This window comes from Solanum verrucosum, unplaced genomic scaffold (genome assembly GCF_900185275.1).
Source record: "Solanum verrucosum unplaced genomic scaffold, falcon-dt-bn FXZP01000176.1, whole genome shotgun sequence".
Taxonomy (NCBI): domain Eukaryota; kingdom Viridiplantae; phylum Streptophyta; class Magnoliopsida; order Solanales; family Solanaceae; genus Solanum; species Solanum verrucosum.
This window is the reverse complement of record NW_026020412.1, coordinates 2,111,143-2,255,321: the sequence shown is the minus strand read 5'-3', so window position 1 is coordinate 2,255,321 and position 144,179 is coordinate 2,111,143. Positions and strand designations below refer to the sequence as shown.

The window sequence follows — 144,179 nt, the reverse complement described above, 5'->3', positions numbered from 1 at the left end:
AAGGGGAAGTTTGGTTTGAAGACAAGTTATACGAGGATTATAATGTAGGGATTAGTAATCCAGAAATTATTTCTTGTTGGATGTGATTGGTTAATTGCACAAAAATTGGAGATACAAGATTTGATTTAAAGTGTTTATTTATTTTTTAAACTAAAAAGTATCGAGTTGACAATTATACTCTTGAATGCATGACCTTCATTGATTTCTAGGAAAAAGATAATAGTAGTTTTGTCCTTCTGCTACTTTATCCATATATACTTATACATTGATTCGATCCATGTTATTGGTGGTATAAAATAATACACCAATTGATGTATTAAGTTATACAAGAGTTAAATTATACATGATTCAAATTACAACCAAGCATTGGATAAAGTTATAACAAATTATATACCATGATTATTTTCTGAGTTAATTTCTCAAACGGTCACTCAACTAACAACTTCTATCTCAAAAACGTCATTCAACTTTATTTTGTAACAGAAAAGTCACTCAACTTTGTTTTGCAACACAAAAGTCACTCAACTAATGACAATTATCTCAGAAAGTCACTCAACTTTGTTTTGTAACAGCAAATTCACTCAACTACTGTCATTTCACCTCCAAAATCACTCAACCAATTCCAACGACATTTTCGGTAGATATTGTTGGCAGGGAAATTTTCAAGTCATTTTTTTTGGGAAAGAAAAATTATTTTAATTAACCATTAAATTGACCCGCTTTTTGTTTAACCGGAATGAACCACTTTTTATTTTTTAAAAGTTTGGCTTAACACCTTGTTTGGATGGTTGTTACTCGTTGTATTGCATTGTTAGTTTAAATACAATGTTTGTTTTGATTGTTACAGAAATTGTATTGTTTCGCATCGTTTAAATTCATTGTTAGATAACGACATATACACCCATTTTGTGTAATGATCAAGGTGTGATCGCATTGTTACCTTAATATTTTTTTTCTCATTTTGTCTTTACTTATTATTTAATAATTTTATTTACTATTAACCCTACCTTTCATAGTAGCTCTATCCTGTATCCTACTTTTCTTGTAGGTTTACCATTCAAATTATGGATGTGTGGCATTATATAACGACGGAGAATATAGTGTTTGAATTGGTTGAGGGACTTTGTAGATGTCTAGATGAAATGACAATAGTTGAGTGACTTTTGTGTTACAAAACAAAGTTGAGTGACTTTCCAAGCTAAAAATTATTAGTTGAGTGACTGTCTGAGAAATTAACTTTTGTTTTCCTTATACATCATGCCAAACAACCCCTAATTGTGTAAGCCAAGGTAGGCATTGTGTATTAGGACTAAGGTGGCAATCATTCAGGAAAAAGATGAGTGACAATTAGCTTCTGAAATGATTGATTAACATCATTTAACCTACCCCCAAGTTTTTCTAATGGATCCACAATTAAATTAAAGTTCTCCCTATTAGCCACGGGAAGTTTATGCAAGTCGATAAGATGACCTGTGACAAAAACCATCTCCTATTTATAAGATTTATAAACCCATCTAACGGGATTACTCAATTGATGACAATGCTGCAGGAAAAACTTGATCAACTACAGCCAGCACAGATCTATATTATCATCAACAGTTTATCACTTTCAGGGTGGACATGTGCACAGATATAAAAGAGATTGTGAGAAATATATACGAAAAATATTATTGAATTGTGTATCTAAATAGTTACATTGAGACCCTATTTATAGACACTACATTGGAATCCTTTTCCAACTAGGATTCCTATTCTTATTCCTATTCCTATTCCTATTCTTATTTCTATTCTAAGTAGGAAATACTTATTTCTATTCTAACACTCCCCCTCAAGCTGATGCATACAAATCATATGTACCTAGCTTGTTACAGATGTAATTAATACGAGGACATGTGAGGGACTTGGTGAAGATATCTGCAAGCTGATCATTTGACTTCACAAATTTCGTAACAATATCTCCCGAGAGTATCTTTTCTCTGACAAAGTGACAGTCAATCTCAATGTGCTTAGTCCTTTCATGAAACACTGGATTTGATGCGATATGAAGAGCCGCTTGATTATCACACACAAGTTCCATCTTATCAACTTTGCCAAATTTTAGTTCTCCCAGCAACTGTTTGATCCAAACTAGCTCACAAGTTGCTGTCGCCATTGCTCGATATTCTGATTCTGCACTAGATCGAGCAACCACATTCTGTTTCTTGCTCTTCCACGACACCAAATTACCTCCTACTAAAACACAATATCCGGATGTCGAACGTCTGTCAGAGGGTGATCCTGCCCAATCAGCGTCTGTATATCCAATGATATGCTCATGGCCTTGATCCTCAAAGAGTAGTCCTTTACCGGGAGCTGACTTTATATATCGCAGAATACGAACAACTGCTTCCCAATGACTATCACAAGGGGAAGTCATAAACTGACTTACAACACTCACAGGAAAAGAGATGTCAGGTCTAGTCACTGTGAGATAATTCAACTTTCCAACAAGTCGTCTATACCTTTCAGGATTACTAAGTGGCTCCCCCTGTCCTGGAAGAAGTTTAACATTCGGATCCATAGGAGTGTCAACAGGTCTACATCCCATCATCCCTGTCTCCTCAAGAATGTCTAAGGCATACTTGCGCTGAGAAATAACAATACCTGATCTAGACTGAGCAACCTCAATACCTAGAAAATACTTCAATCTGCCAAGGTCTTTAGTTTGGAAGTGCTTAAAGAGATGTTGCTTCAAATCGGTGATACCATCTTGATCATTACCGGTGATAACAATATCATCAACGTAAACAACCAAATAGATACATCGACTTGGTGCAGAATGCCGATAAAACACAGAGTGATCAGCTCCACTACGAGTCATGCCAAACTCCTGAATTACTGTGCTGAACTTCCCGAACCAAGCTCGAGGAGACTGTTTTAGACCATAGAGTGACCTGCGCAATCGACATACAAGGCTACTAGACTCCCCCTGAGCAACAAAACCAGGTGGTTGCTCCATATAGACTTCTTCCTCAAGATCACCATGCAGAAAAGCATTCTTAATGTCCAACTGATGAAGAGGCCAATGACGAACGGCAGCCATAGATAGAAAAAGACGAACAGATGCAATTTTAGCCACAGGAGCGAAAGTGTCACTATAATCTAGCCCAAATATCTGAGTATACCCTTTGGCAACAAGGCGAGCCTTAAGTCGATCAACCTGACCGTCTGGACCAATTTTGACTGCATAAACCCAACTACAACCAACAGTAGATTTACCTGCAGGAAGGGAGACAAGCTCCCAAGTACCACTCTTATGTAAAGCAGACATCTCATCAACCATAGCCTGCCTCCATCCAGAATGAGAAAGTGCTTCACCTGTAGTCTTAGGAATGGAAATAGAGGACAAAGACGACACAAATGCATAATGGGGTGATGATAGACGATGATAACTTAAGAAGGTATAATGTGGGTTAGTATTTCGAGTGGATCGTATACCTTTTTGAAGTGCAAGCGGTTGGCTAGGAGGAGGCAAGTCCGCAGTAGGAGCAGGGTCTGGCGCATGACATGAATCATCTGGGACTAGGGTTGGACGTGGACGGCGATGATAAGTTAGTAGTGGTGGCACTACAACTGGAGATGTAGAAGTAACCGTAGATTCCACAAAGGTTGGCACAGGTAAAACCTGAGGTATGGGTAAGACCATAGAGACATCAGGATGATCAGAAGATGTATAGTAAGGCTGAGACTCAAAAAATGTAACATCAGCAGACATAAGGTATCGATGAAGATCATGTGAATAACAACGATACCCTTTTTGGACTCGAGAGTAACCAAGAAAGACACATTTGAGGGCACGAGGAGCTAATTTATCTTTTCCTGGGGCTAAGTTATGAACGAAGCATGTGCTCCCAAAGACACGAGGAGGGATAGGATAGAGATGTGACTGAGGAAACAGTATGGAATGGGGAACCTGATTCTGAATAGAAGAAGAGGGCATTCTATTTATCAAATAACAAGACGTAAGAACTGCATCTCCCCAAAAACGCAATGGAACATTGGATTCAAGGAGAAGAGTACGAGCAGTCTCAATAAGATGCTGATTTTTTCTTTCAGCTACACCATTTTGTTGAGGGGTGTATGGACAAGTAGTCTGGTGAATAATGCCTTGGTGAGTCATAAACTCCCGAAATTGGGAGGATAAGTATTCTAAGGCATTATCACTACGAAAAGTACGAATAGAAACACCAAACTGATTTTGTATTTCAGCAAAGAAACTTTTGAAAATAGAAAATAACTCAGAACGATCTTTCATTAAGAAAACCCAAGTACATTTTGAATAATCATCAATGAAACTAACAAAATAACGAAATCCTAAGGTGGAACTGACTCTACTAGGACCCCAAATATCAGAATGAACTAATGAAAAAATAGACTCTGAACGACCCTCAGTACTACGAGAAAACGTAGCACGAGTGTGTTTCCCAAGTTGACACGACTCACAATCTAATGTGGATAAACTAGACAAACTAGGCACCATCTTTTGCAGTTTGGATAGACTCGGATGTCCCAAACGTTTGTGAATTAAATCTGGGGAATCTGTAACGGAGCATGCTGCTAAGGAATTTGAAGAGGTAAGATAGTAAAGGCCTTGTGATTCATGTCCTGTTCCAATCATCTGTCCCGTACTGCGGTCCTGCATGAGAAAAAAATCATCGAAAAAAGTTATGCTACAATGTAGGGCTTTCGTCAAACGACTAACAGATGCTAGATTAAAAGGAGAACCAGGGACATAAAGAACAGAGTCTAGGGTGACAGAAGATAGGGGTTTGGCTTTTCCAACCCCTTTTGGTTTGGTTTGGATCCCATTGGCTAAAGTAATAGCTGGAAGAGATTGTGAATAAACAATATCGGATAAAAGTGATTTATTACCAGAGATATGATCAGAAGCCCCAGAGTCCATGACCCATGTTCCAAGAGTACTAGATTGCGACACACAAGCAAAAGAATTACCCGCAACAGAGACATCAGGTTGTGCAACCGAAACTACTTGTGGAGACGTTTGCTTATTTGCACGATACTGAAGGAACTCATCATATTCTGTCTGAGCAATATGAGCATTATTGGATGGTTGATTAGGTTGAGCACCATATGCTACTGGTGGAGATGTCTGTTTACTTGCGCGATTTCGAAGGAACTCATTATATTCCTTTAGAACAATAGGATCATAACTGGGTGGTGGACCATGCAAAATATAACATATATCACGAGTGTGTCCAGGCTTATGACAATGACTACACTTGGATCGAGGTTTCCCAAAACGCCCTCCTCCTCGCCGATTCTCCATAGATTGATATGTACGCTTTTCAATGGTTTGAGATGCAAGAATAGATGAGTCAACAGTGGGTGATGAAACTACCTTGTGACTGGGAGGTGCCGCAAGACGAAGGAGACGAGAGAATAATTCATCGATTGTAGGAACTGTAGGGCTAGCTAAAATCTGATCACGTACAGAATCATGATCAGGAGGAAGTCCAGCAAGAGTAAGAACTAGAAACAATGTTTGTTTGTGTTCTTGTTGTTTTTCCACATTCGTAGTAACTGGCATTAATGTGTCAAATTCCTCCATGACTGCCTGTACCTGTCCTAAGTAAGTAGACATATCGGATTCTTGTTTCTTTAAGTTGGTCAATCGAGATATCACATCATAGAATCGAGATATGTCATTAGTGTATAAAGCACGAGCCTTTTCCCAAACTGTATAACACGTCTGGAATGGGCGAAACAAGGGCATCAACTTGAAATCAATAGAACGCCATAGGAGACTACATAATTGAGCATCTACTTTCTCCCATTGTGCTTTGGCTTTTGCATCTTCCTCACTAGTCTTTGCCTTTACATCTACCTCATAAGCCTTGTTCGTTAAGTGATCTTGGACACCTTGACCCTTGCACCACAACTCAACCGAGGAAGCCCAAGATAAATAGTTTGAACTTCCCAATAAAAGTTCTGAAGTGATTATAGGGCTAGAACTTCCAATCCCCATATTTTTGGAACCAAAAACATCACACCCAAAAGACATTATGCTAAATTTGTCTCGGAAAATTCAAATCTCGAAGAAAAGTCGCCAGAAACTGCCTGGAAATAGCTGGAACTCTAATTCCGGCGATCGGATCTGGTCAAAAACAGTATGGGCCTGGTCGGATTGGCTGGACGACCCCAACTGTCAAAAAAATCTCAAAAAAATATGATCAGAAAAGCCCTCACGCGCCGGCGCGTGAGACAGATCTCGCCGGAAACTGCCACCTCCGATAGGCGCGTGAGAGCGCGTGGGGTGGTGTTTTCCGGTGGTTTTGGCTGGGGTTTGGTCGCGGGGGCTTTCCGAGCCTCGTGGTGGTGTTGGTTTTCGCACAACACCCACAGAAAGAAAAAAGTATAACAAAATCAGACCCAACAGTCACCGGAAATTGACATAGACATACGGTGACTTGTTTGTTCTCACCAATGCTCTGATACCATGTGAGAAATATATACGAAAAATATTATTGAATTGTGTATCTAAATAGTTACATTGAGACCCTATTTATAGACACTACATTGGAATCCTTTTCCAACTAGGATTCCTATTCTTATTCCTATTCCTATTCCTATTCTTATTTCTATTCTAAGTAGGAAATACTTATTTCTATTCTAACAGAGATAATGTACTTATTTTTACTGTTAAAGAGTATATTGACTCCAGAAACAAGTGTTGAAACATAATTACAAGAGCGCTACATTCCGAATTCTGTAATGAGCTCAAAATGTCAACTATAATAGGGATGATAAATTTTAAATAGATGCAAGGAAGATTTCAGATTAAGGGGTTTAAGAATGCTTATATGCAAAGTGCAAAGTATTTAATTAACATATTCCTTGTGTCTTCAAGTTATTTCATATATTATTCAGTACTTACATTAACAGCAATAGCTTTTAAAGCAACACTTGCAGACACCAGACTAGGCGCCTTGATCCCATCATGAAGTGAATCAACAAGTGCTTCAACAATACCTATTTTTGCAAACCTTCTGGCATACCCATAAACCTACAGTTAAGAACAATAACATTTACAGAACGTCTTACTGTTTAGAGCATGCGTTAGAGCAACGTAAGAAATTCAATCATTGCTGATATAGCCATATACTTTCTTAATTATCCAGGTCTGCCTACCTTAACAATTCAACCAACTCCCAGCCCAGTTGATATCTTGATAAACCAGAACATTCACAAATCAATAATAACTGGATCTAGGATAAGCAGTTAAAGATCCATTATTAATACAGCCTCCTCCATTAGAACGTATAAATGGTTTATCTGGAGTCAAGGATCATGGATCTGTAGTTCAATCATTTGATCAGCAATACTGGATCCACTAAAAAATATTTTTCTCCACATATGAAAGTATAGTTGCTTGAGAATTAATTCGAACAAGCTTAAGATTCATTAAAAAAAAATTGACATTAGAATTAAGAAGAGAAGTTGCATATCTTCACTTTTAAAGAATAACCAAATAATAAAGGAAAACTGGTCAAAGCATTAAATCATGAAAGCAATCTGTGCCATTTAGTTTGCCACAAAAGAAGTTAAATCTAACAATTTACTTTGTACTTCAAAGTACCTTCTTGGTTCTATATTTAATAAATTTACATTACCTATCAAAAAAGAAAAACTTAAAAATATTGCTCAATATGATGGACAACTAGGATAATGCAACTCTTATTAGGTGATAAAATCAGGGTTGTCCAGAAATATAAAATAGTGAGAAATCTTCAGGTTTTCTATAGTTCATGTGGTGAATGTTTGAATTTCTTTGGTCATACGTGATTGATCGATGCAACCATACAACTTGATCAACTGCTCACCCAGTAAATAAAGTGGTGCTTTCGGGAAATTATTATAGACTAGTCCAGGTCACAGGTCCTATTTATCCTGTTCAGTCAAAAAATTAGCCTGATCTGAAACTTATTATGGAACAAAATACATTGCATGACTCTGTCCATGTGAGTTATTCCACCTGTATCAGAATTCTGATTTTGATGAGCAATTAACATCAAATAACAATAACTACTATAAATGTTCACTTACTTCAGAGGCCACAACACGATTATCATCAGAGGTTAGCAGGACTCGTACAGCATCATATAAACAAGGAATGCTCCCCCTACTAAATTCTCTTAGACATTGAAGAATCAGCTCATCAATTTTCAAGTTCATAAATGCCTCCTTGAGGACCTCATTCCCAGTTGCAGCGGCAGAAACAACAGCGAATCCACTGTTCAAGATGCTTAAGTTTTCTTTCCTATTGTTTAGGATATTCATAACCATCTTTGGACCATTAGTCTCCCTAAATATTTCAGTGCTCTGTAGATCTGCACACAATACAATTATGCATATTAGACATTTTCCATTGATGATATCAGCTCTCCCATCTACTGAGAATGCAGAACTATCCGAAATTTCAACCAAAATAATACGAAAGTCAAATTGGCATTGTAGGAATATGAGAGCCCGTTTGGCTTAGCTGATTTAAAGTAGTTGATAAGTATTAAGTGCCAAAAAATACTTAAGTGTTGAAACTAATTGAATAAATAAGCAATTACGTATTAGAATAAAGCGCTAAAATTGATAATATACCATTGAAGTACTTAGTATAAAAGTGTCCATATGCACTTATTTCTGTTTAAATGACTTAAACAGCCTTAAAACCATTTACACTAATAAAACATGATTTTTACAAGATTCAACATTTCAGATTGAAACAAATATAAAATTATTTACGTCTCATTCTTTGTTGATAAATATAAAAAATTATTTAATGAAAAGCTAAAATTTGATATTAATAATTTGAGTAAAATTTGTTAGTAAAAAAACCTACTTAAATAACACAAAAAATAAGTGCATAAAAGAAACAAGCACTTGACATCAATGTTGATAGACTCATATTCTTAACTCTCCACTGTCATTTCTTCTTACCTTTTTTTTTGTTCTCAGCAAGTGTATAACATATATGTATATGAGTTCTTCAATTCAAATATTGCAAAACAAAATCCTTTAGCACAAAATCAATCAGATCACTTTCAACGTACAGAGCTTCTTAAGAACCTTGATTGCTCTTGATGGTACCCGGGCTATGACAGAAATCGTGTAAAAGGTGAGGGAGTGAAATCATGCACAGGGTTAGGGGTTTCATTGCAGTAAGGATATTTTTTTATTTTTTTTTTGAAACTGGTAAGGTTGTATTCTTCAGCATTAAGGGCATGCTGGCCACCACCAAAAAGTGTCAATTACAAACTTCCTATCAAATCTACAATCTGATCTGTATCTACTATACACAACTGTTTACACCAAAAAAGTAGAGATACTATACAATTCCATTTGACCTTGTGTATGGAATTGGATCTATTGTCAAAACATCTACTGTTCCTTTCCTTCCAGATTGACCACCATATACATGATGGTATTAACCTCCACCATCTCTTCTGGCTCTTGGTACCCCCTCTCCTTACCCAGCTCTTCAACACGTCTGATGTACGTTCTGGCATTGTCCAATTCAGATTTGAGATGCTAAGGAACAAATTCCAGATTTGAGCAGTGTAATTACAGTGCAAGAAGAGGTGGCTGTTAGTTTCACTTGTCAAATTGCATAAAAAACACCTAGGGACCAGCTGTCTACCCTTCTTCTGAAGTACTTCTTGTGTTAAACAAGCTCTCTTTATCACTAGCCAAGTGAAGCATTTCACTTTTGTAGGAATATCCCCCTTCCAAAAATAGTTCCAGAGGTGTGTTGGTCTCCCTGCCATCACCTGGAGACCTCTTCTGTAAGCACTGTTGACTGAGAAGAGGCCATCTTTGCTGTGCTTCCACAACATCCTGTCTGTGGCATTTGCATTGATGGTCACTCCGCCTAGCATCCCTAATATCTCAGCCACCCTTTCCACCTCCCAATCATTGAGAAGTCTTCTAAAAACTAGATCCCAGCCCTGTTCAGTCCAGCAATCGCCAACATTGGCATCAGGATTTCCACAAATTTGAAAGAGACCTGGAAAGAGATCTCTAAGAGGGGATTGGTCTATCCAAACATCCTTCCAAAATTTTGTTTTAGTGCCACTTCCCACCTTGATATATAAATTTGTCTCCATTTGTGACCACAAGTTTCTAATTGATCTCCATGCACCCACACCATAAGGTTCTGTTGTGATCTCTGTACACCAAGGGTTTAACTCACCATATTTTGCTATGATCACCTCTTTCCACAGGGAATTTCTCTCTTCAGTGTACCTCCACAACCACTTCTTCAATAGGCTCTCATTCTGTAGTTTCAAATTCTTAATTCCCAGCCCCCCTCTGTCTTTGCTAAGTAGAGCAGTTTCCCAGTTTACTAAGCTATAGCCTTTTCCATCCTTGTTGCCTTGCCATAAGAATTTTCTCCTTAGCTTATCCAGATTTTCCACTACTTTTCCTGGGATTGGGAATAGAGACATCACATAAGTGGGCAGAGAATCGAGAACAGAGTTTATTAAGATCAATCGTCCTCCAAGTGAAAGATATTGAGCCTTCCATCCAGAGAGCTTCTTTTCAGTTTTCTCCAAAATACCATCATTGCAGTAAGGATATTTCAGGGATATGAATTAATACTAGGGATAAAATAGTAAAAAAAATTGGTCAAACCAAAAGTGCTTACAACCTGACAAATCATAAGTTGAGAGTAATGAACTTCTGGATTTTGGCTTGTTTAATTTATAAGCTACTATTAGTATTTTTAATTCTATTAAACGCGTAGATAAGCCGAAAAGTCCCAACACCCTCTGAGTCATGTATGTCATTTCATAACAAACTACAAAGTAGGATGTTGACAGATTTCTTTTTTTTTATCATTATGATCTTGAGAGATTTCTGCATCACAAGTTTCAGAATAGTACACCAGCGCACTATGCATAATCTTTTCATTCTCTATATCTGCTAGTGATGCATGAAAGGTGTACATAAATGCTGAAAGATTTGCAACAAAAGAGTCCTAGTGATCCAAATTATGTACTAACATATAATACTTGATATGAGAAGTATGAGCTAGGATTTGCTTTCTCTAAAGCAGGATTAGCTTACAAACCTTCATTTTATTTTGGTGCTAGATGCATGCCTATAGTAAATTACAACAACTGAACGGGAAAAAAAGGAAACAAAATTGACAAATCTAACCTAATTAACGGCATTTGTAGTAAATCACCAAAACTAAAGTGTTCCATTAAAAACAAGAACTAGAATCATAATTTTCAGCCAATATAAAATACTAAGAAAATAAGTATCATGTACTGAAAACCTGACAGCTCGTGACTTAGAGAAACAAAGGACGTATTTCATCATGCATCAAACTATCTATTATTTCTTCTTCTTTAAAGTAACCAACAAGTAACATAATCAATCCCCAAACCCACAGAACACATCAAATTCCACTAACAGTCATTCCCTCAGGAAACATTATTGTATATACGTAATATATGTATCATACCATGAAGTAAGGAAACCAATGTCTTCAGAGCTGAAACAAGGCCCTCGCTCCCAAGTTTACCGCATATCGAACACACCAATTCTATAGCACCATTCTTAGTTGCTATAGCAGCATTTCCTGATCCATCAACATTACACGCATCATTCAATTTATCTAACCATTCAATAATTTCCTTCACATCAGTCTCATCCCCGCCTCCCTGCTTCCAATCACGATCCAATTCCTTCAGCTTCTCAAGTGATTGAATTACTGGATTTTCCTCCCCAGAACCCAAAATGCTAGTCACAATCCCTGAGTGCGGACATAAAACAGATTGAAGTAAGATTTAGTCTTTCACAATATATACAAACTGGAGCATTTATAAAGCCCAATGTCATCTAATCTGGTTACAGTTTTACATCTCCGTTTCGCAATAGACATGAAATTTAGAGAATCAAACAGTAATTTTTTTCTGTAAAAGATGAAATTCAGTAATCAGTAAACAAATCTAATAAAAAGGAATATATACAGAGGTAGTTGATAGTAATTACTACAAATGCAAATAATTTTAACAGAGAATACCGGAGAGATCAACGCCTTGGAGAGTTAGGGTTTGAATAGCGTCTTCAAGGGCTTCAGTGGAATCCATTCCAAGATCTTCAATATTTTCCTTCACCAATTCATCGAAGGCTTGTTGAGATATTGAACGGACGGATTTTGGTGGAGCCATATTTGCTGCCGACGGAAATCTGTTACTACTGACGAGTGCGAGAGGTGAGAGGGAGATCGCCGGCGAGAGGTGAGAGTGATATCTGGAAGCTGAAGAGAGAGGGCTGAAAAGATTATACTTAAGTGGATTGGAGTGTGATTATAACTATGGAGCTCTTTTCTTCCCATCTGAATTTCTTCTTTTTAGTTAAGGACCAAATTTAACTAATTAAGCTTCTTTGATTATCTGTCTTTCTATACGAGTTAACAAGTTAATTTGCATTTTACAGATAAAATGTTACGATCATTTTGTGGGTTGTCTTTCTATTCGAGTTAGTTGTTGATTTACGAGTTAGGATTTGTGTTAAGCATCTTTACGAATTTCTGAGCTATGAATTTGCATTTTACTGATCAAATGTTATGATCTTTTAGCTTTGTTGTTGTTTTTACGATTTAGAATCTCTCGGTTAAGCTTTTATACAAATTTATGAGTTATGGGTACGCATTTGTCACGATCCAATTTTTCAAGTCATGAAGACACCTACTATAACCCACAAGTAGGTAAGTCAACCCCGTACCTAGAACGACAAGTAGTGAGTATAAAGGTAGAACTAGACAATAATTACACTAGCAATAAAAACAAGACAATAACGAAAGCAAACCAAAATCTATATACACTAGAATCTCTCCAGAACTTGGAAGTCACGAGTACAAAGTTATCTAATATGAACAAATACAAGTCCCAAAAGTGGACCACAACAAGTCGTCTCAAAGTCAAAAGACTAGCTAAGCATATATACAGAAGAATACAGGTTGATCTAGGACACCAAGTGCTCACCCTCGTCTCTGATATCTAAAAGCTACAAAAGATGGTGTCACGCCCCGAGCCTACACCCTGAGCGAGACTGACACTCGAACACCATTGCTGGCCTCAAGCGAACCCTTGGCATGACTTACTGACTCAGCGGAAGACTTAAAACATTAATACAATGATCAAATTGACTTACTCAAATAACTTAGTCAAATAGCTTAGAATGTTTAAAAGTCAACATTCAACTTGGCCAAAATGACAACTCAAGTCTTAACATATGAAATGACAATGTAAAGACATCTGACTACTAACTGTCTACGAAGCCTCTAAAACAAAGAGGGATGTCGGGACATGACCCCCGATCATCCTAACATCTGAAAGACTAGAAAGCAAATAAAGGAGTCCTCCGGAATGCAATGAGGCTCACCAACAGACTCTGAATGCTCAAGCTGGATCAACGAGGCACTGTATGCTGATCCTGGTTACCTGCGTCTGCATCATAATAAGATGCAGGCCAACTGGCATCAGTACATTGAATGTACGAGTATGTGAGTTGAAATGCTAAAACAAGATATAGGCTTAAAAGGATTCTGAAAGGGCTCTTCTCAACTTCTGAATAACTTAACTCAAATATAAAGAAATGAAGCACATCCAATATAAATAAAGCTTATAAAACAGTTGCAACCAACTTAGTTTGTTAAAGATAAAGCAGTAACAAACTCAACTTTACTCATATAAGAAAATAATATGGTTTCTGTGGGAGATTCTCTAACCGACAACCATCACTATGAGCCTAAGTGGTGATACAACGTTCTTACCATCACGCTGCCAGACTGTCCTATACTTTGCCGTCATATAGAACTACTTAACTTAGTGGATCCACTAGATTAACTTATGTGATCATCTAAAAAGTATGGCCCATTAATACCCATGATAGCTACATGGTTTATGGAGACTTGAGTTAATATGAACTCGTATCCCCATATCGGTGCTCAATACTACTCCCAAAAATATACTTAGCTCATATGTTTTAAAACAACTTCTTTCTTTAGTTTGAGATAATTACTCAAAACTTAGCTTAAAAGCTCTCTTGGAATCGATGTTTCCTTTTCTTGCTCAAATGTGAAAACATTTATAAACTCTTTGGGAATACTTAGTTCCCTTATAGCTTTTTGAGAAATGAACTCAATTCTCTACTCTTTGCTTTACTTGAAACTTTAGTCTTAAAACAAAGTTAAAACGTTTGTTAAAGACTTTTGAAAACTTTAAAAACTATGCTTGACTTGCTTCTTAACTTCTAGACTTGACTCTTAACTTCTCTTGACTTTGATCCTAACTTTTCTTGAATTAGATTATGGATTCAAGGTTAATGATCTCATGTTTATGGATGATTTCATGATGTTTAGCTGTACCTTAGAGTGTTGGAATCGACTAGAAAACATAGGTACATTTCTAAGGAACAAGTACGAAAATGTGGGGAATGAATGGGGAGAACTGGCGTCCCTGATGCTCTGAGAGGCGCGGGGTGCCAACCCTCAAAGTTCAGAGAACTTTTTGTGGCTCTCTGGCTGGCGCGACGCGCCAGAGGCCAAAGTTTAGAGGAACTTTTGTGGCGCTTTGGCAGGCGCGGCGCCCCAAGCCCTTGCCCAGAAAATCTCTGATTAAACTTCAATGGTTCTTTCCCCAAACACTTAGAGTCATTAGTAACCTCAATATACAATAGATTCAACTCAAAATTTTCACCCGAAAACATGAATCAAATCATCAAGAAACTCCAACAATACAACCCACAAGAATTCAACGAAACTTTCAACTATGCATCAAGAACTCAAAGGATTTACTTTCAAATCAAACATATTTTGCTGAATTGAATCATGTTTGGCGCGTGGGTGAACAAACCCAACGCTATGTGATCTCACATACCTGGTAGGAATAAATCCTTGGCGAAAACCACAACTAAATGGATCGATCTTGATGAATCTTGCCCTTTCTTCTTCTTTCTCCTCTTTTCTCCTTTCTCCAAGCCCTAGCGTAAATTTCCAAATTTCTAAAACTGACTAAAATCTGATTTGACCCATATTAAACTCTTAAAAATGGATTAAAATAATAGGGCAAGGAAAAGAGTAAAATACCCCTTAAAAATCCGGATTGGACATTTTATTATTCCAACAGCCCAACTTCCAAAGGGCATAACTTACTCATATGAACTCGGAATAGCGCCAACTCGGTGGCATTGGAAAGATACTTCCAAGAGATTTCCAACCATATCTGGAAGTAGACCTAACTCATCCTAAGCTAGGAGTTATGGCCATTTGAAGTTGACCAAAAACTCACTTTTCCTAACTTAAACAAATTTCCAGATTTGTCACTATTTCCAAAAATGATTATTTCAAGTTCTTAGCTTCTTCCTAGCTATTTCAAATTGCGAGATGTTACAGATGGCACAAATGATCACCGCTGGTAGCTGGTACTAGGACCTGCATCACAAAAAAAGATGTAGAGTGTAGCATGTGTACCAAAACAAAGGTGCTCAATAGGCATCATAAGGCTGACTGAGCAAGAAAAGTAAAAAATAATAATTGAAAATAGATAATCTAAATACAAATAGAGGTCAAAGCAGATATGAAACAAAAGCACACGAGCATACAAAAAGTAAATTTAAGTTTAGATAAAGTAAACATAGCTGGACCTCATAAGGCCAAAAGGTACATTCATGCGCAAGTTTAAATAAAACCCAAACAGACCGCCATAAGCTCGACATGTACACAAAATAGCTAAGTCTAATGAGAGAAGAGAACCACGAACCGAAAGTCGGGCTCCCAACCTAAGTAACCATCATATCCAGACAACTCCTAGCCCAACTAGAAAAAGTGACAATCAATCTAGGCCACCCAGCCAACCAGTCCACTCTCAGGGGCGTAAGCCGCCCAGCTAGCAAGAGTGACCTGGGGGTGTGTCGACTTTGAAGAGAATCTCAGGTACTAAGGCCGCTCAGCCAGCCAATCCACTCCTAGGGGAGTAAGACGCCTAAATAGCAAGAGTGCTCTGGGGGCGTGTAGACTCTGAAGAGGATCTCAAGTAAGCTCCAAGCTATCATGGATCAACATAAACTCACAAAGGATCACAAAAGGATCCAAGTCGGAAACACTCCAATCGCAAGAAGGCACACAACCTTCAGTAGCGTATCGGAACCACAGAGATAGAGAGATAAGGCAGAAAGTCTACAAAGATGCAAAAACTCTTAGACTAAGGCTCATACTATCATACTCAAGTCTAATATTTCCATCTACAATGACCTAGTCCGTCCGAAATGACGTCGGAGATGAAAACAAAGCTAAAAGTCTCTCGAGTCTAAGACAACACTAGTCTACCCTATACTAAGTTTAAACATGCTTCAAATAACAAGTAACAACACAAGTAATTCACAACAACATGCAACAACGTACAAGAAACCCCAACTAGCATGGTACTACCCCCGAAATAGTGATGATCAATCCTAAAACATGGTATCTATGAAAAGAGGTAAGAATAACTAGGTAACCACTCTCAATTCACTATATTCAACATAAATTTACGCAATTCAGCTCAGTCTATATAGAAAGAAAGTTGTAGCCTACCTATAGGTCGACCTCGCGCGCTACAAATCACAAGCTCAGGGATTTTCCTTTCCAAACAGCCTCCAAAGCTGCCATACTATCAAGAATAGGATCACAATGTTAGTACAGACTTTTAGACACAAAAAACACTTAAAATAGAAATGGACCAATTTCCGAGTCAAACAAGAATTGTGGAGTGTTTGTGTGTTCCGAATATTAATGAGTTAAGGCATATCTCGATATTCTATTTACCCAGGAGCCACTAAGATGTGTCGTGATCTACATGAAGTCTATTGGTAGAATAAGATGACTCAGGATATTGTGGAATTTGAGGCTAAGTGTCTGAATTGCCATTAAGTGAAAGTTGAGCATCAGAAACTAGGTGGTATGACTCGGGATATTAGCATCCCTACTTATAAGGGGGGAAGATTTGAATATGAACTTTATTACAGCTTTATGTCCCACTCATTGATAGCATGACTATATTTGGGTGGTTGTAGATTGAATTACTAAATCAATGCATTTTTTCCTTTACAAACCTCTTATTCAGTCGAGGATTATGCTAGGCTTTATATCTGGGATATGGTTAAGTTGCACAGTGTCCCTTTATCCATAATTTCTGATAGAGGTCCCCACTTTACCTCTTAGTTTTGAAGATCATTTCAGAAGGGTCTTGGTTTTCAAGTTAAGCTTAGCACAACTTTTCACCCACAGAGAGATTGTCAAGCAGAATAGACTATTCAGACTTTAGAGGATATGTTGAGAGCTTGTGTGATTTACTTTAAAGGTAATTAGGATAATCATTTGCCTTTGATTGAGTTTGCTTATAATAATAATTATCACTCGAGTATTCAAATGGTTCTATTTAAAGCTAGATGAGGTGTAGGTATCATATTGGTTGGTTTGAAGTTGGTGAGGTGGCTTTGATATGGCCCGAGTTAGCTCACGAGGCTATGTAAAAAGTTTGACTTATCAAGGATAGGTTGAGAAAGACTCAGAGTAGACTGAAATCTTATATGGATGTGATGAAGAGACACCTTGAATTTGTCATTTATGATTGAGTTTACTTGAAAATCTCACCCGTGAAAGGGATGAAAGGTTTGGTAAGAAAGTAAAGCTTAGTCCCCGTTATGTAGACCCATATCATATTTTGAGGTATTTCAGTAATGTGGCTTATGAGTTGGATTCACCTTTAGATTTTGCGTTTGTACATCCAGTATTTCATGTGTCTTTCTTAAAGAAATACATTGGTGATCTGACTACAATTGTGTGTTTGGAGAGAATCGGTGTGAAGGAAAGTCTCTCTTACGAAGAAGTTCCAATTAAGATTATTGACAGTAAGGTTCATAAGTTGAGAAACAAAGAAGTTGCTTCAATAATACTCCTTTGAAGGAATTTATTTGTTGAGGGTATACTACTTGGGAGGCCGAAGCTGATATGATGTCCAAGTATCCCTATCTCTATCCTTCTTATTCAGTTTCAGCATGAGGTAGTCGTTCCTCCTATGTGTTCTTTGGATTCATGTGTTTCAACTATTCTCATGTTTTCATGTGCATGCATATTCGTGAAATCAGTTTTAAACTTCATGTTTTAGCTTGGAGTTAGTTACTCCTTTAGTTTTATGTGTTTTTTTGCATTCATGTTGGACGGTTGGGTTGTAGATAATTCTCTACCATTTTCATGCCTAATATCATCTCATTCGAGGACGAATGTTTCCAAAGGAGAGATAGTGTAAAATCTTGGAAGTGCATAAGTCAATTGGGAGTTGGAAAGTACAGAAAACCAGGTATTTGAATTGATGAGTCAGAGATTTGGACTCATTTAGGGCTTTATTTGTATAGATTTAGTGTACTCAAATACTTATTTTGTGCCAACAACTAATGTAAAATTCTTGATTTCCAGGTATTTGGATTGAGGAACAAAACAAGGACACTAATTTGCAAAAATGAATGAAATGAGCTGAAAGAAGGAAGAAAAGAGAGCCTGGTGATCGCCAAGTGGCCATTTGACCACCTAAAGTTCCAGTGTGCTAAGCCCTGAAGGAAAGAACCAAGTTGGCGAGAGAAAGGAGCAGTCAGTGGATCGCCGAGTGATTCCGCGTTGCAGAGTTAGATTGCCCAAAGTTACAGACTTGGAGGATGCTGAAGGCCAAGGCAAAAAGGCGATGGAGTTGACCAACATATTTTTGGCCCTCCACAACATATTTTTGGCGACTATAAATACATTTTTGAACATTTTAGTTTAGTATCTTTTATCATTTTAGAGGATTATTATTGAATTTTCAGTTCTAAGTTTTTGGATATTGAACTTTGAGTATTGAGACCAGTTTTCCTTAGCTTTGATGAATTGAAGTTTTTCACTTTTGAGAAATTGGAAGTGGGTCTTTGAGATTTTTAAATTTGGACCTTTGTAAAGACGAAATCAATCTTACCCAGTTGATGGAAACTAAATCCTGATTTCTACATACCAGACTTTGATCAATCATACATTATATGAGAGAAATCGTCTGATTAAGAAAGAAGGGTTCTGCCTCTCGCTAATACAATACAGGGATCACCCTGACATGACTCAATTCCCGTCTTCTCTAGTGGGAATTCTGATCCCGAATAACTAAATAGCGTCAGTGAGGATGCCCAGTAGCTTCTCTTTCAACTTCTTAACCGCGTGGGGCCTTTCCCTCTCTTCCTCTTTTTTGAAGGTAACCGTCCAGTCTTGGAAGTGAGGGTCTTGCAATCATTCCAATCCCTCTACTCTAGTATTAGCAGTTTCCTGAAGCCATTTTGCTATCATTCTAGTTGTTAGTAAAGTGATTGTCATTGTTGATGTTCGATCATTTAACTCGCAGCCAAGGTAATCCTTGGAGCCTTCTCCATGTCCGACAAAGTGAACTTGGTGTGAATCGGGGTAGCTACCAGTTCTTCTAACTAAAGAATAAGGGAAAATATCTACAACCTAGCAAACTAGCCTCCTTCTTACTAGTATTTTTCCAGGTCCTCTCGAACCAGCATCTTCCAACCTAGTGCTCTCACTTCTCGGACTATATGGGTAAGAGTTCTCGCAGATATCCCTATTACCAGGAAACCTACAGAAGTAAGAATGGGAAGAGGAAAAGGAAATCCTACGGGTTGGATTGCTCGTGTGTCAAGGGGACAAATCCTATTTGAAATGGATGGTGTGAGTTTGCCAAATGCTCGACAAGCTGCTACATTAGCGGCGCATAAACTATGTTCGTCAACCAAGTTTGTTCAGTGGTCGTAAGCTTATTAATTTGACCCAAATTGGTACACGCCAATTCCATTTTGCCGGATTGAAATATCCATCAATCACTATGATCTCTTTCTTAGAAAAGAAATTGCGTAAATTCTTCCTTTTTTGATCCCATGCTTTCCGTTGGTCAACAACCAACTAAATCTATACTTCTTCACTACTCGTACAGGGAAGGTGGAAGAAATTTAGTCTCTTTTTTTTTGGGGGAACTTTTGGCTTACAAAAAAAGTTGATTGAAGGAACCGACCTAAGCATAGCTCTCTCTCTCAAATACAAATGTCAAGAAAGGGATTCCTTGGATAAGTGGAAAAATGCTCAAAAAATCCTTTCATTTCTCTATGAAGGCCTTTGTCCTACTTATAGTATCAGTCCTCCAGCCTATACTTGTGTTTTTATTAACCAAGAACACATGCACTTTGTTGGCACTAAAAAAAAAGGTTATTCAATCCACTAGTGCAACTGAAGGTGCGCAACCTCTTCTGAACCGAAACAAGAAAGAGCTCATAACCACTGCTTGTGAACAACTCTCCTCAACTCAAGGCGCACCTACTCTTACTAGAAGTCTAGTCTCTCTCAGGTCCAGTTTCGATCTCTAACTAACTTACTTAATAGGCCAGGCAGGCCAGGCCATACAGGGAATTGGAGGTAGCATTCTACCGATGTTAAGTCATGAACTGGTTTCTTCAGCCCTTTTTCTATGTGTTGGTGTTCTATATAACCGACATAAGATTTGACTTCTTAGATATTACGGAGGTTCAGTGAGCACCATGCTGAATCTCTCTACCATTTTCTTCTCTTCCACTTGACCAATATATTAGAATTTTTTGAGTCCAACGACAGTCCAAGTCGGGCTCGCCGACCTCTTTAGCGAGTCGCCGACTGGACATTTTGCTCACCAATCACCACTTTTCAAACACACTCTACTATTTAACCTGCACAATCAACACACAATTATTTCAAAAGAAAAAAGAAAGAAAATAAAACTTGGGTTGCCTCCCAAGCAACGCCTTAGTTAACGTCATGGCACGACGCAAGTCCCCACTCAATTTTGACTTGTGGGGTAAAGACGAGACAACACATGACCCATTTTGGTCTCCAGTAGCTGAATCAACATGGAATGAGAATCAGTCATCTGATTCAGCAGTGAGACATTCTCTTTAATCTCATTCAACACTCTATCGTGTTCTTCGACTTTGTGGAGAATGAGTGAGAGTATCTCTTCTATTTGTCCACCCTCGTACTCCTTGAGCTTTATCCGCTCGTGAAAGGGGAATGTACCGATCTTTATTTTTGAATGGTACCTCTAATTCCATAATCTGTTTGACCACGAGATCTAGTTGAGTCAACAGTGTGGCCAAAATTTGGTCTTTTTCAGTCTCTTTGTTGGTCTTGGCCATATGATCATGAAGTTGGGCTGCTATTGCATAGAGTAGTCGTGTGAGACCACCCGGAGAAATTTGGTCAGCCACCCCTCTATTCTCAAGAACAAGACCTCTATAGAAGCATTCCAGTAGCATCTTGTCTCGAATTCCATGAGTTGGGCACTATTGCAATAGTTCCTTAAATCTTGGGCACAACTCATGAATAGTCTCACCCTTTAATTGATTGAAAGTTAGGATGTTATCCCTGAGAATCATCAATCTCAAAGGAGGGTGGTCCATTGAGCCATCGTTGCTACAAGACATGCTCCTTTCTTCTGTTCAAAACAGCAACACACAAATCAAAACTAAAAGTAAGTAGATTCAACTATGACTAAAAAGAACAAAATTCAACTCAACCAGTGAATCTTAACCAACACCACTCCCCAGCAGCGGTGCCATTTTGATTAATAACGTTTCAAAGACAATTCATCCAATTCTAAGCGTCAACGATCGTTAATTAGTATAATAACCCAACTAAATGAGTTGGGGTAAAATCCCACAGGGAGTGGTACGTGTTTAAGATTCAAGAGTAAAGTGTGAACATATTCAAATCCGTCATATGAATAGACATTATCGAATAAAATCATAATTCAAATCAGGGTGTGACGCGAATGCCAAATAAATGGGTTTGGTTTTAATTATCAACTATAGCAGCAACAAAAAAATACAAAAATGACAATAATGAGACGGGTTCTTGGGATGTGATTCAATTATAGGCTATTGTAGACAAATAGGTAATTGCAACTGTTAGGAAATAGTTGTATATTAGTGAATAAGCTAAACTATAAAGGAGGTAAACTTTCTCTCAAACAATTTACCCCGAATCAAGTTAATTTCTCTCGAACATCGACAAGCATGCAAAATAAGAACAACCTATGCTTTAGTCCATTCACCCTCTCGAGTTGAATGTATGGAAAAGGGTTTAGGATTCATAACTTTCCAAACTCACACCCACACTATATTTTCCCGTATTTTTGCTTTATTACTGCTTTCTAGTCATCGATTGTGTGTTCGGAGTTGGATATCTTTGCCGCCTAGCATTTCAACTCATTTATTCGGTATTAAAGGTTGGTTTTTCCAAACCCCGAACTAGTATTTATAAATTTTTACTCATTTGCAATTGTTTTTATCTTAGTGATGTGTGTTGGGCCTCTCTGAATCATAAATGTGTGCTTGTTTGCCTGTTTTGAATTCATAGTCTTGCCTATATTACCTAATTGTTGATTTCCCAAAATTTTGTACTTAAAATTGATCAAAATCTTGTTGGGTTGTGTTTTGCTGTTATTGAGTCTAGTTGGGTGAAGTCTGAGTAACCCACATTTGTGCCAAATGACGTGCTTTGCCCAATGATGGAGCGGTTGACGTCATTCTTAAGGGCTAAAGTCGTCAAATGGCCAAATTTGGCCAAATCGGGAGAAGTCTGAGTATCCTGGGGGCATGGGTCTTATGGGTCTTAGTCTAATTGAACTAGTGTGTGGTTTGATTTTCTTTTCGGGGGCTATGGGGTTGATTTTGGAAGTCGGGGTAGAAAGTAGGTACGTTGGGCAGTTTGGCGAGCTGGGTCGAGCTCGCCGAACCACTCGGCGGTTCGCTGAATCCCCCTTGCTCACCTTTAATTTCTTGGTTTTTAAGGCTTTTGATTCTGTAACTTTCGGTGAGAAGCCTGAGTGCCGCGAGTGCACTCGGTGACTCACCAAAGGTCTTATTTAATCGCCCTTTCTACGCCCCTAACCCTTAAAATATACTGTAACTTTCAGCATGCTGGTTTGTGCTCGCCGAAAGGCCCTTCCCATCGCCGACATGCCATTTTTTTTGAGAATTTTTTAGTCAAATCTTTCGGCGAACCGGATCTGGCTTGCCAAAGTGATTCGACGACTCGCCGATCTATTTGGCGAGTCTGTTTGCATCCATTTTTCAACTTTTCTTAAAATGAATCTAACTATTTTTTGTGTTTTTGCAGATATGGCTAGAACCAACCTCGATATGCAGCCCCGTAAAAGAGCACGGGGCATAGTGATAAATGAATGGGAAGCCAATCCCCTTAAAAAGGGAAATACGACACCTCCTAAGGGAGGCAAGGGCAAGGGCAAGAGGCCCGTATCTGAGACCCTTGATCACAACTCCAACAGGGAAAGAGAGTCTGTTGACTCCCAAGCTGAACTCTCTGAGCCGGATGATGACCAGCCCCTACAGTCTAGGCAATTGGAGATCCGTGCTAGGTCTCACCCAAACTCATCTAGAGCTCCAATAACCCCTTCTCCTACAGCAGATACAGTGCCAGCTCCGGCACCGACTGTGATCTCAGTGCTACCAGTAGTTCCTCCTCCACGGCTACTTAACAGATTGAAAGTCGATGGGTTACGAACAATTATAGAGGATAAGCTACTATTCATAGAGGGCTTAGAGGGAAAATACTCCAGTGTGAGGGAGATACTCCAGTGGCACATATTCCATATTTTCATCAGGCCTAGAGGACCATATATCCCCACCTGGGTCCGTGAATTCTATTTTGCTTACGGTGATCTGGTTCCTCAGGGGAAGAAGAAGGCCAGTGCCTTCAGATCGGTGAAGTCTGTAATGGTTCGAGGAAGAGAAGTAGGGTGTAGCGGTGACTACATAAATGTTGTGCTTGAAAAAGCCATAGGATTCGAGCACGAGTATGAGGGCCTGACGACTGCTCAGTCCCTGGACGACCTTAAGGGCTGGCTTGCCCCCCATAAATCTGATACCACTCCAAGGTGGATCGAGGCGGGGGCCAGATAGACAAGAAGGGTTTGAATGTAGCTGCACGATATTAGTTCGGATTCATCAACAGCTCCATCATGCCTACACAAAACGAATCCATCCTCCGTCATGCAAAGACAGCCATTTTAGCATTAATCTTAGCAAAAAGATGGCTTAACTTGGGACTTATTATTGGGCAGTAGATGGTCATGAGGGCAAAAAAATGCCAGACATCCCTACTTTTCCCGATGTTGATCATAGAATTGTGTCGGCGTGCTGGAGTTCCTCGTGATGAGATGAGAGATATTGAGGTCACTCCCACATCCTCCACAGATATTCGGCGTATAGAGGCCGAGTACACCAGGAGGAGAGCAACTTCGGTGGATACATCTCCAGATGCAGATGTTGATTCTTTACCTACAGAGGCATCTTTGCCTACTCCGGTCTCCGGGCCTTCAGGTACACCTGCTCCCACTCTTTTCTCCCAGGCTCCTGGTACTTCTGCCACTTTCCAGCCCGCCAGGATTAGTCAGGCTATGATCCTGAAGATGGGGCACTTAGCCCATTCAACGGATGTGAGGGTGACTCGATTGGAGGCTGCGGTACCATGGATGATCGAGAGTTCTATTCTTGCTGCATTGACACCCCTCCAGACTTCTATTGATGACTTGACAGCGAGAGTCGATACTTCTGAGCATCGACAGAGGAAGTCTTCTGAGGTGACGGCTTTGAAAGCTGAGGTTGCAGATCGGAGGAAGGACGTGGACTACTTGAAGTCAACTAACTTCACTTCAATATTGGATGCAACAAATGATGTGGATGCTCCGTCCAATTCTGAGATTCCTCCTGTCACCACCGAAAGTGTGCCGATGGATGATGTGGTAGTTGATGAGTCGGAGGTAGAGACCGACAAGGAGACGATTGTACAGTCAGTGATTCAGACATCGGTGACAGAGACGTATCGAGTCCTGCTGCTACTACACCGGGCACTGAGGCCCCGACAAATGGAGCGACTGCGTAGATAGGATTCTCTTTACCTTCTTCTTTGTTATTTTTATTGATTTTTAGTGTTTTCATTGCATTTGAGGACGAATTGTTTTTTATTTGTGGTGGGGGTAATGTATTTCCATACCTACCTCTTGTGATTGCTATTTTTGTATATATTGGGTTTTTGTGTTTAATTTGTGTTTTGACTATGTTTTGTGGATGTTTGAGCTTGTGGCTCCTTGTTTTAATTGTAAATGATTTTTGGACCCTTCCAAAATCTTTTTCCACCTCTTGTGTATTCAATTGTGGATGTTCTTGTGCAAATTTGAATATCGGTTGTGATCAATACCGATGACTTGAATAGTATTCTCAATCAAACAAAAATGAATGTGCGGCTACGATAAGGCCAAATGAAGTTGCATAGACAATATGTGAACTTTTTACATCTCGTTGTGACTAGCTGATTATCGAATTGAGTCTCTTGTGATGAACATTGCACACTAGCGAAAGTGTGGAGTCTTGTTTGATATTGGTTCCAATGCCTTGTGTGATGAGCTTACCGTGAACCATGTGTGATGACACCTAGAATTTGCCCTGTTGGTCCGATTGACTAAGTGATGCAAGCTCTTGAAATGATCTTAGGCAACAATTTTAAAGAGTGAAACAACTTGACACTATACCTCTTTTGTGGCCTGCCTTGTGAGTGTGTGAACTTTGCTTGAACACCCTTTGAGCCTTATCCTTTTCTTGGTAGAAACTTGAGCAAATGAGACCTCTCTTTATCCTTTCGCCCATAATCCTCATGAATTGTGGTTTGTTAGAATAGCCAACTTAGGCCAAAAGCCTAAGTTGGGGGTGTAGTGAAAAGAGAAGATAAATCAAGAAGTCTGAAGAAATCATCCTTTACCCATGGTTTGAAAAAAAGATGGAACTCTTCCATAAAAAAAAAGAGAAAAAGAAAAGAAGAAAGAAAAATAAAAAGAACGAAAAAATTGTGAAACAAAGTTGCAAAAGAAATGGAGTTTTCGGCATTCAATGGAAAGTGAATAATGGTGTGAATTTTGAGCATGAATAAGAATGATGAAGAAAAGGAAAGGAAGTGATATTCATACCACATTTCACGAGGATAGCATCCACTGAGCCTAAATAATCATACCTTTACACTCAGCCCCATTACAAGCCTTGAAAAAACCTTTCCTATCTTGAGTTAGCTGAAACAAATGTCAGTTGGAAAATAAGGGCAAACCTATGGGTGAAGTCATGCTTGTGTTCATCTTTTTGAGTGTGAGAGTCGTATGTGATTCCAGAACTATAAAGTGTTGAACCATTGTGTGTAAATATGGAATCATTCTTTGTGTGAGGGCATTTGAGTACCTTTGTTGAGCTTGAACTTGCATTTGAAGCAAGTATTGTGAACTTGAGAATCTTTGGTAATGGTGAGTCACTACTTGAATCTTTGAGTGCACAATTGACCCTTGCATGAGTTAGTTGAGTCTTGTTGTGTGCATTCATGATTAAGTCTTGTGTAGCACTGTTTGAGACATCCTTTCTGAACTGCTGAACTTGAGTTTTACTTGAGGACAAGAAAAAGTTTAAGTTGGGGGTGTTGATGAGTCCGATATTTGGACTCATTTAGGGCTTTTATTTGTATAGATTTAGTGTCAAATGCTTATTTTGTGCCAACAACTAATGTAAAATCCTTGATTTCCAGGTATTTGGATTGAGGAACAAAGTAAGGATACTAATTTGCAAAAAGGAACGAAGCGAGCTGAAAGAAGAAAGAAGAAAGAAAAGAGAGCCTGGTGATCGCCAAATCCATTTGGCGAGTCGTCAAGTGGCCATTTGACCGCCTAAAGTTCCAGTGTGTCAAGCCCTGAAGGCAAGAACCAAGTTGGCGAGAGAAATGAGCAGTCGGCGGATCACCGAGTGATTCCCGATGCAGAGTTAGATCACCCAAAGTTATAGACCTAGAGGATGCTGAAGGCCAAGGCTAAAAGGCGATGGAGTTGATCAAAGGGCGGATCGCTGAGTTGATCGGCGAGCCCAAATTACTGAGCCGAATGGCCCTTCGCAGCATACTTTTGGCGACTATAAATACGTTTTTGAACATTTTAGTTTAGTATCTTTTATCCTTTTAGAGGATTATTATTGAATTTTCAGTTATAAGTTTTTGGATATTGAACTCTGAGTATTGAGACCAGTTTTCCTTAGCTTTGAAGAATTGAAGTTTTTCACTTTTGAGAAATTGGAAGTGGGTCTTTAAGATTCTTCAATTTGGACCTTTGTAAAGACGAAATCAATCTTACCAGTTGATGGAAACTCAATTTGGTAACGATTTTTTATCTTTTTATGATGTCTAGCTAAAACCATAATTCTTGGGGTGTGATTATGAGATGATTAGTTTATGGGTATTATTAATTGTTAGTTTAAATGTTGTTTAGAAGTGATTTCAATCATTAATTGTGGTTTAATTTAAGAATTGTAGGTGCAAATGCAGTTATACCTTTGTGTTTTGACTTGCTTGAGAGAGACGTTTTAAAACCAAGATTATTAATTGATGGTCTGTGGGTATTGGGTTGTCATGGGTTCAGCTCAAGAGAGTGAATCCTAAACCATTTTCCACACATTCAGCTCGAGAGAGTGAATGGACTAAATCGTATGTTGGTCTTATTTTGCATGCTTGTCGATGTTCGAGAGAAATCCACTTGAATCGGGGTAAATTGTTCGAGAGAGTTTACCTCCTCTATAGTTTAGATTATTCACTAATATACAACTATTTCCTAACAATTGCAATTACCCATTTGTTTACATTAGCCTATAATCGAATCACATCCCAATAACCCGTGTCATTATTATTATTTTCGTATTGTTTTGTTGATGATATAGTTGATAACTAAAACCAAAACCCCTTTATTTGACATTCATGTCACACCTTGATTTGAATTATGATTTTATTCGATTATGTCTATTCCTATGACTGATTTGAATATGTTCACACTTTACTCTTGAATCTTAAACACGTACCACTCCTATGGTATTAGACCTCAACTTATGTAGCTGGGTTATTATACTGATTACCGATCGTTGACGCTTAGAATTTGATGCAGTGTCTTTGAAACGTTATTAATCAAGTTTGCAGTTTTTTTGTTTCACGAACAATGTTTATGGGTCATAAAATGGTTCACGGCTCATGGAGTAGCATCGCGGTTGACACTTACAATCTAAGAATCGTGGTTCAGTGATTATGGGTAGATTTTATGGGTCGTGGTTAGGAGTATGGATCTTGGATAGGCTCGTAGAACCATCAAATGTAAACTTCAGAATTTTAGGATTTCAAAACTCAGTGTACAAGCCAACATTACGACTCGTGAAATGAACCACGAGTCGTAGTTGGGTCTCATAGAGTTAGAATTCAGACTTGAGAGATTTCAATACATTGACTTTTACGAGGGGGTTGTATGATTTGTACAGTGGACTACAAGTCGAAGAAAGAGTTTGTGGTTTATTTTTCATAAAGTTGGGTTTTTAGTAGTTGAGTTCTATGGCTTGATAGTACGGTCTGTGGAAAGGACTATGGTCCGTAGACATTCTCGTAATACCTATTTGATAGTTATTTCTCAGGGTTATTTGAGTCTTTTACAACTCTTTTAATCCCCATACTATGTCGTTTTGGGCTTAATTTGGAGACTATAACTGATTCCTAATAGCTCTAACGTACCTATTCACTATCATTCTCTCAAAATCAAATTCTTCTCCCTGAAGTTTCTCTCCCAAAGTAAGAACAAGGAATCCAAAGCTTCAAGTCTTCTTCCCCAAGTTCCATTAGGGTATCTATCAAGGTATGTGAAAACTTCATCAATGAGTCCTTCTTTACCCATTGAGTCGCAAATAAGCCTAAATTTCTCAATGTATGATTCTTTCCCAATTGTAGGGTTTCATAATTTCTTATGGGTTCTTATTGAAATTCAATTTATTCTTCTTGATCTTATTATGCGTGATTTGATCATAACTCAATGTTTTAATGGTATTTTCATGAACACGTGTTATGCAAGTATTTTTATGATCATGACTAAGCTATTTCTATATGCATGCATTATGATATATATGAAGGTTTTTATAAATTATCGATGCTTTCAGATAAAGTACCATTCAGTTTATATAAATATCATGATATAAATGCTTTAAGATAAAGTGTGTCTCAGATTATGTTATGTTATAATGATTTGAAGGAGCTACACAGATTATTAGATTTATCATGAATGATTCAGTATTACTAGATTCTTATTGTTTCTATGATTATGTATATTTTCCATTGGGAGTATACTTAGCATTGAGTGGACTTTTGGGATAGAGGTTTCCATTTAGCATCTGTGGACCTTTACTAGCAATCCCTAAGCCCCAAAACTACGTGTCACCATAAGATTGTCTTAGATGGACATTAGCTAGTGGATCCACCTTAGCCCAGTCTCATGGTCCTTACCTTGGCAAGTAGAACACTCTCTTTTCAGTGTGGGTGCAGAACAATGAAATCCATGTTGTAGCTCAATTGGTTTATGTCGGTTAATGGTATCTCCCATATATGATTATGATTTTTCGAGTATTGCATGACATTATACTATGTTTTTTCAGAATGGGATCATCAGTTTTCATCTTATGTTTACTTGGTCAATGCATTATAATGTTTTACATATTTATTATGTTATTATGTCATGTTTATGCATTTACCCATATTCAGTATATTCAGAGTACTTATAATATACGTTCTAAAGCTTCTCATCAAGTGCATGGCTAGTACAAACTCTTATTAGTCTTGCACTACTTGGTGAGTCCTCATGGTTTGGGGACATGCCATCTATGATTTCATATGTTCATTTTAGACTTCATTATCAATTTTCATATTGTTCGAGTGAGGTCGGGACTTGTCCTAGAAACTCACTTATATAGAGGCTGTTCAGAAATTAGTATTTCCACTTATGAGTCATTGTATTCAGATTTCTCTTCATGCTATGTTAGTCATTTGAGACTTTATTATGCTTTTCATGATTATTTTAGTTGTGTATGTTATCTTAGTGTCATGCTATTCCATGTGGTTAGCTTGGGGTCATTCATGGCTCTAGGCACCATGTCACATCGAGGGGGTAGTCTTGGATCGTGAAAAATAAACAAAGAGTAGACTTGCATTTGAGTATGTGAGATATGGTACTTTTGTTCCAAAAAAATTTTCATGTGTTGTCATAAATATTATTATTCAGAGCAAGACTAAGAGTGCTTAATATTCCATCTTATATCCTGCATAAAATTTCACATAGATCCCGTCATATTCCTAAACAACGCCAAAACATGATATTACTTGTACAAAATTTAATATATGTATGATATTTTCCCTAACCAACTATCAAACAACCCCTTAGAATTAACTATTTAGTCGAGGTACTAAAGTTAGTTCCTTAAATTATAGAGTTCTAATCAGAAACTGCTCTTTGAAGTTAGTTGGAAATCCTACACATCATAAATCATGATTTTTACTTTCTTGAGCAAGAAATTTTTCTACGACAAATCACTTGTTATTTACTTTATGTTATTAGTTTAACTTAAGGAACCAACTTCCTAAGGATTAGTGTTGATGCTCATTTTATTTCAATATTTGTTTTAATTAGATAATCCCACATGGTTGAGAGAAGAATAAATAAATACCATCGAATTTCAAAGCTAAAATGCTATCTCAATTGATTTGATACTCCTTTCTTTGGTAAGTATTTCAATCTGCTTTAGGTCTCCAACAAAACAACAGTGTTTGTGCCAACATTGAGCATCACATGTTTCAATTCTCAAATATTTTAATGTCTTACGTTGTTCGGTAAGAGATGTGAATTACTTCGTATAATAATGTTGGTAAATATACTATAAATTAATTGAAAATAAAATAAACAAAAATTAATATTTAGGATTGAGGTGTTAATATCTACTCTCTTAAAGAAGATTAAACCTGTTGTGGTATAAGTTACACTGATCTAGTAGTATAAATCTTGACTAGTCTCCTTCATGAAATAATAGTCCAACAACGTCGTACAACTCAAACAAATCCAAATTAGTTGAAGAATTTAAAACTCCACCAAAAAACACTTTCCTACAACATAAAATTACTCTTTTTTGTATAGTGAATAAGTTGGAGATTTAGAATACTTTTATTTATCTCAACTCTCTTTCACTAAACTGACCGTAAAATATAAATACAATATGTAACTTCTCATCACTTCTCATCTATTCCAACACAAGGAAGGAATTATTTATTATATATGTGTCCAATTTCTTCCACAATTAAATACCAAGAATGTGGATAATAATTTGAAAAGTAGTGGGTCAATTAATAAAAGATAATAAGGAGAACGTGTCATCATGGTTGTATGAGTTACAAAGAATAATAACGTCACTTTCTCCACTTTATGCCGATTAATTATCATGCACTTTAATATTTAAATTTTAATATAAAAAATCCCTTATTCACCAACATAATAAGAATCACCATTAGTCATGATTAACTTGGTATGGAAGAGGTTGTTATTGAAACTTCAGGAGTGACACAAACATAGAGTAGCACAAGTTAGCTTAATGTTAATTACTGAGTTAGTTAGTTAATGCTAGTAAAGTTAGTTAGTGAAGTAGTGAGCTGTGAAGTTAGTTAGGACAACTGTCAATTCAGTTAGTAGAATGTACAGTGTTTATATATACTCATAAGTAGCTTGTACTGATCAAATCAATACAGATGAAAATTCCCAAATATATTCTCTCTATTCTTTTTCCTTCTTCCTTGAGTTCCACATTCATCTGATCTCTAGATTCAATTTTTTTCATGGTATCAGAGCTTTAAATTAAAATTTGATTCAAGTTTTTTTTGATCGTTCCTTCCACAACTGATTTGGTTGATCAACACTCGAGATATTATGATTTTCTCGAAGAATCATGGCTAACAAAAATACAATTGAGACAGTCGAGAAGCAACATAACCATCCCATGTATCTTCATCAGTCGGATACTCCATGGTCATTACTGAAAAGCATCCATCTCATAGGTGTCGAGAATTATGTTGTATGGAACAGATCAATAATTCTTATGCTTTGAGCTAAGAGCAAACTAGGTTTTGTTTATGGAACCTGCAAAAATAGTGATTACAGAGCTGATCTAGAATATCAATGGGAGAAGTGTAATGCATTTGTTTTGTTCTGGATCCTCAACTCTATATCAAAGGAGCTCATGAGTGTAATCGTATATGCCACAGATGTAGCGGTTGTTTGGTCTGATTTGAAGGAAAATTTTGATAAGGTTGATGGATCACGAGGTTATCAACTACACAGAGAGATCTGTACAATTGCACAAGGTAATTCATTTGTGTCTGCATATTTTACCAAGTGACATGTACTTTGGGATGAATTTGATGCACTTGTTCCTCCTCTATCATGTGGTCGGACAAATTGAAAGTGTATGCTACTTATCTGCAATATATGCATTTGTTTGCTTTTCTAATGGGGTTAAATAAGTCTTATAGCCAACAAAAGAGCCAAATCCTTATGATGATACCTCTACCATCGCTTAGTAAAGCCTATTCAATGATTGTTTTGCTGATGAAGGTTAGAGAATGACTGTTGGTTCATACTCAGGGGTTGAATTGAGTGAATCATCAATTGCTCTCTATGTAGGAAACACTAGTTCTAACAAACCTAGCTATCATAACAATTTTCACAATGGAAGTGCTAGTCTAGGTATTAATAGCTCTAGTTATCCACTTACTAGGAACAACGGTTTTTCCAATGTTGTGGGTTACAGTTTCTAAAATGGTGGTTCCACTTCAAATTCACAAAGACACAAAAGGAACTATAATCTACAATGTGATGTCTTCAAGCTGAAAGGTCATACGAAGGAGACATGTTACAGGGTAGTTGGGTATCCTCATGGTCATCCCAAGTTTAGGAAGAAATATGGTGGAACAAGGATGGCAAAGTGTGCATGACATGCATCTTATGGAACAACAGTATTCACAAAGGAACAATATGGACATATACTCAAACTGCTCAGCAAAGAAAAGGTCACTGAATACTCAATAGTTAACATGGCAGGAGCAACTAACATGACATGTATTGCACATGCTTATCTGGTAGATAATAAAGTTGATTTTACTCACAAACAATGGATAGTGGATTCAGGAGCCAGTAGACATATTACCTCAGACTTATGAGCATTATTTGACACATATGTTCTTCCACAAGGAAATAGAAAGCAAGTCCATATACCTAATGACCAAACCACCACAGTTTCTCATATTAGAAAGTATAAATGGAATGGTAGGGATTCTTGAAAGATGTATTGGTAGTGCTTGATTTTAAGTATGATATGTTGTCTGTGTCACAACTCACTAAACAATTGTAGTGATCAATCATATTTTCCCCTGAGTTTTGTGTATTTTAGGACCTCTCTATTAGGAAAGTGAAGGGGATTGGTAAAGAAAGTGGAGGCCTCTATTTTTTGTTAGATCATAGTAATAATCATCCTAGCAACAATAATGGACCAAAGTTAATGAATGTCAATGTACAGAATGATGGAGCACATCTATTATGGCATAAGAGACTAAGAAATCCTTCAATCAATGCTCTAAGGAGAATGTTATTAGTAGTGGGAGGACATGACAACATCATTAAGAATGAATACACAATCTGCCCTTTTGCAAAACATACTAGGTTGCCATTTCTTTTGAGTTATACTAGAAGTAGTAAAAGTGTTTAATATAGTACATTTATGTCACGACCCGAGTCTACACCCTGGACGTGTTCGGCACTCGAGAACCATTAATGGTCCCCAAGCGAACCCTCATCTTGGCTAAATACAAGTGGAAAACTAACTCAAGAATACAAAGCTTAAAAACTGAATAAAATTCATGAAACTTAAATACAAAGATTTAACTCAAAAGAAAACTATGAATAATATAATATATTCAACTCGCCGCGAAATAGGCAACTTTAGTCTTTAAAACATTTAACAAAATAAATGAACAGACTTCTGAAACTCCACTGTCTATCTGTGAAGCCTCTAAATGACAAAGATGGAAGTCAGGACAAGATACATGACTTCCTAACAACTGATATAACTGAAAGCTAAATGAAATCCTCTGGAAGCAAAGAGGCTCACCATAACTAACTCGAGTTGCATGTGGTATCAACGAAGCTCCTGTTGATGACCCTGAATACATCTATTTGCATCATGAAAGGATGCAGACCAAATGGCTCAGTACGTGGAATGTACGAGCATGTAAGGGGAATCCTAAAACATAAACATAAGCTTGAACTTTATAAAAAAAAAAGCAAACATACTTACCTCTTTTCAAACTTACTCAACTTAAGGAATACTCAAAGATACTCAAAACTAATCAACTTACTCAACTCAGAAGTACTCAAGGATAAGATACTCAACTTAGAGATTAGATACTCGACTTTGGGTACTCAACTCTGGATACTCAACTCAATATAAAGCAACAATACACATGCAATACATGGAAAACTTTTAAAACAATATAAATCAAATTAGTGTATTTAAGAATACAATAACAACTCAATTTATATATAATAAAATATAATATACCTCTGTGGGAGTTTCTCTAACCGACAACCACCACTATGAGCCTAAGTGGTGATACATCGTCTTGCCCACGTTGCCAGAACTATCCTATACTTTGCTGTCATATAGGACTCCTTAACTAAGTGGATCCACTAGTCTATACTAAAAATCACTAAGGAATCATCTACAAAGTATGATCGATGGCTATATGGTTTATGGAGACGTGAGTTATCTGAACTCAAACTCATTCCCCTATCGGTGCTCAATACTACTCCCAAAATACTCAGCTCATATGTTTAAAAACATAACTTTTTATTTGATTTGAGATAATCACTCAAAAATCTTTCTCTTAAAAGAGATGGTACTTGAACTGCTCAAAACTCTTTTGGAAATCTCAGTTTCCTCTCATCTTAAATGTGAAAACATTTACTCTTGAGAATACTTAGTTCCCATTTTTCATTTTAAAGAAAATGAACTTTACTCTTACTATTTACTCAACTCAAAGCTTAAGTCTTAAAAGAAAGTTAAAACGTTTGTAAAAGACTTCTTAAAATATGGTTCATGCCGAATCTTAGACGTTAACGACTCAATGCAAGGTTTTCAATAACCATAGATAGAACTCAATACTTGGAACTCAAGAACTTGAATGATACTACTTATTTCAAGAATGCTCAACTCATAGGGTTCATGTAGAATTATGAGCATGAACTACTCAACTCAAGGACTCAAAAATACTTCTTATCTCAAGACTGTTCGACTTATAGGGTTCATGCAGAATTATGGGCATGAACACTTCAACTCAAGGACTTCATGGGTAACATGTAATAGTACCATGATTAGAAATATAATCTCAAAGGGGATTAGGAACTCAATACTCAAGACTTAGAACTTGAAGATACTACTCCTCTCAATGATACTCAATTTATGGAGCCCATGCAGAATTTATGGGCATGAACGACTCGACTCGAAAGTCTACATAACTACATGGAACTTATGTATACGACTCTTCTCATTATCTTACTTACTTCCTCAAAACTTAACTCAAATCAATGGTGGATCTCAAAGGATTCACAATTAAACTCAAAGACTTTCTTGAACTCTACTCTTAACTCTCTCTTGAATGTGAATTATGAATTCAAGAGTTATGATTCATGATATGAAGGATCTCGTGATGATAAAATAGACTCATGAATACATTCTCCAATTTCTCATACTCACTTGCTCGAGTCTTGAAACAAGTCATTAGAAATTGTAGAAGACTCCTCAAAAAGACTCAAATGGACTTCCTTAGAACGTTTGAAAGAATTCTCAAAAACTTAACTCTAACTTGAATTTGATTTATGAATTCAAGATTGTGATTTGTGATAGGAAAGATATTGGGATATTTAGGGGTGTTTTTAGATAGTTAAACATGAGAAACGATCAAGAAATCACTGTCTGGAAGCAAGTCTGTGACGCGGAGATGCATAAATATTTGGTCGCGAATTAACTTTTGAGGCAGAGAGGTCCGTGACCTCTCCGCAACATGAAGAAAATTTCTGTGAAAGGGGAAGGCATGTCCGGATGCGGAGCAAGGTGCCAGATTCGCCTGACTTTTTCCTTCTTCGTTTTCTAACCCTAATTCGCCTAAATTCAATTCTTTTACTCAACTTCTCCTTAGATTCAGATACCCAACCTATGTAAACAAGAATCTACTTATAAACGACTCTACAATCGACACGATTTCCTCAAGAACTCAACAATCCCATCCTAACTCAAGAACGACAACCAATTTCAAGAACACAATTCAAGATCATCAAACTTTCAACACTCTAGAATGAATTTCGCTGAAATAAATATGATTGGTGTGTGGGTGAACAAATCCAACACTATGGAAGCTTACATACCTGAAAGAACAATCTTCTTGAAGCAACTTAAAGGAAAATCTTAAAAGACGAACCCTAGCCTTAGCGTTTCTTGAATTCCCTAAGCGTAGAATTTTTGGAGTGGATGAGAGGGTTTGATTTATTAAAACTGATTTTCTAAACGTTTAGGGTAATTTAGATGACTTCCTAAGGGTTTTTAGGACCAAAATACCCTTAAAGAAATAAATAAAATGAGTTGGGAGTCGGAATAATTTTTCACCAGGCAGTGAGGTTCGTATTGGCTTCGTAACGCGAAGCTGCTGCAAGTTTTGTGCGTAGTTAGTAAATCAGTCACAACTTTTCACTCAGAGCTAGAAATTTAGCAAACTCGATGGCATTGGAAAGAGTACTCGAAGGGATTTAATTTTCCATATTGTAGCTAACCTAACTCATCTTTTACTAGGAGTTATGTTCATTTTAAGTTGACCCAAAACTTAAGAAGAACTAGGAATGACTTGAATGCTTTTCTCTTTAGTTCTTCTTGGAACTCAAGGTGCTACATCTAGTGACCTTAACGCTTAGGAAAATTTAAATTCCTTGGTAAAAAGTAACTCACTACAAAGGATGGTTCGAGTCTTAGTGTCACGACCCAAAAATGGACGTGATGGCACGCGTCTTATCCCACCAAGACAAGTCAGCCTAAAACTCAATCATTACAATAAAATGCGGAAATTTCATAATCAACTCAAAAATACCCCAAAAATCTGGTTGTCACGTGTACAAGTCTCTAAAGTATTACAATTGATTCTAGAAATAGAAAGTTGTTTCTAGAATAGAACAAGATCATAAATAGGAGTAAGAAGGTCTACTGAGATGACAAACAACTACCTCACAAATCTCCAAGAAGCCTCGAAAAAGAAGAGAATATATCACAAAGATCTGAGCTAGTAACCTACAAAAAAAATGTAGTAGCAAGGGGTGAGTACCAAACCTCACAGTACTCAGCAAGTAAACCTCTAAACACAAGCTAAGGGGATAGAATACGGGTACTTCTTACCCACCAACCGAACCTCCACAACTATAAACTGCATAAAATCAGCCCAACCTAATAGTTCACAATTCACAAGCACATATCTCAACAACAACATTCTAACAATCACATATTCTCAACAACAAGCTCAATATTTATCAATTACAACCTCCACAACTACAACCTGTATAAAACCAGCCAACCTAACAATTCATAATTCACATGGCACACTGCTCAACAACAACACTCTAACAATTACGTATCCTCAACAACAAGCTCAATATTCATCAATCAAAGTTCCACAGAAAGGCACTCACAAGATCAGCAAAACACAATATCAAGTTCACTAATGATAAATATGTGCAATGCAATGGAATACAATGTCAAGTATAGTGATGCATGTCTGACCTAGTGATACACACCCGTTGTCTCTCAGTTTGGGACCCATGGGGGACATATTTGTCCATGCATCCATCGCGGCACGCGATACGACCCTTGATAATAGTAACCATCGCTGAGCGCAATACGTCCCTCGAAATATAGTATCCATCGCGGCGCGCGATACGTCCCTCGAAATGGTACATCCTCTTTAATTTCTTATGTTTTCTCAATTCACATAACACTTGCCACAACCATGTCTCAGAACAATGCAAATGACATGTTCACACAAATAATGATGAGATGACCATTTTCATAACATTGCACAATTCACAATAACACATTCATGATACAACATCAACAATGATTCAACAAGCCTTTCAAACCATTCTCAACACATCACACACAAACAATTAATCACATTGTCTTTTATTACCCCTTTTTCATCATTATAATTAATCAATGTGGACAAGTCAACCCATCACCAAGTCTCGTTACCCCCAAACACATATTACGAGGAAATACACGAATTCCATACACTTAACAAGTGTTTAGAAATCCATTTGCCTCAATAAATAAAGAATTCACTCTGAGACTTGAGTTTTCTCCTTTTCGTTGAACTTCCAACCGAAATCAATCTATTCAAATAAAGGATCATAATAAGGTTTCAAAACTAACAACATCCATAGCACTACAGATCTAGCCTAGACCTAAAAACTCGTACCCAATCTATAAATCTAAATCCATAAAGGCAAACCTAGGATTTTATTAAAATCAGTTGACCCGTATATACGTAGAGTCTAAATAAGTTTTAAGTTTTTGATACACACTAATTAACCAGGCCTTTAATGAACTGACATTGTAACTTAAAATTTATAAAAATCTCTTTCTATGAATTTGTGTATTATACTTTAAGAGTAATAACATATAACTCAGCTACTCCACATTCACCTAGATCAAGCAGAATCAGACACTAAATTCTCTTTATTTTAGAGGCTAAGTCATTCTTAAGGAAACAACAATTAAGCATAAAAGAAATGGGTATAAAAATATATCAATAGAGAAGAGAATTTCCGTAAAGTCTTAATAATATTTTGTTTCCTCAAACTTGTTCCCCTTAACTTTAATTCATAGTTGCTATATTATATCACTAAATCCCTAATCATATGCTCATAATTACACCATCATTATGCCCATTATTGTCCAATAACACTAGTCCTCAACAAATTGATTTTTTTCTTCCTTCATCCATTTAGTATATACGGCAATAGTTATTGAAAGTATATGTATAATACATATTAAAGGTTGAAGCTTAAAGGGGCTATATTACCTGGTGGTAGATCTCGTGCCAATGGCGCAATAGGTAAAGCATCTCGACCTAGTTTTTATTTTTTTTCCAAAAATAATTATGTATTAAAACTGATAAACCCTACTAACTTATTTCTAATACATGGGGCTAATGGCATAGGTTTTTAAATAAATGATCACTTTTAGCCCATTAACTGTCAATTATCTACAATTACCCATCAATTAATTAACTCAAGTTAAATGAATAATCCTAATTTCCAAAAATGACCTTTCGGGTCATTACACTTAGTTCAAAAAAATTTCTGGGGTGTTACAATTTAGATGTATGGGGTCCCTATAAAATAGCTACACACAACTGTTTTAGATATTTTTTTTACTTTAGTTGATGATTACATGAGGATGACCTGGTTGTACTTTTTCGGATTGAAATCAGATGTTATCACTGGATTAAAGAATTTCACATCACTGATAAAAACACAGTTTGACATCCATGTGAAGACTTTTAGATCTGACAATGGTAGTGATTTTTTTATTAAAGAATGCAGTGCTCTATTTGAAAACTCAGGGACTATTCATCAAAGCAGTTGTCCTCACACTCCACAACAAAATAAAGTTGTGGAGAGAAAGCAGATACATATATTAGAGGTAGTTGATCCCTTTGATTCCAAGGAAGTATACCTATCAGGTTTTGGAGTGAGTGTGTCTTGACTATAGTGTACTTGATTAATAGATTACTCACACCAATGCTTAAGGGTAAATCTACATATGAATTGTTTCACAAACACAAGGCTTTCTTTGATCAGCTAAGAGTGCTTGGTTGTCTTTGTTATGCAACTAAGGTTGTCAAAATTGACAAATTCTCACCCAGGGCTATTGCGTGTGCCTTATTGGGATATTCTGCTACTCAAAAGGGTTATATCCTTTTTGACTTACATGACAATAAGATATAGGTAAGTAGAGATGTAGTTTTTCACGAGAATGTGTTTCCATTCAAAATTGGTCCTTCCCAGGGCCTACCTGCTACTACTTCCTTGTTTGTTATACCAGTCCACTTGGATGAGAATCCTTAGTTTGTCTTGGAACACATGTAGACTCCAATATTAGTGGTAGTGACTTACTTCCAGATGATGGTGCTATAGACACTGCAGTAAATACATCCATTGTTGATGAGCTGCCTAGACCATGCACCAACTGCAGATGTAGATGATGATCAACACACTTTGGAGGTAGTTCCCGAATTACCTGTTGCCACTCCTACTCCTAGAAGATCAACAAGGGCTAGTGCACCACCTACATAGAATCAAGACTATCAAACTGGTCCTAAGGTTGCCAAATAGGTCTCTCATCCTATGGGAAGTTATGTTTCCTATCAGCACATTTCTCCACCATATCAAGCATATATAGCCAACATTTCCACTAATGTGGAACCATCTACATATGAAGAAGCTATAACAGACTCTAGATAGGTTCATGTTATGAATCAAGAGCTGCATGCTTTGAAGGATAATGGGACTTGGAATTTGATTCCTTTGCCTCATAGTCAGTCAGTTATTGGGTGCAAATGGGTTTGTAAAATCAAGTACAAGTCTGATGGTACTGTGGAGAGGTATAACGCAAGGCTTGTAGCTAAGGGCTACAATCAGATTGTTGAGATTGATTATCAAGAAACCTTTTCACCAGTTGTGAAAATGGTGACAATTAGAATGGTTATTGCATTAAATGTTGCTGAGAGTTGGCCCTTATTTCAAATGGATGTCTATAATGCCTTCTTGCAGGGAGACTTATTGGAGGATGTCTTTATAGAGATTCATAAAGGTTTGAAAGTTTAGGGGGAGACACATATGGTCTGTAAGCTTGTCAAATCCTTGTATGGACTCAAACAAGCCCTAGACAATGGAACTTCAAAGTGACAGAAGCATTAGTGAGATCACGATACCAGCAAAGTCATCCGGACAATTCCTTATTCACAAAGAAGCAGGGAAACAAAATGGTAATAATACTAGTCTATGTGGATGATTTGCTAATAACTAGGAATGACACATGATAACGTTCAAATATACTTCTTGAAAAGAAATACAAACGATCGTATGCAGTATATTTACCCAACTATGAGTCGGGGTCGATCCCACAGAGAATATGGAAGAATATTGTCAATAGTAAATATTTAACTCGATAGTCGTTATAAAAATGGGGGATTTAAATTGAAATAAAATAAAATAAAAACAATAAAAAGATAGCTTTGAACTAAGTATTTATTTATATTCAGATTATTAAAAGTAACTAGGAATGTGTTCCCCATAAGCTCATAACGCAGTAATCCTAATAATAGTAATCTTTTTCTAGTGTATTATATGCAAAGTGATAAGTTAGGTATCTCTAAATCCTTGGTCCGGCATCTAGAGAATTTCACCCCGCACATTGGTCCGGCTACGTGTGTATAATTTACTAACCTTTACATTTACCTCATATTAGACATCATAATCGATGTTTGGCTTAGTTGTTACTTCGCACCAATCGACATTAGCCTATTAGATAGTATCACACTAAATCTATGTTGATAATTCTTTTCTTGTTAATTACCTCCTTGGTCCGGCAAGTAGTAACAAGGCGAGTTCTAACGTTGGCCACCATTAAAAAGACTTCTAAATGAAAGAATTATCAATGCATGCAAAATACTAGTCAAGAATTGCTTATTTACTATTCATACTTTGTTAATCGCTCATGGTTCCCACAACCCTAGTTATGAAAGTTAGCTACTCATTATCTCAAAAACACAATCAAAATTTATTAAAATAAATATGTTTGTGTTAATCATAAAAAGTTAAGAACAATAGCTAAACTATCTTTTATTAATCACGAATACAAATAAATAATAAAGGAGAAGAAAGAATAAACCACAATTCTCCGGCCTCCACGGCGGCTCTTCCAAAGTTCCTAATAATTATTTCTTGGCCCCCTTTCTCAAATAATTATTTCTATGCACTATTTATAGATGTAGAAAACCCTAAATAAAATAATTGAGTCCAAATTAAATTAGGAATCCAAAACCAAAAGGAATTGGATTCCTTTTTCTCCGCGTGTAGCTTCCAATTTTATGCGTGTAACTTCTTTTGACGTTGCTGCCTGACACTTGGACCAGCAGGTAAGTTCTTCTTTCCTTATTTGCAAGTAAATTATATTAATATTATATTAACTTATTTCCATTAAGCTGTCTGCTTGATTTCCTTCTTCAACCTTCCATCTTTAATTCATTTTAGCTCCAAACTTCTTCATTTTTTCATCAATTTAATCCTACAAATAAAATATATCATTTAACACAATTCATAAAATTCATGCTAAAAAAGGACAAATATAAATAATAAATGTGAGGAAATAATGATTAAAAATATATATTTTTAGCCTCACATCAACACACAATTGATCAGGGAAACTAAACATGTTTTCCATCAATCCTTCAAAATTAAGGATTTAGGAGAACTGAAATTCTTCTTGGGAACTGAATTCAGTAGATCAAAAAAGGGAATCCTAATGAATCAGAGAAAGTATGCTCTAGAACTATTAGTTGAAGCTGGCTTGACAGGAGGAAAAGTAGCTTTAACTCCTTTGGAGTGCAACATGAAGTTGACTGTAGCTGAGCAGGTTGATGGTAAAGCAACTAAACTGGTTGATCTAGTTGAAGATGTACAACAATATCAGAGGATGATTGGGAAATTGCTTTACTTGACAATCTTTAGGCCTGATATTGCCTACACAGTGCATACATTGAGCCAATTTATGTAGAAGCCCACAATGCAGCATTGGAATACAACATTAAGAGTCTTGAGATACATTAAGACTCACCTAGGGCTTGGACTGCTAATGTCATCAGAGAAAGACACGAGGCTGACACGGTATTGTGATGCAGATTGGGTTGCATTCCCAAATACCAGAAGGTCATACATTCTGAGTCTAGGAAACTCTCTCATTGCTTGGAAATCCAAGAAACATGCAGCAATATCAAGAGCTCAAATGAGGATGACTATAGAAGCCTAGTAGGGTTGACATCTGAAGTAGTGGGTGAGTAATCTGGCTAAAGAGTTGGAAATCAAGATTGAAGGTCCAATATCAATATATTGTGATAGCATGGCTGCTATACAAATAGTTGCAAACCCAGTATTTCATGAGAGGACTAAGCATATCGAGATAGATTGCCACTTGATAAGGGAGAAAATTCAGCAAGGTTTGATCAAGACTGTTTATGTTCCATCACATTATCAGCTGGCAGACTTATTAACTAAGGCATTGAGAAGGACACGACATGAATACTTATTGTCCAAACTAGGAGTCCTGAATGTCTTCATGGGATCTAGTTTGAGGGGGAGTATTGAAACTTCAGGAGTGACATAGGCATGGAGTAGCACAAGTTAGCTTAAATGTTAATTACTGAGTTAGTTAGTTAATGCTAGTAAAGTTAGTTAGTGAAGTAGTGAGCTGTGAAGTTAGTTAGGACAACTGTCAATTCAGTTAATACAATGTACAGTGTATATATTTACTCATAAGTAGCTTGTACTGATCAATTCACTACAGATGAAAATTCTCAAATAGATTCTCTCTGTTCTTCTTCCTTCTTCCTTGAGTTCCACATTCATCTGATCTCCATCTCAGATTCAGATTTGTCGAGTAGTGAAGTAAAAAAATGACCTAAAGTTGTTGGATATCAGTAGTTCTTATTTAAACAGAATTGTATTAGGAGTGCTTAAAGTTGGTCACTTGTACCTTTCAAATTTACTGACCACTACAATTGCCGTTAGTGATAAGCTTTTACTTGTCATTTATATATGATGCTTGAATAATCTCTTCAGAGCTAACTGTAGAAAGGAAAAAGAGGAAAAAAGAAAATTGGAATTTATTACATTCTGTACTCTGATATGAATCTTCTCTAACACGTAGTGACATATTTAAACAAAATTGTAGCTAAATTCCCTAATTCGTGGAGCTGCCAAATAAGAGACTTGATTAAATAATAGTTTTCGCCAGGCCTCTTTTGCTCCTTACAATTTTCTTACGGAGACGTTCTAATTAATTTAGGGAACCTCTAGCTAGAAGGTTTGTGTGTAACCTCCTGTGTTGTATGCATAAGGGTTTGATTGTGTCGTCCTTGCTAATCCTACTTGTCCTTGCATTCCATCCTTTTGATATTGTTGCCACATTACTTGCTCATCTACTAATAGTCTCTGCTTCTTTTCCATTTCTGACATTTGAACATATGATGGTGGAGCTATTGCTAGTGATGCTGCAAAAGGATCAGTGGTTGTACCGGCTGTACTTTGAGCTCCGCCATCTGCTGATGGAGGTGCAGGCAAGGCTAGCATTGCCGGCCGACCAGCTGATCCAAGCGCGACACTGCTAGCACTTCCAGTAGCTACAACCCCTGAGCTGGCTACAACTTGAGCTACTGCTCCTTGTTGATACATTCCATCTAGCATTAATGTGTTGAAACCTCCAGGAAGGGAAGCCTTCTGGTTTGACAAATGGCTCGTGTGCTGAACAAGTGCTGTTTCCCAATCCCCTGAATTGTTGAACGCTTCCCACGGTGAAGTAGTTGTTGAAGGACCATCAGTTGTTGGACCACCACCATCAAAGAGTGCTACAGCCAATTGATCTCCATGTTCTTCCATAGTTAATGAATTTTCACCCAAGTTCAAAAAGTCAGCTACGTCTTGGGTTTTCACCACCTCTTTATTTTCTTCTTCGTGTTTCTCTTCCTTTATTTCTTCAGGAATTCCCTCTGGTGGTGGTAATGCCTTTATTTCATTCATCGCCTGTTCTGGTTCTGGTTCTGGTTCTGGTTCTGGCTCTGGCTCTTGAGTTTTTTCAACCAGCTCACTTTTAGGTTCATAATGCATTGCATTTCCATTCTGTCCCAATATGGACTTCTCCCGTATAAAATCATCGATAAGGTCAAGTTTCTTTTGTGGAATGTTCTCAATATCTGGATATTCAGAAGATCGTCCAATTCCAACTGTTTTACACCAATTGTAGAACTGTTCAAGATCAACATATTGTTTGTTAATACGACAAAAGATCTCGTGAACCTTGACAGATTCGGGAATAGATAGTTCTTGGAACTTATCAACCAAGATAGTTATTATTTCTGTTATTTGATAATATATCTGGAAACTCTCATTCACAAGTGGATATAGAGCCACAAATACAGTTCTGTTGGTCCTTGCCAAACCTGCTCTTATAGAATGACAAACAAAAATTAGAATCTTTTTAAAATATTTCACTAAATAGTTTCAAAATATTAAAATAGAATGCCAAACCTGCGGGTCTACAAGCTAAAAATCGGTCAAGAAGTTGGACGAGATATTGCATCCTTGAGAAAATGTGCTCATTCTTCATTTCGCTCAACGGAGTGGGTTGTTTCACCACGACAGTTTCAGGTTCAACATTGTCTAACTCTTCATCATAGGCGTAGGCACTGCGCTTTCCACGCCGACTCTGCATCCTATACTCAAGTTGTTCATCAAGGTACAAAGAATAGGTACGAACAAGTGAAGAATAGTCCCATGAATTAGATCTGGTATCTCGAAACTCAGACATGTTAAGAAGCCTTGTTCCTTGTCTTGTGGCAAAGAAAATTTCCTGCTCATAGGAGGGATCGCCATCGGATAGCAATCTATGGATCAACATTATTGACTTGAGTGCCACAACCCAATTCTTTGTCTTGCCAAGACGTCTCGAAATGTTATCAACACAAGCACCAATATTGGCTCGAGAATAAGCAGTCAAGCTTAGAATCTCTCGAATATGCCTCTCCTCAGGCGGATACTCTTGGTGTCTAGTTGCCTTAACAATAGCAACTTCTAGGTCGGACAAACAATTGCTTCCTCCTACCTTTGCTAGACTTATGCTTGTTTGGTCCTTCACAGCCCCAATTGCTTTTCTAAGTTTGCTTGGTGCCATTAAGTTATAACCTGAATGATGCAAGAAAAACAAACAAACACATGAATGATATTGAACATGCATTTTAAGGTATGATGAGTATAAACATCTTTCGCATTGCAAAAACACACACCTTAGATGATCTGCCACACAACTGATATTATTGTTAGAAATGATTATCTTTTTCACATCGAATGAAACAAGAATCGAGAAGAAGGCAAAGAGGGTGAGTGACGTATGTACAACTCTTTCTTCTTCTCGATCTTGATCGATATTCCGGTTAAACTAGCAATTTTTCTCCCTTATGTCTTCTTCCTCTTCACTGATTTGAACAACCATCCTCCATTTTAGCACCATAATACGGATAGCTAATGGAATATTTTTCAAAACAAAGCTGCGGTTTACATAAACTTTTTATAATCATTCAATTTTCGTTGGAAAAAACATAACACTTCCTTTTATTCTATTTGACTTATTCTTTCTTATTTCTTGCTACAACTTTTACCTAAAAAAATTTAATCTATCCACTCATAGTGGACAAGAAAATTACATGGTCGGTTCATTTTTAGAGATACTTATTTCTCTCAGTTATTTCTAAAAATAAACTGACACGGAAATTTTTCTTGGATAGAAGTTAATCTCAAAATTTAATCACACCAATGTAGTTAAATGTTTCTTACAAAACAAACTAAAAATTATTAAGAGTCTTATTTTAAATAAAGAAAATAAAAAAATTTAGATATTAATTAATGTAAAAGGAAGTAAAGTTATAGTACTAGCCAACCAACGTAGAAATACTTGAAATTTTCCGTATAAATTTATAATCTTTTCATTGTATGCAATAATGTAACTCTATTTTATTACTCTCTCTATTAGTTTGAGAAACACACATCTCTCTTTTATTAGACTCTCTATTTTATTTTGAAAAATGACTTAAGTCATCGATAACCACTTAAAGTTGTCCGCATATTGCACTTAGACACCTAATCTTAGGCTTCTTCTAATTGAACACATAGACTAATTAAATTATTTACCTACCCAACACTTTTTAGACAGTTAATTAAAATGAGAATGTGGATATACACTCGTGAATGACGTGGTATGGTGACTAATAAAAAGAAGACATGTGACATTGAGCTAGAATAACAATTAAAAAAATAAATTAAAAAGAAATATTATACCCCTCCTTCTCTTTTTCTTTCTTTTGCCAGAACCCTTCCCCCACCAATACTGACCACACACACGGTTGCCACTTCCCTCAAATCTCACTCCTTTTCTCAAAGCATCAATTTATATATATTTATTAATATTTTTCTTCTTTCTTGTGTTGTGAGTTCTTTAGAATTTGAATGCATCAACAATTTCAAATTCGTATTAGTGTTGCCGGAAATAATGAACATCAAAGTGAAGAGACGATCCATTACTAGTTACTTGTTATTTTAATTTTTTTTGTGTCTTTATGTCATGACCTCTGCTTAACATTCCATGTCAAAGAAAATGCATCCCACTTCATCTTCTTCCCATTTTATTTTTTTTGCATTTTTTTTGTCTTTTTAGATTTATATTTAATTTGTGTTTGGGTTTGATTGGACAAAAGAGATGAAGAAGGGAGATATATGTATGATGGCAGCGGTGATACCATTTTCCCCGACGAAAAACCTGCTGCCAGGTTTGAATGTGTAATTGGACATTTGAAAGACTAAGGTCATTTGACGATGGTAGACTTGTGGATGGTGACGACCAATTTAATGGAAAAAATTAGGTGGTATACTGGAGAAGAAGAATGGATGAAAATCAAGAAAGAAGGAGGAGTTGTCGGTAGTGATGGCATGGATGGTTGCAATGGTGGTGGGAGCATCTGTTGAAACAAAAAAGAAGGCATAAAACCTTTTTTTGGGGCTAAAAATTGTCCTTTTACGCGCCTCTGTTTGCGTGTATTACACACACTTTTCCATGCCAACAAAAAGAGTTTAATAAGTACAATGCTTTTGTTGTGTAGGTGTTCAATAGGTACATGTCTTAGTTAAGGTGTTTAAATGAAATATGCAAACAGTAGCCACCTATGACTTAAGCCTTAAAAAATTGTCACATCACACTCAACATGAAAAAAACATTTTACCTTAACAAAAATTAAATCAATTATTAGTATTCGTTAAATTTAAAGATTATATTACTATTCTCCGAAAAAAATTATAAAATAAAATGTAAAATATTTTTCTTACGCCACTCCACCTCTTCCCTCACCGTACTTCCTCATCCCAATTTTTTTTGTTTTTTTTTTTTAAATATTATATCTTTTATAAAGTTTTTTTAAAACACATCTTACTTCATCTCCCCTCTCCCCCAATCCCTTCAAATAATAATTGAGATATTATTTTAATTTTTTAAAAATAAAAAAGTTCAACACCACTCCACATAACCCTCGGTTTCAATTTTTTTTTTGTTTTGTATTATATATTTTTTTTCTTTAAAAGTATTTTTTTACTTGCGGCTCAAATTTTTTTAAAATAAAATATTTATTTCTGTTATATTCGGTACGGAAGTAGAAAAAAATATTTTCCTAAAAATATATGTACACATCTTACACAAAATGAGAAAAATGTACAAAAAATAACAATGCAGGTGGGGGTGAAATTTTATTTTAATTTTTTTGAAAAAATAATATCAATTTCTGTTTTTGGAAGAAGTGGGGGAGGGTGAGGAGATGATGGAGTGGGTGAGAAAAAATATTTTAAATTTTAATTTTTTTTTAAATATATTTTTTTTGTTATTTAATATTCAGTTTTTAACTATTATTAATAGTTTTTTTTTCCTTACCCTCCCTAGGAAGTTCCCACCCCTTTTGCTCCCTTGGTGACTCGAACTCGCAACCTTCGGGTTGAAAGTGAGGAGTGCTTACTATCCGAGCAACTCTCTCTCGTCATTATTAATAGTTTATTTAATTTTTGTCAATGTAAAATATTTTATTCATGTGGAATACCATGTGATAAGATTCTTGCAAATAAAAGAGGGAGTGTATTACACACATCACTGAGGTGTGTTTCTCATAGGGGTGGAAAAATCAAACCCAACCCAACCCAACCCATTTAGGTTTGAGTTGGTTATTGACCCGCCTGTTAGTTAGGTCAACCCATCTCAACCTAATCCATTACAACCCATTAAAAGTTGGGTTGATATGTAACCTAAATTGATTTTTGAAAAATCTTGTCAAAATAATTTTAATTTTGTTTATTCTATATGCTATATATAGTTATACTAAAGAAAAAAAATAATTTTATTAGGTACTAAAATCTTATAAAATAACAAATAAAACTATTAAAACTTGGTAAAAATTGGGCGATTGGGTTGTGACCCGTTACTAACCCGTTTTGGCCCAACCAATTTTGGCCAAAACAAATTTGGGTTAGGTTGGGTCTTGACCTATTTTGACCCACCCAAATTTAACTCAACCCGCTCAATTGCCACCCATAGTCAATCCATACCTAGAATAAAATCGAAATCAAGCATATCTAACACTACTAGATCAACTAAGGTGATTTTTTGAAAGATTGAGATCGGATGATTTCTATAGACCTTTTTAGCAACAATAGAATCACCGACATGAATGGAGAGAGAGAAAGGTTCTAACAAGATTTCAGGGTTGACATCAAACTTTACAGCGAAATAAAGAGTCATAAGAGACAATGTAGTCCTGGATCTAGCAATACATAGGAATCAAACTGGAAAATTTGTAATATACTGATGAAAACATCTGGAGAACTTTCCTAATCATGTCGAGTCTGGAGAGCATAAAACCTGTTCCGACCTAACTATCACCAGAACCAGATGAAGCACTAGGTTGAGTCTGACAACCATCCCTGCCTTGCTAGCACGTGCAAGTGAATCTCTCATTTTGTGAACAACCTTACCACAACCATATCTTCCATCGTTACCGGCTAGGAATCTCATCGGATGACTTTTGCCACACTATTTGCAAATGGGGAAAATGTGACCACTAGAAGCACTTCCTTGAGGTTTAATGTTAGACACCCTATCCTTGTTCGATATATAAACTAGAGCACAAGATAAAGTAGGGACAAAGAATTTGTATCTAAATTGGGAATAACCACCACCACCGAATCTCTGATAAGAGTAGTTACCACTATCGATTTGTTCCCACTTAGTCTCTTTGGCACTCTCTTTAGCTTCTCTTCCTTAATTTGTTAAGAATGAGTCGTCAATCTATACATTTCCATCTCATTGATCAACATGCGGTTCTACACTCCTAAACCAACATTACCAAGTCACTAAAAACAAACTTACTCATTTGAGCTCTAGAATCGAAAACCATTGCTCGAGCATACTTAGACAATTGAGGGAACTTCAAAGCGTATTCCTTTACACTTATATTACCTTGACTCAAATTGATGAATTTTTTCACCTTATCCTCTTTAATCTCAAGAGGAAAGAACCGATCTAGAAAAATACCCTTGAACTTGTCCCAATCCAGCAGACCCGCATCAACAACCCTTTCTTCATTCCATTGGTTGAACCACACTTGAGCAATCCCTTTCACTCGGTAAGCGTTCAAGTCCTCATTTTCAACCAGAGTCACACCCATGACTTCCACAATCTTTTTAATCCTCTCAATGAACTCTTGTGGATCTTTGTCCACCTTTGAACCACAGAATTACGAAGGATTCATCCCCGTGAAGTCTCAAATCCTAGTTTCCTTCATACCCATATTTGGGTTCACTGGAGCTACAACCACATAGAAGTCTTATGTTGTCATGACTTGGGTTAACACTTGGAAAATAGCCCAAAATTTCGTATGTGAGACTTTCTCGGCAAAATAATCAACCGGAGCTTGAGGATCTTCGGGTTCTGTAACACCTAAGAAATCAGAAAGTCAAGTTGGAAAGGAAAAGTTCAGATTTTTTGCACTAAGGCAGCAACTACGAGTCCTATCTAAGGACCATAGGAAGTCCTACGGGCCATATAAGGAAAGTAGTAGGAATGAGTTAAGTTTTTGGAGAATTTAAGTTTCTGAAGTTTGACCTATGAGTAGCCAGGACGAGCTGTAGGAATTTGGACGGGACATAGATGGAACTCGTAGAACTAAACAAGACTTGGTGAAATTTTAGACTTAAACTTGGGTTCTATGGACCGTATTATAAACAACAGACCATAGAAAGGTCTCATGGGAAATGATTGGATTTTGGCTTTCTGAAGTTGGGTCTACGGTTGACCAGTACGGGCCGTAAATGTTCTACGGACCGTAGGTCCAAATAACTGTTATTTGTTATGGTTATTTGAATCTTTTTCTATTCATTTAATGAATATGCTATGTCCCTTTGACCCTAATACTAAGTCCTATGACTACCTTTCTAATCCTAAATCTACCCAAAACCTCTCATTCTCTTGAATTCCTAAATCCCATCCAAGTTCACCCACTCCAAATTCTCTCAAGCTTCAAGGAAGAAAACTAGGGTTCAAGCTTCAAGTCTCCTTCTTCCTCCATTGCATTTAAGATTTGATCATCAAGGTATGTGAAAATTTACCAATGAATTCAATTCATCCATAGGGTCCCAAAAGATCTCCAAGTTTTCAATCTAATTCCATCAAAATTGGCTAGTGGTTCATCCAATTCTCCATGGGTCTTAATTTTTATGATTCCATTGTTTGATTTTAATTTTCTTATGAATAATTTGGTTTAATTACATGTTTTCAAATTGATTTCATATGGATCCATGCACTATTTTTGAATTTATGAAGAAAGCTATGGACTTATGAATGGTGATTTATGAAAGCTTATGCATGATTTCTGAAAGATGTTTTATGCTACAAAGGTTTCCTTTAAAATAAGAATCAATGAAATTATGAAAGATTTTCTCACATATTAAGAAATCATGATTTGGTGAAAAGTTTTCTTATACATGCATGATTTATGATTTAAGGAACTACTCTATGATGACTTTAGCTTGGATTGGTAACTAAATTATGCTTTTCCATGTGTGATGATATGTTTAGGGATATGACTATTTCATTGGGATTTTTACATAGTACCGAGAGTATATTGAGATGAAGGCTCCCATTAATAGATATCGGGTCTCTATAGCAATCTCATTGTCCCTAACTACGTGACCCCTGTAGGATATGTCTTATAAAGACATAGCTAGTGGATCCACCTAAGCTAGAAGTTTATTGTCCTTGCATTGATCAGTAATGACATCTCTTTTTGGTGTGGTAGCAAGAGACCGGATTCCACGTTATAGCTCATGTGGCCTATGTCGGTAAATGGTTAATATACAACAAAATGAACTAAATTTTTCTTAAAGGTTTTATGAAGCTTCCATTATGATTTTTAGATGCATTGACCATGTTCATGATTTATGATTCTTCTTCAAAGGTTTTACTATGTTTTAGCTTGGTCATGCATATCATATTTTCTTTTATGTCCCCTTATGATCATGTTTTACATTCTTTTGTATATCCCTCATACTTAGTACATTCCATGCATTAATGCATACTTTTGCCTACATTATCTCATAATGTAGGGGTCTGATGCTTCTCCTCCTCCCGCCCGTGGCTAATAATTAAGTGCTTGACCGTGAAGATTTGGTAAATCCTCATGTTCCGAGGAACCTTTCACCTTTACTTTGATTTCTTATGTTATAGCTTTCAGATATTGTATGTGGTGCATGAGTGTAATACCTCGGATTTGGAAAAGAAGAAAATGCAATTTTGGGTTGGTGTCTGTGTCTAGGGTCCCATCTACGGACAATAAAAACTTCTACGGATCGGAGATGGAAACCATAGGAAGCTAAATTTTTTTTTGAAAACAAGTCCCAGTACCTTTATTATGGTTCACAAAGACGGTCCGTCTATGTACGAGTAATAGATAGGTCTCATAGGTGACTCCCAGACTTAGTGAAATTTTAAATCTTAAAGTTGGGTTCTATGGTTGGTATGTATGGTCTGTAGGAAGACCTACGAGCCGTACATCGGTTCCGTCAAATGTTGGACAAATTAAGAGTCTCTGATCACTTTCTACGGTTAACCAGTATAATCCATAGAAGGATCTACGAACCGTAGGTCTAAACTGTAGAGTGTGGTCGGTAGTTATTTGAAGGGATTTTTAGTCTTTTCCTTAATTGGTTAATGCCTAAACTATGTCGTTTTTCCTTCTTCCCTGAACCATATATAATGATTTTAAGGCCTAAATCAACCACTTTTCAACTCATTATCCAAATTCCCTAAAACTAACAAAAGTCATCCTCCTAAATTCTCTCAAGTCTAAGGAAGAAGAAGAAGACCTAGGGTTCAACTTGAAGTCTCTAATAATCCTCCAATCTTTCTGGGTTTTTGACATCAAGGTATGATAGTATTCACCCATGGAGTCCTTCGTCCATAGGGTTCTTAAATTTTTAAATTTTACTAGTTAGAATTTCCAATTGAACTTAGGGTATTATTCAATCTCATGGTTCCTTTTAATTATGATCCAATTGATTGTTTCCTATATTTTTATGCATGAATAGAAGTAACTACATGTTCTTACGTTGAATTCACATGAACCCATGCATGATTGACTATGATCATATGATGAGGCGTATGAACTACAAAAGATGAATTTATGAAGATATGCATGTTTCTTTATGAAATTGATATAAATGAATTAAGGTTGTTTGAGAGTAAGCATCAATATTGTTATGAAAGGATTTCTCACATACTACTCAAAACATGACTGTGAAAGGGTTTTATCACATAAAAGATTCATAAGGTTGAAAGGTTTTCTCACCTAAGTTGAATCAAGATTAAGGAACTATTATAATGAACTCCATCTTAGATTGGCTAATTTTTTGTGCTTTTCCATGGATTATAAGACAAGTTAAGATTAATGACTATTACGTGGGATTAACACTTAGCACTGAGTGAACAAGCAGAGATTACCCATGTCCCGTAACTATGTTGTCATGACCCGAGTCTACACCTTGGACGTGGCCGACACTCGAGAACCATTGTTGGTCCCCAAGCGAACCCTCATCCTGGCTGACTACAAGTGGAAGACTAACTCAAGCATACCTATGTATCAAATTGAAAGGAACACTAAAAAATAGTGTAATAAATCTCAAAACTCTCTAAATATAATGAGTATGAAACATTAGTTTTAAATAAAACAAAAGACTATCCAAAACTGTCTATCTATGAAGCATCTCCTATTAAGGAAGGATGCCGGGACAAGACCCACGACACCTCAAAACTACTAACTAGAAAGTAACTATGAAGTCCTATGGAATACAAGGAGACTCACCAAAGCTAACTGGAGTGTAGAGTGATCTCAACGAAGCGCATGCTGATAACCATGAACACCTATATTTGCATCATAAAAGGATGCAGGTCGAATGACATCAGTACATGGAATGTACGAGTATGTAATATAGCTGAATAACAAATAACTGAAAGAAAGGAGTGCAATAGATAACAATGTACTCAAGCTGAATGTAAAGAAATAAAGGAATTAAACCATTTAAAGCTTTACAAAATACTTTCTCATCTCTTAACTCAACATAATAAGTGATATATAAAAATACATTTTAACTCTATTGGAAGATTCTCTAACCGACAACCATCACTATGAGCTACGTGATGATGCAAAATCTTGCCCACGCTGCCAGAACTATCCTATACCTTGCCGGGGTATAGAAAACCTCAACTAAGTTGATCGACTAAGTTATGCTTAAAAGCAATAAGGAATCATCTAAAAAGTATGACCCTTTACCTATGTTGGCATACATGGTTTATGGGGGATATGAGTTGTCTAAACTCTCCCCCATATCGGTGCTTAATAATACTCCCAATAATATATACTCATGCTCATATGTTAAAAAAAACATAACTCTTCCTCTTGTTTGAGATAATTGTTCAAACTACCCTCTTAAAAGAAGTAACTGCTCTTAAAATAACTTTTGACCTCATAACTCATTTAGAAATCTCAGTTTCTCTTTTATCAATGTAAAAATTGATGCATCTAGGAATACATAGTCCCCTTATACTCATACTTGAAAACTCTTTCTCAAAAATATTTCAAAATCATAATTTAATATGATCATTAATGACTCGGGAAGTCATACTGCATAAACATTGATGGTATATCTAGATACCATACTGCTCATACATATGGCATACTCGATTGTCATACTAATCATACTTTAGAAACTCTTTTCGCAAAACTCATCTTTACTTTCTCAAAACTCAATTTAAGAACTCAAGTGTTGGCTTTAAAAAACTTTTCAAAATTTTAAACTCAAAATATGGTTCATGATGAAATATAGACATGAACAAATCAACTCGAGGATCTCAATAAAAATATAGAAACTCAAAAATTAGGAATATAATTTTTTAGAAGAAACATGAACTCAAGAACTCAAAATCAACTTATCCCAAGAATACTCAAATCTAGGGAAAGAATCCTATATTACTCTTTTACTGATCTAAAAGTAGATGTAGGGAATGAGGACGAACTAGTCCAACACTATGATAGCCTAACATGCTTGGAAGAACAAAGTTCTTGAAGAATCTTGAAGAAGAACTTGATTAGAAGCCTTGAAACCCTAGCTTGAAGGAGAAAAATCCAGAAAACCTTTCTTGAGATTCTAGAATTAGTTTCTTGAAATCTCTATGGCTAAGATTTATAATTTTTATTCGTGATTCATAATTGTATGGAGAAATTTGAGTTGGAAAGAATTAAATTCTTAGAGAAGGACTTACATTGAAGAAGAATCATGAAAAAGATTGAAAGAATCTTGAATGGAGTCTTCTACTTTGATTTTTCCTTAGGGTTTTGCCTTAGGATTTGAGAGAGAAGAGAATGATGGATTAAAAGATGTAAATAGGATTGTTTAGGGCTTTATAGGAGTTAAGAAATTTGTTTTTAAGGTTTTTCTAGTGGTATAAGGAGAAGAAAATTACCTTATTTAGAATTTTGTCGTGGCTAAAATGGAACTGCCCTACACCAGTTACTAAAATGGTCATAACTTTTTACTAAAAAATTGGATTGACGCGAAATTGGTGGCGTTGGAAAGAGAATTCAAATACCTTTAATTTGATAGGTTATGAGCCACATAAATCTTTATATTCTAAGAGATATGATCGTTTTAATTTTATTTAAGTAAAATCTTATGTCAAAACTTAATCGGTAAGGAAACTTTCAACTCAACTTTGTGTTAGGAGTTTCTATTGACCTTAATTGATATGCAAAATCATTCTCACACTACAGAATTTACCTTTAAAAATATGGGCAATTTAAGAATCACCCGATATGACCCTTCAAGTAAATAAAGAATAGTTCGAGCCTTAGCTTAAAATTTTTGGGGTATTACAATATCTCCCCCTTGGAATCATTCGTCCTCGAATGACAGTTAAACTGAGCATAGAAGGGAAAGAAGTTACTCTTACTGTATTCCAGCTTAACTCAAAATCACAAATTACTTAACATGAGGTGATTATTCTAATTTAAATCACGAGATTTGGGTTCTATACCTTTATGAGAAATCTCATCCCAAGAATACTTCTCCATGTAACTACATTCAACCAACCATGAGCTCATATCATGAAACACCTAATGTATCACGCAATGTCCACATGTTAACAACACCACATTCAAGTTTAGAACCTTAACCACTCCATAGACTTCTTACTAACTCACTTTCTAAGAACTTCTCATCCTCTCATCATCTCTACCAACTGAACTTTCATGCATTACCACCAGAAAGCTTACTTAGTACTCATTGAAAAAAACATTATCTCCTTCTTTCTCCACATTCATAATCTTAGATGGAATAGACACACCATCATTATCACAATAAGAAATAGCAATCCTCTCCTTCATCATCACACAACTACTATCAACAACACCACCCTCCAAAACTAAAAAAGATAACTGAAAGGACTTTAGGGTGAAAGATCATAAACATGATTCATTTGAGATATCTGATATAAGAATATGCATGGCATAACATTATGTTGCTAGACATTGAGAGTAATCATGAATTTGTGAGACTGAACATAATATGAGATATGAACGCTTATATAAATAGGTTCATATCATGAGGCTGATATTCATAACTTTATGGAGTAAGATTGAGGTCAATGGGCTAAAGTCTTTACCCCTCATCATGGAAACTAAGCATAGAGGTGAATCTCTCTAAAGTGTATGAGCATAGGTCATAGACACAATTCTAATATTAGAACCATCAACAAGATGTTGTAATAATTGAACTTGAGGAATACACTAGAGTATGAATGGATTGATATATCACTTTAACTTTTTCTGAACATATTACTATCTGATTCTCAACACTTTGACTTGGTTTCTCATTTATCATCTCCCCCTTAGGTATCAAGCTGACACTTTAAAGCTATGGATCTATTCTCATCATCTCTAAATTGGTCTACATTCCATTTACTCTAATACTCAGGAAAGGCTTATCTCATGGCTACTGAACTCTCGATAAGCAGGTACTAAGATTCCTTCTAATACCTCTTTCTAAGATGCTTCTCTTAACCTCTTCTCAATGGCTTATAAGGCTGCTTCATCTAGCTATTAAGGGAAGAAAATTAATGCTTACCTTAGCCTATTACACATTAATAGCTCAATTATACTATCTAGGCACACATTAAAAATATTCATTAATTTAATTGGAACCTCGTCTAACTACATATGATCTCGGGTACACCTCTTAATTATCTTGTTAATCTAATGACTTAGCCACACTTCATTTCTCTCATCTAAAAGTTAGAATCTCATACTTGTACCAATCACACATGTAAAAGGTAACACCTTAGTTTCTTACCTACGTTATGTCGAATTTACCAGATTAGATCTCGAACTAACATCATCACCCTCATGTTTCCATTCTTTTTTACCACCGCTCTCATCTCAAATTCAAGCCTAATGTTTATTACTAAACCCGAATATCAATATGATTGCTCACTTACTATACTAACTTACAACTACTAGATACAAATTAAGAAACACTCGCCCACTAAGATCTCATGACAAGTAGTCAATACTTACAATTTACTGTCACACTTCCTTTCACAACTTAAGTGCTATTTACCCATTCTCTATACATCATTGCCTAATTAGTTTTTTCATGAATACTTCTGCTCTTCTATTCAACACTTACACTTGGTCGTTACTAGCACAATGAAAGCTCATCATAAACTCGTTTTTAGTTAAAGTATACTCTAACTCATGCTAACTCGTAACTATTCATCTATCATCTATAGTGATTCATAATTGTATGGAGGAATTTGAGTTGGAAAGAATGAAATTCTTGGAGAAGGACTTACCTTGAAGAAGAATCTTGAAAAAGATTGAAAGAATCTTGAACGGAGTCTTCTATTTTGATTTTTTCTTAGGGTTTTGTCCTGGGGTTGGAGAGAGAAGAGAATGATGGATTAAAAGATAAAAATCTGATTGGTTTGGAAAGAAATTAATTTCTTAGAGTTTTGTCCTGGGGTTTGGAGGTAAAAAGATAAAAAGACCATTTTTAATGTTTTCCCGTCAGCTAATTCGTGAATGCACTGTATCAGTTACTAAAATGGTCATAACTTTTTACTAAAAATTGGATTGACGCGAAATTGGTGGCGTTGGAAAGAGGATTCAAATACCTTTATTTTGATAGGTTATGAGCAACGTAACTCTTTATATTCTGAGAGATTTGGTAGTTTGAAGTTGACCCAAGTAGAATCTTACATCAAAACTTAATCGATAAGGAAACTTTCAACTCTACTTTGTGCTATGAGATTCTAATGACTTAATTGTTATTCAAAATCATTCTCACACTAAGGAATTTACCTTAACACCTAAAAAAATTAAGAGTAACTCAGTACAACCTTATACGGAATTCAAGAATGATTTGAACTTAACTTAGAAATTTTCGGAGTGTTACAAAATGAAACAATATTCCATAAAACACTTAAAAAATATTTTTTTCCTTTTACATCCATTCGCTTATCAAATCAATGTAGTTTATATATTCATATTCCATAAATCATTAAAATATTAATATTTTTCCTTTTATATCCATTCTTACCAAATCAATAGTTCATATAATCATATTCCATAAATCATTGAAAAATTAATATTTTCCCTTTTACATTCATTTTCTTACAAAATCAATAGTTCATATAATCATATTCCATAGATCATTGAAAATTAATATTTTTCCATTTATATCCATTTTCTTACCAAATAAGTAGTTCATACATAATCAAATTCCATAAATCATTGAAAATTAATATTTTCCCTTTTACGTCTATTTTCTTACCAAATCACTAGTTCATAAAATCATATTCCATAAACCATTGAAAAATTAATATTTTTCCTTTAACATCCATTTTCTTTCAAATCAATATTATATTCCATAAAACATTAAGAAATTAATTTCTTTCCATTTACTTCAATTTTCTTACAAAAATCAATAGTTGATTTCATAAATAATAGATTCTATCAATCTACTTCCAATTTTATGCCACTATATGTATTCTTGATATTAACTAAGTAGAGTTATTATCAAATATAAAAAAACAAAAATGGAGAGACAATTCTCAAAGATGCTTTTTGTTTTTGCTTTATTTCTTATTTCATCTGGTATGAATTCTTACTCTAATTCATTTTCTTTTATTTTCTTATATATGATCGCTAGCTAAATTTTATCAATCGTGACAGTAAAGTCACAAAATTATTTTTTTCTTTATAATATTTCATATTTAATGGTGCAAGCAAAAAACAAACCATGTAATCAGGCTTCGGATTGTGTCAACACTTGTGGTACAACGTTGTTGCATGCTTGTCTTAACCATGTATGTGTTTGTGTGCACGCGAAAAACAAGTTTACAAGACGTATGATGAAGGAAAGTAATAATAATGTTCTTCATGAATCTTCATGAATTTAATTATTTCATTGTATTATTATTGAGAGTAATAATATAGTGATCATTTTGATTTTATTATAATCTCATCAATAATATCGATTTGTAGCATTTTTTTGGGATCCTTAATAATGCAAGTGTTTTAATGTCTTGATAGGCATTTCTTATTAAGATGTGTGTGGAGAGGCGATAAAATTAGTCGATGGAAATATAACTCACTCAATTCGCTCAAGTTTAAATGATTTAATGGACCATTCAGTAGTTAACTCGATGGCTCAATATAACTCATCTAAAAATTGGTTATACTGATATGTAGCATAAATTGACGCATGAAAAAATTCTTATTTTGTTAGAATTGGGTTATGGGCTTGAGAAAATCACTATCACTCTTGGATCCTTAGTGTTGGGCTACACTTTAAGCTCTAGCAGTATTGGGCACAAGTTCTTCAATCTAGTTATGATGATTTCAGAGGGATCTTAACGATTTTAGCCAAACGTCTAGAATACTTTTCACCCACTTAATTATAACTATTTGTAGCCATCGTCGATGAATATTTAGTATAAGAAGTATATATATATATATATATATATATATAGGAGTTTACAAATAGTCACCATAATAAACTTAATTAGGCTCCTTACTTATAGTTTGTATATTTACGGGTTGTAGCTATAACTCTTATGGACGACCTCATGGGTATGTTTGTGTAATTCACGTGTATTTATATAATAATTGAACTATTTTCCGTTCGTGAAATAAGTGTTTGTATAAAAGAGCTATTCCCGTCGTGGTTGTATAAACGTAGTAACAACTGTTATAAAAATTCCGAAATTATACAAATATGATAAAACTTGAAATAATAAATTTATACAAACACAAACATCTGAACTTTAAATAGTTATACAAATTATATTATACAAAAGTTATACAAATTATATTATACAAAAGTTATACAAATTATATTTATACAAATTTCGAAAACTATACGTTTATACAACTCAAACTTGGCTGCGTAATTTTGCCTAGAAATTAGTGACGAATGGTGATTAATTCAAACTGTAGGTATGTTAACTAATTAACTATCATATGTTTGTTTATCCGCGTAATTTCCCCTATATAAAATTGTATACATTATACGATGATTAAATTGACTTAAAAATTAGCAAGTCTTTGTTAGAAAAGGTAAATAATATTTTTTTAAAAATAGTTTTCCTCGTAAATTGGAAATTAAATCAAAGATATATAATACTCTTTTAATTAATAATTTATTTTAAATCATTAATAAATTTTAAAAAAGACATATATACATCAACATTGTCTTTTTTTTTTTTTTTTTTGGTTGCTTCAAAGACCCATTGGGTCAAACATTTTATAATAAAAATTGATAATGTATGTGGGCTAGCTAGTGAGCCCACTTCTTAAACAAAAAGCCTAAAAAACACAAGCTAATCAGAATTGAAAAAGGAAAGTAAAGTAAGCAGTCATTGTAATAAAGAAATATGGGGGAAAAGTTGTTCCTCCCAATGATCGAATCTCCTGCACTTGCATGCCTCCAATCCGCTCACTACTTCGATTCATATCATGAAGACAAGGAAAGACAAGGTATGCTCCTAATCCAATCTTGAATTGTTGTTATTTTTGTTTGTATTAGTGGATCTGCAGCTGACTTGTAGATCGAAGACTTCTCACTTAGGATCATTTTTTCTCCTCTCTAGTTAAATCAGTTGATCCTTACCTGAGTATAAGTTCAAGTGGGCTGAATCCAATCAAGGGATTAATACCACCACCTGTTCTTATACTAGGGCAAAGTTAACTGATTTTGCTGACTATTGGGAGGCTTATGATGGAGATCGTTTTCAATTGTCTCCAACTTAAAGAACATATGTGCTTTAATATAGTGAAATTAAAACAAAGGAGAAAACAGTGCATGTACCTTCTAGTCCTGGTTTTATACCACATGATACACCTCCAAGCTCTCATCGGGTGCGTGGTATATTGACCAACCGAAATTATTTCAGACTATACAAGGACTGTAGCATATTGTTATTCTGACTTGTTTTGAAATTCACTATCTGACATGTATATTATACCAACAACTTAGCAACCTGAAGCATTTGTTTGTCTGATTCTCATGTTTAGTGTATTCTGCTTATCCATATTGATTATGTTCTTTCCTATGTTTAGGACCTCCTGGTAAGTTGTAAATTCACAATTAACTGCAAAATCAAAAACTAGGTTAGCAAAATAATCAGCAAGAGTATTTCCCTCCCTTAAGGAGTGTTGTACTCTTACTGTTAGTAATTCTCTCATTCTATTAATAGAACAGATCTCCAAGGCCACATTCCATGGTGTATCCCATACACCATTTATCATATGTACCATTGCCAATGAGTCAGTTTCTACTATAATATGGGTATAATTCTTCTCATAACAGTATATCAAACCCTCTCTAATGGCCACAGCTTCAGTAGTTAAATTGGTAGTATCTAGAATCTTCACTCCTTTTGCACCAACCAGATCACCATTATTGTCTCTAATACAAAAAGCTACAACACTAGGTCCTGAATTACCCTGTGATGCTCCATCTGTGTTAACCTTCCACCAACCTTCATTATGAGGATACCACGTTACACACCTAGTTTTAAAACATGGCATGAAGTCATCCAACAATTCCACCATTAGAGGCCAAGTACTAGGAATATCCTTGTATCCAAATCTACACATCATGAACTTTTACACCATATTATTAACATCCCATATAACTTTGGTGACAGAGTATGACCCACCATGAATGACAGTGTTCCTCCTTTTCCACAAGAACCATAATATTATATTAGGAATATCTTGGAACACTAATTTCTGCCTAGCATTACCAGTAGTATCCCACCACAACTTCATTGTCTACTTAATCTGAATGAAAGAGCCAATGATACCAGTTGCAGATGTATAATGCCTCCAAACTCTGTTGGCAACCTCTCCTTTTATAAATAAATGCTCCAAAGTTTCTCTCCTAGGCACACTGCAACATGTACATAATTGGGAGATATTGGGATTCCAATTAGCAATTACAGTAGCTACAGGGACTCTGTTTGACCATACTCTCCATCCAAAAAAAGAAACTTTGAAAGGCAGATCCTTAACCCAAATATACTTAAATATTTCATCCACTTCCTCTTTCTTCCTTAATAGTTCCCAAGCACTCTTCACACTAAACTTTCCTGAGCTTGTTTTTGTCCACCAAGGTTTATCTCCTTGATCAGTCAACATAGCATGACCCATGTGTAATCTAACCTGATTAATTACAGCTTCTGGCAATTGTTGTTGCATGTTTACATAATCCCACCCAGTTTCTTTCAGGAATCTCTCTACATCAATCATAGGGTAACAAGTTTGCACTGCATTATGCTGAAGATAAAATGGACCTAACATGGTCCAATTGTCATACCACACTGAGGAGGATACCCCCCTTAGGCTCCCACCATAGAAATTGTTCAATACAGGCTCTATTCTCTAGCATGTTCTTCCACACCTGTGTACCCCCTCTCCATTGAACAAGTGTAGGAATCTTCTTCTTACAATACTTATTCCACATAAAGTTTGACCATAGGGACTTTTGTGTTCTAAATTTCCACCAAAGTTTTGCATATATGGCTTTTGAGATATCAAGCATAGACCTAAATCCTAATCCCCCTTCTTGTTTGGGTAAACATATTTTTTCCCAAGCAGCCCAATGTTTACTCCTACTTGTGACTTTACTACTCCAAAAGAATTTAGCAAAAATCCTGCGACGTTCTTTTAAGACACAATTAGGAGGAACAATTACAGAAAGCACATAAATGGGAATACTTTGTAATACACTAGTAATCAATACATCTTTACCTCCATATGATAACATATTTCCTTTCCATGCTTGCAATTTTGATTTCACCCTCTGAATAAGTTCAGCATAGTGTTCTTTTCTTTTTCTTGAATGAGTGATAGGGCAACCTAGGTATTTAAAAGGGAACTGACCTCTTTTTATACCTTTACATTCTTCCACTAGTTGTTTATCTCCCGCTGCAGCATTCTGATATAAATACATAAAACTTTTATCCTTATTCACTTTTTGACCAGATTGTGTCTCATAATCTTGTAATAGTGACACTATTTTATTCAAAGAATATGCATTAGCTGATGCAACGATAATAGTATCATCTGCATAAGCAAGATGATTTATATTAGTGCTCCATTTTGGTAAACCATAACCCACATATTGGTCATCCTCAAATAAAGATTTTAGAGCTCTAGTCAAAACTTCAGATGCCAGTATGAAAAGAGCAGGTGATAGAAGATCCCCCTGTTTCACACCTCTAGTAGAATGAAAGAAACCATGTGGTTGTCCATTAATTAAAATTGAGTACCAATTATTAGCAAGTAGTCTCCAAATCATATCAACAAACTTCTCAGAACAACCCATCTTCTTCAGTACTTTCATCAGAAAGAACCAGGAAACTCTATCATAAGCTTTGGACATATCTAATTTAATGACAACATTAGCAGGCTTACCTCTTTTTCTGATATCAGAAACAATCTCTTGAGTCAGCAAAACATTTTCTATTATACTTCTCCAATTAACAAAACCATACTGATTATGAGAAATCAATTTAGGTAACAAGACTTCCAACCTGTCATGCACAAACCTGGAAATGATTTTGTTGATAAAATTGCTCAAACTAATTGGTCTTAAGTCTGAAAAGGATTGAACAATCCCTTTCTTGGGCAACAAGACCAAATTAGTATGAGTAATTGATTTAGGGAGAGTGATACGATGGAAAAAGTCTATGATCATTCTTAGGATATCATTACCTACAATCTCCCAACATGATTGGTAAAACCTACCAGTTAAACCATCTGGACCACTTGCACTGCCCCCATTTAGATTGAAAACAACTTTTTTGACTTCATCTAGAGAAGGTTGTTTGCAAAGTTCAATATTTTCTGCTTCACTTATAAGAGAGGGGATGCTTCACAGCAATGAGAAATCAGTAGCATCCCTTTCTTGTAAGAATTGCTTCTAATAAAAAATCACAGCCTCCTCAGCTATATCTCCTGCCTCATTTAGCCATGCACCTTGATCATTTTGAATTCTTTGAATTTGTAGCTTTCTTTTCCTTCCCTTCACAATACTGTGAAAGAACTTAGTGTTTTTATCACCACGCTCAAACCAATCATAACCAGATTTTTTTTGCCAAAAAAATTCTTTAAAGTGCAAGTATTGTTTATGTTCTGCATGTGTTCTCTACAATACTTCCCTGTTCTCAACATTTGGGAATTCTTCAAATTGCCTCTCCTTGATTTTAACAATGTCCTGCCTGATGATAATTTGCTTGAAAATATCTCCATAAGTGTCTCTGCTCCAATTAGTTAATGCTGCTTTAACTCTTCTGGTATTATCTTTAAAATCAAACCAAGGATTTTGAGTCCCATTAGCAGACCAATTATGTTTAGCAATCTCCAGAAAGTTTGGATTATCAACCCAGAATTTGAGAAACCTAAAAGGTTTCCTATAGTTACTCTCCCCAGCCTTACAAGTTAGCAACATAGGTGCATGAGCTGATCCTGTCCTTGCTAAATGCTCTACCTCCATATGATTAAACCTTCATTGCATCTCATGATTGATAAGAATTCTGTCCAACCTTTCAAAGATGCAGTCATGTCCGGCCCTTCCATTCCACCATGTGAAAGGGCTTCCCTTAAAATGCACTTCTATGAGGTCACAAGCTGAGATGCAATTATCAAGGTCTTCATGCTCAACATCAAGTACTGGCAGCCCTCATATTTTTTCTTCAGCATTCAATACTACATTGAAATCACCCCCTACAAGCCAAGGACTAGTCATTGAGGGTGTACACTTGGCCTAGATCAAAGTTACTAAGAAACTTTGTGAAGTTACCTGATTTTGAAGCTTAATAGTAATTTGTTGATATGAGCTCTTCACTATTGTAGGATCAAGACCATCATTTGCAAAGAACCAAATTTTGCCATTTGTATTAGCAGTAGCAAATGACATCCTCAATCTTCTTTTATATATGTTAATGTGCCTATCACTCTGAAATGGCTCCAAAAGTTCCATAAAAGAAAATTTATAGTATTTATGCAACATTTGTACTCTTTGAAAAGATTGTTGGAATCTGATAGATCTAATATTCCATATAAGAGCATTCATTGTTTATTAGAAGTTGTTTTGACCCTCTTAGGCTGCACCTTGATAGGTAATATTTTATCATTATAACGTTGTTTCTTCCCTTTTGTAGCACTTTTCAACAATCTTAGTGATAGGACTGCATCAAGTTGTACCTCCCACAAATCCTCATTACTGTCCACCTCCTTCAAACCTCTTGCTATCAAAGTAGCTTCTTGATCACTACTATCACTGTGACCTATTTCAATATTATGTGAGACAATATCATGTAAGACTCTATTAGGAGATTCCATTTGGATCAATTGGTTTTTAGTCAATTGAATCACCCCTGGACACTCAACTATTGCATGTGAATGTTTGTCAACCACCTCCACCTCTTCTTCATGCTCATATTCAATACAATCAGACTTTTTGGCGCCTAATTGTTGATTATTGAATTGCTTTGCAGGACTCACCATGATAATTGGTAATGCATCAACATCTTGTTCTGGTATTGCTATGATTGCCTTGGACATGTTATTTTCAGTAAGCACACCATCCCTTTCTTCAACATTATTACTTGACGAGCATAAGGCTACAGAGGCAGCAATAATGTCTGCTACACTATTCGAATTACACTCCTCCAACCCAGTATCAGTAACCTGCTGACTCACTAGCTCACCTTCTTCAGCCTTCTCTAAATTCACTTCTCTAGAGTCTGATAGTTCTTGATTTTGCAGTTTTACAGCTTGAATGGTGGCATTCTCATCATGAATCTTCTCACTTATAATATCATCCTCTTTTTGAGTAAGAGTTTCTTGCCTGCCAAAAGTTTGTACCACCCAGTCCTTACAAGAGTCCATATGTTTATTCTGCATTTCAGTTGACTCTTTCTGATGACTTGATGCTTTCAGAATGTTTGTGTGATTGCTTTCTGGATCCTCATCTAGAGCTGCAAAGCTGTTAGTAGTTTGAATATGGTTCTCAACATTTATTTTATTAGTTTTGCCAGTCCCAACCACCTTCCAAGCTCCCGGATCACCCACCACTTTTCCACTGGATAAAATCGTTGTTTTCCCCTTTTGGAATTTATGAACATGTTGGTGTATCTTAGATTTTTGATGGTCTTCAATTTTCTCTTCTGCCATTTCTGTTGCTATTGCATTGAATCCCACATTCCTTGCATCGTATCTGCACACTTGGGTGTTGTGTCCTTGCATTTTACATACATCACAATAAAATGGAACATAATCATATCTAATTTGTATCTCCTCCGTCCTTATTTTTCCAGTAACTTCATTTTCAATATCCATTGAAATTGATTTGGGAAAGTCACCTTCTAAATCAACCATCACTTTTACCCTAGCACAACTTGGCCTAGTTTTATTAATTGTGGCTAAGTCAAGTGTGCGCATCAGATACAAGTACCCATCTTTGCACGTAATGTAAAAAGCTTCTTTGGATATAAGATTAATGAAATTACTTTGATCAGAAAGCCTTATTAGAATATGCTTATTTCGAAATAGGCCAATTTGACTATCACCCTTAATATCACATTGTTGGGGAATCAACTTTCTCAATTAATCCATGTTTGTAATATCGTAAGTCAATTTGCCAATCATTGCAAATTGAAGATTTTCAATTCTATTCATGATATCAACTTCCTTTTCAGTCCATTTAACATGTGGAACTCTTTCCACCATGTAAACCTCTTTGCATTGAATTGATTTGAATTGTTGTGTTGTTGGTCCAACTAAGTTGTTGTGTTGTTGGTCCAACTAAGTCTCAAAACGATTTGTGATTAGGTTGTATAACTTTGTCACCAGGTATGCTAATATTGGAGCTCCAAAGGTCTGCACTTGAACCCAAGGGTAATGCAGGGAAATCTGCTATTGATGAAAGATGACCAGCCATCATGGATGGTTGGCCGGCAACCGCAATACTCATCGCAAAGCTAGGGTTGTAGGGTCATCCTCCGGTAGTGCATTTTATAATTGTTACATCAACATTGTCAAATCATCTCTTTTGGTGAAAATAACATATAAAAAATTGTTGCATTTACATGGTTATCTATCCTTTCCTTTTTTATCTAATTTTTTTTCACTTTAATTGTTCACATTTTACCCACAGAAGTCTCTTTTATGTTAATTTTGAACCCCACAAAATTAACCACTTTAAACTTATCAAGAAAACAACATAACACAAGTAGACCTCAATGTGTGGACAAAAGTAAAGTTGGTTTGTTTACTTTAATCATAAGTAATAAATAATCCTTATGTGTGCATTTATTATTGGATGGAACTCATAACATAATTTCCAAAACGAAAAATCCTTTTGGCCAGAATGGTAAAATAACATATTTCATACTATGCTATTTTACCTTTTAAAAATATTTTTACCCTTTTAAATTTAATACATTTTAATTAAAAAATAGAAAAAAGATCAGTTTATTTTAAAATAAAAATGATATTATAATCTTTTTAAATTTCTGGTCAAATTCTAGCCAAATTTTCTAGCTATTTAGCATTGCTCTTTTAAAAAAGTTGACCTTTCCTTATTTCTTTTTTCTTTTGTTTCATTTTGGTGATATGACTTTCGGAGAATTTTTTGCTTAACCTTTATGGAACCCTCCAAATGGGTTTCACTACTTTGATTTTTAATTTTGTTGTTTCTTTTATCAGGTTTGGGCCTCTTTTGGGTCTTTTACCATATACTTTCTATTTTTATTAATAAAATCCACTTTTGATTAAAAAAGAAAACCCTTCGCAGGGTGTTGGGGGAGCGGTATCTAAAGTTTCACCATTTTCAGAGTCCATTTTAGACATCTAAGGGCCTACATGAATTAGAGGATTTTTCTTAGTTTTTCATGTGTGTTAACCCATAAATATTTTTATGATATGATTTTCGAACGAATTTTTTGCGAGTGACAACTGACTCATTAATTTCAAGGTGTGTTATGATTAATTATTAGTGATAATTCTGAACAAAAAATAGAAAATAATTCATAAAAACTGACACGGAGAGCCATTTTTAAATTAAACAAAAAAGAGTATACATCATGCATCATCAAATTAATAAGGTAAATATATTTTGATACACAGTTAATGATAATTAAGAGAGAAACAAAAATACTAATAATTCAAATAGTAAAATGCAAAATATAATAATTTAGATGTATTTTTGATGTTATTTCTTTTTTAAAATTTCGAATCTTTCTTTTGAAATTTAGTTGACCGATGTTCATATAAAAGAAAAAAATTGAACTCCATTATCTCAAGATCCTCCATTTGTGCTGTTCCCAACAGTCACATGCCACGACTCGCTGCCCAGTCGCCAGAAATGACTGAGCCATGATCGCCGATTAACACCCCTCCTGAAGAAGTAAGTATAAACATTGCAAAACCCTAACAACATAGTTCCTGAGATTCCATTAGAAATCATCAGTGAAGAAGAAATGGGCGATAATAGACGCTGCCTTTGCAGCCACGAGATCTCTGGTTACGTCACCGTTACGTGCTTCTTCATCGTCGACGCATTTCCAGAACAACGTTAGGTCGATTACTATGACAGAGTTTATCGAGCTGTTCTTCGCAAAGTGATTCGTTAGTGGTTGATTTAGAAGACTCTGGAAGGTTAATAAGTAGTCAGAAGAGGAATATAGCTATGCTTCATTGTTGAGTCGGTATCGGAGGAAAAGAGGATTGGCTGTTACTGATATTACTGCTACAGTATGAATTTCAAAACTTTATACTCCCTATGTACCCATTTATGTGATATTTTTTTTTGTGATTCTGTAAAATTGCAATTTATAATACTTTTATAGTAGAGCTAATCCAATTTAGCTTCAAAGGTTTAGTTAAATTGACTCTCAGGAGAAAGTGAAAAGTTAAAGTGCCACATAAATTTGTGATAGAGGAAGTACAATTTGGTGTGGTAATGTTTACAAGTTGGTGTGTTTTGAAGTTGTAGTTTGAAAAGTTGTGGTTTCCTGATGTTCCATTGTTTGAATGTTTAGAGGAATTTTGAATTGCTTGTTGAATTGTTGCTTTGAACATGAGGGCTTATTATCATCAGATTTCCTATTTTATATGACTTTATTTGACTGATTATATTGTTTAAGATATTAATTTGACTTCCTTATTTAGAGTGGTATAGTGGACGAAAAATTTGGAAGTAAAAGTGTGAAAGTGAATTTGATAGAGTTCAACTATTGAATAGCCTAATGAACTTGAATTATTGAAGTTGTGAATTATCTAGTCATCTTGGCACAAATAGATATGGTTGGACATGTTATTTGAATTGTTTCACAGATAGACTTGAGTATTGAGATGGAGCGGGCTGAAGTAAGATTGCTCATCTGATTTATTATTAAGTTCTAGTATGTAGTATAATGTTTAGTGCAAAAGATGTATTTCATTATAGAATCGCGTGAGATATTGCGTGAGGCTGCAAGATTTTGAATCTAGACCAGACTAATGGCGTATTAAACTTCTAGCTAGTTCATTGTGCATTTACTGCAGTGAGAAGGGGATTTTGTAACATGTCCAGAATATGTTGTTAAATCCATTGACCATGTAGAAGAAATAAAAATGATGTTCTCTCTAACAACTTAAGTTTTTAGATGAAATGGTCACATAATTCACCCAGTATTAGAGTAGGAAGAGGTCTGGATTTGAGTCTAACCATCACCTATTATCAAAAGGAATTTTCAGGTGCTTCCCACAAAAAAGAAATTCAGGCCTACACGTGATAGGGCATGTTTAACACATAATTAAGTAAATGAAAGTGGTGTTTTTCTAATATCCTAAAAACTTTTTAGATGAGATGGTCACACAATTCAACATACCATATGTCTCAATTTCAGTATTTCTCAGTAACAATCTGATTTTGTTGTTCTTTCGGTCTCAGGAAGCAGATCAGTGCTATTGAGCATTGACCAATATGAGTTGCTGGACTTCCTCGAAATCTTAAACTTGTAGTTTTAATTTATTTTATTTGGTTTCTCTTCAATACCCTCTCATTGTGGATAAACTTTCTTTCTAGGTTACCCTACATAAATACAGTACTAGGGATAAGAACTATTCTATATATTTTATTTGAGAGTTTGTCTAGTTAATGGAAGTACTCTCTTGGGCCTTTCTAATGTTAACGTTCCTTTTTATCATATTCTTGTGTTCTGCATTTGTTTTGTTTATATTTGCAAGCCATTGTGCGAGGAGAAAGTTCCCCTAAAACATGATTTTACTGATTGTTTATCCTCATAATCGCAAGTTGCCTTCAGGAATGGTGTGAAAAAAAGATGGAGTATACTCTTGTTTGTGGCAAACCAGAAAAGACCAAAGTTATGAAAGCTGGTAGCAGTCGTCATGAAGCACTCAAACAAGAGGTATTCCCTATAGAGAGTTTAGTCATCCATTTATTTTATATTTTAACTATCTCAGTTCAAGTGATTGAGGCAAAAGTAATTTGACAGGACATATATTTCGTGTTGTTCTGTATGTCCGTTTGAAAGGAGATGAAGAGATAATATCAAGACTCATGCGAAATTCCAAAATGTTTCTATATGTTTAAGCATTTCCATTTTCAAAGTGATTCTTTGAATGTGTGCAGGTGATCAAAAAGGTAAAAGTTCGTGTTGACTCAGCTGAAGATGTATGGGCATTAAAGTTCTTTGATTTCATAGTTGGTGCCAATCAATTGTTATTTGACGGATTGACACATGAATTGCCCTTGTAAGTCTCTTTTTCATCTTTTGATTTCTCATAATAATTCTTTAATATTCCAAAAAGTAAGTTAGTTGATAACAGTGTTCCACATCAACCATCAATTGTAGCTAATGAGCTTATTTACTGTGTTTCAATAAAACTTTTTTGTTAATCAAACAGAGGTGTTTGCATATTTAAGTGTCATGTACAAACTTTATGACCCAATAATGAAACACCTTGACCCTTTAATCTCAATTAAGAAGATGGTGAAGGTTTAAGAGTCACCACCATTTGATTCACTACTTTAACTTTTCATCAACTTAAAACTTTTGATCTACCAACTAGATTAGTTTGGCTTTGTTGCTGGACCCAAAATAGAAAAATAAGTGTCTCATGTCTAACAACTTAAACTTTAGCAATCACGCATTAAAACATACTATCAGATTAAATGAAGGTTTTCAAGTCTCACTGTTATCTATTTATTAAAAATATTTTTCACGTGTTTGAGGAAAGAAAAAGAATCGTCTACACATTAGGACGCATGATTGCAAGTTAAGCAAAACAAATGTGTGTTCTTGTCCAGTTGTTTTCTTGTAAAGTACATATATGTCCCCACTCATAAACACCTATTGACACATGCTCTTGTGCATATAAGGCATTACTACATGTCCATCCAACGTTGCTTGTGATTGAATGCATATCCAAACACTAATACACCTCAACCTTTACTTCTGCACATGGTAGATAGAGTTTCCTTCTTAACAAGTTCACTGATTCTTGCAAAGTAGAAAGAGTTTATGAAATATTCTTTATGATTTGCATCCTCATTAGCTGCTGAGCTAGTTCATTTGGTTCATCAGAGTAGGTTTTGCTAAGGTGTATGGATGGTGGGAGTTATTGATGAGATACGAATGCCGAAAGGACAAAGTGACGCATATCCAATGTTAGTTGACACAAAAACACGAGTGCAAGCTAGCCTTCCTCGTGAACCACAACGCAGAAATGGAAGGTATAGTTTTGCACTGAATGTTGAACAGTAAAGAAACTTTCATATGGTGCATCGCTGATATGAAGAGAGATGCATCATATCTAAATTTATTTACTATTCTAAATATTACAGGTACAAAATCTGATGAACTGATGCCCTTCTATGGTAGGCTTCAGCTAATGTGCTACAAGCATTTGTGGGACAGCTTGGTAGCAAATGACTTTCCTCCAGCCAGTTCTTTGAGTTCATCTCTCTGATTCCTAATCACATTTTATCTGCACAAATCAGAGAAAGTACTGTTGAAATTATAGAAGGACACCCCCTTAACTTCATCACCCCATAGCTTAGAAGTATATCAGTATGATGAACATCAAATTTACAAGAATATGCAATATCAAATGATAATTTTATGGTATGGCGCGGGGGTGGGGGAGCTCGAGGTGTGGTGCTCGAGGGATGGGGGTCATCAAGGTGTGGTGCTCGGGGGATGGGGAATCCTCGAGGCATGGTGCCTCGGGGGCCGGGGTATGGGGTCCTCGAGGTGAGGTGCCTCGGGAGCTGGGTCCATGAGGTGCGGTGCCTCGGGGGTTGGGAAGGGGGGTCCTCAAGGCGGGATGCCTCGGGGGTGGGGGTGGGGGGGGGGGTGCATCGAGAGCCGGGGGAAGGGATTCTCGAGGCGGGGTGCCTAAGGAGCCGGGGAGAGGGGTCCTCGAAGTAGGGTGCCTAGGGGGCCGGGGGGACGGAAGGGGTCCTCGAGGCGGGGTGCCTCGGGGGAACGGGAGGGGTCCTCTAGGCGGGGTGTCTCGAGGGCCAGGGAGACGGGAGGGGTACTCGAGGTGGGGTGCCTCGGGGGCCGGGGGGAAAGGGTTCCACGAGGTGGGGTGCCTCGGTGGCCGGTAGGGGAAGGGGTTCACGAGGTGGAGTGCCTCGGTGGCCGGGGAAGGGGGTGCTCAGGGTCGGGTGGGGACTCACGGCAAGGGGGTGCCTCAGGGCCAGGCGGGGTACCTCATGGGGGATGGGCTAAGGGCTGGGGGAAGGGTCCTCGAGGCGGGGTGCCTTGCGGCCGGGGGAGGTGGGGGGTCCTCTAGGAGGGGTGCCTCGGGGGCCGAGGGTGAGGGAGTGTCCTGGGGGCAGGGTGCCTCGGGGGCAGGCGGTGGGGGTCCTTGAGGTCGGTTCACGTTACAAACACACTATTTTTTGTAACGCCTATTTTCGCATTTCCCAAATTCCCTTATTTTTCGTGTGTTAATGCCATGGATTAGGTGGCCAAAGAAGCCAAAAAAAATTTCTCATAAAACTTTACGAGGACCTCCGTAATGAGATGACCCACCTTCTACTCTCACCATTTCTAATGTCATTTCCGCATTTACACCCCTTGTTAAAAATCGCTCAAATTTTCCCATTTTTCGTGGGTCTGTTGCTGGAGCATCCAAAAATTTTTTTCTCAAAAAACAATGAGGACCTCCGTAATGAGTACTCACACAATGATTTAAGGCCCATTTCCGTATTTATAACCCTTTTTTAGGAATAACCCAAATTTCCCCATTTTTCGTGGGGCCCGAAGCATCTAAATTTTTTTTTCTCAAAAACCTTTATGACCTCGTAATGGGTTGAGGAACCTTCACGTATACTAAAACTATTTTTTAACGTCCATTTTCACATTTACAAGCGCCTTTTTAATAATCGCCCAAATTTCCCAATTTTTTCGTGTGTATAAGTCGAGAATTTGGCGCCCGAAGCACCCAATTTTTTTTTCTCAAAAACTTTATGAGAACCACCATAATGATTTACGGGACCTTCATGTATAGTTACACAAATTTTTAATGCCTATTTCTGCAGTTACAAGCCCTATTTGAAGAATCGTCCAATCGTGTGTCCAAAGATCTAGCATCCGGAGCACCCAAAAAGTTTTTCGCAAAATACTTTATGAGGACTTTTGTAATAAGTTCGGGATCCTTCATGTATATTCACACCATTTTTTAATACTCATTTCCGTATTTACAATCCCTTTTTTAAGGAATATCCCATTTTTTTTAGATTTTTCGTGTGTATTAGCCCATGGATCTGACGCCCGAAGTACCCAAATTTTATTTTGTAAAAAAAACTTTATGAGTCCCTTCGTAGTGAGTTGGGGAACCTTCACTCACACCATTTTAACGTCTATTTTCGCATTTACAAGCCTTTTTTTAAGAATCACCAAATTCATCAATTTTTCGTGTGCTAAGCCCATGGACCTAGCGCCCGTAGCACCCAAAAATATTTTCTCAAAAAATTTTATGAGGACCTCCGTAATGAGTAGGGTAACCTTCACATATACTCATATTGTTTTTTAACGATCATTTTCGCATTTACAAGGTTTAAGAATTTCCCAAATTCTCCTATTTTTCGTGTGTATTAGTGCATTGATTTGGTCTCGGAGCACCTATTTTTTTTATCAAAATACTTTATGAGAATTTCTGTAATGAGTTTGGGGAACATTCATGTATACTCACGAAATTTTTTGAACGCCATTTTCGCATTTACTAGCCATTTTTAAAAAATCTCCGAAATTCCCCCATATTTTGTGTGTATTAGCCCTTTGATCTGGCGCTCGGAGAACCCAAAAATTTTTTCTCAAAAAACTTTATGAGGATCTTCGTGATGAGTTTTAGAACTTTCACGTATAGTCACACCAATTTTTTAACGCTCATTTCCACATTTTCAAGCCTTTTTTAAAAAAATCGCCCAAATTCCTCAATCTTTCGTGTGTATTATCCCATGGATCTGTCGCTCAGAGCACCCAATTTTTTTTCAAAAAACTTTATGAGGTCCTCCGTAATGAGTTGGGAACCTTCACGTACCGTCACACCAGTTTTTAACGCTCATTTCTGCATTTACAAGCTTTTTTTTAAAATCGCCCAAATTCACTAATTTTTCGTTTGTAATGCCTGTGGATCTGGCGTCTGGAGAACCCAAAATGTTTTCACAAATTTTTTTTGAGTACCTCCGTAATGTATTGGGGAACCTTCACGTATACTCACACAATTTTTTAACGTCATTTTCGCATTTACAAGCTTTTTTTTAAGAATTGCCCAAATTTCCTGATTTTTCGTGTGTTTAGCCGATGGATCTGGCCCTCAAAAAACTTTCTGAGGACCTCCGTAATTAGTTGAGGAACCTTCATATATCCTCACACCATTGTTTAACATCCATTTTCGCATTTACAAATCTTTTTTTAAGAATCACCCAAACTCCCCAATTTATCGTGTGTATTAAATGCCCATGAATCTGGCGCCTGTAGCACCCAAAATTTTTCAACCCCTTATTTTAGAATCGCCCAAATTCCCCGATTTTTCATGTGTATGAGCCGATAGATGTGGCACCCAGAGAATTCAAAATTATTTTTTCAAAAATTTTTATGAGGACTTCTGTAATGTGTAGGGGAACCTTCACGTATATTCACACCATTTTAGTACACCCATTTCCGCATTTACATGCCTTTTTTTAATAGTCCCCCAAATTTTCTAATTTTTCGTGTGTATTATTAGCCCATTGATCTGGCCCTCGGAGCACCATAAATTATTTTCTCAAAAACGTTATATGGATTTTTATAATGAGTTGGGGAACCTTCACGTGTACTCACACCATTTTTTTAACCTTCATTTTTGCATTTACAACTTTTTTTTTAAGAATCGATCAAATTTCCTAATTTTTCATGTGTATTAGCCCGTGGATTTGGCGCCCCGAGCACCCAAATTATTTTTCTCAAAAATTTTATGAGGACCTCCGTAATGAGTTGAAAAACATTCACGTATATGTACACCATTTTTAACACATATTTTCGCATTAACAAGTCTTTTTTAAGAATCGCTAAAATTCTCTAGTTTTTCGTGTGTATGTTACCATGGATATGGCTCCCGGGGGACCTAAAAATATTTTCTCAAAAATTTTTATGAGGACCTTCATAATGAGTTGGAGAACTTTCACGTATACTAACACCATTTTTTAACTCTCATTTTCGCATTTACAAGCCTTTTTTTTAAGAACTACCCAAATTTCTTCATTTTTCGTGTGTATTAGCCCATGGATCTGACGCCCGAAACACCCAAAATTTCTTCCCAACAACATTTCAGGGACCTTTGTAATAAGTTGGGAACCTTTGCGTATACTAACACCATTTTTCTCATTTCCGCATTTACAAGCTAGTTTTTAAGAATCACCAAAATTTCTAATTTTTCGTGTGTATTAGCCCATGGATCTAGAACTCGAAGCACCCAAATTTTTTTCTCAAAAAACTATTACGAGGACCTTTGTAATGAATTGGGAAACCATCACGTATACTTGCACCAATTTTTTAACATCCATTTTCGCATTTACAAGCTCTTTTTTAAGAATCTCTCCAATTCTTCAATTTTTCGTATGTATTAGCCCATAGATTTGACGCTGGGAGCATCCAAAATTTTATCTTAAAAAACTTTAAGAAGACCTCCGTAATGAGTTTGAGAACCTATGCACACCATTTTAAGGTCCATTTAGGTATTTACAAGCCCATTGTTAAGAATTTTCCAAATTTCTCTATTTTTTGTGTATTAAATTACCCCATTGATATGGCACCCGGAGCACCCAATTTTTTTTTCTCAAATAACTTTATGATGACTTTCGTAATGAATTGGGAAACCTTCATGTATACTCACACCATTTCTTTAACACCCATTTCCGCATTAACAAATCAATTTTTAAAAATCACCCAAATTCTCTCATTTTTCATGTGTATTAGTCCATTAATCTGGTGCCCGTAGCATACAATTATTTTTTCTCAAAAAACATTATGAGAACTTTTTTAATGTGTTGAAGAACTTTCACGTATACTCACACCATTTTTTAACACTCATTTCCGCATTTACAAGCTCTTATTTAAGAATCGCAGAAATTTCTCAATTTTTTGTGTGTATTATCCCATGGATTTGTCGCCCGGAGCACCCAAAGTATTTTTCTCAAAAAAATTTATGAGGACCTTCGTAATGAGTTTAGGAACCTTCATGTATACTCACACTTTTTTTTAACGCCCATTTTCGCATTTATCAGCCCTTTTTAAAAATCGTCGAAATTCCCCTATTTTTCAGTGTGTAGCACATGGATCTGACGCCTTTAGAACCCAAAGTTATTTTAGTCAAAACCTTATGAGGACTTCCGTAATGAGTTGGAAATTCTTCACGCATACTCACACCATTTTGTTAACGCGAATTTTCGCATTTACAAGTCTTTTTTTAAGAATCGTCAAATTCCCAATTTTTCGTGTGTATTAGCTCATGAATTTGAGGTCCAGAGCACCCAAAATTATTTTTCTCAAAAAACTTTATGATGACCTCTGTAGTGAGTAGGGCAACCTTCACGTATACTCACACCATTTTTTTAACATCTATTTCCGCATTTACAAGACATTTTTTAAGAATCATCCAAATTTCCTGATTTTTCGTCTGTATTAGCCCATGAATCTAACGCCCAAAGCACCCACAATTGTTTTCTCAAAAATTTATATGAGGACGTCTGTAATGGTTTGTGTAACATTCATCTATACCCACACCATTTTTAACGTGCATTTCCACAATTACAAGCCATTTTTAAAAAATCTCCCAAATTTCCTCATTTTTCGTGTGTTACCCATCGATCTGGCGCCTGAAGCATCCATATTTTTTTCTGAAGTAACTTTCTGAGGACCTCAAGTTTTTTAAGATTCACCCAAATTTTCCATTTTTCATGTGTATGAACTTATGGATTTGACGCCCGAAGTACCCAAAATTCTTTACTCAAAAACTTTATGAGGATCACCGTAATGAGTTGGGAACCTCCATGTATACTCACATCATTTTTTCTTACGTCCATTTCCGCATTTACAAATCCTTTTAAAGAATTGACCAAATTTCTTCATTTTTCTTGTGTATTAGCCCATAGATCTGGCGCCCAAAGCAACCAAAATTTTTTTCTCAAAAAAATTTTTAAGGACCTCTGTCATAAGTTGGGGAACATTCACGTATACTCACACCATTTTTTTAACGCTCATTTCCGCATTTACAGGCCTTTTTTTAAGAATCACCCAAATGCACCCATATTTCGTGTGTATTATCCCATAGATCTAGCGCCTGTAGCACCCAAAATTTTTTAGTCATAAAACATTATGAGGAACTCCATAATGAGTTTGGGAACCTTCACGTATACTCACACTATTTTTAACGCCCATTACCTCATTTACAAGCCTTTTTTTAAGAATCACCCAAATTTTCCTATTTTTCTTGTGTACTAGCCCATGAATTTGGTGACGGAGCACCGAAAAATGTTTTCTCAAAATTTTTTATGTGAACTTCCGTAATTAGTTGGAGAACCTTCATATATACTCATACCATTTTTTAATGTTCATTTCCGCATTTACAAGCCTTTTTAAGGAATCACCTAAATTTCCCCGATTTTTCATGTGTTAAGCTCATGGATCTGGTGCCCGGAGCAGCCCAAAATTTATTTTTCAAATTTTTTTATGAAGACCTCCGTAATAAGTTGGGAAACCTTCACGTACACTTACACCATTTTTTTAACGTCTATTTTCGCATTTACAAGCCGTTTTTGAAGAATCTCCCAAATTCACCATTTTTTCGTAAGTATTGGCCAATGGATCTGGAGCATATAGAAACCAAAATTTTTGTCTCAATTTTTTTTACGAAGACCTCCGTAATGAGTTGGGGAAAATTCAAGTATACTCACAGCATTTTTAACGTCATTTTCGCATTTACAATCCCTTTTAAAGAATCTCCCTGATTCTTCGATTTTTCATGTGTTTAGCCTATGAATCTGGCGGTCGGAGCACTCGCAAATCTTTAATCAAAAATATTTATGAAGACTTCCGTAGTAAGTTGGTGAATCTTCATGCATACTCACACCATTTTTAACGTCATTTTCACATTAACAAGCCATTTTTATAAATTGCCCAATTTTTTCAATTTTTAGTGTGTATCGACCCATGGATCTGGTGCCTGTAACACCAATATTTTTCAAGTCTTTTTTAAGAATCACTCAAATTCCACGATTTTTCTTGTGTATTAGCTGTTGAATCTGGCGCTTAGAGAACCCAAAATTGTTTTTTCTCAAAAACTTTATGAGGACCTCCGTAATAAGTTGGGAACACTTCACGTATACTCCTACTATTTTTTAACGTCATTTCCGCATTTACAAGTCTTTTTTAAGAATCACCTAAATTTCCCCATTTTTTGTGTGTTTATCCCATGGATCTAGCATATGAAGCATCCAAAACTTTTTCTCAAATTTTTTTATGAGGAACTCCATAATGAGTTAGGAATTTTCACATATACTCACACCATTTTTAAGGCCTATTTAGGCATTTACAAACCTTTTTTTAAGAATCCCCCAAATATCCGTATTTTTAATGTATATTACCCCATTGATATGACATTTGGAGCACCAAAAAAAAATTTCTCAAATAAATTTATGAGGACCTCAATTATGAGTTGGGGAACTTCCATGTATACTCACACTAATTATTTTAACAACTATTTTCGCTTTAAAAAGCCATTTTTTAAAATCGCTCAAATTCCATCAATTTTCGTGGGTATTAGCCTATGAATCTGGTACCCGTAGAACCCAAATTTTTTTCTCAAAAACCTTTATGAGGACCTCTGTAATGAGTTGGAGAACCTTCACATATATTCACGCCATTTTTAATGCTTATTTCCGCATTTACAAACCTTTTTTTAAGAATCGCTCAAATTTCTTAATTTTTCATGTGTATTAACCTATGCATCTGTCGCCCAGGGCACCCAATTTTTTTTTCTCAAAAAACTTTATGAGGACCTTCATAATGAGTTAAGGAACTTTCACGTATACTCACACCGTTTTTCACACACATTTTTGTATTTACAAGTCCTTTTTAAAAATCGCCCAAATCCTGTACTTTTCGTGAGTGGCCATGGATCTGGCGCCCTTAAAACCCAAAGTTTTTTCTCAATAACCTTATGAGGACCTCCGTAATGATTTGGTAAGCCTTCAAGTATACTCATACTATTTTTTAATGCTCATTTCCACATTTGCAAGCCTTTTTTTAAGAATCGCCCATATTTCTGATTTTTTGTTTATTTGCCCATGAATTTGGGGCCCAGAGGACCCACATTTTTTTTTCTCAAAAAATTTTATGATGACCTCCATAATGAGTAGAGGAACCTTCACGTATACTCACACCATTTTTTTAATGCACATTTCTGCATTTACTAGCCTTTTTAAAAATATCGCCCAAATTTCCTGATTTTTCATGTGTATTAGCTCATTGATCAGGCACCCAGAGCACCAACAATGTTTTTCTCAAAAAACTATATGAACACTTACATAATGAGTTGGGTAATCTTCACATATACTCACACCATTTTTAACTCCCATTTCTACATTTACAAGTCATTTTTTAAGAATCGCCCAAATTGCTCCATTTTTCGTGTGTATAATGCCCATGAATCATGCGCCCGAAGCACCCATATTTTTTTCTCAAAATAATTTATGAGGACCTCTATAATGAGTTAGGGAGCCTTCATATATACTTACAACATTTTATTAACGCCCATTTTCGCATTTGGAAGTCCTTTTTAAAGAGTCGCCCAAATCCCTCCATTTTTCGTATGTATTAGCCCATAGATCTGGCGCCCGGAGCACTCAAATATTTTTTCACAAAAATATTATGATTATCTCCGTAATGAGTTGGAAAACCTTCAAATATACTCACACCATTTTTCTAACGTCCAATTTCACATTTACAATCCCTTTTTTAAGAATTGTAAATTCCTAGATTTTTTTTTGTGTAATAGCCCATGGATATGGCGCCCAAAGATTATGACGACCTCCGTAATGAGTTGGGAAACCTTCAAATATACTCATACCATTTTTCTAACGTCCAATTCCGCATTTACAAGCCCTATTTTAAGAATCGTCAAAATTCCCATATATTTTTGTGTATGCCCATGGATATGGAGCCCGAAGAACCTAATTTTTTTATAACGACCTACATAATGAGTTGGGGAACCTTCACGTAACTTACACCATTTTTAGCCCATTTCCACATTTACAAACTCTTTTATTATAATAGCCCAAATTTCAAATTTTTCGTGTGTATTAGCCTAAGGCTCTGGCGCTCGGTGAACCCAAAAATGTTTTTCTCAAAAAACTTTTTGATAACCTCCGTAATGAATTGGGTAACATACACGTATACTTACACTATTTTAAGGCCCATTTAGATATTTACAAGCCATTTTTTTAAGAATTTCCCAAATTCCTCCATTTTTCTTGTACATTACCCCATTGATTTAGCACCCGGAACACTCAAAAATAATTTCTCAAATAACTTTATGAGGACCTCCGTAATAAGTTAGGGATCATTCACGTATACTCACACCATTTTTTTAGCCCATTTCCGCATTTATAAACTTTGTTTTTAAAATCATCCAAATTCCTCAATTTTTCGTGTCTACCAATGGATCTGGCGCCCGGAGCACCCAATTGTTTTCTCAATAAACTTGATAAGGAACTTCGTAATTAGTTTAGAAACCTCCACGCACACTTACATCAATTTTTAACGTCCATTTTCGCATATATAAGAATCACCCAAATTCCCCATTTTTTGTGTTTATTAGCCCATGGATTTGGCACCTGGAGCACCCAAAATTTTATTCTCAAAAAACTTTATGAGGACATCTGTAATAAGTTGGGGAACTTTCACGTATAGTCACACCAATTTTTTAACGCCCATTTATGTATTTACAAGCCATTTTTAAGAATCACCCAAATTTTCCCATTTTCCATTTGTTAAATGCCCACTGATCTGGCGCCCGGAGCATCCAATTTTTTTTTCTCAAAAATTTTTATGAGGACCTACGTAATGAGTTGGGGAACCTTCACGTATACTCACACTACTTTTTAATGCCCATTTTCGCATTTAGAAGCTATTTTTAAGAATCACCCAAATTCCTCCATTTTTCATGTGTATTAGCACATGGGAACCTTTACGTACATTAAAACTATTTTTTAACGCTCATTTTCAAATTTACAAGCATTTTTTTAAGAATTTCTCAAATTTACCCATTTTTCGTATGTATTAGCCCATGAATCTAGCATTTAGAGCACTTAAAAAAATTTATGAGGACCTCTGTAATGAGTTGGTGTACCTTCTCGTATACTCACAACACCTTTTTAACGCCCATTTCGCATTTACAAGCCCTTGTTTAAGAATTCCCCAAATTTCACGATTTTTTGTGTGTATTAGTTGATTAATTTGGTGCATGGAGCATCTAAAAATTTGTTTCTCAAAAAACTTTATGAGAACCTCTGTAATGAGTAAGAGAATCTTTATGTACACTCATACCATTATTTTCACTCACATTTTCGCATTTACAAGCCATTTTTGAAGAATCGCCCAAAATTCACCGACTTTTCGTAAGTATTAGCCAATGGATCTGGCTCGGAGAACCCAATTTTTTTTTCTCAAAATATTTTACGAGGACCTCCGTAATGAGTTGAGAACTTTCACATATACTCACACCATTTTTAATGCCTTTTTCGCATTTACAAGTCTTTTTTTAAAAATCTCTCAAATTTCCCAATTTTTCATGTGTTTAGCCTATTGATCTGGAGGCCGGAGCATCCATAACTGTTTTCTCAAAAAAGTTTATTAGGATCTGCGTAATTAGTTGGGGAACATTCACGTATACTCACACCATTTTTTTAACGCCCATTTTCACATTTACAAGCTATTTTTTAAGAATCACCCAATTTCCTAATGTTTAGTGTGTTAATGCCCATGGATCTAGCGCTTGTAGCACCCAAATTTTTTCAAGCCTTTTTTAAGAACTGCCTAAATTTCTTGATTTTTTGTGTGTATTAGCCGATGGATCTGGCTCCCGGAGAACCCAAAATTGTTTTCTAAAAAAAACTTGTTGAGGACCTCTGTAATGAGTTAGGGGAGCCTGATACTCACACTATTTTTTTAACGTCATTTCTGTATTTACAAACCTCTTTTAAGAATCACCCAAATTCTCAATTTTTCGTGTGTTTAAACCATGGATTTGTCACCCGAAGCATCCAAAACTTTTTCTCAAAAATCTTTATGAGGACCTCAGTAATTAGTTGGGGAACCTTCACGTATACTCACACCATTTTTTTAATGCTTATTTCTGCATTAACAGACCCTTTTTTAAAAATCACCAAAATTTCTCGATTTTTCGTTTCTATGAACCCATGGATCTGGCGCTTGTAGCACCCAAAATATTTCAGGCCCTTTCTTAAAAATCGTCCAAATTCTCAAATTTTTCGTATGTATTAGCCAATGGATCCGATGCCCGTAGTACCAAAAAATTTTCAAGCCCTTTATTAGTAATCGCACAAATTCCCTCATTTTTTGTGTGTACTAGCCCATGGATCTGCTCCCACAGCATCCAATATTGTTTTATCAAAAAATTTATGAGGACCTCCGTAATGAGTTGGAGAACCTTCACGTACACTAAGACCATTTTTAACGCCCATTCAGAATTAAAGTTTCTAACTCTCCAAACTGGACAAATTATGCACACCTGATTCTCAACTTGATGAGATACGTAGGCAACCCTCCTCGGGTTCGGTGATCCATATTAATTTTTTTTAAAAAGAAGTATTTCTTATTTAAAATAATGTTATGCTCATAATCTTTCTGAACTATGGTTGACTTGATTCTTGCTTGACAAGATCCGTAGGTAGCTTTATTTTGAGGTTCGGCCTAACCTAAGAAAAATCTAGAAAGTCTTCATTACAAAAATTGGGTCAAAAAAATGGGAATTTTTTTTTATCTAGAAAGAAAATTTGACTTGGTTAGTACCAACATGTATAGAAATGTGCATAAATAAAAATAAAGAAAATGTTAAACTATTTGGCAAGACAAGTCAACTTTGTTGTGACCTATAGACTTTCTTAGGTACCCCTTGATGCGTATATGTATTACTTGAGAAACTGTTTTGCTTAAAGTTAGGTTAAAACAAATTTGACCTCATTATTTCCTGTGCATTGTTTGGTGAGCTTTAGATATTAAATTCAATGGAATGACTATTGATCTAGAACTTGGCCTGAATATTGGTTGAGGCGAAAGTTTGAGCAACATTTAACTTGGAAAGTGATTATAGGCTTCCTTTGATCCGATTGTGCCTTTCAGGCCTACCAAATGACATGTTATCCATAGAACTTCCATTTTGAGCCTGAAACATTTTTATTTGAATAACCGTATTTCAGCATAGATCCTTTTGAGTGCATAATGCACTATTTCATGGTCTCACCTCTTTGAATGCACTATCTATTAGTTACACAATGCCAAAGACCTAAGTTGGGTAACAAACTGAAAAGACCAATTATGTGAAAGTTAAAAAAAAGACTAAAACAAAGGTAGGAAGAAAAATGAAAAAATCTCCAACGAAAGGAAGAGAAAATGAGAAAAAATGAAAAGCCAAATAAATGAGGAGGAACTTTAAAAAAAATAAAGGTCATATGCGAAAATGAAAACATTTGAGAGCATAGTACAATTTTTACAGAGAAAATAGTCACTTGATCTCAAATGAATATCCCATCTTTCCCTAAGCCTACATTATAAGCCAATGACAAGTCTTATTTGATCTCATTATTGGTGTTCTCACATTAGTGGATACTTACATAAGGGCCAAGCATATGGTATTTCAATCTCATGCATTGAATATCTTTCTGAGTGTGAGTGACTTCTAAAACGTCCTAAGATCAGAACACTTCTATTGTGTGAAGTGGGACTTCATTTGTTGTGAGAGCACTTGAAATATGCAGATATGAATAATTTTAACCTCTTAATTTATGCAAGATGAACTAATCTTGTAAATACTTAAGTATGTTTGAGATACAATTTGAAACTATAGGAATTACTCAAAGTTGACCTCATATTTGTCTGAAAATAGCTGAATGGGGTTCATATGCATAATATTAATTGTTCGTACCAACTAAAGTTAAGACATTATCAAAAATGAACCAAGTCTTTTCCCCTAAGATGTCTTTTAAAAAAAATCAAGAATTTTTTATTTATTTATTTATATGAACTACGTTTGACCTGATTCTTGCTATACAAGATACGTAGGCAGTCTTACAATAGTGCTCGATCTCACAGAATAAAATTTTATATCCTTGAAGGAATGAAATTGGATCATTTTTAAAAAAATAAAAAAATAAAAAATAAAAATTGATAAATTAAAAATAGTTTCAAAGCTCCTCAATTTAAAAATTGGGGCATATTTTCATTTGTTGTAAAAAGAAAATAATCTAGTTAATAGGGAACAAACACCCTAGATGCATTTTAGGGAACAAACACTATCATCTTTCATTTCTAGGGAACAAACACCCTAATTGCATCTGTGTCTTGCATTTTTATTTTGGTATAAGTATTTCTCATTTATGCTAATAGATTAATAATAGTTTTTTGGTGCAAACTGAGGCAAAAGAAAAATATTGTGGTGATTCTATTTGATGATTTAGTGTAGCGGACCCTCCTGAACAATGGGATTAGTAGGACCCTCCTAAACAATGAAAATTAGTATAACATAACCCTCCTAAACAATGAGAATTAGAGTAGAAGGACACTCCTAAACAATGAGAATTAGTGTAGCAGGACCCTCCTAAACAATGGAAATTAGAGTAGCAGGACCCTCTTAAACAATGAGAATTAGAGTAGCAGGACCCTCATAAAAAATGAAATTAGTGTAGCTACCTAAACAATGAGAATTAGAGTAGCAGGACCCTCCTAAGCAATGTGAATTAGAGTAGGAGGACCCTCCTAAACAATGGGAATTAGTGTAGAGCAGGACCCTCCTAAAATAATGGAAATTAGAGTAGCAGGACCCTCCTAAACAATGAAAATTAATGTAGCAAGACCCTCCTAAACAATGAGAATTAGTGTAGCAGGACCCTTCTAAACAATGAGAATTAGAGTAGCAGGACCCTCCTAAACAATGAGAATTAGTGTAGCAGGACCCTTCTAAACAATGAGAATTAGAGTAGCAGGACCCTCCAAAACAATGAAAATTAGTGTAGCAGGACCCTCCTAAACAATGAGAATTAGAGTAGCAGGACTCTCCTAAACAATGAGAATTAAAGTAGCAGGACCTTCCTAAATAATGGGAATTAGATTAGCAGGACCCTCTTAGAAAATGAGATTTAGATTAGCAGGACCCTCTTACATAATGGGATTAGCAGGATCCTCCTATATAATGAGATTTAGATTAGCAGGACCCTCCTACACAATGTGATTTAGTTTAGCAGGACCTACCTGGACAATGGGATTAGCAGGATCCTCCTACGTAATGGGATTTAGTTATTTTCTCCTAGGATAAACACTTTCTAGTCTGAGACGTTATTTTTATTTTCTCCTGGGATAAACACTTCCTAGTCTGAAATTGTTATTTTTCATTTTCTCATAGGATAAACACTTCCTAGTCTGAGACAATTATTTTTTATTTTCTCCTAGGATAAACAATTCCTAGCCTGCGACGTTATTTTTTATTTTCTCCTAGGATAAACACTTCCTAGTCTGAGAGGTTATTTTTTATTTTTCTCCTAAGATAAACACTTCCTAGTCCGATATCGTTATTTTTTATTTTATCCTAGGATAAACACTTCCTAGTCTGAGACTATTATTTTATTTTCTCCTGTGATAAACACTTCCTAGTCTGAGACCTTAATTTTTTATTTTATCCTAGGATAAACACTTCCTAGTCTGAGAAATTACTTTTTATTTTCTCCTAGGATAAACACTTCATAGTCTGAGACCTTTATTTTTATTTTTCTCCTAGGATAAACACTTCCTAGTCTGAGACGTTATTTTTTATTTTCTCCTAGGATAAACACTTCCTAGTTTGAGTTTATTTTTTTTTTTAAAATTCACATTTACTAATAACTCACAAAATTTTTCCAGTGAAAATTAGGGCAAATTTTTTGTTTATTTCTTTTGTTTGTGATGGTTTCCAGGGAAAACTAGGGCAAAATCATTTTGCACACACGCACAAAATCAAGAGAAGAGAAGAAAAAAACCAAAAAGAAAGAAAACACACATCTTTGTTTTATTCTCCTTTCAAAAGTTTACCAACACATTGATACCTTTATTACTTTTTCATTATTTTCATACAAAAACAATACATATATCACTCCATACAATCTACAAAAGATTTGTGGGTGTTTTAATCGCGATTCGATCAAGGTTTTACGATACTTATATTCTTCATTTTGAGGTATAACTTTGATTTAAATCTTTAATTTATATATGGAATTTGATGTAACTTTATGATAAGTTTTCTTATATTTTGTTACATTCATAATTTGATTGAAATGATTATTGACATCTTGAGTTATATTAATGTTATTTCTTAGTGCAAATACCTAAATGAATAAAACCCTCTCAGTATGTAAGAATATTTTGTTGTTAATTTTGTCGTGCCTAAGCTATTTTTTTTTGTAGCATTGTCATAGCTTAATGTTTTTATCGACTGCCTACTTTAATGTACGTATTTTTGAATAAACGAGTCATTACCCAATAAGCAAACAAATATGTTATGTTGTTAAAGTGGAATTTACTATATTTTGGATTAGTTGAATTCTTTGGTATGAAGACTAATTTAATTAAAAATATCATCGATTAATATAATACTGGAATAAAAGATTAATTGTTTAGAATTCACAAAAATAAGAGTAAGCATCTCTAATACTAGATGAACTTTAGGCACGTTAAAAATATTTGTTTCTATTAAGAATGTGGTTACACATATTTTTCCGAGACACTTATAAAAAATCAAGGATGCGGTGACGCACCTAGTACAAAAATATAATTAACTTTTATGAATTTAAGATTAAGACTTTTAGACAAAATTAATTGGTGCAATGCGAAGAAGGCAGTTATGCCTGTAAATGTCAAGATCAAGAAGGTAGTTACGCATCAAGGTTGAGACTAAACAAAAGTTTAACAATAAATAAATAAAAAAACAATGGCCTGTAGACACAATATATCCAAAAAATAGCAAAAAATAAATATAAGTCAATAAAAGCGACCGTGCTAGAACCACGAGACTTGAGAGATGCCTAATACCTTCCCCTCGATCAACAAAATTTCTTACCCGAATTTCTGGTTCGCAGACCAAATAAAAAGTCATTTCTTTTTGATTTGGGATTAAACAATAATGTGACTTGGAACACTATAACTCAATTCCAAGTGACGAGCAGCGACTATGAAAAAATTAAAATAATCTCTTAATCAATATCGTCACTTAAATTGGAAAAACCCTTTCGTGCCGTGCGCCAAAAGGGTGTGACATGCCTAATACTTTCTCCTCGGTCAACATAATTTTTATTCGAATTTCTAGTTCGCAGACCAAAAATAAAGAGTCATTTTCTTTTGATTAGGGATTAAAAAGAAAGGTGACTTGGAACACCATAACTCAATTCCAAGTGGTGACTCTGAAAAAATAAAAATAATCCTTAATCATTACCATCACTTAAATTGGAAAAACCCTCTGCCGTTCGAAAATGGGGTGTGACATCTCTAGCGACTCCGATGGGGAATAACTTGAATTCGAGCTTTGTTATATTGACTTTTACTTGATTTTATTATTTTATTTTTTTGGATATATTGTGTTTGATGACCTAATGTGCTACTTGCTACTCATTTATCGCTTTTATGTTGTTGAAATTTACTAAATTGTCTTCTCTTATGCAACCACTTTGAGTCTCTATAAGCACTTCACACACGGTCACTGGAATGCAATTATGCATCCTACTTTCTATTGAGATAAAGCTAGAGTATCTTGGCACCTGGTGAAGGACTTTTAGTAGCATATGTTAGGTGGGGTTGGACCAGCAATGAAGTTGGAATATCGCTTCTATCGATAAGTTGCCCCTCCATGGTTGAGTTATCCTCTTGGGTAAGCCAGTCTAGACATCAATCTCTGCAGGTTTGAACCTAGTAAAAGTAGAACATAGACAAGGTTATCCCTAGAAGACTCCACTTATTTGTATCATTTGTATTGGATTTAGTGAGTCTCAAAACAAGAGTTGGGTCCGTCGATGACAAGTATCCCTCTCTTACTTGACCACTTAGATCATTTTATGTGCTACATGAAAATGCATTTATTTAGAAAATCTTTATAAGTGGACTCATTTTAGTGTGATTAGTGTAATGAAAAAACTTATCTTTCTATTTTTATTTTTATTTTAATTATTTTTTTAAAAAAATCATAAAAATTATTTCTTCTTTTAGAAGTTATTATACCTTTTTAAAAAATGAAATGAAAGATTTTTCACTACTTGACTAAAATTTAAACTTATATTTAAGTTTCTTTTGTATAATTAAAAAAAAATCAAAATATTTTGTTTTCATAATACTTTGAGAAATATTGCATTTGTAAAATCATGTCTTAATATCTATTTTTTTAACTGTCCAATTTGAACAAACTACGCATACGTGATTCTCACCTCAATGAGATACGTAGGCAACATTCCTTGGGTTCGGTGATCCTTATTTAAAAATGCAAAAAAAACTTAACCTTATTTTTTTAAAAATAGTTTATCCATTCAAAAAAAAAAGGATTTGTCTGTAAAAAAAATGTTTTTACTCATATTCCTAAACTACGTTCGACTTGATTCTTGCTTTGACAAGATACGTAAGCAGCCTTATTTTGAGGTTCGGTCCAACCAAGAAAAAAAGTCTAAAAAGTCCTCATCACAAAAACTGGGTAAAAAATGAGATTTTTTTTTGCTTGGTTGGTACCAACATACTTAGAAGTGTGCATAAGAAAAACTAATTAAGTGTTAAACTATTTGGCAAGACACACCAAGTTTGTTGTGACCTATAAATTTCTTTTGGTACCTCCTGATATATTTATGTAATACTTGAGAAACTATTTTGCTTAAAGTTAATGCTAAAACAAATTCAAACTCATGTTTCATGTGCATTGTGTGGCAAGTTTTAGATATCAAAATTCAACTGCATGACTTAGTTGATCTAGAACTTGGCCCGAATGTTGGTTGAAGCAAAATTTAACTTAGGAAAGGATTATAGGCTTTCTTTGATCCGATTGTGCCTTTCAAGCCTACCAAATGACACGTTATCCATAAAACTCTCATTTCGAGCATAAAACCTTTTTATTTCAATAACCACATCTTAACATATATCATTTTGAGTGCATAAATGCACTATATCTTTGTACCACCTCTCTGAGTGCACTCTCAATTATCTATACAGCGTCAAAGACCTATGTTAGGTAACAAAGTGAAAAGGCCAAGTATGCAAAAGTTCAAAAAATGACAAATAAAAGCTAGAATGAAAAAATGAAAAAAATATCTCCAACAAAAAGGAAAGAAAACGAGAAAAAAACATGAGGAGAAACTTTCAAGAAAACAAAGATCAAATGCCAAAATAAAAAAAATATTGAGAGCATTGTGCAAAATTTAAGGAAGAAATAGTCACTTTATCCAAATGAATATCTTACCTTTCCCTAAGCCTACATTACAAGCCAATGACAAGTCCTATTTGATCTCATTTTTGTGTTCTCACATTAGTGAATACTTACATAAGGGCCAAGCATATGGTATCTCAATCTCATGCTCTGAACATTTTTCTGAGTGTGAGTGACCTCTAAAACGTCCTAAGATCAGAACGGTTCTATTATGTGTGAAGTAGGGCTTCATTTTTTGTGAGGGCACTTGAAACATGAGGATATGAATAACTCTAATCCCTTAACTTATGCAAGACGAACTGATCTTGTAAATAATTAAATATGTTTGAGATACCATTTGAAACTATAGAGATGATTCAAAGTTGATCTCAAATTTGTTTGAAAGTAATTGAAGGTGATTCATATGCATCCTACTAATATTTGGTACCAACTAAAGTCAAGAAATTGTCAAACATTAATCGATTCCTTTAAAAAACAACTTTCAAGTTTTTTTATTTTTTTTATTTATATGAATGACGTTTATTGACCTAATTCTTGTTATGTTTTTTATTTATATGAACGTTGTTTCACCTGATTCTTGCTATGCATGATATGTAGGCAGTCCTTCAATGGAGCTCGGTCTCACAAAATAAAATTTTATATCCTTAAAAGAAGATAAATGGATCATTTAAAAAAAAAACTCTCATTTCTAGGGAACAAACACCCTAATTACATTTTGACCTTAAGGAACAAACATCCTAGAGGCATTAGCAGGACTTTCCTACATAATGGGATTAGCAGGACCCTTCTACATAATGAGAATTAGAGAAGCAGTACCCTCCTAAACAATGAAAATTAGTGTAGCAGGACCCTCCTAAACAATGGGAATTAGAGTAGCAGGACCCTCCTAAAAATTGAGAATTAGAGTAGCACGACCCTCATAACAATGGAAATCAGAGTGGCAGGACCCTCCTAAACAATGTGAATTAGAGTAGCAGGAACCTCCTAAACAATGGGATTTAGAGTAGCAGGACCCTCCTAAACAATGGAAATTAGAATAGCAGGACCCTCCAAAACAATGGAAATTAGTGTAACAAGACCCTCCTAAACAATGAGAATTAGAGTAGCAGGACCCTCATAAACAATGGAAATTAAAGTAGCAAGACCCTCCTAAACAATGAGAATTAGTGTAGCAGGACCCTCCTAAACAATGAAAATAAGTGTAGCAGGACCCTCATATACAATGATAATTCGTGTAGTAGGACCCTCCTAAACAATGAGAATTAAGTTATCAAGACCCTCCTCAACAATGGGAATTAGTATAGTAGAACCCTCCTGGATAATGGGATGTAGTAGGACCCTCCTAGACAATGGGAATTAGTATAGCAGGACCCTCCTGGACAATGGGATTTAGTGTAGCAGGACCCTCCTGGACAATGGGAATTAGTATAGCAAAACCCTCTTGGACAATGGTACGTAGCTCCTGGACAATGAGAATTAGTATAGCAAGACCCTCCTGGACAATGGAATTTAGTGTAGCAGGACCCTCCTGGACAATGGAATTTAGTGTAGCAGGACCCTCCTGGACAATGGAATTTAGTGTAGCAGGACCCTCCTGGACAATGGAATTTAGTGTAGCAGGACCCTCCTGGACAATGGAATTTAGTATAGCAGGACCCTCCTGGACAATGGAATTAGCCGGACCCTCCTACGTAGTGGGATTTAGTTATTTTATCTTAGCATAAACACTTCCTAGTCTGAGACTGTTATTTTTTAATCCTAGGATAAACACTTCCTAGTCTAAGTTTATTTTTGTAAATTTACATCTGCTAATAACTCACAAAATTTTTCCAGTGAAAACTGGGGCAAAAATTTTGTTTCTTTCTTTGTTTGTGATGGTTTTCAGGTTTCTTCAAGCGAGATATGGGTTTGAAATCCCCATGACAGCCAGAATCAGCTTCTTCAATGCATGTAGCAACCTGACTTCCTGACATCTATTTCTATTCATCTTCTAATAAAAAAAACATGTACCCCTTCAAGAGCGTTTTCAAATTTTCATTTTGAAGAGTGTCAAAAACTCACTCTAAGTGGCAAGTTAAGCATCAAATCCATTCAAGATCAAGATACTCACCAAAATCAAGGTGATATCTCAAATTCAAGACTCAAGAGAAGCTGCATAGATAGGAGCTTGTACTTTTATTTTTCGTTTGACTATTAGCTTTTATTTATTTTTATTTTGTTAACGTACATTTCTGCATTTACAAGCCTTTTTTTAAGAATCGACCAAATTTCCTAATTTTTCGTGTATAATAGCCCAAGAATTTGGTGCCCAGAGCACACAAAACTTTTTTTTCAAAAGCTTTATGACGACCTTCGTAATGAGTTGGGAAACCTTCGCGTATACTAACACCATTTTTAACATCCATTTCCGCATTTACAAGCCTTTTTAAGAATCGCCAAAATTTCATGGTTTTTCGTATGTAAACCCATGGATATGGCACTTGGAGCACCCAAAAGTTTTTTTTCAAAAAACTTTATGAGGACCTCTGTAATGAGTTGGGGAACTTTCACGTATACTAACACCATTTTTAACTCCCATTTCAGCATTTACAAGCCTTTTTTTAAGAACAACCCAAATTCCCCCATTTTTCGCGTGTATTAGCCCATTGATTTAGTGCCCGGAGCACCCAGATTTTTTTTCCAAAATCATTTTGGGGACCCTTGTAATGAGTTGGGGAACCTTTACGTATACTCAAACCATTTTTTCCCATTTCCGCATTTACAAGCCATTTTTTAAGAATTGCCAAAATTTCTAATTTTTCGTGTGTATTAGCCCATGGATCTAGAACTCGAAGCACTCAAAAAAAATTTCTGAAAAAATTATTATGAGGACCTCTGTAATGAGTTGGGAAATCATCACGAATGCTCGCACCAATTTTTTAACGTCCATTTCCACATTTACAAGCCATTTTTTAAGAATTGCTATAATTCTCCGATTTTTAATGTCTATTAGCTCATAGATCTGGCGCCGGGAGAACCCAACATTTTAATCTCAAAAAACTTTAAGAAGATCTCCGTAATGAGTTTGAGAACCTTCACATATACTCACACCATTTTAAGGCCCATTTAGACATTTACAAGCCTCTTTTTACGAATTGCCCAAATTCCCCCATTTTTCGTGTATTAAAATTACCCCATTGATATGGCACCCGAAGCACTCAAATTTTTTTAATCAAATAAATTTATGAGGACCTTTGCAATGAATTGGGAAACATTCACGTATACTTACACTATTTTTTTAACACTCATTTTCGCATTAACAAGCCATTTTTTAAGAATTGCCCAAATTCTCTCATTTTTCGTGTGTATTAGCCCATTAATTCGGTGCCCAGAGCACCCAATTTTTTTTTCTCAAACAACTTTATGAGGACCTCTGTGATGAGTTGGAGAACCTTCACGTCTACTCACACCATTTTTTAACGCTCATTTCCGCATTTACAAACAATTATTTAAGAATCACAAAATTTACCAATTTTTCGTGTGTATTATCCCATTGATCTGTCGCCCGGAGCACTCAAAATATTTTTCTCAAAAAACTTTATGAGGACCTCCGTAATGAGTTTAGGAACCTTCACGTATACTCACATCTTTTTTAACGCCCATCTTCTCATTTACAAGCTCTTTTTAAAAATCCCCAAATTCGCCTATTTTCCATGTGTAGCCCATAGATCTGGCGCCCTGAGAATACAAAGTTTTTTTTGCCAAAACCTTATGAGGACTTCCTTAATGATTTGGGAATCCTTCACGCATACTCACACCATTTTTTTAACCCGCATTTCTATATTTACAAGCCCATTTTAAGAATCGCGAAATTTCTAATTTTTCATGTGTATTAGCCCATGGATTCGAGGCCCAGAGCACCCAAATTATTTTTTCTCAAAAACCTTTATGATGACCTATGTAATGAGTAGGGGAACCTTAACGTATACTCACACCATTTTTTTAACACCTATTTCCACATTTACAAGTCCTTTTTTAAGAATCGCCCAAATTTCCTCATTTTTCGTGTGCATTAGACTATGGATCTAGTGCCCAGAGCACCCACAATTGTTTTCTCAAAAAATTATATGAGAACATCCGTAATAAGTTGAGTAACCTTCACCTATACTCACACCATTTTTTAACGTCTATTTTGGCATTCACAAGCCATTTTAAAAAAATCGCCCAAATTTCCTCATTTTTCATGTGCGCTAGCCCATGAATTTAGCGCTCGGAACACCCAATTTTTTTTCTGAAATAACTTTCTGAGGACCTCCATTTTTTAAGATTCACCCAAATTTTCCATTTTTCATGTGTATGAGCTTATGGATTTGGCTCCCGGAGTACCCAAAATTCTTTACTCAAAAAACTTTATGAGGACCTCCGTAATGAGTTGGGGAACTGTCACGCCCCGAGCCTACACCCTGGGCGGTACTGGCACTTGGAGACCATTTTCTGGCCCCAAGCGAGCCCTTGGCCTGGCTTACTTAACTCAATGGAAGACTTAACTCAATGAAGCAGTCTCAAACAATAACTTAAAGAATAATAAGTTCGCCAAAATGACACTTAAGTCTTAAACAACATCTGAAAGGTAAAGAAAGACATCTGAACTAATAACTGTCTGACTATCTATGAAGCCTCTAAAATACTGAGATGGATGTTGGGACAAACCCCACAACATCCTAATAAATGAAAGACTGAAATCGAATAAATGAGTCCTCCGGAATACAAGGAGGCTCACCACTGACTTTGAGCTGCTTAACTGGATCAACAAGGTGTTGGATGCTGATCTTGGTTACCTGCGTCTGCATCATAATAAGATGCAGGCCAACTAGCATCGGTACATTGAATGTATGACTATGCGAGTTGGAAAGCTTAACCACACATAGACTAGAAGGAATCTAAAAGAAACTGAATAACTTCCCTGGCTCATTCAACTCAACCTGACTGACTCATTTCAATATAAAGCAATTTAAAGCAAGTGCAATATAAAGAAAAGCTGTTTAAAACATGCTATAAACTCTGTGTGTATGCAAATATACAATAAATCTGAGACGTATGTAGAAATACAAATGAACTGATGTATATAGAAATACAATAACTGTTGTAGAAGTTTCTCTAACCGACAACCATCACATAAGAGCCATAGTGATGATACCGCAATCAACCTCACGCTGCTAGAGCATTCTATACCTGGCCAAAGGTACAGAATCTGAACTACCTAATGGATCCACTAGTCTAATTTGAAAAGGATTCATCTAAAATGTATGAACCTCTTCTACCCATGATGGCTACATGGTTCTATGGAGGTTGTGGGTTCTTTGAACGCTCCCCCAATTCGGTGCTCAATACTACTCCCAAAAATGTACTGGCTCTTATGTTTTTTTAAAATAAATTTCCTCTGTGATTTGAGATTAGTGCTCAAAGAACTTAGCTCAAAGGCTATCTTGGAAATCAAACTTTCCCTTCTTGCTTCATTTAGAAAACGATTACTCTTTTCTAAAAACTTTTCCGAAGGCTCTTTGGAAATCTCAATTTCCGTTCTTATTTAAATGTGAAAACATTTTAAATCTCTTTGGGAATACTTAGTCCCCATATATTTTTGAAGAAATGAACTTCAAACTTTACTCTTTACTCTTTACTCAACTTGAACTTTAAGTCTTAAAACAAAGTTAAAACATTTGGAAAAGACTTTTGGAAACCTCTAAGGACTCATCTTGACTTGACTTTTACTTCTCTTGACTTTGATCTTAACTTTCCTTGAATTGGATTATGGATTCAAGGTTCATGATCTCATGTTTATGGATGATTTCATGATGTTTAGATGTATTTTAGAATGTTAGAATCGACTAGGAAACATAGGTACATCACTTAGGAACACGTACGAGAACGTGGGGAACGAATAGGGAGAACTGGCGTCCCTGGAGCTCTGAGAGACGTGAGGCGCCAAGCCCCAAACCTCGGAGAGCTGGGTGGCGTGCTCTGGCTGGGGCGACGCGCCACAGGCCAAACCTCAGAGAACATTTTGGAGCGCGAAGACCCAACCCCTGTACTCAGGTGTTCTCGACTTTTCTCCTCCGTTTTTCATCTCTAAACCCTCCAAACTTCCATGATACTTCCCCCAAACCCCTAGGATCAATTGTACCCTCAATATACAACCAATCTAACTCGCAAAACAACCCGAAAACATGAATCAATTCAACACTAGGCATTCAACAATCAACCCACAAGAATTCAACAATGTTCTTCAAGAACTTCACTTTCTTAACATTCAAACAACTCCAATTTCACTGAATTGAAACAAGTTAGTGTGTGGGTGAACTAACCCAACATGAAATAAATCTCACATACCTTAATAGGGATCACCCCCGACGAATTCCACTCGCAAATCTTGAACGTTCTTGGCAATTTCTTGATTTCTCTCCTCTTTTCTCTTCTTTCTTCTCCTCTTCAAGCCCTAGCGTAAATTCTAATTATTTTAAAGTGAATAAAGTCTTGTTTTACCCCAATTAATTCCTAAAATCAAATTAGGAAATTAATTAGAGAAAAGACTACTTTGCCCTTCCTTAAATCCGGATTGGGACTTTCCTCAATCCAACAACCCAACTTCCGAAAGTTATATCTCATTCATACGATGTCGAAATCGTACAATCTCAGCGACGTTAAAAAGATCTCTCCAAGGGGTTTCCAAACAAATCAAGAGTTGCTCCTAACTCCTTCTGAGCTAGGATTTATGGCCGTTTGAAAATGGACAAAACTCACTTTCTTAACTTAGACAGAGTTTCCAGATTTCCTTATTCTTTCAAAAAATCAATATTTTCATATTTTAAACTCTTTATAGCCGTTTCTAGGTGCGAGATGTTACAGTAACATTCATGTATACACACACCATTTTTTCTTACATCCATTTCCGCATGTACAAGCCCCTTTAAAGAATTACCCAAATTTCCCCATTTTTCTTTTGTATTAGCCCATTGATCTGGCGCACAGAGCACCTAAAATTATTTTTCGCAAAATCTTTATAAGGACCTCCGTAATAAGTTGGGAAACCTTCACGTATACTCACATCATTTTTTACGCTCATTTCCGCATTTACATGCCTTTTTTAAGAATCGCTCAAATGCAACCATTTTTTGTGTGCATTAGCCAATCGATCTGGCGCCCGGAGCACCTTAAATATTTTTATCACAAAACATTATGAGGACCTCAATAATGAGTAGGGGAATGTTCACGTATAATCACACCATTTTTAATGATATTTCTGCATTTAGATGGCCTTTTTTAAAAAACGTCAAATTCCCTGATTTTTCGTGTGTATTAGCCCATGAATTTGGTGCCCGGAGCACCCAAATTTTTTTACTTATAAAACTTTATGAGGAACTCCATAATGAGTTGGGGAACCTTCACGTATGCTCACACTATTTTTAACGCCCATCTCCGCATTAACAAGCCTTTTTTTAAGAATCGCCCAAATTCTCCAATTTTTCTTATGTACTAGCCCATGGATCTGGCGTCTGATGCACCCAAAAATGTTTTCTCAAAAAACTTTATGTGAACCTCTGTAATGAGTTGGAGAGCCTTCATGTATACTCACACCATTTTTTTAAATTTCATTTTAGCATTTACAAGTTCTTTTTTAGGAATCACTTGAATTTCCCCTATTTTTCATGTATATTAGCTCATGGATCTGGTGCTCGGAGCACGAGAAATTTTATTTTTCAAAAATTTTTATGAAGACCTCCGTAATGAGTTGGGAAACCTTCACGTACACTTACGCCATTTTCTTAACACCAATTTTCGCATTTACAAGCCGTTTTTGAAGAATCTCCCAAATTCACCACTTTTTCGTAAGTATTAGCTAAATGAATCTGGTGCACGGAGAAACCAAAATTTGTCTCAAAAAGTTTTATGAGTACCTCCATAATGAGTTGGGGAACTTCACATATACTCACACAATTTGTAACGCCAATTTTCCGCATTTACAATCCCTTTTTAAGAAACTCCTTGATTCCCCAATTTTTCATGTGTTTAGCCCATGGATCTGGCGGCTAAAGCACCCATAACTTTTCTAAAAAAAAATTATGAGGACCTCCGTAATAAGTTGGCAAACCTTCACACATACTCATACTATTTTTAACGTCATTTCTTCATTGACAAGCCATATTTTATAAATCACCCAAATTTCCCAATTTTTAGTGTGTATCAGCCCATGGATCTGGTGCCTGTAGCATCAATATTTTTCAAGCCCTTTTTTTAAGAATCACTCAAATTCCTCGATTTTTCTTGTGTATTAGCTGATGGATCTAGCGCCTGTGGAGAACCCAAAATTGTTTTCTCAAAAAATTTTATGAGGACCTCCATAATGAGTTAGGGAACCTTCACCTATACTCCGTAATTTTCGCCTTTACAAGCCTTTTTTTAAAAGTCGCCCAAATTTTAAGATTTTTCGTGTGTTTAGCCCATGGATCTAGCGCCTGAACCATCCAAAACTTTTTCTCAAAAAACTTTATGAGAACATCCGTAATGAGTTAGGAACTTTCACATCTACTCACATCATTTTTAAGGCCCATTTAGGCATTTACAAACCTTTTTTAAAAAATCACCCAAATTCCCTCATTTTTCGTGTATATTACCCCATTGATCTGGCATCCACCTAATTTTTTTTCCAAATAATTTTATGAGGACCTCCATAATGAGTTGGGGAACCTTACGTATAATCACACTATTTTTTTAACACCGATTTCCATTTTAAAAATCCCTTAAACTCGCCCAAATTCCCTCAATTTTCGTGAGTATTAACCCATGAATCTAGTGCCCGTAGCACCTAAATTTTTTTTCTCAAAAAACTTGATGAGGACCTCTGGAATGAGTTGGGGAACCTTCACGTAAACTCACACCATTTATTTAATGGTCATTTCCGCATTTACAAGCTCTTTTTTAAGAATCTCCCAAATTTCATGAATTTTTGTGTGCATTAGCATGGATCTGTCGCCTAGAGCACCCAATTTTTTTTCTCAAAACACTTTATGAGGACCTCAGTAATGAGTTTAGGAACCTTTACATATACTGACACTTTTTTTAACGCTCAATTTCGTATTTACAAGCTTTTTTTTAAAATCGACCGAATTTCCCTATTTTCCGTGTGTATCCCATGGATCTGGCGCCCTTAAAACCCAAAGTTTTTTTCTCAAAAACCTTAGGAAAACCTTCATAATGAGTTGGTAAGCCTTCAAGTATACGCATACAATTTTTAATGCTCATTCCACATTTACAAGTCTTTTTTTAAGAATAGCCCAAATTCTCAATTTTTCATGTGTATTGGCCCATGGATTTGGGGCCCAGAGCACCCAATTGTTTTTCTCCTAAAACTTTATGATAACCTCTATAATGAGTAGGGAAAAGTTCACGTATACTCACACTATTTTTTAACGTACATTTCTGCATTTACTAGCCTTTTTAAAAAAATCGGTAAATTTACAGATTTTTCAGGTCTATTAGCCCATGGATCTGGCGCCCAGAGCACCCATAATTTTTTTTCTCAAAAACTATATGAGCAGTTCCATAATGAGTTGGGTAACCTTCACGTATACTGATACCATTTTTAACTCTCATTTCTAGATTTAGAAGCCATTTTTTAACAATTGCCCAAATTTCCCCATTTTTCGTGTGTATTAGCCCATGGATCATGCGCCCGAAGCACCCAATTTTTTTTCTCAAAAGACTTTAAGAGGACTTCTGTAATGAGTTGGGGAACCTTCATGTATACTTACACCATTTTTTTAACGCCCATTTCTGTATTTAGAAGCCCTTTTTAAGAGTCGCACATATTATCTCATCTTTCATGTGTATTCGCCCATTGATCTGATGCTCGAAGTACCCAAATATCTTTCCTCAAAAACATTATGAGTACCTCCGTAATGAGTTGGGAAACCTTCAAATATACTCACACCATTTTTCTAACGCCCAATTCTGCATTTACAAGCTATTTTTTAAGAATCGTCAAAATTCCCAGATTTTTTTGTGTGTAATAGCCCATGGCTATGGCACTCGAAGAACCTAAATTTTTTTTCTAAAAATCCTTTATGACGACCTACATAATGAGTTGGGAAACCTTCACATATACTCAAACCATTTTTATCCCATTTCTGCATTTACAAACTCTCAAATTCCCCATTTTTCGTGTGTATTAGCCAAAGGATCTAGCTCCCGGAGCACCCAAAAATATTTTACTCAAACCTTTTTGAGAACCTCTGTAATGAGTTGGGTAACCTATATTTATACTCACACCATTTTAAGGCCCATTTAGGCATTTACAACCCTTTTTAAAGAATTTCTCAAATTCTCCTATTTTTCGTGTACATTACCCCATTGATTGGCACCCGGAGCACACAATTTTTTTTTCAAATTTCTTTATGAGGACCTTCGTAATGAGTTGGGGGAACCTTCACATATAATCACACAATTCTGTTAGCCCATTTCCGCATTTACAAACTTTTTTCTCAAAAAACTTTATGAGGAACTCCGTAATAATTTTAGGAATCTCCACGTACACTCACACCAATTTTTTAACGCTCGTTTCCGCATTTATAAGCCAGTTTTCAAGAATCACCCAAATTCCCCATTTTTTGTGTGTATTAGCAATGGATTTGACACTTGGAGCACCCAAAATTTTATTCTCAAAAAATTTTATGAGGACCTCTGTAATGAGTTGAGAAACTTTCACGTATAGTCACACTATTTTTTTAACGGCCATTTACGTATTTACAAGCCATTTTTAAGAATCGCCCAAATTCCCCTATTTTTCGTGTGTATTAGCCCATAGATATGGCGCCCAGAGCACCTTAATTATTTTCTCAAAAAAATTTATGAGGACCTACGTAATGAGTTGGGAAACCTTCACGTATACTCACACCATTTTTTAACGTTCATTTCCACATTTAGAAGCCATTTTTAAGAATCACCCAAATTCCTCCATTTTTCATGTGTATTGTCCCATGGATTTGGCGCCCAGGGTACCCAAAATTATTTTCTAAAAAAACTTTATGAGGACAATCGTAATGAGTTGGGGAACCTTCACGTATATTCACACTATTTTTTAAAGCCGATTTTCAAATTTACAAGCATTTTTTAACGGGAATCTCCGCATTTACAATCCCTTTTTTTAGAATCTCCTAAATTCTCCAATTTTTCATGTATATTAACCCATGGATCAGGCGCCCGAAGCACCTTAAATTTTTTTTCTCAAAAAATATTTTGAGGACCTCCGTAATGAGTAGGAAAATTTTCACGTATACTCACACCATTTATTTAACGCCCATTTTCACATTTGGAAGTCCTTTTTTAAGAATTCCCTAAATTCTCTTATTTTTCTAGTGTATTTGCCAATGAATTTGGTGCACGGAGCACTAAAAAATTTGTATATCAAAAAACTTTATGAGAACCTCCGTAATGAGTAAGAGAACCTTTACGTACACTCACACCATTTTTTAATGCTCATTTTCGCATTTAGAAGCCATATTTTAAGAATTGCCCAAATTTCCTCATTTTTCGTGTGTTAATATTAGCCCATGGATCATGCGCCAGAAGCACCCAAATTTTTTTCTCAAAAGACTTTATGAGGACATCTGTAATGGGTTAGGGAACATTCACGTACACTTACACCATTTTTTTAACGCCCATTTATGCATTTAGAAGTCCTTTTTTAAGAGTCGCCCAAATTATCTCATTTTTCGTGTGTATTATTAGCCCATCAATCTGACGCCCGGAGTACCCAAATATTTTTTTCTCCAAAAATTTATGAGTACCTCCGGAATGAGTTGGGAAACCTTAAAATATACTCACACCATTTTTGTAACGCCCAATTTCGCATTTACAAGCCATTTTTTAAAAATAGTCAAAATTTCCAGATTTTTTTGTGTAATAAATAGCCCATGGATATGGCGCCCGAAGAACCTAAATTTTTTTCTAAAAAAACTTTATGACGACCTACATAATGAGTTGGGAAACCTTCACGTATACTCACACTATTTTTAGCCCATTTCCGCATTTACGAACTCTTTTATAAGAATCTCCCAAACTCCCCATTTTTCGAGTGTATTAGCCCAAAGATCTGGCGCTCGGAGCACCCAAATTTTTTTTCTCAATAAACTTTTTGAGAATCTCCGTAATGAGTTGGGGAACCTAAACGTATACTCACACCATTTTTAAGGCCCATTTAGGCATTTACAGGCCTTATTTTAAGAATTTCCCAAATTCCCTCATTTTTCGTATACATTACCCCATTGATTTGGCACCTGGAGCACTCAAATATTTTTCTCAAATAGCTTTATCAGGACATCCGTAATGAGTTGGAGAACCTTCACGTATATTCACACCATTCTTTTAGCCCATTTCCGAATTTACAAACCTTTTTTTAAAAATCATCCAAATTCCCAATTTTTCGTGTATATTAGACAATAGATTTGGCGCCCAGAGCACCCAATGTTTTTTTCTCTCAAAATATTTTATGAGGACCTCTGTAATGAGTTCGGAATCCTCCACGTACACTCACACTAGTTTTTTAATACTCATTTCCGCATTTATAAGCCCTTTTTTTAAGAATCACTCAAATTCCCTATTTTTCGTTTGTATTTGCCCATTGATTTGGCACATGGAGCACCCAAAATTTTATTCTCAAAAAACTTTATGAAGATCTCTGTAATGAGTTGTGGAACTTTCACGTATAGTCACACCATTTTTTTAACGCTCATTTTCGTATTTACAAGCAATTTTTTAAGAATTGTCCAAATTCCTCCATTTTCCTCGTATATTAGCCCATGGATCTGGTGCTCGAAGTACCCAATTTTTTTCTCAAAATACTTTATGAGGACCTATGTAATGAGTTGGGAACCTTCACGTATACTCACACCATATTTTTAATGCTCATTTCCCATTTAGAAGCTATTTTTTAAGAATCACTCAAATTTCTCTATTTTTCATGTGTATTAGCCTATGGATTTGGCGCCCGGAGTACCCAAAATTATTTTCTAAAAAAACTTTATGAGGAAATTTGTAATGAGTTAGAGAACCTTCACGTACATTCTCATCATTTTTAACGCCCCATTTTCGAATTTACAAGCAATTTTTTAAGAATCTCCCAAATTTTCCCATTTTTCGTGTGTATTAGCCCATGGATCTAGCACCTAGAGTACCCAAATTTTGCTTCTCAAAATAATTTATGAGGACCTCTGTAAAGAGTTGGGGTACCTTCACGTTTACTCACGTCTAAATTTTCTGATTTTTCGTGTTTATTAGCTCATGGATATAGCGCCCGGAGCACCTTAAATTTTTTTTCAAAAACCTTTATGAGGACCTCCGTAATGAGTAGGGAAATTTTCACGTATACTCACACCATTTATTTAAAGCCCATTTCTGCATTTGCAAGGCCTTTTTTAAGAATCTCAAAAATTTCTCGATTTTTCGTGTGTATTAGCCCATGAATTTGGTGCACAGAGCACCCAAAATTTTTTTCACAAAAAACATTATGAGAACCTCCGTAATGAGTTAGATAACCTTTACATACACGAACACCATTTTTTAACTCCATTTTTGCATTTACAAGTCATTTTTGAAGAATCGCCAAAATTCACCGATTTTTTGTAAGTATTAGCCAATGGATCTAGCCCGGAAAACCCAAATTTTTTTTTCAAAAAGTTTTATGAGGACCTCCGTAATGAGTTGGGAACCTTTACGTATACTCACACCATTTTTAACATCATTTCCGCATTTACAAGTCATTTTTTAGGAATCTCCCAAATTTTTCGATTTTCATGTGTTTAGACCATGGATATGGCGGTCGGAGCACCCATAACTTTTTTCTCAAAAACATTTATGAGGATCTGCGTAATTATTTGGGGAATCTTCACGTATACTCACACTATTTTTTAACGACCATTTCCGCATTTACAAGTCATTTTTTAAGAATCACTCAATTTTTTTGACTTTTAGTGTGTATTAGCCCATCGATCTGGCGCCTGTAGCACCCAAAAATTTTCAAGCCCTTTTTAAAGAACCCCTAAATTCTTCAATTTTTTGTGTGTATTAGCCGATGGATTTGGCGTCCAGAGAACCAAAAATTGTTTTCTAAAAAAAATTTATGAGGACCTCCGTAATGAGTTTGGGAGCCTCACGATACTCACACTATTTTAAACGTCATTTCCGTATTTTTAATCATTTTTCTAAGAATCGCTCAAATTCTCGATTTTTGTGTGTTAAGCCCATGGATCTGTCGCCCGAAGCATCCAAAACATTTTCTCAAAAAACTTTATGAGAACCTCCGTAATTAGTTAGGGAACCTTCACGTATACTCATACAATTTTTTTACGCTCATTTCTACATTTACAAGCCTTTTTTTTAAAATCGCCAAACTTCCTTGATTTTTCATTTTTATTAGCCCATGGATCTGGCGCTTGTAGCACCTAAAATTTTTCAATCCTTTTTTTAAGAATCGTCCAAATTCTCTGATTTTTCGTGTGTATTAGCCGATTGATTCGGTGACCGTAGTATTCAAAAAATTTCAAGCCCTTTTATAAGAATTGCCCAAATTATCATTTTTCGTGTGTAGTATCCCATGGATCTGTGCCCAGAGCACCCAATAATTTTTTGTCAAAAAACTTTATGGGGATCTCCGTAATGAATTGGGGAACCTTCACGTACACTCACACCATTTTTTAACGCCCATTTCCCAATTTTTACAAGACCTTTTTGAAGAATCACCCAAATTTACTGATTTTTCGTGTGTATTAGCCCATGGATCTGGCCCGGAAAACCCAATAAAAACTTTCTCAAATTTTTTTTGAGGACCTCCATAATGATTTGGAGAACCTTCATGTATACTCACACAATTTTTTTAACGTCATTTCCGCATTTACAATCCTTTTTTTAAGAATCTCCCAAATTTCTAATTTTTCACGTGTTTAGCCCATATATATGGCGCCCGGAGCACCCAAAAAAAATTCTCAAAAAACTTGATAAGGATATTTGGAATTAGTTGGAGAGCCTTCATGTATGCTCACACCATTTTTAACGCCCATTTTTGCATTTACAAACCTGTTTTTAAGAATCGCCCAAATTTCCTAATTTTTCGTGTGTATTAGTCTATGTATCTGGCGCCCGTAGCACCCAAATTCTTTCAAGCCCTTTTTTAAGAATCCCCCAAATTCCCAGATTTGTCGTGTGAATTAGCCGATGGGTCTGGCGCATAGAATATCCAAAATTATTTTCTCAAAACACTTTATGAGGACCTCCGAATGAGTTGGGGAACCTTCACGTATATTCACCCATTTTTTAAAGCTTTTTCCGCATTTACAAGCCTTTTTTTTAAGAATCGCCCAAATTTCCTGATTTTTCGTGTGTTTAGCCCATTGATCTGACGCCTAGAGTATCCAGAAAAAATTTCTCAAAAAACTTTATGAGGAGATTCGTAATTAGTTAGGGAACCTTCACGTATACTCAAACCATTTTTTTAATGCCCATTTATGCATTTACAAGTACTTTTTCAAGAATCGCCCAAATTCCCAGATTTTTTGTGTGTATTATCCCATTGATCTGGCGCCCGTAGCAGCCACATTTGTTTTCTTAAAAAAAAATTGAGGACCTCTGCAATGAGTTGAGGAACCTTCATGTATTCTCACACCATTTTTTAACGTCCATTTGCGAATTCACAAGCTCTTTTTTTAAAAATAGGCCAAATTTTCCAATTTTTCGTTTGTATTAGCCCATGGATCAGGCGCGCATAATATCAAAAGAAAATTCCTAAAACTTTATAAGGACCTCCGTTATGAGTTGGGGAACCTTCACGTATAGTTACACCATTTTTAACGCCCACTTCCGCATTTACAAATTCTTTTTCGTATCGCCCAAATTTCTTGATTTTTCCTAAGTTTTAGCCCATGAATCTGGCGGTCGGAGCACCCAAATATTTTTCTCAAAAACGTTATGAAGAGTTAGGAAACCTTCATGTATACTCACATCATTTTTTTAGTGCTTATTTCCGAATACTAAGCCCTTTTTTCAAGAATCACCCAATTCCCCAATTTTTTCGTGTGTATTAGCCTACTGATCAGTCGCCCAGAGCACTAAAAATTTCTTTCTCAAAAAACTTTATGAGTACCTCCGTAGTTGGTTGGGAACCTTCACGAATACTTACACCATTTTTAATACCTATTTCTGCATTTATAAACCATTTTCTAAGAATTGCCCAAATTTCTCCATTTTTCGTGTGTATTAGCCTATGAATCTGGCGCTCGGATAACCCAAAATTGTTTCTCAGAAAACATTATGAGGACCTCCGTAATGAGTTGGGAGCCTTCACTCATACTCACACCATTTTTTAACGTCCATTTCCTCATTTACAAGCCTTTTGTTAAGAATCGCCCAAATTCCCGATTGTTCATTTGTATTAGACCATGGATATGGCACTCGGAGCACCCAAAATTTTTTCTGAAAAAATATTATGAGGAACTCTGTAATGAGTTAGGAACCTTCATGTATATTCACACTATATTTTTTAACGTCCATTTGAGCATTTACAAGGCCTTTTTTTTAAGAATCGCCTATATTCCTTCATTTTTCGTATGTAGTAGCCTATGGATCGGGCACACGAATCATCCAAAAAATATTTCAAAAAACCTCACGAGGACCTCAATAATGAGTTGGGGAACCTTCACGCATACTCACACTATTTGTAACTCCCATTTACGCATTTACAAGCCCTTTGTTTAGAGTCGCCCAAATTCCCTAATTTTTCATGAGTATTAGCCCATAGATCTAGTGCCTAGAGCACCCAAATTTATTTTCTCAAAAAACTTTATAAAAACCTCCGTAATAAGTTGGGGAACCTTCACGTACTCACATCATTGTTTTCACGCTCATTTCCACATTTACAATCCCTTTTTTAAGAATCACCTAAATTCCTTGATTTTTCGTGTGTATTATCTCATTGATCTAGCGTTCGGAACACCCAATTTATTTTTTCTTCAAAAAACTTTATGGGGACCTATGTAATGATTTGGGGAAGCTTCACATATACTCACACTATTTTTTAAACGCTCATTTATGTATTTACAAGCCCCTTTTAAGAATCGCCCAAATTTCTTAATTTTTTTGTGTATATTGCCCATTGATCTAGCGCCCGGAGCACCCAAAAAAAATTTTAAATTTTTTTTTATGAGGACCTCCGTAATGAATTGGGAAACCTTCACGTATACTCACGCTTTTTATTTAAAGCCCATTTCCGTATTTACAAGCCCTTTTTTAAGAATCACACAAATTTCCCAATTTTTCGTGTCTAAGCTCATGGATCTGGCATCCAGAACACCCAAAAATAAATTTCTCTACAAACATTATGAGAACCTTTGTAATGAGTTGTGGAACCTTCACGTATACTTACACCATTTTTTAATGCACATTCCCGGATTTACAAGCTATTTTTTAAGAATCTCCCAAATTCCCCCATTTTTTATGTGTATTAGCCTTTGGATCTGGCACCTGAAGCAACCAAATATATTTTCTCAAAAAACTTTATGAGGACCTCCGGAATGAGTAAGAGAACCTTCACATATACTTACACCATTTTTAACACCCATTTACGCATTCACAAGTCCTCTTTTAGAACCACCCAATTCCCCATTTTTTGTGTGAAATAGCCCATGGATCTAGCACCTAGAGCACCCCAAAAAACTTTTTTCTCAAAAAACTTTATGAGGACCTCCGTACTAAGTTGAGGAACCTTCACGTATACTTACACCATTTTTTTAACGCCCATTTACAAGCCCTTTTTTAAGAATCCCCCAAATTCCCTAGTTTTTTATCTGTATTAGCCCATTGATCTGGCTCCTGGAGAACCCCAAAAATTTTCTCAAAAACTTTATTAGGACCTCCGTAATGAGTTGGGGAACCTTTAGGTATACTCACACCATCTTTTAAAGCCTTTTTTCCGCATTTACAAGTCCTTTTCTAAGAACCGCCAAATTCTCTAATTTTTCATGTGTAATTAGCCCATGGATTTGGCGCCTGAAGTATCCAAAATTGTTTTTCAAAAATCTTATTGAAGAACTCCGTAATTAGTTGGGGAACTTTCACGTATACTCACACTATATTTTTAACGCCCATTTCTGCATTTACAAGCTCTTTTTTAAGAATCGTCCGATTCCCCGATTTTTCGTATGTATTAGCCCATGGATCTTGCACCCAAAAAAATTTCTCAGCAAACTATATGAGGACTTTTGTAATGAGTTGAGGAACCTATTTTTTTAACGCTCATTTTCGCATTTACAAGTCTTTTTAAGAATCACTCAAATTCCCCTATTTTTAGTGTGTGTTAGCCTATGAATGTAACACCCTGTATCCGAAACAGACCAAAAATGCGGATTTTGAGAAGTTGCAGGTGCAACTTACGGTCACCATCCACGGACCGTAGGTCAAACCACGGCCCGTGCTGGCGGTCCATGATTCACCACTGCAGCCCCTCCTCAAACCAGCTCAGAAAATTGGCTAAGTCTCGACTCACGGACAAACCTACAGTCCGTAGATCAGATCACGGTCCGTGGTTTGTGTCCGTGGATCAAGAACTTATTTACCCAGCCTCTGACACGAACTACGGTCGACCAGCACGGACCGTCATTCGATCCACGGTCCGTAGGTCTAACCGTAGATGAGGGTTAGCAGCCAGCTAGCTGAAAAATATTGATAAGTCAACTTCAGATGGTCATAACTCTTAGCACAAAATGAATTATGTGTACCATGACCTATGGTTAGATAGATAATTGAATTATCTTTCCAACACCACCGAGTTTGCTAAATTTCGACCTTTGAGTAAAACGTTATGCCCGTTTTAGTGAAGCCCTGTCGAGCAGACTCGACCTACGGACGCAATCTACGGACCGTCGATTGACCTACGGACCGTAGGTCCACTCCGTAGGTCACGCCGACAACAGTTAATTCAGGGGTCTTTTGGTCTTTTCCTATTTCGTTTAACCCCTAAGATACGTCGTTTAGACCCTAAATCATGAGGTTTTAATTAGTTTAAGCCTAGAAACATAACTAGAACTTATCTAAGTCAAATTCATTAATCAAAACTTAGAAAGTTAGAAGCAAGAAGGGAGAAAAAGGTCAAGAACCCTAGTTCAAGAACGCAGCGAGGTTCCTTCAGTTCCAGCCCCGAAATCGAAAGATTTCTCCGTGGAATTCGTCACCAGGTATGTGGGATTTCACTAGTGGGTTCCTTTCGCCCATTAGGTCCCTAGAATTCAGTCAGATTCTTGATTCCATGATTATGAACAGACCTAGGGTTTCTAGAATTATAGCAGATCATCATGAATTGGTTATTTAAATGTTCCAAATCAGATTATCATGTTATTACTCAGTTTATCGCATGAATTTCAGAACCCTAGCTATGTATTTCTTTAGTTCTTAAATTACACATGCTAGGTCAGATATTTCAGTTATTCAGTTTTACATGCCTCAGTTTATGAATGCATAATTATCAGATTAATTGTTGCATTCTCAGTTTGCATGTTCAGTTCGAGCTATCCAGTATTTACAGAAATTCAGTCATAACCAGTTAACTACTTAATTCATTGGGAGTAGCATAATACCAAGTTGGACTAGGGTTTCAGCGTACCCATATAGTCCCAGAACTATGAGCCACGTAGGTGTAAGTCCCCTCTGTGGGCAACATCAGTTTAGTGATCACGCCAGCATGCCTCTATACCTCTGGCAGGGTATATTAGGTCCTCTCGATGGGGCATATACATCGGACTCCATATTTAGCTCATGTGGTTTTATGTCGGTTATTAGTAGCTCCCACAGTTCAGTCAGACTCTATTGCATTGACCATATTTAGTACAGTCAGTATTCAGTCTCAGCACGTTATAAATTTGGTCATTGCATCAGTTAGCTCAGTATTCAGTATTTTCAGTATCTATATCATGTTCAGATTATTTCATTGCTTTATTGCTTTGTTCAGTTATATGTTCTTTCAGCTTTACTCCATCCTGCATGCTCAGTACCTTTCAAGTACTGACGCATACGTGCGCTACATCTTCTCGTGATGTAGGTTCAGGTTCTCAGCATCCAGATCACGCTTAGATCGGTTCCCGATCTCCAGTTCAACAGAAATCACTGGTGAGTCCTCATTCTCCGAGGACAATAGTCATGAGTTTCTTTTCAGTATTTTTAGTCTTTAGTTTCAGTTTTGCTAGATCTAGTTGGGGCATGTCCCAACATTTCTAGTCAGTTTAGAGGCTTATTTCAGACATAGCTAGATTCAGCTTAGTGTTTTGAGTTTGATATTTCTTTTGTATTAAACTCTCAGATTTCATATATTCAGTTACAGTATATGGGTATTCCACATCTTTTCAGATTTATTTATGATTTAGCTTCCGCATCAGTTTATTTTCTTTAGTATGCTCACGATCATGCCAGCAGGGTTAGCTTGGGATCACTTGTGGTCCTAGGTCCCGTGTCTGCGTCTCGGGGGTAGCTCGGGGCGTGACAATGTGTCAGAAAAATGTTTGATAGATATTTATTTTTAAGATTGGAGTGTCTAATAGGTACAAGGTGAATTGAGGTGCCTAAGTGACATATGCGGACATCTTTAACGGGTCGTGGATGACTTAAGTCTATATAATATTTTCTTGCAATTTATGTTATTTAGAAATTTATAATAAAATATAAAAATATTTAAAATAAAGAATTCGAAAAGAATTTTTTTTATATTACATGAAAAATATATAGGGTGATTGTTTGGAAAAAAGAAAGAAAAGATTTATATTATGAAATAAGAAATTAAAAATAAAATAGAAATTATATATATATACACCCTAGGCCCGCCTACATGGCGCCACCACAAACCAGAATTCCCTTTTAATTTATTTATTTCTATGACTAGCCTTTCCCTCCTATCGAAAACTTTCACAACAAATTAAGCCTCCACAAACTCTTCTATATGTATAAATATCAGCCCCTTTTGAACTTACTTAAGCAACTAATCGCCAGATAGGAATACCAAGCCAAACTTAAGTTTGAAAAACTGGTACAAGAATGAAGTATTGGGTCAAACTATGTGAGTTAGCTGGCTCAGATGAATATATAACAATTATACCTTGAGAATTTTCTTTTTAATTTTGGAATTGTGAATGCTTCTCCTTTAAAATGTATACTTGCATTGTTGCATGCATTAGTCTACCATTTCTCAATAATCTTATTTTACCTTTGGTGATTTGAGTTAATCATTTTTTTGTCTAGGGGTGGTACAATATAGATTGAAGGTAAATGTCATTTATTAGAGCTTTGAATGAAATATGATGAGTTGCGACTTTCATGAAAAGTTGCGACTTTTATAAAAAGATGCCACTTTAGAAGAGTTGCGACTTTTATGAAAAGTTGTGACCTTTCCGAAGGGTTGCAACTTTTTCAAAGAGTTGTGACATTTCCAATAAGGCACAATAAATATTTGTTCGCACTACCATTTGTTGTCTATAAATAGAGGGATTTCCTCTCATTTTAAAAAACAATAATTCTGAACTACTTTTTCTTCTGCACAGTTGAATATTTGTGTACTTTGCTCCTGTTGAGTGGCTCACTGATGCCGTTGTTTTTGTATCAATACATTGGTGAATAGAATCGTTCTATCCTGAAAAGATTTATTCCCCTTAAAACTCGGGTACCAGAAGGGAATAAATTCTTTAAAGGGACATTGTGTATTCAATGGGTTCAAATTTTCCCTTTTTGTTTCATACTATTGTTACAGATCCTCGTATGTCTTTTACAGTCGTTAACGTATGCTTATTTTCACGCCCTGAGCCTACACCCTGGACGTGGTCGGCACTCGAAGACCATTGTTGGCCCCAAGCGAACCCTTGGCCTGGTTTACTTAACTCAGCGGAAGACAATGTTCATATAGTAACTCAAAGAAATAACATCTTAGCCAAAATGGCAACTCAAGTCTTAAATGATACAAATGAAATGAATAAGACTAAAGAACTAACATCTGACTATCTATGAAGCCTCTAATAATAATTGAGATGGATGTTGGGTTAGACGCCACAACATCCTAATAAACTAAACTAGAAAGCAATGAAATGGATCCTCCAGAAAGCAAAGAGGCTCACCAACAGACTCTGAATTGCTCACTGGATCAACGATGTGCCGGAATGCCGATCCTAGTTACCTGTGTCTACATCATAAGACGATGCAGGCCAACTGGCATCAGTACATTGAATGTACGAATATGCGAGTTGGAATGCTAAAACAATATAGGCTTGAAAGAGATTATGAAAGAAACACTTACCTTGGCTCTTCTCAACTCATGAATACTTAACTGAACTCATTTCAATATAAAGCAGTTTAAAACAAGTGCAATATAAAGAAAAGTTGTTTAAAAACATGATGTCAACTCTGTGTATATATAAGGATATAACATAACTCTGGAATGCATGTAAAAATAAAGTAAACTGATGTATATAAAAATACAATAACTTATGTGGGAGTTTCTCTAACCGACAACCATCACATAAGAGCTATAGTGATGATACAACGATCTACCTCACGCTGCCAGCGCATCCTATACCCAGCCAAAGGTATAGGACCTGAATTGCCTAATGGATCCACTAGGCTATTGCGAAAAGGATTCATCTAAAAAGTATGACCCTTTTCTACCCATGGTGGTTACATGGTTTTATGGTGACGTGAGTTATCTGAACTCATGCTCGTCCCCAATTTAGTGCTCAATACTACTCCCAAAATATACTGGCTCTTATGTTTTTTTTTAAAAACATACTTCTTATGTGATTTGAGATTAGTGGTAAAAAATTTAGCTCAAAGGCTATCTTGGAAATCTCAGTTTCCCTTCTTGCTTCATTTAGAAAGCCATTACTCTTTTCTGAAACTAGCCCGAAGGCTCTTTGGAAATCTCAGTTTCTGTTCTTAATACAATGTGAAAACATTTTTAAATCTCTTTGGGAATACATAGTCCCCATATACTTCTTTGAAGAGAAGATCTTCAACTTTACATTTTTACTGAACTCAAAACTTACGTCTTAAAACAAAGTTAAAACATTTGTGAAAGACTTTTGAAAACTTTAAAAACTTATCTTAACTTGACTCTTGACTTCTCTTGACTTTGATCTTAACTGCTCTTGACTTGACTCTTAAATGATCCTTGAATTGAATTATGGATTCAAGGATTAAGATTTGTGATTGGAAAGATCTCATGTTGTTTAGGAATGATTCTAGATAGCTAGCATGAGAAAAGACCGAAAATCAATATTTGAAGGTGGGTCCACAATGCGGAGGCATAATTTAATTTTGGCTCTGAAACATCTTTTGAGGCAGAACACCTCGTGTCAGCTCCGCAACGTGAAGTTGAAATGTTCAAATCTGGGTACTAGGCGCGCGACGCGCGGCCACCTCTTAATTTCGTCCGACGAAATTTCTTCTTCGTTTTCCAACCCCAATTCACCCAACTCGATCCTTTTTCTCAAATTACTTTTAGATACAGATACCCAACAATTGTACCTAAGAACCTAACTCGAAACGACCCTATGATGCGACGTAACGAACTTAGAAACTTCTCAACTCAGTCAAATTCAAGAACAATATATGAATTCAAAATAGATATCAAGATAATCAATACTCAAACTCATTTAGGTCGATTCCAAATTGAAATTAATATGCTTGGCAAGTGGGAGAATGATCCCAACGCTATGAGAGCCTCACATATCTGATAGAAGTAAATCCTTGGCGAAACACCAACTTTCTTGATCGGTCTTGATGAATTTGCCCTTTTCTCCTTCTTCTTTTCTCTTCTCATTTCTCCTTAGTCCTAGCGTGAAAATCCCAAATTCTAAAACTGACTAAAATCTTATTTGACCCATATTAAACTCCTCAAAACGGATTAAAATAATAGGTCAATGAAAAGACTAAAATACCCCTTAAATTTCCGGATTGGACATTTCCTTAATCCAACAACCCAACTTCCAAAGGGCATAGCTTGCTCATACGAACTCGGAATTGCGCAAACTTGGCAGCGTTCAAAAGATCATTCCAATAGCTTTCCAACCATATCTGGAACTACACCTAACTCATCCTGAGCTAGTAGTTATGGTTGTTTGAAGTTGACCAAAAACTCAACCTTAACTTACTTACAATTTTCCAGATTTCCTTATACTTTCCAAAAATAACTATTTCCATATTTTTAAACTTCTTTCTAGTTCTTTCTAGTTGCGAGATGTTACACTTATGTTATTAATTATTGTTTTTGAGTACATGCTTTAAACTTTATTGTTTATGTTTTTGCGAAGTTATTGTTATAAGTATTTGTTATTATAGATTAAATAGCACACGTTAATTGGGTATTTACGCAAGTTTTCTCTACTGTAATTGTTGAAGGTACAATTAAAAATCTCTTCGAGATCTATACTATCATCTCTTGAAGAGAAAATTCAAATTTGGTATGTCATTGTAAAGACATAAAGATCTTAAAAACCTTATTGTACCTTGATGTGCGAAGTGAACCAGGAAAAAAAGACAAGAATTAATAAACCAATTATCAGCCCCGATGCGGAAAGGAGTAAAGAAAGAAGAGTTGAAGACGGCTACTTTTGGCATGGCTTTAAGGATGTTGTGTTGGATGACCTATAGAGAAATATGATTAGACTGGAGCATCTTTTAATCTCAAAGATATAGATAACTACACAATAAATTAATTGCTCATATTCAATATGAAGTATGGATAGATTCTCAAGTTTACTGCAAGTTGTAAATACTTTTCTTGTAGATGTGGTTCTCGACACTACGATTGGAATAGAAATGTAGTTTCAAATTGAACTCCATCACTCTAGTACACTGATTTTTAAAATGCATCCAAGCAAATTGAATAGTTTTGTGTAATAAATTTCTCTTTCAAGTATATATGATAAGTTGAATTGTTGTCCAATATGATACATTCTTCCTTTAATTTTTCATTTTAATAATTTCTTATGATACATTTAAATGGGGAACTTTAAAATGAGATATGTAAAGGTAAAGGTGGGACTAAACTTTCTACACCTTAAAATTAGAATATTTTTCACTTTTTCAGCATTTTAAAATTTATTTATCTCTTCACCAATGATTTTTTATTTATTAGAAAATTTAATATCGCAGGTTGATGTTCATTTTATTCCCCAAAATATCCAATAGTAACACTTCCTAGAAGCAAAAGGATAAATTATGAAATTATTAATGTTCGTTACTATGTAATCTTGTATGTAAGATAATATGGTGTTTTAGTTTTAATGACTGATATATTTTAAGTATTATTTTATAAATTATGTGCTATTAAATTTTCGCGCGAGGCGCGAATAATTTTACTATTAATAATATAATATTGAGAAGAGAGAAGAACGTTCGTTTTAGAAAGTAAAATAGAGAATTATGTAGGAGTTAATTGTCTGAGAACTCTATATTTACATATAATAAAATAAAAGGTAAAGTTGGAGATGCGCGCCTAAATGCATAGAACTTACACATTTAAATAAGGCTTAAGTCATTCACGGCCCCTTAACTAAAACTTGTACCTATTGAACACCTTTACCCCTTAAAATTGATACATATTTGACAATCAACCCAAAATATGAGATGTGTGTAATACACTTGTTGTGACATGGCAGTGACATGACTAATTGATGAATTAAATGATGACATGTGTAATTTAAATCTAAAAATGTATTTTAAAAATGAAATTCTAAAAAATAACTATTTTAGTCTTTTTTAATTATTATTTTTAAAAAACTAACTAAAAAATTAGAAATGATTTTTCTAAAAAAGCCACCTACACACCCACGCCACCAGTCCTCTTCGTCAAATCATGTACTATCACTTTCCCCGGCGGTATCGTGATCACAATGAGTAAGCCTTGCCTCTTCGACCCAAGTAGTATGACATGGTTGCGCACCCAAGCTAAAATTTAATTCCCCTTTCAACCGAATAGCATCAAAAGTTTTCACTCATTCCATTCATTTTGTTTCCATTACTAATCATTTATTACAATTATATGAAAAATTAACTTTTGCAGGAAAAAATATTATCTTCATCGGAAAAATGGAGTTATGCCGGAAAATATGAAACTTAGATCTATGTAATAACTAAAAAATGAAAGAAGGAAAAAACCAAAAAGAGTTGGAGAGAGTGAGAGAAAGAAAGAGAAAGGTGGAAGGGGTGTGGGTGAAGGAGATGATGAAAAGAGGGGGTGTGGGGAAGAAGACGACTTTTCTTCTTCTTTTTTCATTTCTTTTTGTTAATTAATTTTAAAAAATATTAGCTGTATAAGTTGGAAAATAAATAATAAATAAAAATCAACTGTTTAACGCACGTAAGGAGGGTGGAACACACTTTTTTAGCCATGTCAACATTTTTGTTTAATAGGAATGATGTTTGAACAAATAAGTGTTCAATAGATACAAGTCTTAATTGAGGTGTCTAAGTAAAATTTGCGGACAACTTTGAGTGGTTGTGGATAAATTAGGCCTTTAAATAAACACACGTTCCAATATTCAAAAATGTGCCTATACTCACTTTAATGATACCAAATGTTTTCCAACTAATTAATATTTCTTTTATTGCAAGTCTTTGCACATTTCTCGATCTGATTCTTGACATTTCTCATTATAATATATATATACAATCTACTTGATGTGTGGTCAATTCATGTGCCCTACTTGATTAAAACATTATTATTTAGAATACAATGTCTTTAAACGAATAATTGAACAATAGTATGTTCTCTTATACCATTAGGCATGACTTCTAAAGGTGGCTTTGATAGAAGAATTTGTGTCAATACTTTTCCATGTTTTTCCACAAGACAAACTAACGTCACAAAGATAATTGAGTAATCATCTTCTCTTGAAAATGCAAATTTTCATATAATAATGAGATAAAATAAAAATCAGTTGTAGTTGTAATAAGATTGTGTGTTAGCTAGGATTATAATTTTAGAGTGTATGTTTTTCTAAAAAATATATTTTTGAAAAATAATTTGATGTCTTATTTATCTTTTTCCTGTATCATAACTAAGCATCTAAAATTTATATTTATAAGTAATCTAAAAAAATATTATTTAAATAGAATATGGGGTATTGGGGATTGGAGTTAGGGGGCGGCTTTGACAGAAGAGTTTGTGTCAATACTTTTTTATGTTTTTCCACAATGGAAATTGACTAATCACTTTCTCTTGCAAATGCAAAGTATTAGTACTATTTTTTACCATACTAGTTATTCCCAATAATATTATTTTATATTTAAAAAATTATTTACATTGTAACTAAAATTTACAATTAATAATAAAATATAATAATATTTTATTAATGATGATAAAATAATAGGAAAACAATTAATTATGTTTCAATATTTCTATTTAAGGCCCTAATTTATTTCAAGTAATTTTAATTTTAATTTTTAATTGAATTTATGAAGTTGAAGTTGAAGTTGTATTTGGTTAGATTTTTTTTATAATATATGGAATACTATTCATATTTGAATGTAGTAGTATTTTAAAGGGCAAAAAACTTAAGTATATAATTTAATAACTTTAATTACTACTATATAGCAAAAAAAAAAAATTACTTATATAGCAATTTTTTTTTACAAACTAGAATTTATATATATAAAAAAACGTATACAAGTCAGCCACACTTATTACGTATCCCTTAATTTTCTCCAATTATTTTACCTTCCCTGATTTACTCAGATTTGTTATATATTCTCTCCCATGAAGAGAGGTTTCTAACAAAAATAAATATCCCTGTCTACTCTGATCGACTATTCAAAAAGGGATACTAATAATTTTTCAATTCTAATTCAACACAACGGGCGATGGGACTCATCAGGTATTTGAATAAAAAATAATTGATATGGTATTTTTTTACGTGGTTAATATATTTGATTTTTCTCACCATATGTGTTTTAATCTTTTTGGTAATTATTCGTTGGTTTATATTATTGTCGATTTTGGTGTAATATAAAATTCATATGATTTGGTTGATAGTCTGGTGCATCGATTGGCTGGATTTAATTGTTGAATAAAGATTAAAATTTAGTAATTGTTTATGGAATATTATTAGGTTTTTTTTTTTTTTTTGTATATTATTTGGTTTAATTGATTAATGCACCAACATAATCATAAATCAATAATTACGTGGTTTGATTGGTATGTTGCATGTCTTATATTAACAACATATATAAATAGTTTCTTTTGGTGTGTGATATATTGTTATTATTAAATTTTAGACCTTATAAAAAGACCAACGTCAAGTTAAAATTTTGGTGCATGTATTTGTGTATTTAGTTGTATTAGTTGGTATATATAACAAATATTATACCATAATGTTCAAATTATTTATGGTATGTGATTTGATGTAATTGGTATATTATGTTCGATTGTATATACAACAACTTCAAGTTAATATTTTGGTACATTTATTGGTGTATTTAATTATATGAGTTGGTATAGAAAATAAATTGAAAAATGGCTTATATGTTAGTTACTGTCCATTAGGGTTGTGTATCGGTCGGTACGGTTCGGTTTTAAAGTTTATCGGTTTGACTTATTGGTTATCGGTTTGTAGAGATACTAAACCGTTATAGAACCATTTAGATATTGGCTTATCGGTTATTGATCGTTATCGGTTCGGTTATCGATTTAACCGTTAAGATTGGACACAAAATAATATATTGAAAATCACATGGAAACAAGGTGACAAACCAAATGAACCATGCATATGAGTTCACAAGTTACATCTTGCTCAAAAGCAAACACTTTTATATTGTAGAATAACCAAGAGTTTGAGACAACCAGAAATAAAAGTAAGAAACCAAACTCTAAGTCAAGGACTTTAAATACAAAATGGTATAAATATAATTATCTAATTTACTATCGGGTTATCGATTAACCCATTAAGAAAAAACCTCAAACCGTTAAGAACCGATAACCCGATAACAAAAAAAAATATCAAAGCCACTAAACCAATAACCCATTACTATAAACCAATAACTTTTTTTCGATTCGGGTTATCGGTTCTGGTTCGATTTTGACCAACGCTACTGTCCATATATACAATCCTAATTTGAAATTTTCTTTTGGTATGTGATCTGATACATATGCTGGTGTATTTGTTTGTCTGAATTGGTGTCAAATTAATACTCTGCTACATGTGTTGGTGTATTTGTTTGTCTTAATTGGTGTGATAATGAAGTGTATACCTTAATTCTCAAAATACTTATGGTATGTGAATTGGTGTAATTAGTATATTTAGACCTTGTATAAACACCAACTTCAACTTAATATTTTGGAACATCTATTGGTGTCTAAATTGGATAATTAGTATTGAGTTGCGTACTTTGTGGTGGTAATTTATTATGTATAATTGTTAGTTAAACATAAATAAATTATTTGGTGTAATTGATTGTGTGAATTAAGTTTTTATACACCACCATAAGGTGTCGCAAGGGTATAATGTAGTTTGGTTTGGGTTGTTTAATTACAACAAATTTGTCGATTTATTATTGATAAGGTATTTGGTGAAAACATTGGCCAAACTACTAATTAGATCATCAATTGTGTTCTATACCATCGATTATCAATCTAACTATCAAACTGTGTAATTTAATTAATTTATGAAATTAATTATGCTAATTTTGGAAATTGATTAAGAATTTGTAATTTTATACAGGTAATTACGTGGATTATGATATTGAAGGAGTGAAGTATGATGCAAACACCAAGTACGAAGGCTTGATTACTACTATATCTTCCCAATTGGGTGTGGGCATGACCATTTATCATTTGAACTCAAATATATCGTGAGTGGTCCATCTCTGCCAATGAAGATTCATAACGATATGGGTGTCAAGTTTATTTAGATCAAAAGAGATGCAATTCTAATATCTTTTCAAAATATCCCTTATGTGTAACATATGTGGATAGAGATATGAATTCCATTGAGTACCAAACTGGTGTCCAAACAACAAGGCAAGAAAATCTGAGATCCAACACACTATGTTTGACTGGTATGGATCCTGTTTTGGATAATTATATTGAAGAATATGAAGGAATTGAACTAATTTCAAATCCTCAACACAATTTGGTGGCCAAGGATCAAGTTTATATAACTAAGCGAACTATATCAGAAGTTATGAAATGATATGCATTTCTAAGGAGTTTTGTTTCATTGCTAAAAGGTCAAGTACTATCTGGTAAGATATATATGTTTGATTTTAAAAAATAAAAAATATATTTTAACAACTCACCATGCATATTAATGATTGTGTTTTTACAGTTATTATCTGAAATGTGCTATAGAAAACTGTTCATGGGTTTTTAATCTATGATACACCCATTGAAGGAACAAATTCATTCAAAGCATCAGTCAACTAGTGGTGTGCTTGGTGCAGTGTTGATTGAAAAGTATGTCGATCTGAAAACAGTTTACACACCAACAAACATACATGCAAGCATGGAGAGGTAAAAAAAAAGCTTTCAAGACATTGAGAGGTGATCCTGCCGAATCATATGGAAAAATTCCAACGTATTTATATATATTGGAAAAGACATATCCAGGGACAATTGTGAATTATAAAAAAACAGATGAAAATCATGTTGATAAAAAAATCATGTCTACTGAAGCATATCAATATGTGTCTATTTCTTAGTAATCCAAATTTACAGTCCCCTTTAACATTGTATTGTTTTGGAATCTGAATTCGTAATTCTTCAATTTCTGGCCATCCATACGAAAATTTTCCAAGTACCGCATATTGCAGGTTTTCAATGGTATTCATTCTATCAACTTTCTCTTCTGTCCAAACCACCCTTGAAATTCCATCGTTATAGCTAAGCTTCTTAACAAGTATTGGGATGCTCTAATATGGGAAAATAAATATCAGATGATAAAGGCATTGCCGGCCCAGCACTCCAAGACGGCTGGCCGGCATCCATATTGGTCATTCTGGTGAGAACAGTCAATTAGGGTATTGTCATTGTTTTTATTTTATTTTATTTTTATGTTTTAAATAGTTATTTTAATTTTTTAATTCTATTTTAAAGAGCGTTAATTTAAAAATACCAAGTGGTTTGATATTATGCTGTCACTTTGCAACTGTTGATGCTTCTGCCCTAGCTTTAATATAGACATAGATATAGATTCTCTAAATCATTTTTTCAAGGCCTAAAATTACATATCAGTTGATACAAATATTATAGTAAAATACTCATATTAATCACTAATTTAAAACTTTTACAAAATACAAAATGAACAAATAAAACACTCATAATGATACCATGAGCAACCTTTTTATGTTACATTTGATGGAAATGACAGATGATGGACCATCTTTTTGGTACGATTTGCCTCAATGTTTATACGAGAAGATAAGATAACCTAGGCAGATATATATATATATATATATATATATATATATATATATATATATATATATATTTGTCTTAATAAGAAAAAGCACACTCCTAATTCTATCACGTGCAACCAATGTTAGACAAAAATGTTCTTCAATTAAAATGTGGGGTTTATAACTTTTTGGAATGGTCTAACTAGACATGTTAATGTGATGGTGTCTGCTTAGGCCCATTTCTTTTTATTAGATAGTTACTACATAGTAGAAGAGTCTACAAGCAGGAATGTCTTCGTCAACATTCCTGCTTGTACGACAGAGGGTATTTTTGGAATTTTCTACTTTTTTCTTCATTAAGTCTTTGTAATCTCTTGCTTTAAAAGTGTATCTTTTCTTTATTAGACCAAAAAAAACAATTAACATTTACATAATGACTCATATGTCCTATAAAAAAATACTACTGTTTTGTTGAACTGTGTGGGCCCAACTCATGGGCTCACTTTTCTATGTCGGCTGCCTCATTCCTTTTTTTAATTTAAACATTTGTATATGTAGTAGAGTTGTAATAATAATATTTTTTCATTACTATTTAGTATTTTTTTGTATTAAATTTTTTTCTCTTATTCTTTTTGTTGGCTATAAATTTAAAAATTATATAAATAACACTATAAATCACAATATTTAATAATATAAATATTTAAAAGTTATATAAAAAATTTGATTGACTCTTGATATTCTATTGGTACCACATAAAATGAGTTAGATGATAAACATATATTATTTGAAATTGACTTGAGTATTTAAAAGTTATATAAAAAAAAATCGATTAACTCTTGACATTCTATTGGCACCACATAAAATGGGTTAGATGATAAACATATATCATTTGAAATTGACGTAAAAAGTACTACAAATCACAATAATTAACAATTTAAAAAAAATTAAAATACAGATAAAAAAATCACTTGACTCCAAAATTTTTATCAATGCCACATAATTTGGGACATGGGAAGTGACATGTATTATATGAAAATTACGTTAAAAGGGTAATATAAATTACAATAATTAACATTTTAATGTATTTAAAAGACATAAAAATGGCCAATTTTTGAAATCCTATAGATGCCACCTAAATTGAAACAAAGAGAGTAATATATATTATTTTTAAAATTAAGTAAAAAGTAAATTATCATAATTAATAACTTAAAATATTTTAAAAATCATATAAAATTTTTGATAACTTCTCAAGTTCTATGATATCACATAAATTGAGACAAAAAATTAATATATATTGGGCCCCGTGCTGGCACGAGTCCTGTATCTAGTCTAGTAATAATAGAAGAGAGGAGTTTACGGTCAGACATCAATTGATTTATCTTTTTTCTTTAATTTTGTTTATTTATATTTAATTTAATTTATTTCTCGTATTTTAGTATGTTATGCATTTAAAAATTACAAAGAAAGTGGTACTATAAAGAATATATCTTATTTGCCTTGCTCTTTTTTTTTTATGTTATGTTTTGCAAAATATCTATAAATGATATAAAGTTATTAGATAAAAGAAAAGTGAGTTGACATTTCTCTTTGGTAAAAAATCTTATATATTTTTTCTCCTTTTATTTTGACAATTTTTTCTATTTTATTATTATTATTATGTAAAAATAAATGGTGTCAATTACTACTCCTTCATTTATTTTTATTTTTAATATAAAGCTTAATTGTCTTTATCGTATTACTCCATGACTTTCGATGATCATAACTAACTCCTAAATTATATTAATTGTCATGATATAGATACTTTTTGTTAAATGAATTAACAAAATTCTCATAAATAATGTTGTTTTTGCAATAAATTCAATCTCAAATAACCGTTTGTTTGAGTCAGTCAGGTAATACTTGACACTAATAACAATAAAATTCAATTAAAATTGAGTTAGCCCACAATAGCCTAGCTAGCTATCTGCACTTTGCAGTAAAGCATAAAATAATCACAGTTACTATTGCTCAATCTTTTAAATCTTTTTTTTTTTTCTATTTTTTCTTATTATTTATTTCGTATTAATGCATCACATCATCTCTATGTAAGGAAAGAGGAAGAAACTTTGGTAACAGAATGAATATTAATTATGAAATAATGAGTATTAAAGTGTACTTTTAATTTGTGATTTATTTTTTCTTTCTAATACTTGACCAATTGATTTGAATTCAAAACAATATATAGATAGTCCATAGAAATATTCAAACTACACTTTGATGAGTTTCTGAATACTTTCTCATCTTCACTGTTTTTTTTTTCTTTTTACCTTCCTTTGAAATTAGAGAACAATTTGATATTTAGTTATGATAGCGGGTAATTGATTGATAATATTCTGCGCTGCAAACAGACGATCTTTTATTTTTTTATTTTATTTTTTAAAAATGAATTATTGATAATTTGTTTGTATATACCATATATTATAAAAAGTTGATAGTTACGGTAAATTCTTTAATTATTGATTGGTCCGACAACGTAGTTAACTCTGTCATATTTTGTGGCACAAAAGAATACTTTTAGCTATTTATCCATTTATGTGTCAAAGATTATTGTTTTAGTGCTATAAATTTGAAGGTTTCTCCTTTTACTATCCAATCACTACAATGATCCTCTTAGTTTGAGGTAAAAATGATATAGATTATGTAGGAATTTTTATGATTAGATTGTTTGCCTCTTTTGATTTTTTTGGAATAATAGTGTTATCTGATGATGAATTTAATGATACGATATAATAAAATTTAAGTAACATTTAAAATAAACACTATATTTTAAACCAACAATACAATACAATAGGTAATAACCATCCAAACAAGTTGTAAGATATCCTACAAATTACATTTCTTTTCATCATCTCATTTTCCATTTTCATTTTGGTATGATATGAATTATATTATGTAATTAAAAAAATCTCTTAAATTTTAAGAGTGTGAAAGGACTTATGTAAATTCTCTAATCAATATATAGAAGATGAGAGAACTTATGTAAAACAAAAAATCTTTAACCATGCATAACGTTTGTTTATCATACAATAACTATAAATATTTTTATTTATATAATTAACATATTATTTGTGAAGCAACAAATAAATAAGAATGAGTAAGACAAAGACTTGCATAAATTCTTTAATTGAGTGCAATATTAGCCTCTAATTACAATTACTTGTAAATATTACTAATAGTAAGTATTTTTGTTCTCAATAACTAATCCTCATTGGAAAAGATGGCTCCCTAGAATTGTATTATTCTAATAAATATTATATTAATTCAATAAGATCTTAATTTCCGCGTGAAACAAGAATCTATTCACTAGTTACTTATACTAGAAAAGTGAATACATGAGCTTTGAGACAGTTGGTTAATTGACTGATTAGCCCTTTTGAACCAATTTCTTCTATTTATATTTAATAAAAAAAAATTTATGTTTTAATTTATTTATCTTATTTTTCTTTTTAGTATGTTATGTATTTAAAAATTATGAAGAAAGTGATACTATAAACCGCAATATTAATAATTTAAAATATATATTAAAAATTTATTGACTTTCCAAATTTCATATGTGTCGCATAAATTGAGATAGAAGAAGTAACACATATCATTTAAAATTACATTAAAAATATTGTGATTCACAAAAATTAACTACTTAAAATATTTAAAAATCATATAAAATTAATTGATTCTCCTAATTATATCCGTGCCAACATATATTAAAACATATATTGGGATTTGGGTCTGTGCCTGTGCAGGCTCTTGTATCTAATCATATACTATAATAAGGTGAAAAAAGTGCTAGGTAAAAATGAGAGAAAATAAAATCAGTTGTAGTTGTAATAACAGCATGACTTAGTTAGGATTAGCAGTAGCGAACGTCAAATATGAGTCAATTGAAAATAAGTTAAACAAAAATGATAAAGTACTCGATTCGATTCATATTTTAAATGGGTAAAAACGAGTTATCCAATAGATAATATATATGAGTAAATCTGGATACTCTTATTGTAGTAGGGATCTTGTTTAAAGCTTTAAAAATAAAATCTTTTAAAAGCTTTTTTTTATCACCACACCCCCTATCAGCCCCGCCCACCCCCTATCCCAAAAAAAAAATTAGTTTTTTTTTTTTTACAAAAAATTAAAAAATTAAAAAGCTTTTTCACTCCCTACCAGCTCCCCTCTCCCTACTAGCACCACCCCACGCCCCCTATTCAAAAAAATATGTAAAAAAATAATTTTTTTAAAAAGTATTTTTACCACCCCACCTTCTACAGGCCTCCTATTACTTTTCTTTCTTTTATGAATGAACATTTTTTACCCATTGAACTATCTACTTTTAAATGTGTAATATGAGTATTATTCATTTTTACCCATTTTAAATGAGTTGGGTACCCAACCCATTTAAAATGAGTAAATATGAGTGAATAATCATATAGGTTACCCATTCTGCCACCCCTAGCTAGGATTAAGATTTAGGGTGATTTCGATAGGAAGAAAAAACATATTTTTAATGGTTTTAGTAAGCAAAAAAATATTTTCAAGAACATTTATATACAATCTAGCAAAACATTATAAGAGTGGGATAATGGACACCAGAGAGTGGGATCATGATCAAGTGACTGGAATTAGATCTTATATTAGGAAAGTCATTTTTTCTCAATCTAATACATTTTGACCAAGAAACATGATTAAATTAGAAAATTGTCCCTATTGAACACACCCTTAGACTTTCCTTAAGCTACAAAATCTAACCACTTTCTTACCAAATATTAGTATAGTTTTTATTGGAAAAATTGAATTTGTTATTATAATATTTGAGATTTTAAGAGAATAAAAAGTAGTACTAGTAATTTGTTAGGAATAATTAAGAAATAGAAACTGAAAAGTGAGAAGAATGAGGGTTTGTTACGGATGTAGTGTGAACCACTTGATTTCAAATGACTTAAAATATTGAAGTTAAAATAGTGACACGTTTCTTTGAAATATTGAAGTTAAAATAGTGACATGTTTCTTTGAAATTGTAGGTGCATTTTCCATCTAATACTCCCAGGCTTATAAATTCATAATCCATCTATCAAACTTTTCACAACATCTCAGACTTTTCTGTGGATAGAGAATTAAAATACAACATGTTTTCTCTTTGCTTGCAGCCTATTGCTAGGTGAACTTTTTTCTATCACTTCAACTCTTTCATTTTTATTTCTTTTCTATCACTTATTATTTGTTCTTTCACATACATATATATATTTATGCAGTTTGAAAGTGCAAAGAGAGGAAAATATTGGTACGTGACTTTAATTTATTTTACATTATTTTGTTGTCTTTCTTTTTCCTTATGATATGTTGATGTTATTATTCATGCAGGGAGTAGAGGTTATTATTCAACAAGAGTAGCCCGCAATCCAAACTTGGAAAAGTTGCAAACCAACTATTTGTTTCCTGAGGTTAGTATAATATACTACACCGATGGATCGTTTGGTGGGAGGGATAAGAATAAATAGTACTGAGATAAGAGAATAGTTTTGAAATAAAATTATGGCGTCTTGTTTGGTTGTCATGTTTGGGATAACTTATCCCCATTTATACCATAGTGATGTGATATGTTATTCTATATACATGATAGGATAAGTTATTCCATGATAATTAATCATGAGATAACTTATTCCCAGTCAAACAACCCCTAAAAGGCTTTCATGCTTGCTTCTTTAATTTATCCTTAAAACTACATGAGGTGTGAGTCTAGATAGGGCCATATGAATAAGATTGGGGATCTAATGTCAAATTTGATAGAGAGGTCTTATTTATTTTTATTGTTGATACGTACAAATTAAATAGCTATAACATGTTCAGTATAGTAAACCTAGAAGTGAAGTATGCAGAGGGTAGGTCGATGTACGCAAATCTTATGAAGTAAGAATTTAAATAATGTAATTTTTTTTCAATGAAAACATATAATATATAATTAGAATAATAAAACCTAACTCAAAAATATGAAATGTTTATATAATGATATTGAAATAGTGTTACGTTGAATTTGACAAATTGATGTAATGATATTTAAAAAGTTTTGATTTGTTGCAATGCTTGAAACTTGAAAAGTAACACCAAAAAATAAATTTAATATTTTTATAAACAGATAACAGTAGATTTTGCATAATGCATAAAGTTTGATCGTTTGAGAGACTTTAGAATATTAAATAATAAAAAATAAAAATAGTGAAAAGGGGACTAAAAAAGATAAATATAAGAATAATAATGTGTATTCATGAAAATCGTCATCAGGATATAAATAATGCAACAAAATAGGTTATCAGGTAAGAAAGATATTACAATTAACTAAATATTATTTCATTTCTTCAATTATTACAATGAATCTCACTTAATATCATATTTTCTATCCAAAAAATTCTTCTTATATTTATCAATACATGAAATTTCTTTAACAAAATGAGGGACCCAATTTTTTTTTGAGATCTCAAGCGATTATTTCAGTGTCTTTTTGATCGACCTGAATCTACATTAATACTTTTTTTTTGTTTTTTTTTAGATTAATACTAGTATAAATTCCATGTGATTTTGATATATATTTAATTTCGATGACTATGTATTAAATTATTATGTTTTGGTAACTTATTTACATGACAGATATTAGAGAGGAAGCTTAAGCATGTGGAGAAGTACCCAAATGCTAAAGTAATAAGCCTTGGGATTGGTGACACCACACAGCCATTACCCCAACCTGTAGCCTTGAGCATGTCTAATGTGCGTAACATAAATCATCAACTGCTCAATGGTGTTTAGATTGACTTATTTTTACCTTGAGCATGTCTAATGTGCGTAACATAAATCATCAACTGCTCAATGGTGTTTAGATTGACTTATTTTTACAGACTTTTGATTTTTAAGTTATTCTTTTTTTATTTGTTATAAAAGTGTTTAAATAACATAAAAGCTTTATAAAGCATTTTTTAAGCTGAAAATGTACCCAAAAAAATAATAATACAAGTCAAATATGGGACATTCCCAACTTATTTTTGGCTTTTAGCTTATATGTCACGTTTAAAAAATCAATCCAAACATCCCTTTAGTATACTTTACCCACGAGAAGCTATATATATATATATTGTGTATTAAAATGTTACAATAATATTGTTAATTTACCCCTAAATACGCTGGAATTTTCAAATGCTTTTGGTTGTTAATTAATACCAAAAGGCCATTGGATGGAATAAAATAAGTTTGAATAATTTAAGCATTTTCCACAAAAGGATTTCGGGGAAGTTTAAGGATTTCTGTTGTCAGAAAGATTAAAGTTAATTAACCAGCATATTATATGTTTTTAAAGATATTCGAAGAATAATTCAAAATTGAATAAGACCATAGAGAAACCGAAGTTGACTTCAAAGTCCAAAAAATGTTCCATTTTTTTTTTAAAAAAGAAGAAATTCCACAACATTTCTTTTTATGTTGTGATTTAATTTTACTGTCATATCATTCTAAATCAAACAATGCACACCCCTATTTTAACAACAAAATTTTCAACCTAAAAATTATTGTGATATGATTTGTAGTTTTTATTTGCAGTATGCACGTGCTCTTTCAACACCTCAAGGATATACTGGCTACGGACTGGAACGAGGGAATAAGGTGGGTCATACTCTCTCTTTCTTTTCTGAGTTATATATTTATATATACGGGTGTGTTTGGTACGAAAGAAAATATTTTCACAAAAAATATTCAGAATATAATTTTTTGAAAAATAAATGGATTCTTTATTTATTGTTTTGTGTTTGGTAAATAAGCAAAAAAATATTATCTCAAGGGTATACTCTCTCTGTCTCTCATATTAACTGAATTTGTAAGACAATATACACTTATTAAGAAAAACATTCAAGGATATAATTTAAATTATATTTTTCACTATTATTCTTTGTAAAATCTTAAATATAACGTTGAAAGTAGCGCAATTAACCTCCTAGAAAATATCAAACTTTATTAAAGGATAAGACAAACATGAAAAAATTCAAACATCCATCTTGAACTTTGAATAATTGAATTATTTTTAGCAATGAAACCTCCCCCCACACCAATATGAAATAAAGAAAGTATGTGTTGTCTAGCAAAACACTGTGAAAGTGGAATGGGATGGTGGCACGATTCAAGGGTGAAGGTTGAGGGAGTTGGGTGTATGGGGAGGAGACAGTGAATTTGAAATATCACTTATGCAACCTGTTTTTTCTATTTCCATTAGAGAAGTCGTTTTTCTTATTTTGAGGAACTTGTTTTTCTCAAGAGGAATTCAATTTGACGAAGAAACATAGAAAGATTGAAAATTAGAAATATTCTTAACGTACTTCCTTTTTTTTGCTGACCAAACAGAATTAAAGTAATTTTATTGATTGAATTTGTCAGGAACTAAGAAGAGCAATTGCAGAAACAATATATAAAGATCTTTTGGTAGAAGAAACTGAGATCTTTGTATCTGATGGTGCACAGTGTGATCTCTCAAGAGTTCAGGTATAATTACACATTTTCATTTTTAATCTATTTAAAAAAAATGTTATCTTTCTATATTTGAAAGTAATTGAACTTTAAACTTCTATTTATCCTTAATCAATAATTTATAGTTGCACAAATGTTAAAGACAAGATTTAGACCACGAATTCTAGAGATTTTTCTTGATTGTACTTACTAGGGGTGTAAAAAATGAGCCCAATTATAGGTAACTCGTCCAATCCGTCCAAAATTTTAAGGGTTCAACTCAAGATAATTTGAATTGAGCATAATCTCAATTCTCAACTCATTCAAGTCTTACCCCATTTTAAGAGAATCTCCAATTTCAATCCGTTTTAAGACTTTTAATTACTATCACATACTCCCTAGTTGTCATTTGACACAACAAGTTCTTACTTGCAGCTCCTCTTAGGTTCCAATGTGTCAATTGCTGTGCAGGATCCATCATTTCCAGTGAGTAACTCTTGCTCTCACTTCTCTTAATTAATTTGGTTTCATCTTAATTATTACACTTTTAACAGGGATATATAGATTCAAGTGTGATTATGGGGCAGAGTGGTGATTTGAAGAATGATTCAGGGAGATATGGAAATATTAAGTACATGAAATGTAACCTAGAGAATGATTTCTTTCCAGATCTGTCCAAAATTGAAAGAACAGATGTTATCTTCTTCTGCTCTCCAAACAATCCCACTGGTCATGCAGCATCTAGGCAACAACTGCAACAACTTGTAGAGTTTGCACAAGTAAATGGTTCAATCATTGTGTATGATGCCGCTTATTCTGCATATATTTCAGACTCAAGCCCTAAATCAATTTATGAGATCCCTGGTTCTAGAAAGGTAATATTTCGAGTGAAGAATTATAATAACTTATAGATTCATCTTTAAACTGATTATTATTATTATTATTTTTTGCTGCAGGTTGCCATTGAGATCTCATCTTTCTCAAAGACTGCTGGATTCACAGGCGTCCGTCTAGGATGGACTGTAGTGCCTAAGGAACTCCTTTATCTAAATGGATTTCCTGTTATACACGATTTCAATCGCATAGTATGTACTAGCTTTAACGGTGCTTCCAATATAGCTCAGGCTGGTGGATTGGCTTGCCTATCACCAGAGGGTTTCAAGGAAGTTATGTTTAAAGTAGACTACTATAAGGAGAATGCAAGGATTTTAGTTGAAACTTTCACTTCACTGGGGTTTCGAGTTTATGGAGGTAGCAATGCGCCTTATGTTTGGGTTCATTTCCCAGGTTCCAAATCATGGAATGTGTTCAACTGGATTCTTGATAAGACTCACATCATTACAGTTCCTGGAATTGGATTTGGTCCAGGTGGTGAAGGATATATAAGGGTTTCTGCTTTTGGACACAGAGAGAGCATCTTGGAAGCATCTAAAAGACTCAAAACCTTACTTTGTCACACAAATTAATACTTACTTTCATTCTCTGTTTTGACTTGAAGTTGCTTCCAACTTCTCATTTTTCATGTTTTACACTTAATAAGATTCACTTAAATAGTTGACACTCTTTTATTTTTTTTGTTTTCTCATCAATTATCATCTCTCATCTTGGAAACAATTGCATTATATTACTTCATATTATGTCTTGCACGTCCATAAGATACTTGAGCATCATTCACAATTTAACCTGGAAAATTAGAATTCCAAGAAACCTTAAAACCAACAGAAAAAATTAAGCTATATTATGAGCTAGTGTATTCCATGCATGAGGGATATATACAAAGAATTCATCATTTCAAAAGAACTCATCAAAATCTATATATTCTTGCAAGCAATATCTATTTTTCAAGAGATTATGATTTTCTTTTGTAGCATTTAGTCACGTCATTAGTCTTCTACTAATCCCTCATGCGGCTCTTGACAACTTGTTCACGTCTTGCACCAGACAATACAATAACATTTATATAACAAGAAATTTGTAGATTAAAATATCAAATTTTAGCAAAATTTAGTGATTCTTTACCAGAAGGCCTCTTACGGAAGAAATAATACCAATAATCAGAAAACAAGACATGTTTGTACACTGTTTTTTCTCCATCTTTCAGCATTTATGGAAATGGACCAATGACACTGTCAAGGCTAGGATTCAAAAATAACAGTACAAATATTCGAGTCGTGCTTAAATCAACTGCTACAAAATGCTCAATACTCTTGTATCGATCATTGCTCATGATCTGCACCGAGTCACCTCTGTTAACCGCTAAGGCGCCTTTGATTGGAGTTACGTGGATCCAATTATTGCCTTTAGTCCCTCGCACATATAGACCTCCCGTTTCGTCTTGGAAGAGCAAAGTGATGCAGGACATGTCGCAGTGTCGGCAAGACCCAATGGTGATACTTGGATTTGGGCATGGTGGATAGTACTTTATGTTGATAGACATAGTTCCCATCAAGAGAGGTTCTAAAGATTCATCAATTTCATTGACATTGAGACCCTTCAATAGCACCTCTAACAACTTTTTAGCAAGTGGTTTAGCCCACTTTTGATACTCCAAGACTTGGTTCCTATAAACCAATGACAAAGTTAGAAATTTCGTTATGAGCGTACAAAATTTAATGGCAAAGTAATTTAATGTCAAAGTCAAGAATTTCACTAAGAGTGTTCCAACAGTCCATTAGATACAACAGTTTTACCCCACAAAGGTAGAAATAAGATCTGTGTACATCCTATCCTCTCCATACCCTAATTGTGGAATTATACTATATATATTATTATAAAAAGGATAATTTTTTTCCAACATATGCAATATAATTATGAGTTAAGTTATATAAGCCTTTATAAAATTTAGCTATAATGATCAAAAACACGCCTGAAGTAACACGTTTTTGAAACTCTCCTATCTGATTTATCATCAACTAATTATCAAAACACATCTCAAAATTAATTAGTCGGTGGCCAGTAGGAAGAAATTTTATGCCTAATTAACTTGTGACACAACCTTTTGTGATTGTATTGAGACACTTGGTCAGTAAGTTTCGAGGTTTGTTTTGATAAATAGCTAACAATAGTTTAGATAGAAAACACAAACATCTTACAATTACAGATATGAAATTCATGAAAAAAGTAATACTACAGGTATGCTTTATTACTTACTCAAAAACACGTGACTTATAAATTACACAGAGCGAAAAATCCAAAAAGTTACCTTGTTTGAGGAGGCCAAAGATTGCTATCATTTTGTGGATTACAACCATGTTTTATACTATCCCTTCACTCCAAAACTTTCTCATTTTTCTCACCAATAGCACTCCAAAGCATCAACACATATTCAACAGCACTATAGCTCTCTTTATAATATATGAGTGATATATTAATGACCAAAACAATATTCTTGACTTGTTTTTTTATTTAGTGTTTTAATTTTTTTTCTTTTAAGTTAATCAAACATCATCATCATAAAATATATCTTCTACAAAATGGAAATTGGTGAGGTGGATTTTTGGGGTCATATACATGAATTGTTGTTTGTTTGCATAATATTTTTTTTTAAAATTATGTAATCTATTATATCCATAAAAAATTATCAGTAAAAATAGTACTACTATAATTTAATACATTATTTTACTTTTAATATTATAATTTTATAGCTATAAATTATTATGACAATTGAGAAGATTTGATGGGGACATATACCAAATGTGTATTTTTTTTTTGAGTAAATAGGGAAACGTTTTAAAAAGTCATAAAAGCAGTACTACTTAAATCTGTTAGAAGAAAAAATTTCATATGCTTGAGTGCATTTCCCTATACATGACTAAATCTTCATCATATTTGTGTTCTTCGTTCGCTAGAAAATCGACACATTAATTTACCTCTCTCCAAACATTTTAGATAGTGTCAAATGTAAAATTATTAAATTTCAATTATGCCAAATGCTCAAAATACAAGAAATGTGAAATTCTACACTAATTTATATTGGTTAAAAAGTCAGAAACTACATTCTACAACATATCAACACAATTTTTTAATGAGCTGAGCTAGTAAATAAATGGGTTAATGATCAGACCAAACTTGGATGAATTTGATGAATCATATTTTCATTAATGAATTTTTGTTGTTAGGGTGATTTTTTTGTAGAATTTACGTAGTATTTGATAATCAAAACTCGACATTTGATACCACTTTTCGACATTGAGAGACTACCTATCACAATCTTTGATGATTGAGGGGTTTTGGCACCCTATATTTGATACCAGTCCTAGGAGTGAAAGTAAATTCATTCTAAGCTCTAAATCTATAGTTGATGCTGGAGATAGTTACTACCGGTCACGATCTTAGAAAATGATAAGCGTCATTTAAGTAGGTGCTTTTCCCCTCATTTTTTGTATTTCGCATCTGATTTAAAATTGAATGCAAATACATTTCTAAACTCGAGATCTTTAATTAATGGCGGAGATGGTTACAACCCATCATGAATATGTGTTTTTTCTTATTCTATATTCGGTCTGCTTTATTGAAAGTACATTTTTCAAATTATAGAGTTCAAGTTTGAAATTATCACAGTGTTACACACCAACGATTGGAAGAATAAACTTACAATATTACAAAGAAAAAAATATGTGGCAATAAACAAATGTAACGACCTGATTTCATCATTAGGGAAAAGCCAAAGGAAAAAGAATTGGGGTCAGAAAACTTTTTGGTAGTAACTTGGAATATCCTAACCTAGTCCAAATTTGGATGAAATTGGACTCAAAAAGGTCTAGGGAAATCTGGTAATGAATGAGAGATCTAATTATGAATTTGATTACATGAATGGATAGCTAAGGCGTTAAGGAATCCATACAACTTTATAAAATCAAACTTGGGCGAGTAAAACTCTCGAAAATGATCTTAGCGTGAACGAGTGGTTTTTGAAGGTCAAGGGTTGAAGGTGTGTTGTGAAATAGAGGCTTGGAATTCAAATACCAACATTCTGTCTTCCTGCATGTCGCCATAGCGGGATGGCTGTCGCTGTAGCGGGACGGATGCGACTTAAGTCGGAAATAAACCCCAAAAACATTTTATTCTGCACTTTTCAACTTTGAGAGCTAAGGAACAACCCCAGGTGTGTTCTTGACGTTTTTTCACCATTCTTGAGGCTAAAGGTAAGGGTTTTGTAACACCCCGACTTTTCAAAACATGTAAATTAACTCATACCTTCGTGGAAAGACAAAGAGGGTGAGTAATACATTAAGAATGATGTGGTATGTCATATTTTAAGTGTTCAAGGGTTGTATCTCAAGTTTTGAAGTAAGGTAAGTTGCAAAATAAAAGTTGGCAAAAGTTATTGTAAGTTCCTTTTTAAAAATTTCTCTGAAATTTGGGTCAAATGTCTCGAAATTTTATCCCATCTTTAAAGAGTTATGGGGCCCACGACCAATTAAATTAGAGGTCTATGAGTCTAGTTTCCAATGTATCAAACGGTTTGTTCATACAACTTCAAAATAGAGAGATATTTGCATTTTTGCGAGACTGCGCAAAGCACGTGAGGTGGGTCCCCTAAGTCGATGGAAGCTTATAAGATAGCATCTTCTTCATTTTTCTTCAGTCAAACTCATAAGAAACCCACGAAAATCAGAGAAATTCTCCTCAGATCATCCTTGTGTGTTCATAATCTCCTCTTGGCTCCTTATCGAAAACTGCCCTACTTCACGAGCTCGTCGTTTTGGTAATAGTTTTCATGGTGAATTTATCGGTGTAGCTCCGTGGATGCTGTGGAAGCAGAGTTTTTTCAGTGGTTTGAATTTATTTAAGTGTTCTGGGTGTGTAAAGAAAGGTAGGAACCATCTTTTATTAGTTTATGGATACCTTAGGTCTTGGATAGTAATTTACGATAGGAATCTGTATCGATTGTCGTAGTAATTCTTTTCCTTAATTACATATTTATTTTACCTTTTTTTTAGTGTTGTAGTGGTGCGGACAGAGGTATTTTCAACATAAATTATAAAGGAAAAGGTATGTTGAGGCTATTCCCTTCATTTGGCATATTTCCTTAGAGCTTGGGAGTGATATACTAGGGTAGTTAATGTTGGTGATCTTGTAGATGTAATTGTGAATGGTTGGTTGATTGAGTGGTTATAAACCCTTATTATAGGGACTCATAGTTTGTTAAGAACGACCCTGAGTTAGGAACAACTTGGAAACTATATATATATTGTTTATAGCTAAATTGCTCACCTTTAGCTTATTTAATTGTTTGTTGTCACCCTTGGGGCTATTGTGGTTAGCTATTGAGCTATGAACTACCTATGAGGGCTATGATGTTGTCTAATAGGACTATGTTATTGCCTAAGAGGTCTATGTGTTGCCCACAGGGGTATATTGATGCTAAAGAGTGTTATGTGTTACATATAGGGCTATTTTGATGCCAAAGAGGGCTATGTGTTGCCTACAGGGCTATGTGATGTAAAAGAGGGATACATGCAGCCCACAGAGCTATGATGTTGCCTAAGAGGGTTATGCGCTGCCTATGGGGCTATATCGTTGCTAAAAAAAGCTATGTGACTTCTTACAAAGACAAGAGGCTACCGATAGGGTTATGCAGATTGATTTGGCACCTTCTGGGCTTATGGGGGCCTAGGTAGGTGGTATGTTATTTGTACCTACCGAGCTTATGGGGGCTTGCTTAGGTTGTTGTTTGATCATTATTGTATTTTTTAGATTGAGTAGTGGGTTAGCATGCTTATCTAAATTTGATTTCCTCACTTGATTGGTTTTGGTATATTATGATACTTACTCATTTAGTCTATAGCCTTTCATACTCTGTACATTATTTTGTACTGATGCCCCATTGCCTGGGGGCGCTGCATTCATGTATGCAGGACCCGATAGACGACCCAGTAAACCTCCTCAGCAGCAGAATTGACTTCTATCGTGTTGGCTAGCCCTTTTCCTCCGGACCTGCCAGAGTTGGGAGGTTTGTTAGCTTTTGCTGTATATATTTTTATGGGTAGGCTGGGGCCCTGTCCCGCCAATCTTTACTACTCTTAGAGGCTTACAGACTAGTGTGTGGGGTGTATATCTACGTTATGGCCATGCCGACCTAGTTTGTTGGTTTGCTGCTGCTTGTTAGCTGTTTGATGTATTGTATTGATATATACCTGCTTTCAGTTTCTCTATAGAGATCATGGTGGCCTTGACGGCCCAATTAGGACTTCTGTGCTAGTTGGCTATTTCTTTATATGAACTCTTGGGAGTAGCTATTTCTTTTATAGATCTGTTGACATGGGCCTTGTCGGCTGAGGGCTTAATTTTAAGCCGAGATATACTTGTTTGTTTTCTTGATTGCATGTGGCTGCCATGCGCTAGTAGCAAATGGTTCAGCAGGGTCGACTCGGGCCTGAGTTCTGGCATTAGGAGCCAGTTGTGCCCCTTGAGTTTGGGCCGTGACAAGTTTTACTCCCTGAATCCATGTTTCGATCTGTAGAACTTAGTTTCTTGGGTAATTATCGATGGGTGAGGGTTTTGATCTGGGAATTATGGTGGAAAAAACCCTAATATAAGTATGGGGATCATGGGTTTGGTCTAGGGTTATTGAGTTTGTTATAATCCGGATAATTAGACCTTTGATTGTTGATCTTTGTGTATAAATTGTTGTTTGTGGACCTAGAACAAGTGGAACAAATTCAGAAAGGAAAGATTAAAGTACCTTAGGGGATTCAAGCTTGGATTCGAGGTAGGTGATAATTGTGATTTCATGTTTTGTGTGATGTATGTTAGTAATTGCTTTATTGTAATACATGCATGTATGTGAATGAAGCCTATTGATCACACCTAATGTAAATAAGTATGAACGAAGAACTACACTCCAAGAATCACATCTTGTTGTATGATTGTGAGAATATACATTGTGATTGTGGTTTGTTGAATGGGCAGGTGTCATGATTCGACATACTAACTAGGATCGGTTGCCACGTTCCGGCATAAACATGGGATCGACTGCCACATTTCGGTATAAATATTGGATCAGGTACCACGTACCGATACGCTAACAGTTTAGGTATGAGTTTCATGAGAGGACCATTGAATTGGGTTCCATGAGAGAACCGTTGAATTGTTATATCTACTTGACATAACTGTATATCTTGAGAATGTGGAATCATGTATTGCTCTTAAAATGATAATCGATGTGTATATATATATATTCTGCACATGTATGTGTTTACCTTGTTGTAATTCTGATATATGTTGTGATTACTAGAATAGCCATGTGATCCTACCAGTATACTGTGGTTGTGTACTGATAATGCACTTGCTTGTTCTTTGTTGAGTACAAGGCATCTCTAGGCGGCTATTGATAGACCTCAGCTAGGTGACTATTGAGCGTGATCGAATTCAAAGGTGAGCCAGTTCTTTCAGGCTACCATGAATCTTTCTTATTTAAGTCCACTCTTTCCAGAGTCAGACTATTTGTTTAAGGTGTTTGTTTAGTTTCGGGGTTGTACCCCTTGTTCATAGATTTGTCGTTAATAGAGTTTTGGTACAATGACTTTCAGGTTCTAGGATTTGAATTTCCGCATTAGTTTGGTTAGTTATTTGTTAAAACCTTTAGAGTTTATGGGGACTCCATTTTTATTGTCATTTAAACCTGCTTCTGTAACTTTAAATGCTTTAGTTTTGATTTAGTTATGTAGTTTTTGGTTAAGCTGTTTAGTTTGGGTTGTATTAATGGTTCTCCCACCGGAGGGTTAGTGTGGGTGCCAATCACAACGGTCTGGGTCGTGACAAAGTTGGTATCAGTGCCTAGGTTTGTTGATCTCATTGTACCAAAACGAGTCTAGTAGAGTCTTACGGAACGGTACGAAGACGTCCATACTTTTCTTCGAGAGGCTATAGGACTTTAGGAAAAACTCACTTCTTTCTACTCTTTCGTGCTATGACTTGAATCCAATTGGTATCTAGGTGATACAAATTGGTATCTTTCCTCCTTCACTCTATGGTCCGAACTAGAGCAACAAAAGTGGTAACATCATCACTAGCAAGAAAGGATGTGTATAGACTACCGACAGTTGAATAGGGTCACCATTCGGAATAAGTATCCACTGCCTTGAATAAATGATCTTTAGACCAGTTGCATGGTGCATCAGTTTACATTTTTGCTCTTGTACTAGGAGACCAGTAATGGTCATCTATGGAACAAACTAATTTAGAAATCGGGCTTGTCGGTGAGTAGTAACTTGAAAATTGTGAATGCGTGTTCCTTGTTGCCTGAATTAACTGTGAATGTGGGAGTTGTACTTTCTTAGATGTGATGATATGATCATGTGCACAATAAGTGTGGGTTTGAATTTTGATATATGCAATATGCTGGCTGAATTGATTGAAACTATGCAAGTTGTAACTGCTGAGTATCGTGAAACTTGTTGTGAAAAGTAGGTCACGACTAAGTTTGATGCAAGAGTCTAGATAATGTATGAGGTGATTCGTAAGAAAGATCTGGACGTGTCTTGCACTTGAGTAATAACCGTGTGAGTGTCTGGGTGTATTATGGGGATGTATGGGTTATGGTGTTGAATTAATGAGAATGAGTTGGATTGTGTATCGTTGGATTGACTCGGGGTAGACAATGATTATCCTAGTTCAGAGGATTATCCTAAATTGCTGAGTAAAGCTGAAAACCGCTGGGAGATTTAGAAAAGAGAAAAAACCCAGAAAAATTATTGCCTGGGTACTGTTTCCGTCTAAGCCGCTATGATGGAATTTTTCCGCCAGTGCGAGGCCGCCAGAGCGGAAATTCCCAGCCATTCCCAGCCAGAGCGGGACAGGGTGAGACAGAACCTCAACCCTGTCTCCTCTATTTTTCCCAAGTCTCCTTATTGAACCTGAATCGAATTCGAACTAACCCCTACAATCCAATCAGTGTTTAGCAATCGAGGATAGACTATAAAACCTTGTAATAAATTGAATGCTGTCAAAAACAACAAAAAAAACTAGCATCCATGTGCTTACAAAAACAAAAAGGGGTGTGCGAAATTTTCTAAGTGTGAATTTTGGTTGACTTCGGTTGCCTTTTTGGGGCATGTAGTTTCAAGGGAAGGGGTAATGGTAGATCCCTCAAAGGATTGAGCAGTCAGGAATTGGGTCCGACCTAGTTCTGTGACTGAAATTAAGAGTTTTATGGGGCTCGCTAGCTACTATCGTCGCTTGTAAATGGATTAAGTTCAGATATGAAAATTCAAGTTTATAGGTGACACCATTCAAGAAGTTTTGGTAAGGAACGGTTAGATAATAAATACCATTACTTTGGAAAATGCATTTAGTATTGCTATCATAACATGTATGGGTTGTTTAGTGAATGATGAAATTAAGTTATGTCAATTAAGGTTAGAAGCTATACTATGATTTCATGGATTGATTGTATATCAAGATGATAGGGCTCAGTGTTATGCTTTTTCGGGCAAGACCGAGGTTGAGGGTTTGATGCAGTGATCACAAGCACTATTATTGTTTGTGATCGGATGGCTAATGTGTTGTTTGATCCGGGTTCTACTTGTTCTTATGTGTCAGTGCGATTTGCCTTAGAATTTGATATGATTTGTGATATACTTGATGCCCCCATCCATGTTTCTACCCCAGTTGAAGAGTTGGTCATATTCACCTATGTATATCGTGTGGTCCTGTTGTGTTATGAATTTTCAGATTTGGGTTGATTTGGTTATGCTGAATATGACTAACTTGATATAATCTTAGGCATGACTTGGTTGTCCCCTTATTGTGTTGTGCTTAATAGTAATGCTAAGTCGGTAACTCTAGAGATCCCGGGTAGGGAAAGGTTAGAGTGGGAAGGGGGTATAAGCCTAAGTCAGCTAAGGTCATATCTTTCGTGCGGGGTAGGAAACTGGTGGGGCAGTATTGTTTGGCATAATTGACTCATATTCGGGATGTTGAGGTTGAGTCTCCCTCTATGAGTCTATTTCCTGTGGCATCAGAATTTAGAGAAGTGTTCCCTACTAATTTGCCTGGTATGCCTTCGGATAGAGATATAGGTTTCTGCATTGACTTGGAAACTGGCACTCACCCTATTTCCATCCCTCCGTATCGTATGGCACCGACAGAATTAAGAAAGCTTAAGGCTCAAATCCAAGAGCTTCTTGATAAGGTTTCATCTATCCTAGTGCTTCCCTGTGGGGTGCTCATGTCTTGTTGTTAAGAAGAATGAGGGTAGTATGAGGACCAATGATTTTATCTTAAGCCATAAAGGAGTGGATTAATACCGGAATGACAAGCTTATGGATAAAGAAAGTTTCATTGAGTATACTTGGGCGAAGGAAATTGAAGATTTTAGTAAAAATGTACGTATAAATAATGGGTTAGTTATTTGAATTTGATGATTATACCTGATTTTGAGGTGTCGTGTTGATGAAAAGGTTGACTTCGTAGTGATTGTCAGGGCAGACTAAGCATAATGGTAATAAGAGTTTGTGATGTAACCATATAATAAGATTGTGGTTAAGCGAATTTGGTGTAGTAATTATGACTTGCGAGTACCTAAGTTTGTGGCTTCCTAATATTTGGTGAGTAACGTGGTTGCATAGAAGGTTTTGAGAGATGGTGGGACACCACTCGAATAGAATTTAAAAAGAGCTAGAGTCATAATGAGGAAAATAGTGGGATGTAGTACATCCTTTAGAGAGAGGCAATGGCAAGAATATTTTATTTGATTGCAAAGGGTGAAGAGATACCTTCAGAGGGATAGATAATTGGGTTCAGAGATGTGTGGTTTTATTCATTTTGCTGTGCCTATGGTAATAGTGTCACCAGTCCATCAGATTGGTTAAAAACTATTAGAAAGGACTTGAGAAAGAAGGGTATAGACATTAGCTCGAGTGTGATAATAAGTGCTTTGTTTTTGTTTTGAGTTTAGTAATGAGTACGATTGAATTTTTAGCGAAAGATATTGTAATATCGATGGAGAGGCAATCAATGATAAATGAAGATCCATGAATTCATAAAAAATTTCAAGGTACAAGCTAATGTTGATAGAGAAAGAGATTGTGTTATACGATGGAAATTATAATTCAGATTTTTCATTGTAAGTCTACATTCGTGGTGATGTATTTTGTCAAGGTATTGATTGGAAAGGTGATAAATAATCAATTGTATCCGGTATTGAGCAATTGAAAAGACTTACACCTGGTTTGAGTTGTAAAGTTTATTACTGTTGATTGTTAAGAACCTAAGAAAGGTTTTCATTTAAAAGTGTTGGTTTAGAGGAAGGTAAATGGTCGGGGTGCTCATGATGGTTCTGAGTATGGTGCACTAGCTATGCTCATGTGTGTTTTCACTTGTGTGGGTGGATCCCTAGTAGTGAATCAGGTGTACTGATCCTGCGATGTTCTTTCGGTTGAATGAGATGATTGGCATGACTTGGTTATTTCATATGACATATTTGGTGTTGTTTTGGAGTTGTTAAAGTATTTTAGTGGTTCTACATGTACCACTGACTTATGAGAATTTATAGAAGAGCTACCATGCGTATTTATGGTTGTCTGACAATCTTAATTTTCATCTTGTCATCGAGGTCATGTATCGATTATGTGTGGTTGAATGTGGGGGATCATTGGGTCAAATTCTATTGTTCTTAAGGGTAATCTACAATCGCAATTACTAAATCTAACATTTTGATAATGTTGTTAGAGGGTTGGTATGCTGAGACATATCCCTCGATGAGTATATGATGTCTAAAGATCAAATTGTTATAACTTAAGCTCATGGGAATTTGGGTTGTAAGATGGAGATGTTGATAAAAACTATGATTTTTTGGGTATTATGATTATGTGTTGGTTTAGTTTCACCTCTAATTGTGGCAAGTTTGGAC

General features: G+C 35.0%; 3 protein-coding genes and 2 pseudogenes across 4 annotated transcripts in view; 2 read left to right on the top strand and 3 right to left on the bottom strand.

Moving 5' to 3' along the window:
- LOC125840641 (uncharacterized) overlaps window positions 1–12,406 on the bottom strand; it is a 15,951-nt gene extending 3,545 nt beyond the window's left edge. The window contains exons 1-4 of one of the 2 annotated variants that reach the window (XM_049519618.1): window positions 12,086–12,406; window positions 11,525–11,815; window positions 8,104–8,387; window positions 6,935–7,063 (exon numbers count right to left, since the gene is read on the bottom strand). In XM_049519618.1, the coding sequence (XP_049375575.1) occupies window positions 6,935–7,063; window positions 8,104–8,387; window positions 11,525–11,815; window positions 12,086–12,233 (852 nt within the window). In that variant the 5' untranslated portion in view covers window positions 12,234–12,406. The remainder of the gene's footprint in view (window positions 1–6,934; window positions 7,064–8,103; window positions 8,388–11,524; window positions 11,816–12,085) is intronic. The other variant, XM_049519619.1, reaches the window with a different exon arrangement.
- Window positions 12,407–44,223: 31,817 nt separating this feature from the next.
- LOC125840719 (putative clathrin assembly protein At1g03050) lies at window positions 44,224–46,135 on the bottom strand. The gene is made up of 2 exons (XM_049519686.1): window positions 45,486–46,135; window positions 44,224–45,397 (listed from the first exon to the last, which is right to left on the bottom strand). Exons 1-2 carry the CDS (start codon window positions 46,126–46,128, stop codon window positions 44,259–44,261), a joined length of 1,782 nt encoding a protein of 593 aa, XP_049375643.1. The 5' UTR covers window positions 46,129–46,135; the 3' UTR covers window positions 44,224–44,258.
- Window positions 46,136–69,494: 23,359 nt separating this feature from the next.
- LOC125840676 (exonuclease V, chloroplastic-like) lies at window positions 69,495–73,221 on the top strand (annotated as a pseudogene).
- Window positions 73,222–73,292: 71 nt separating this feature from the next.
- On the top strand, window positions 73,293–132,876 carry LOC125840675 (aminotransferase ALD1 homolog). The gene is made up of 8 exons (XM_049519647.1): window positions 73,293–73,419; window positions 128,207–128,286; window positions 129,488–129,604; window positions 130,427–130,489; window positions 131,255–131,359; window positions 131,759–131,809; window positions 131,878–132,198; window positions 132,280–132,876. The coding sequence occupies exons 1-8, from the start codon at window positions 73,293–73,295 to the stop codon at window positions 132,787–132,789; spliced, it is 1,374 nt and encodes a 457-aa protein (XP_049375604.1). The 3' UTR covers window positions 132,790–132,876.
- A 434-nt stretch (window positions 132,877–133,310) lies between these two features.
- On the bottom strand, window positions 133,311–141,106 carry LOC125840673 (bi-functional coumaroyl CoA and feruloyl CoA ortho-hydroxylase F6H2-1-8-like; annotated as a pseudogene).
- Window positions 141,107–144,179: the final 3,073 nt, after the last annotated feature.

Coding starts and splice junctions, on each gene's coding strand:
- LOC125840719 (XM_049519686.1), bottom strand. CDS start 46,128: ATGGCACCAAGCAAACTTAGAAAAGCAATTGGGGCTGTGAAGGACCAA. Junction 45,398..45,485: donor TTTAGCTTGTAGACCCGCAG/GTTTGGCATTCT, acceptor CTATAAGAGCAG/GTTTGGCAAGGACCAACAGA.
- LOC125840675 (XM_049519647.1), top strand. CDS start 73,293: ATGGCGCGGGGGTGGGGGAGCTCGAGGTGTGGTGCTCGAGGGATGGGG. Junction 73,420..128,206: donor CGGGGTATGGGGTCCTCGAG/GTGAGGTGCCTC, acceptor TTATTCATGCAG/GGAGTAGAGGTTATTATTCA. Junction 130,490..131,254: donor GACTGGAACGAGGGAATAAG/GTGGGTCATACT, acceptor TGAATTTGTCAG/GAACTAAGAAGAGCAATTGC.